The sequence below is a fragment of the Beta vulgaris genome, chromosome 5 (genome assembly GCF_026745355.1).
Source record: "Beta vulgaris subsp. vulgaris cultivar EL10 chromosome 5, EL10.2, whole genome shotgun sequence".
NCBI lineage: Eukaryota > Viridiplantae > Streptophyta > Magnoliopsida > Caryophyllales > Amaranthaceae > Beta > Beta vulgaris.
In genome coordinates this window covers 60,934,536-61,078,714 of record NC_079206.1, presented here as the reverse complement: position 1 = coordinate 61,078,714, position 144,179 = coordinate 60,934,536, and the positions used below count along the sequence as shown (strand labels likewise).

Sequence of the window (144,179 nt, the reverse complement as noted above, 5' to 3'; positions counted from 1 at the left end):
TCCCCAACTTATTTTCAGTTCAGTTCAATTCAATTCAATTCGATTCAATTCAATTCAGTTCAGTTCAATTCAATTCAATTCGATTCAATTCAATTCAATTCAATTCAATTCAATTCAATTCAATTCAAGTCAATTCAATTCAGTTGTTTTATGCCGAAGAGAACAGATCCTATGTTATTCTTATTCTGACTAGCTATGTGATGTTTATGAGGTATTATTGATTATCATGACTGGACATGCTAGGAATAATCCGTGGTTGATCATGCTACCCCCTGGTTTGATAAAAAAAAAAAAAAATCATTGATTGCAAATTAATTATCCTCCCTTTTTAGCTTTCAGTTATCCATTTATATGCTCTTTTGTTTACTAGGCAGCTTCAATTAAATGACATAGAAACTCAATGAATTGGGTCACAATTTAACCCCAAAATTGTAAGTTTTTTTCCCGAATTAGAAAGAAGAAAAATTATAAAAGATGACTTCCTAAAAAAAGGTTGTTTATAAAGCTGGGTTTCGGCAAATTTTCCAATAAAAATTAATAGACTCTTCCCAAACAGGTAGTAGTAAACTAGTAATTACGAGTAAAGACAAAAATTCGAATTAAGGCTCCGTTTGATAGGGCGTAAAACGTTTTCGTGAAAATTTTTTTTTTCTCTATTTTCAAATTTACATTGTTTGGTTTGCAAAAAAAGTGTAAAACCATATTCCCTAGGAGTAAAATTGTTCTTCATATGATTGAAAATCATTTTCCCTTCAAAATATGTGGAAAACTATTTTCCTTCATTTTTCTTCTCTCTCCTTTACACATTTACACTTTCTTTTTCATTTTCCTTTCTTTTAATTTCATCATTTTTCTTACCTGAAACCAAACAACGGAAAACTGATTTTGGAATTGTGTTTTCTATTGTAAATTGTTTTCAATGAAAAGCATTTTACACTGGAAATGTTTTACACGGAAAATGTTTTACACCCAACCAAACGGAGCCTAAACATCTAAGAGTAAACTAGTACTTAAAAACTCAATGTAATCTCCATAAAATTTGGAAGCACTACCTTGATTCTATTATACATCGCTGACATATATGCATCGAAGATGTAGAATTAGAAGTCTTGTTGTCGCTGACATATATGCACTAAATCAGCACTTCCAATGGATTTGAAGCTCTGAATAAACTGTCCTGGATAAGATTATGCATATAAAAAATGACACGAAAGTGGCGTGTTATTAGAAGCTGCAAATTTCCAAGCATGTTTCGCCCCAGTAGTAAGATGATAACGGTCAATCTTACCCATGTTCTTTGATATGCAATGTAAACTCAGTGGCTCACTGCTTTTATTAGTCACTTTAACTAATGCAACTTTCTTTCTGGATTTTCTCTTCCAACGCCGGATTTTCTTGGCGACGGTAAAAACAGCGACGAATGTAGCGAGTGTTATAACTACAAAAACAGCATCAGGAGTGGCATCTACTTCGGCGACAAGTAAAATCATGAATACGAGTAAAACGTCCCATCTCGAACAGTTTTTAGCACCCATCATTCCTGAACTTTAATGTTGGACAAACTGGCATGCCGATGTCTGATATATATAATATGACCAATCGACTGTCGGCCGCTTGAGAGAGAATAAATGTAAAAGGGCGTTTTCTATGCACATTTTTATGATACAATAAAGTTTATTAATGAACACTCACCTAGTTGAGGTTGCACCACGAACCACTTCTTGCGGTTGGTGTGCATCCGGCATTTCCACTTCCATATTGACAGTTTGACACACTTCAATATGCATCCGGCATTTCCAATGACATGTTCAATATTTTTAATTTTGTCACCTATTATAGATGTTAGCCTGAATGAAAGAAATACAAGCCACTATAGTCTGATACCCTGACATGCTAGTAGGGCCAGGAGATATGTAGTGGGTTTCGGGTGAATAAGAGAAGTTTATAGGCGAAGAAGAATGTAAGATGATAGGCAGTCAGGTAGGAAGTCTGACTCCAACTACTTTTTATGTACAATCCATTCTAGATCTGACTAACGCCCTGTTTCGGTATTGAACAAGAAGGTACCTGATATTACGAGGTCATCATGTAAAATAGTCTTGAACCTCGCCGGTAAGATGAACTCCAAACATGGGGTGGGGTCCCATGGCGGAGCCTCCGACGCTCAAGTCAGTACCCAAAGATGGATAAATATAAGGGAGAAAGTAGGGTAATTTGTAGAGAGTGTCGAGATATCTCCTTACCTTGACCGTTCGTCCCCTATTTATAATAGTGACTTATTAGGTTAAAATAGAGTAAATGAGCCTCTTAGGGCTTACGGGTCATATAACGAGTTATTCCTAATAAAGGAACGAGTATACTCGTATTGGGCCTATATGTTATTGTTAAGGTAATGGGGAATATAGACCGCTTTAGGTAACGTCATTATTATTCCCATACACAGCCTATCTTATTACCATCTCTACGTTCTTGACAGTCCATCTTCATTTTGTCTTGTCTTTGTAGAGTCTTTTAGTGGCGTGTTTCGTTCTTCTTCTCCATTACTTAGATAAAGTGAGCCACTGATTTAGGTATAAGATACTATCATTACCGCCTGGACAATTAGACATCCAACTCGTAATCGCAATAACCCTATCGCAAGAGCGGTGCTCTATCAACCAAGATATATCCCCATGTTAGGAAGGAAATAGGACTTTAATTATGAGTTCAATGTTTATCAGAAAACTTATGACAACTAACATAATGTGTAATATGATAAGGAGTACCAGAGGACTTTGATGAAGCAGATGGCTGAGCAGCTGGACTTTTCTTTTTCACTATAGTATGAGGGCACATAATCCTGCAATTTTTTAAAAGGAACTTTGGTGCGTCTTCCTCTATCCATACAAAATCCTAACATCATATTAATTCAGGAAAAAAAATGTAATCTTTTTTTTAAAATATCATCTCTTGTACCATCAAATCGAAGAAAGAAAAAAAAAAAGAAGAAAGTTGTAGAGTACCATCAGATCAAAGAAAGAAAAACAAGAAGAAGAAAGTTGTTAAGCCGGCGATGGAGAGGTAAACCACGAATCCAAGGCTCCGATGATGAACAAGAACCCCTTTCTGAAGAACCGCCACAACCAAATTTAATTTTGACGAACAATAGGTGGATTTCAACAAATGTACAACAACCGAATTTGGATGAGAGGTAGAAGACGAAACACAAGAGTAAAGACGTCAGCGAGAGTGGATGTGAAGTGGTGGTGGACTAGCGTAGGAAGGAGTTGGGTACAGTGAGGATGGTGAGAGAAGTTTGAGAGAGGCGAAGGAGGTACAACGAGCGAGGATGGTGAGAGAAGTTTGAGACAGGGGAAGGAGTTTGAGAGGAGGGGAAGGAGTTTGAGAGACTCGGGGAGAAGGATGCTTGAAAAGGAGAGAAAAATTGAAAGAGTGAAGTCTGAAAATGAAAACGACTAATGAAAACCCTAATTGTGGTGTCTTTTAAAGTGAATAGAGATATTGCTGTAATTTTTTATAACAACCGCAACAATAGGTGTATTTTATATTTTTTCCTTTTCTTTTGACGTGGTTTATTGCTGCGTATGGTACACCGTCGCAATCCAAGTGCATCAATAAGCAATTATTTCACTAATGCTACCTCTACCCCTACAACTTGGGCAACAACATCCACACGTCGAGCCCCCTCTAGAGCCTTGGTTGCACCCCCCGGTGCCTACTCCTCCACACACCAAACACCCTTCGTGCCTCTAGAACAATCGTCGCACCATCCGGTGCCTTGACCGCACCCCCAGGATCATCACAAGGATCCATAATAACATCCACAATCACATCACTCAAGGGTTTAGATGAAGCAAAAGGAAAAGCATGTTCAACAAATTTCACATCACTAGAGACAAAATACTATTTGGATCCTAAGTCAAACAATTTCAATCCTTTTTGGTTGGAAGAATAGCCAACAAAAACACATTTTCTGCTTCTCCTAGAAAATTTATCCCCATGATGATTCAAATTATACGCATAACACAAGCACCCAAAAATTCGTATCTATGAGTCGGAGGTTTCCCAAACAAACACTCCTACGGGGTTTTATAATCAAGTACTATAGATGGGGTCCGATTTATTAAATGACAAGCAGCTTGAGCACAATCTCCCCAAAATCTCAAAGAAAGATTAGCTTGAAATCTCGAAGCATGAGCCACATTTAAAATATGTTGGTGTTTCCATTCTACTTGGCCATTATGTTATAGGGTATTAACACAAGAGGTTTCAAAAATAATACCATGTTTCACAAAAATGGTCTTAGAAAATTAAATTCTGTTCCATTATCACTCCTAATACGTTTAATTATACGTCTGATTGAATTGTATGTCAACCAATGCTATGAAATATAAGAACATAAGTGTAACCTCCACTTTATTATATAATAAATAGATCCACACAGTAGGAGAAAATTCATCTACTTAAAAAATGAAGCGCCACAAGCAGATTTTGTTCGATATGGGTCCCATAAATCACAATGAACTAACTCAAAAATCTTACTAGCTCTACTATCACTGCTAGGATAACTAGTTCTAGGTTGATGGCACGAAAACAGACATCACACCCATCTTTATTGCAACTACTAATGTTAGATGGACTCACACAAGGCAAATGATGCAGATTTTTCTTGAAAGGATGACTCAAACGCTTGTGCCATAAATCAATCGATATCATGCCAGCAACAACCATGATTTTCACCTTAGGAACCCCTCGAAAAAAGAAAAGCTCATCTTCCCGTTCACTCGCTCAAATCAATGTCCTCATCCTGCGGTCCTGTAATACACAATAATGTTTTAGTGAAGGACAATACAGTTTGCAAAATCTAATAACTAAGGGACATAAATCAAGTTACAATCTAAAGTAGGAACAAATAACACATTCACAAGCTTTAGGATTTCAGGAAGTAACACATCTCCCTCATACGTAGCATCAACCATACTACCATCCCACAAACCTACTAGACAACTATTAATTTTCCAAACATTATGCAACAACAAAAACGATTTCGTAAAATGATGTGTTACTCCCGTATCTATAATCCAAGTAAATTTACCAGAAAAACTATCTTTAAGCTTAGGAAAATTGAAAAGATCCAACAAACTCCGAGACCCGTAAGCCTAACACTCACTGCATCAGCCTGGCAAGCTGTCGAAGAAGAGGCCAAACAAGCTGTGCTAGTCGTAGCTTTGTTGGCGCGAGCAGGCGTGTCACCACCTGTCCCTCGGCCACGACCTCCACGGCCACCACACGAGGTGTGCCCCCCGCAATTTCATCTCGGGATATCCCCCCATCACTCGGGGTAGCGAATCAACTGAAAACAACCACTAGCATCGTGGCCCTCCCTATTACAGTGAGTGCATGTTTAATTTTTGCAAAGGTACGATCTTTACCTCAAGCATCAATTTTGAATGCAAAAGCTTCACATGGGTTCGACAGGGACGACGCAAGTGGTCCCCGTAATCTCTCCTCCTAGGCTACATAGTGATACGCCCTTGTCACCGTAGGCAAGGGATCTAGAGCAAGCAGGTTAGAATGGATTGGTCCATAGGCATCATTGAGATCGATTAAGAAACGATGAAAATGATCATGATCCCGCAATTGTTCAAGGTATCGAGGGACAAGGTACGTGGAACCCCCCGTGGCACAGGTTGGGGCGACCTCTTGTGTTGCAACCTCGTCCCATAGCCGAGACAAGCATCCATAGTATGGTGCAAGAGATTCTCCCGATGCTTGATTACACTCTCATGGATTTGAGACTTCAATTTACCAATCCGCGTGCTGTTAGAGACACAAAATCTCTCTTTGAGATGCTTCTATAATTCATGTGCATCCTCAAAATAGGATACGATTGCGCGAAGAGTAGGGGAAATCGTATTGAGAAGCCATGAAACAATCATGGAGTGGATAGTATTCCAATCCGCCAGACGTACCGTAGTATTAGTAGGTTTTGGAATCGTTCCATCAATAAAAACCAAGCTTTCATTTGGCATTCAAGGACATGCAATCGCGCGTGATCATTCATCAAAGTTATCATCTTTCAATTGAATTTGGGTGACTAGATCTCCAGGAATATCATTTAATCCCAAGAAATAAACAGGGTTCGATTTTGGGGTATTAAGCGCGCCTTTCGTCATCACAACTCGTCGAGGGCCGTGCGAATACGTTCGAAGAGGGGAAGCGATTGTGTTCAATCCTCGTGATGAAGATCGAAGATGGCCGATCGAATAGGTTTAGGTCGGGGGTAGGAAGAGAAAAATTTCAATTAGCTCTTGATACCATGTTAAAATTCAATTAAGTTGTCTCTCCTTCTCATTCATCAGAAATTATATTTATACAACCTAAGAACAAAGTCCTACATCAAGTCTAATTATGATACAAATCCTAAATCACATTGAAATCATAAATAATAGTCATATTTCCTTCCTAACAATGACACAACATGGACTGATTCTATCGTGTTAACATTATGGAGGTATATAAAACCAACGATAATTATTAACCCAATACAGAACAGTCAAATGAGTAACAACGTCTTGGCAATCATACAAGCCATATGAAAAATGCACTTCCAAGTACTGTCCAGGGTAGGCTTTTCTTATAGAAGATATACGTATAGTACATATCTTAGTCAAATATTTCAGTTATTGTAATCTAGTATATTTACGATATCTTTATTTCCTCTATTCATTGTCATAGTTGTTCTATAACGTTATTGTGTATTTTTAGGATATTATTTCTTAATTTGTATAGCATATTCTCTAGAATATTATTAACATAATATCTTTATTTCCTCTATTCATTGTCATAGTTGTTCTATAAATAGGTTGTAAACTCTTTCAATACATTTAAGCTTTCTCATAAACTCTATCACTTCTATGTTTCATCATAGTGAGTTACCAATCTTAGACAAGCTCTTTGATTTCCAGTGCAAATGAACAGCTTCATTGCTTCTATTAGCCACCATAATCACCGGCTTCTTGCTTCTGTATTTTTTTCCACCAATGGATTTGATAGTAATAGGAATACGGAATACCCGATAAAGAGTCCGCCTAAAGCTAAGAGTACAAATAACGCATCCGGTATAAACGCCTCCGCAATTTCTACAGTTAGCACCATTGTCAATACAAATAGAAATCCCCATTTGAAGTAGTTTGATCTAGTAGCGGCACCCATATCACCACCCTAAAAATTTGGACATGCTATGTGACATTTTATAACCCATTTGCCCATTAATATTGGACAAGTGATAATAAATGAAACGAAATTTTTTTACGGAAAGACTTTGTCTACCCACCGGGTAGACTACCCACCAATAATAAAGACTTGTTAAGGGTTGTGGTAATGGAATCCAACTCAATATAATGTATATGATTTTAATACTCTATTAGTAATGGGTTGCCTACCCGGTGGGTAGATGTAGCAATGTCCTTTGCTTGTAAAACCAGACCACCTTCTTCCAAGCCTACATTCACACCTTGGCAAACAATATTCTTCACGTAATTTGGAGCTTTTAAAAAAACTTCTGTCCAGAAACTGCAAGTTGCACAAAAGTGGTATGTTCCGAGAAGCTTGAAATTTCCAAGCACATTTGACCCCCGCATTAAGTCGATGATTGCCAATCTTGTACACGTTTTTTGACTTGCAATGCAGATTAACTGCTTCACCACAATTGTTAGTCACATAAATTACCACCTTCTTGCGTCTGGATTTTCTCAACCTATGGATTCTATGGTATATGGCATACCCCCCTATTAATACGGACGCTGATATGGCTACAAAAATGGCATCCCCCGTAAACGCCTCTGCAGTTTCAGCCGTTGTTACTACCAAAGTCAGTGCAAACAAAGAACCCCATTTAGGGTAGTGTCTTGTAGCACCCATGACTTCTCAACCTCGAAGAAAGAAAGTTGGAAATGTGATGTGATATTTTATAATCAACTAGTTATTAACCCGAGCAATGCCCAAGATCATTCATCAATATAATGTAAGTTTGAAGTGTTAAAGACTTGAGAGAAGTGGAAAAAAAGTTATATAGACATTGATTGGATTATGCTCGTGAAAAAATCTTTCAATTTCTTTTAAATTTCTATATAAATAGTAATTTATAATATGGATTATTGATATGTATAACCCCGACTTCAAGAGAGACATCTATATAATGATCTTTTATGGAGAAAGACCAATTAAAATAAAACTTTTGTGGGGAAACACCACTTTAAAAAATTTGGAGGGAAGGATCAAATAGAACACTTATTGGCAACTAAACACCACATTACGATTTTGAGGCCAAATTATCAACTTTCCGGTGTTGACAATTGATTTCCCCCAAAACCTCGATTTTTTTTTGTTTTGACATTTCGCATTTTTTGTTTTCTCCTCTTTATTTCATGATATCATGTAAGTCCTATTGACTATCAATCTAGAAATAATAGCAAACAAATATAGAATATCAAATAAGAAAGCAAGGAAAGAACACCGGAAACTTTTTACGTGGAAACCCAAGAACTGGGAGAAAAACCACGAATCTACTAGGAATCGATGAATGTTTGATGGAGATTACAAAACACTCAAGAGATCTCTCTAAAGCTTTCTCTCTCTCAAACTATGTGTTTAAAGATGATGAATAATGATAACTAGGGTTTATATTTATACCCACATTAATTATTAATAAAAAACGAGTAAAACCGAGTAGATAAACCACACGGCTTTGACTCCCGAAATCCCGCGGCCGCGCTCGAAATCCCGCGGGCTGGCAGGACGCTTCAACTATTCAGCAGCTCTGTCGCTGCGGGCGCGGGCTTCGATCCTGCGGGCAACCAGTAGGACAGCAGCCTAGCTGCGTCACTCTCTCGCCAACCTGCGGTCGCAGGCCTCCAAGTGCGGGCACCTCGCCCATCCCTCGAGCATCTCTCGAGCCACTCCGAGCCACTTCGAGCCACCGACTTCCACGCAACCTTTCTCCACTATATACCCAACAATCTCCCACTTGGAGATAGGTGTAAGTGCAAAAAAAAAAACTCCATACCTTCATCATCTACTCATTCATCTCAACTCCTAGTTCACCATCTTCGTCAACAATCAACGAAGACCAACTAAGGTCCTGCACAACCTTAGCTTGTCACAACTCACACTCTTAGTGAGCATATCTGCTGGATTCTTAGCACCCAACACTTTCTCCAGACTCAACTCATTCTCCTCCACTAAACTCCTGATATAGTGAAAACGCCTACGAATGTGTTTAGTCCTACAATGATACATGGGATTCTTAGCCAAATGCACTGCACTTTGACTATCACTATAAAGTATCACCTTTTCCTGTTTAATGCCCATCTCCTCAAGAAAACCAATCAACCATACCATCTCCTTACCTGCCTCCGACATAGCCACATACTCAGACTCTGTAGTAGACAAAGAGATACACTTCTGTAACTTAGACATCCAACTCACTGCAGTACCCCTACAGTAGAGACATATCCTGAAGTGCTTTTGCTTGTATCGATATCTCCACTGAGATCAGCATCAACATAACCCTCTAGCTTTACTCCCTTCTGCCAGAAACAAAGCCCCATACTTGAAGTACCCTTCAAATACCTTAGTAACCACTTTACAGCCTCCCAATGTTTCTCACCTGGATTTGAAACAAACCTACTAACAACTCCCACTGCAAAAGCAATGTCAGGTCGTGTGCACACCATGGCATACATCAAGCTTCCAACAGCTGAAGCATAGGGAACAGTGGCCATCCGCTCCTTTTCTGCTTCTGTAGTTGGTGAATGCTCCCTTGTCAATTGAGATCACTTGGAAGTGGTGAATTTCTTGGTTTAGCATCACCTACATTAAACCTCTTCAGCACCTTAAGAATATAATCCTCCTGAGACAACTTCAACATACCAGTAGACTTGTCCCTGAAAATCTTCATGCCTAAGATTTGTGTAGATTCACCTAAGTCCTTCATCTCAAATACTTGTGACAGTTTTCCTTTCACTCCATTTATCACATCCATACTAGTACCAGCAATCAGCATATCATCAACATACAGAAGTAAATAAACATAGTCATTTTCATACCTCTGAAAGTAACAACAATGATCACTATCAGCTCTCTTGAACCCACTGCTACACATGAATGTGTCAAACTTTATGTACCACTGCCTAGGAGCCTGCTTCAGTCCATATAAGCTCCTCTTGAGCTTGCACACCAAGTTCTCCTTCCGAACTTGAAAACCATCTGGTTGCTTCATGTAAATCTCCTCCTCCAGATCACCATGTAGAAACGCAGTCTTTACATCCATCTGTTCTAAGAACAAATTTTCAGCAGCAACAATAGCCAACAAGATACGAATAGTAGTTAACTTCACAACAGGAGCAAATATTTCATTATAATCTATACCCTCCTTTTGTAGGAACCTTTTGTAGGAACCCCTTTACTACTAGTCTCGCCTTATACCTGACACTTCCATCAGGCTCTTTCTTCAGTCTGAAGATCCACTTGTTGCTAAGTGCTCTCATACCTTTAGGTAATGCAGACAACTCCCATGTCTGATTCTTTTCCAGGGATTTCATCTCATCTTTCATGGCTAACTCCCACTTAGATGAATCTGTCGAATTTATTGCTTCCTTGTATGATTCTGGTTCACCTGCATCAGTTAGTAACAAATAATACATAGAAGTGAATATCGAACAGGTGTTTTGGACACCCTTGCGGATTTTCTCAAGTCAACTTGAGAGACAATTCTTCCTGTACTAGAACTGGAGCCTCTTGGTTGTATGACAATTGTATCCTCTGTATTACCAGGCTGTGAGATATCTGACTCCTCAGAATCAGACCCTGCAGGAGTGTGAACTTCATCTCTATGTTGCTCACCCAATTCTGGAACAATGACATCCCTAACATCAACGTCACCTATCTCCACAATCTCCTTCTCCTGAACTCCCACTACTTCAGTAATCTCAGATTTGTCACCAAATACATCCTTGTACAACTTAGTCTCATCAAATGTAACATCACAGTGTCTCAAAATCTTCCTTCCTTTTGGTTCCCAACATCGATATCCATACTTCTCAGAACCATACCCAATAAAATAACATTTAACGGCTTTTGGGTCTAACTTGTCACGTTTCTCAGATTGAACATATGCAACACAACCAAATAGTTTTAGAAAAGTAAGATTGACCTCCTTTCCGCTCCAAACCTCCTCTGGCAATTTGAACTCCAAAGGAACGATGGTCCTCTGTTGATCAAATAAGCTGCTGTGCTAACTGAATCTGCCCAGAAAGTCTTAGGTAGCCCTGCATGCAACCTCATACATCTAGCCCTCTCAGTCAGTGTCCTGTTCATTCTCTCTGCAACTCCATTCTGTCGAGGTTTCCCTGGAACTGTCCTCTTCAGAATTATACCGTTCTCCTCACAGAGTTTTGTGTACTCTGTCAACTCATACTCACCTCCATTATCAGACTTAATGCACTTAATCTTCCTACCAGTCTGATTTTCGACCTCAGCTTTCCACTTCTTGAAAGTTTCATGAAGTTCAGATTTCTTCTTCATGAAGTAGACCCACACTTTCCTGCTGTAGTCATCAATGAAAGTAACAAAATACCGTGAGCCTCCAAGGGATCTGACTGGTGAGGGACCCCACAAGTCAGTGTGCACCAATTCTAGCTTCTCAGTTTTCAACTCCTTCTTGGCTTTTGTGAAAGTCACCTTTTTCTGCTTGCCATAGACACAGCTCTCACAAAATTCCATGTCAACTGATTTCAACCCTGACAACTTGCCACTCGAAGCTAAAATCTTCATCCCCTTCTCACCCATGTGACCAAGTCTAGTATGCCATAACTTAGTCTCATCTACCGTAGCCGCACCAATCATGTCTGTACACCCTGCAATAGTGTATAAGGTTCCCATCTTAGTACCTCTAGCCAAAATCATGGAACCTTTGGAAATCTTCCACTTTCCCTCACAGAACACGGTTTTGTAGCCACATGAGTCCAGTTGACTCACAGAAATCAGATTCTTTGCTAGGCCTGGAATGTACCTAACATCATGCAGTTTTAAAGTTCCTCCATTCGTAGTCCTGACAACCACATCTCCCTTCCCCATTATATCCAAGGTCTTATCATCAGCAAGATGGACCTTTCCTAACTTCTTTGCCTTGAAGTCCTTAAACAGCTCCCTCATGGGTGAAGAATGAAATGATGCCCCCGAATCTAGGATCCACGACTCTATAGAACTATCAACACTCAAAACCAGAGCATCCTCAATCTCATTCGATGCAGAAAATATCGATGAGTTATCACTATCCTCCTGTCTCTCATTATGATCAGATTTTCCACCCTTCTTCTTGGGATGTGGACAATCCCTCTTTGGATGACCCTTCTCACCACAATTCCAACAGGTAAAATTTGTTCTGCCTTTAGACTTACTTCGCCCCCTTGATTTTGATCTCCCTTGTGAACTCTTCCCTTTTCCCTTTTGTTTTCCCCTCCCTCTACCCTCTACTGTATGCTCCAGATGATTCTCCACTCTCTTTCCTTCGAATGCTCTCACTCAAAATAAGATCACGGACAACATCATACACCAATTTCTCTTTACCAGAGGAATTACTCACAGCAGTAACAACAGTTTCCCAAGCAGTAGGTAAAGAGGACAACAAAATTAAAGCTTTCACTTCATCCTCAAAAGCAATATTAACAGACGATAACTGACTTATTATAGAATTAAATTCATTAATATGTTCACAGCAGAACTACCATTATTCATCTCTAAATCAAATAAACGGCGCATCAAATATACCTTATTCATAGCCGAGGGCTTCTCATACATATCTGACAAAGCTTTGATCAATTCAGCCGTTGTTTTGATGTCCTTGACATTGAACGCCACAGTCCGAGCCAATGTCAATCTCACCACCGCTAGTGCCTGCCTATCCAGTACCTTCCATTTAGCCTCTTCCATGTCAGCAGGCTTTTCAGTCAAAGGTTGATACAGATTCTTCTGATATAAGATGTCCTCTATCTGCATCTTCCAATATCCAAAATATGTCCCATCAAACTTCTCAATTCTAATCTTTGAATCCTCCATTGTTAATTATTCTAGATCTAGACAATAATCAAACCTAGCTCTTGATACCACTTGTAAGTCCTATTGACTATCAATCTAGAAATAATAGCAAACAAATATAGAATATCAAATAAGAAAGCAAGGAAAGAACACCGGAAACTTTTTACGTGGAAACCCAAGAACTGGGAGAAAAACCACGAATCTGCACTAGGAATCGATGAATGTTTGATGGAGATTACAAAAACACTCAAGAGATCTCTCTAAAGCTTTCTCTCTCTCAAACTATGTGTTTAAAGATGATGAATAATGATAACTAGGGTTTATATTTATACCCACATTAATTATTAATGAAAAAAACGAGTAAAACCGAGTAGATAAACCACACGGCTTTGACTCCCGAAATCCCGCGGCCACGCTCGAAATCCCGCGGGCTGGCAGGACGCTTCAACTATTCAGCAGCTCTCGTCGCTGCGGGCGCGGGCTTCGATCCTGCGGGCAACCAGTAGGACAGCAGCCTAGCTGCGTCACTCTCTCGCCAACCTACGGTCGCAGGCCTCCAAGTGCGGGCACCTCGCCCATCCCTCGAGCATCTCTCGAGCATCTCTCGAGCCACTCCGAGCCACTTCGAGCCACCGACTTCCACGCAACCTTTCTCCACTATATACCCAACATATCATTCCCATCTTTTTTCTCTCTTTCTAAAATCTTCTTGTCATCTTCTTCTTCTCCTTCTTACCCACTTCTCCATCTTCTCACTAATTAACTCTTTCTCTCTCTCTGCTCTGCTCACTCACTCACATTGTTCCATATTTTCGTTTACCAACAACAAGATTTCCGATCTGGGTTCACCCATTTCTCCTCTACGAACTTGGACGAGTGCACTTCCTTCGAGTTCTCTAACTAGTACTACTACCCACTCCGAGGTTGAGGATGAGAGTTTTAGCTTCAATAAAATTGGGGGGAATTGGGAAAATTAGGGCTTTTAAATAGTAAGAAGGGGGGAATAAGACAAAACAAAAAAAAAGATTTTGGAGGAAAAGAAATTGTCAATGCCGGAAAGTTGACTATTTGGCCTGAAAAAATTAATGTGTTGTTAAGTTGTCAACGGAAGTATTTTAATTGGTCCTTCCCTCCGAAAAAAATTTAAGTGATAGGTGTTTATGCACGAAAACCCTATTTTAATTGATCCTTCGGCCTTCCCACAAAAAATCCTTATACAAATGTACTCCCTCGAAGTCGGGGTATAGATCAATAATTCATATTATAATTTACTATATAGAAATTTAAAAGGAACTTAAAAATTATCTTACGAGCATAATCCAAGATCTATATAACTTTTTTTTACTTCTCTCAAGTATTTGATTTAACAGTTCAAATTCATATCAGTAAATAATCTGAGGCATCGTCCTTAATAACTAGTTGATTATAAAATATCACATCACATTTCCAACTTTCTTCGAGGTTGAGAAGTCATGGCCTCATGGGTGCTACAAGACACTAATCTAAACGGGGTCTTTTATTTGCACCGACTTTGGTACTAACGGCTGAAACTGCAGAGGCGTTTATATCAGCGTCCATATTAATGGGGGGTGTTTAATGCCATATACCATAGAATCCATAGGTTGAGAAAAACCTATATTAATTACAAAGATTATAATACAACTTTATTTTAAAATTTAGGTTAATATGTAAAAATATAACCAGATGTAATTAAATAGTGTAATAGTGTTAAGTAGGGAAGTTATAAAAATTTTAAGAGTTTTTTTTTATAATATAATAGTATTGAAAAGTAGAACAGATTATTGTTAACATTATATTAATACATACATTTGTACTTAATTGTTTTAAAAAGAAAATATTATTTTGTCTGAAATAATTTGTTTCCTAAAAAGTCCATGTAGGCGGAAAATTCAAAAGAAATTTAAATTGTCCATATATGCGATTTTAAGAAAGAAAAAACACGTAAAATAATATGTCCTTGCCCTCTATGGAGGGAAGAGTAGCAGTTGTAGTGTTGTACTTGTTACTTCTATGAGAATGTTCGGCTTTATGAGTCACCCGAGTGTGTATTAGATAGTTGGTTTGGATCTTTAATGAGTATGGATCGGAGCAAGCAAATGAAGGAGGGCCTATTAGCAGTAGCAGTATTGCATGTTTGCTCGAGCAATAATGTTATTGGCGAGCCACATACATGAGCTACCAAGCATGTGGGACATAACTTTTGAGATAATTGAATGTAAATGATGGGTCTCCAGTCTCCTTAATTATTGTCGAAATATTGTGGGATGTAAGTAATTACTCCCTCCGTTTCCTAAAGATCTTCCCACTTACTGTTCCTACAGATACCAAGGGAAATCAAGTTGTGTGGGGCATGGTGTGAGTAAAGTAGGAGAGAGAAAGGGGTTAAGATAAATAAACAAATAAAAAGGGTTAAAGTAAGAGAGAGAAAGGGAGTAAAATTGAATTAATAATGTAATGGTGGACCATATGATAGTGACATGAGAGGGTAAATAGGGAAATTTGTTTTGCCAAATAAGGAATAAAGCAAAAGAGGGAAGATCTTTTGGAAACACCCTTAAACGGAAAGAGGGAAGATCTTTAGGAAACGGAGGGAGTATATCTTTAAATGATTTTCTTAAATATAAATTATGTGTTTGTATTGCATATGGGAGGTTGTGTGTTCGAGTCTTCATATAATAATAATAATAATAATAATAATAATAATAATAATAATAATAATAATAATAATAATAATAATAATAATAATAATAATAATAATAATAATAATAATATAATAATAATAATAATAATAATAATAATAATAATAATAATAATAATAATAATAATAATAATAATAATAATAATAAAATAATATAATAATAATAATAATAATAATAATAATAATAATAATAATAATAATAATAATAATAATAATAATAATAATAATAATAATAATAATAATAATAATAATAATAATAATAATAATAATAATAATAATAATAATAATAATAATAATAATAATAATAATCCGTCTTGCTTACGGACGGCCACACCTATAAATAAAGGTGCACGCTAGAACAATGTACCGCCTCATTTTTAAAAGTCATATTTCACTCGTTTCTCATCGGAATCAAGTTTTTAACCAGGCGTTGGAAAGCTATCGAGCTAATTTTTCATCTCCAGTTTAAATCTTTCCAAGATATTGGGTGTCTGTGAGATATCGCCTTTTGAAGTCGACCCTTGTGCACAAACCCTTGTGAAAAAATGGAGTTACTTTCATGAACAAATGGAGTTACTTATATGAATACGTGTTTACTCATAAGAATAAAAGAGTGTTTTTTTAAGGTAAGACGAAGTCCATGGCAAGGAGAGAGGGACATTGAGGATCCCTCCTTGCAAGGGGTGAGACTCAATCGCATAATCTCTGGGATCGGAGGTGATGCCAATACCACTAGGTTATCACTTGCTGCTCTAATAAACGAGTATTACTCTTATAATAAATGTGATTTTTTTATAACAAAAGGGAATACTAATCGGTTTACTCTTATCAACGAATGAGGTTACTCATATGACGAAAAATGGGGTTACTTTTGTGAACAATTAGGGTTACTAATATGATTAAATAGAATCTTCATATGATTAAATTAGTTTATTCTTGTAAACGAATGAAGTTACTCGAATGAATAAATGAGGTTACTTTTCTAAAGAATTAGGTTTACTTCTATGATTTAATAGGGTCGTCGCTTGATTAATTGAGGTTACTCTTATGAATGAATGAGGTTACTCGTATGAAATAATGGATTACTCATATAAATAAATGGGGACCACTCATATGCTTAAATACGTACGATTAAATGAGGTTACCCTTATGAACGAATGAAGTTACTTGTATGAATAAATGGGGGTTACTTTTGTGAACAATTGGGGTTACTCGTATAATTAAATAGGATCGTCTTATAAATGATGTTATTCTTAAGAACGAATTAGGTTACTCGAATAAATTGATTGTACTCTGATGAATGAATAGGATTACTCGTTTGAATAAATCGTACTAATCACTTTACTCTTATGAACGAATTGGGTTACTCGTTTGAACAAATACGGTTATTTTTGTGAACCTTTGGAGTTACTCATATGATTAAATGAGGTTACTCGCATAAATAAATAAATATACTAGTATGATCGGATAAATTGGGTTGGTCATAAGATTAAATGAGGTTACCCATAACATGCATTAAGGAAAATTTGTTTTTAATAAGTAAACTTTTGGTTGATCTTCTCAAAATAAGTCAATCTTTTGATTATCTTGGAATAAGTTAACTTTGTATCTAATTCTGTTGTAAACGAGTTAATGACGTTAAAATTATGATACATATTACATTTTAATAGGATGCATGGTATTGTGATTTTACTCATTTATAGCAAAAGTAAATACAAGGTTAACTTATTTAAAGTTAATCGAAAGATTGACTTATTTTAAGAAGAACGCGCAAAGATTAACTTATTAAAAAATACTTTTTTTCCTAACATTAAACGCAATTACTCATAGATTAAATGACATTACTTGTAAATTAGGGTTGTTCATAATTAAATATCACTATATCCAGTAGTATGATCAAAAAATGATTTTACACCACTTGTCAAAAAATTCACTGACGGTGTATTTGACCCTATGAGTTATGAATAGCAGACTAGATAGTAATATTTCATTGAACAAAATGTCCCTTTCATTTTTGCTTTTATCTACAGTATTGCCTTTTGATTTGCATTACTTGTACATTAAGGAGATTAATTGGCAATTTCCCAACCTTTTCATTTGTTTTTCTTGACATTTGCGTTTCTTTTCTTTTACACATCTCCTCTTTAGCGAGTTAACTATCCAATAAGGACCTAAACTATGAGAATTTTTTCTAATAAGGACCTCAACAATTTTTTTGATCTACTAAGGACCTCAAATTAACCATGGTTACATTTTCCATCCAATATGTTACATTTTCCATCCAATTTTATTAACTTTGTTTATGTTTTGTTTAAAAAATTAAAAAGACCCCACCAACTCAATTATTCTTTATCGCTCTCCATTTTCCTCCTAATTTGACGTTAACTCTTTTTTCATAAAACTATGAGTATTTTTGTCAAATTAGTACTTTAAGATACATTCAACTTTTGTCTTCATTCCGGAAGCTAAGGTTACAATTGTTCACGTCTATCGGGAAGCCAACCGGGTTGCGGATTACCTCTCAAAGATTGGGCACCATCTCCAAAATCCATCTCAATTAGTTGATGTTTAGTCCGATATGTTTTTCAATTATTTAGTTACTTTAGATAGTTTAGGGTATACTCTTGAAAGAAGAGTTCCCTAAACTTTACTTGTATCTTAAAAAAAAAAAGATAAAATTTTGAAAAATACTGTTATACCAGTATCACCATTTTTTAAAAATGCCCACATTGCGAGAGGATACATTTTAAAATTTGCACTATCAATGGAAAAAATTAGGCTATAAAGAGGAAAAGAATTTTGACTTTTAGGATAAATTTTGGATTTGTAAAGATGGTGGATGAGAGCTACGACCTACACAAACATGATATATTTTAAGAGAGAGACAAAGGGTTGGACGGTTGTATAAGATATAATTATCGATTCTTTAGAGTTATTCTGAGACAATTACTCTAAGAATATATAAGATGTAAATAGAGGTGAATATATAACATTAGCTAAAGGGCTTATATGGTCAATGAAGATTTATTAAATACTTATAAGTAGTCCAAATTTTAAGAAATACTCATATGATTAAAGAAAAACTTTGAAAATACACACATGTGATAATTTTTTAAAATATGTTCATGTGATTAAATAATGTATCTTAAAGTACCAATTTGATAAAAATACTCATAGTTTTATGGAAAAAAAGTTAAAGTCAAATTAAGAGGAATATGGAAAGAGATAAAGAATAATTGAGTTGGTGGGGCCATTTCAATTTTTTAAAACAAAAAGAAAACAAAGTTAATAATATTGGATGGAAAATGTAACCATAATAGATATGAGGTCCTTAGAGCACCTCCAATGGCAAAAAAACCCTCCCCATATGGACTCTCTCTCCTCAAATGGGGCTCCCCATGAGTGGGGTTGGTTCCCCATTTAATGAGGATGCTCAAGTTTTAGGGGAGGTGCCCAAATGAAGAAAAGGTGGTGGGGTATATAATAAATAGATAAAATATTGGTGGGGTATGGAAAAGTAGGAGAGAGAAAAGGTGGTGGAGTATAGGAAATAAGAGAGAGAAGATAAATGGGGAGGTAGATGAGTGGAGGTATGTGTTTCAAATTTGAGTAAGGTAAAATGGGGATGTAGTGGAAAATGAGGTGGACAAATAAGGTGAGGAGAGAGAAAAAATGGGGTGCCCCATGAATGGATGTGCTCTTTAGTAGATCAAAAAAATTGTTCAGGTCCTCTGACTTTCTCATTCAATCAACTCCAAAAATGCTATCTTATTTTTGCTAGCTCTCAAGGTTTTTTTTAAAAGTTTTTCCTTTCCAACTTTGACATGGTTCAGAGCTTGCTGCAAGATCCTACTAATTCTTTCTGTGTAATTCTGTCCGATTGAATTGCGAATGTAAAGAAGATAACTGGAAGCTTTTTATATAGTAGATTTCCTCTGAAGTATTTGGTTTTGTTGTCAACTTTGAAATGCAAATCCTGGTTTTTTTTTTTTTTTTTTTTTTTTTTTTTTTTTTTTGGCGACAAGAACAAACATACATAGAAAATCTTAGGAGAAGCTAAAGGACCCAGACATTTCGCTGACAACAGTTGTCAGTTCATGGGCACCCTTAACCTGACTATCAACATACATCATCTCACGAGCTACATTATTAGAAGCACTGCAAATTTGACAAAGAGAACCAATATTAGCATAGCTATTATCCGATCCAAAACCAGTAATACAGTGGCGCCTTTTGCTTGGAGGGTTGCAGAAACATGAGGAAGGGGGTATCCGATCTTTCCTTTTCCTACCAACGCTTAACCTGCATTCAGAGGAACAATTAGATATTGAATAAGAAATGTCCTTACCCTTTGTGCGTATCTTCCTTAAACCACTTCTCACTGTCTTCATTCTTTTTGTTGTAGGAGAAAACCTTCTCTTCCCACTTGAAGCTCGTGACAGACTGGAAAATGATCCAACCTCAGACATAAGTGTGTCCTTATGATACTTGTTATCTTTAACACTTTTTTTAGCTTCATTATCTTCCACTTCCTCTTTGTACTCATCTCCCTTTTGCGACTCGACGGGAATCTGAGTTACACTCCATGTCGTTTGATCTTCCAACTCCATAATGGTATCTCCTATTACACCAATGCGATTTGGTTGACCAGAATCGGAAGATGCAACCATAATCTCTTCTTGAGATACATCCTTTCTCTTTATACCTTCTTTTGTACCCATCACTACTCTTACAGTCATCAAATAACCCAGCTTCATGCACTGAATAGATTTTCCCGTAGATAGCAGATTATAATCTTTCTTCGAAATGGACATCAAGGAGCCCGACCTTCGTCGGTTAGCAAACCGATACTTGGGCTCCATCAGATTAGATTTTTAACTTCATTCTTTCCGTTCACCGTCTTCTTTATCTCGTTTAGAGTCTTTTCACCCTTTAAACTTGAACATCCTTTTGGTCCTGAGTCCACTATGCTAGCTAGGCCATCATGATTGCGCTTATCAGTCGCACCTGAAGAAGAAACCTTCCTTTGCATATCTTTGTGTTCAATTCCAGCCTCCTGCTTTAGACTCCCTTTTGTATTCTTTCGTGGAGGAGAAAGGCTTGATCCTAAACCTAATGGGACAACACTTTGTGAGCGTTTTATTGATTCTTCCTTGCGCAAAGAGCTTTTAACCTCTTCAAGCTTAGAGGCAACCTCTCGATTGTTAGGGTCAACCTCGACTGCCAATAACAAATCCCAATATGCCCAAATGCTCCTCCCTAACTCTAAAGCAGCCAATGCTCTTCTAAATAAAGCTTTTAGGTTACTTGGTTCAAATTCCAATATAATTGAACAAATCCGGTCTACATTCTCAAATTCATTCTTCTTACCAAAACACGCTGCAGAATTTAACAGAACACAAATAGCCAACTCAAAACACGCACCCATGTCTGATTTTTCCACAAATTCATATCGGGCAAGAACTAGTCCTGCATACCCATATTTTTCCAATGCATCCTCAAATTTCCTTTGCTTGTACAATACATTCCCCTCTTCTTTTAAAGCTCTTACAAGTTCCAAACATCTTTTGAATCATTAGAACACGAGATCAAATCAAGCAGAAATTCATCATCATCCATCAGATTTTCCCCTTCAGTGAGGAGGCGATGAATCTCCTCCCTAAGTCTCTTATAATCCTCCATAGAAACCATTGAAAAACCCACCAAAACTTAGACCACTAAACAGAAGAGATCCACAAACCAAATCAAGAATCCCAACTAGCAATAGCATAAAAGCATCTGACCAAACTAAAGACGAATTATACAGACAACTGAACCGAAAAATTAAAAGCTAACTTAAATTACCGACGGAAATTGAGACCACCTAAGTCGAGAAAACTCGCAAGAAGATCTGTAGATCGTCAATCCTGGCCTCCACCGCCGTAAAAGCGACCGGCTTGAATATAGATTAACTAGCTCCCAATCAGTGAAACAGAGTAGATGTAGTTCTCCTAGCTTGATCAAAATCCAGATATAGAAACTGGAAATAAGACCCAAAACTGTAGTAAAAGAAGAGAAAAAAAAAAAGAAAGAAGGAATGGAGTTAATCGGAAGCTCGCCGGCGACCGGATGGGCAGGGCCACCGGCGAGCACTGGCTTTTAGCCGATCAGATTGTTACTTCGAAGGCTGGGTATTTTACTCGAAGAGAGAGAATGTTGGGTATTTTACTCGAGGAGAGAGAACTTTAGAGTGTATTTGTTATTGGAAGGGAAATTGAAAACGCAAATCCTGGTTAAGTAGATGAAAATTTATCAGATAAACTATTTCATACCAAGCTAATAATACTAGAAATTTGACCAATTACCCTAATCTCACAAATTACGAGCCAGAGGACGGATATACTCTTTGACGGTAATGTATGCCCAAGTGAAAGTTTAGTCGTTTGGTTGCAACGGTACAAGTCTTATTGAAGGTGAACAATTTTTCTACCACCTGATTACCTCAAGTAACATTCAGAAAGAAGTTTTCAGATTGTATTTTGCTTTCATGGTATAATGATCACCCTTATTACTTCCTATATTGCTTGCTGATCTCCAATGATCCGCCTCCATCATAGATTCATAGGCACGCTTTCCGGACTACTGAAAATAATAGTAGTTCCAGTTTTACGTTTGCGACCCTTCAGTCTCCATGTAGCAAGAGCACTAAGGTATACAGCAGCACCAAGTACAACAACCACGGCATCCCGTGTTACGGCTTGAATAACTTCAGCCGACATCAGTATGAATGTATGATAAGAAGAAGAGACATGTCCCGTTTGAGGTTTTTGGATTCGCTCATTTGCTTCCTTCTGGTGTTTTTGCCTTGTAGAGAAAGGATAAATGAGATGTGATCTGAGTTAATTAAGTTATAAGTACAGTGTGATTTATGAGAGGAGGTCCATATGAGCTGTAACTGCCCTGCACCATTTGTGCAGAATTTTATAACTCAAAAAGGTAGAGGCAACGGGCGCACAGCCGCAAACCCTCAATCCTGCCGTTTTTTTTTTTACTTAATTACAGCTTCTGCGAGAGAGAAAAGATGTGAGCTTTTGTCAACTGATTTTGTCATATATTTACTGTATGTCACACCGTATTCATTTATACTCTCTTTAGCCAGAAAAAATAGCAAGTATGATACGGTAAAATAATTAATGAACACATACTGCTCTCTACAGGAAAAAATAAAATGACAGTTTCGAAATGTGAATTTGAAGTACTCTACACAATGAAACAGAGGACGAGAGATCAATTATCTATCTGAAAGTATTGAGTTGGAATCAATACTCACTTTGATTTTGAATGCAAGAAAACTTCACAGACGAACTTGGGTCCCTACTATAGTACTATGTCAGAGCAGATATATATAGAAAAACCAAGGATAATTAATTTTACAAATACAATCACCACTGTGGATTAATTTTACAAATACAATCACCACTGTGGTTTCACGATGTCGAAGTTGCGTTGAAAATGTAAGCAAGAAAAGCAAGTTTTACCTTGTAGACTAAAACAAGACTGAATAACGGTGCATCAAGTCCATAAACCACCATTTTTGTTGCTAGTTTGCGAGAAAATCCCTGCTTAGGGGCTAGGGCTTTAGTATATAGACAATGAGTGTAGAGTGTGAACATGAAAATATCCACTCTCCAAGTTGATAGTTGCTTCAGATAACAAGCCACTCCAGAGCAGAGTTTTTCCTCTGTAAGCTGTTAAATTTTTCATAAGACTACTAAAGTGAAAAGAATTGCACTTATAAGGGAAGCCGCACCTCTGCATCGTGATAATCTTTGGGGTTCATGGACACAATGCACAAAGAATGTGGGAGGAAGAAATATATGAATAAGAACACAAGAACACCAAGATCAGCCTCCTCACCAACAGCTGGTCGACGAGGTTGTATCAAATATATTTGGCTTGCACACCATAAGCAATACATAGCTGCTATGACCAGTATCAATTTTATAGATTGGTTATACTGAGCTTGAACGGATTTCGAAGGCCTAATTCTGCAAAAATTAAGGTAAAATTGAATGGGACCGCTATTATGGAGCAAAAAAGATGACATGTACATTTCACATCTATGTTCTTGAAATGATTACCGGTGGATGTATATAAAACCAACAATTAATCCAATGCACAAAAGGCCAACGACAACAACGGCGTCTGGGTTTATAGGGGCACGGCCAGTCCACCAACCAGTGCTCAATATCCAGGTGTATACAGAAGATTTACCATTTTCCTGCACAACTTCCGGACAATGAAGGTAAGTTACTAAATGATGACTAAATTTTCTGAAGCACAAGTTCTCTACATACAATGATTGAATGGTTCATACATATAATACACTAGAAAAGATCCAACAGTAGTCGATGCATCCCCTTTCAAAGAATTAAGGCCTAAGGGATCAAGACATATGAAGATAGCAAGCCCAACTAGGCAAAATCACAAACCTGCAAATAAGGTGTGCATATTTCTGCTGCGTTTTCATTTTGATATACCTCTTCGTTTAAATCAAAAAAGCATAGAGGCATCATGAAAAGAGCATGTAAACATAGACAAAAAGTTGTTGTGCTAAATAGCATGAAAGTGTATGCGAAGTACACATCATCTCATGCTCCTGGATGTCTAGCTTCTATATTATTAGTCACAACACAAGCCTAGAAACGAAAATTGGCCAAATACGTTCTTACTTGGACAGCATATATACCAACCTACATTTGTTTTTACAGTATTTGAAAAGCTGTTGTCCCTGAATCTGATGATGTGATAGAAGTAACAAGAAAACTTAATGCTCCAGCTTTCCAGCAAATTCACAACAAGAGAAATCTTCCAACAAGTATCTTAGATGTTGAAGCAATGTAACACGTCAACCGCCTTGTAACACTGCACAACATCCTCTTGTTTGCATACGAACCTTTCTCCACTGTACAAGCTACAATCTAAGACATAGTCACTTATGTATTATGTGCTATCTTAAGTCTTAATTGCATGTTCCTTCATTTGATACCTCAAATATGTCCTTTCCTAATAAAAACTAGCTCTATACCAGAAATATATACAACTTCCATGATTTCTCTTAATTATCCACATGAATCCCTGGGCAACCCCTCTTGTTATTAGCTTCTAAAATTATCAATTGAAATGGTGCTATAAGTCACATAATGTATTCTCTGCTCAAGTAAAAGATGAATAACAAGGTACACTTCATCTCAAAATAGTGACAAAAGAACATTACCTCAAACATTCCCTCAAAATCAAAAAACATTACCTCAAATAAGTGATCCAGAAAGAAATGTGATAAAGAACCGGCTGAAATCAGCAAAAAGCATTGCATCCTAGAGAGAGGCACCTTTCAAAAAAAAAAAAAAAAAAAAGAAGACCCAAGGTGAGGACTATACTAATTATAGCTACACACATGATAAAAGAACATATACCCTGTCATGAAATAGTTATCCAGAAACCAATCCTAGCCCCCAAGATTGTAGGATACTCATGTCTTATGCTCAAACCTCAAAGAACTCTTTTTAGGAGTTTTTTTTTTTTTTTTTTGGGGGGGGGGGGGGGGGGGGTCTTGATCATTATATTAACCGTATACAAGAACTAATCCTCGAACACGTGTGGTTTGCATGGACATCAAGTTTTATGTCCATATAGCCAAAAAAAAACATTAGATTATGCAGAAAGAAAATGTTCACTTTAATGGAACTATATATAACAATGTCAAAAACTGAAAAAGTATGCATATATGTACTCATCAAGTAAAGATTGGCCTGAACCACACCCATCATTAGGGGAGAGAGTCCACTTCATAGACTAAGGAGGTCCCATCTTAAAACCTATAATGATAAGCGGAGTAGTCCTTTTGCATTATAAAGTAATCTCATCTCTCTTTTATCAATGTGGGCATGTATTATACTCTATAGAGCATAGCTTCCACAAACAACAAAGTATTGTATTATTTAAGTTGAATTAAGATGCTTAAATGAATAGCCATGTTTGACAAGCTGGAATATTAACTTAACTAAATTGAAAATAGTAGCATTTGAATTTTAAGGACTCAAATATATTTTATTCATCTACTTCCAAATTCTAACTCAATTATATATGCAATGTGACAATGTCCCTCTCAGCTTGAACTTAGGCTCCATTTGGTAGGGTGCAAAACGTTTTCCAAGAAAAATATTTTACTTTATTTTCAGTTTTACATTGTTTGACAGGCAAAGGAGTGTAAAGTCATTTTTCCTTGGAGTAAAATTACTCTCCTAGTAATGGAAAACCACTTTCATTTCAAAATGAAGGGAAAACTATTTTCCTTTATCTTTCTTGTACACTCCTCTCACTACCTCCTTACTTTACTTTTCATTTTCCCTTCATTTCATCATTTTTCTTACATGAAACCAAACAACGAAAAACTAATTTTGAAATTGTGTTTTCCATTGTAAATCGTTTTCCATGCAAATCATTTTACACTGAAAATGTTTTACGTCCTACCAAATGGAGCCTTAGTATGCGTTGCTAGTGTTGCTAAACATAGCCTAGTTCACTCATAGAGCCATAAATGATATAGAGGGGTGAGGGTAAATTTAAGTATATTGTATCTAGGGAATAAAATATATCCCTTGATTACTGATTAGTACACCAAAAATATAAACTGACAAGGATACTTATACTCCATGATACTCTTACAACCTGGTCACCAACAAAAACAATTTCTTGGTTTATTCTATCTATTAACAATAAAAATATATGTTTTTTTCAGAGAAATAAAACAATATAGTATGTTCTTCTGCTTGGATTCACATGTTTAATTTTCTAATTGTAGAAAGATTAAACTGACAAGGATACCATTGTTAGACCCCAGAAAACACCTGAACTTTTAATTAATTAATTCTCAATTTAGAATTCCCAGAAAAAACATCTAAGAATACTAGAATCAACAAATTAACAGAAACTAACCACTAATAATTAGCAAACGCAATTAAACGAAGTGTCAGCAACTAACCCCAGAGATAGAATCCAAGAGACCCTTTTGAAGTAAAATTCTGGAAGCCCATGAGTAGAGGAGAGAGAGTGGGAAACCTAAGAAAACGACGTAGTAAAAAGGATGGTGGACGAGATCAGCTACAGCAGAACCCACATAGTCTCCGAAACCAACGGTGGAGGTTAGCCACTCCGAGAAGGACCCGATGTCTGGCCCGAAGAAGGCGTTTAGAGCAAAACAAACGCAGTGATGAGGGCTGAACCGCCCATTTGATGCAACCATCAAGCCCAGGCCCGACCCTAGGGCGTACATCATATGGGGGCCCGGCCCCGGCATCTTTTGTTGGGCTGAGGGTGTCGTTCGTTCAGTGACGGCTGAAGATGAGCTAACAATGAAGAATTCTGCTTTTTTTTGTGGCAATGGGAGATGAAGTGAAGTTGATTAGGATTTAGGGTGCTCACTAGTGTGGTGCTGTGTGAAGTGATGAACTGATGACTGGTGTGGTGTGGGGGTAATGAAGGTGTTGAAATGGTCAAGTTTGTGTGAGTAAAATCTAGTCTATCGGTTTCATTTTAATTGTTACACTTTGATATTTTAGGATATTCACAAATTTCACTTCGATCATCATTTGTGTTTTATACACGAATTGAAAATATAATCATATGGGATTTTGTTAGATTCATCATAACATGTATTTAATTAATATGTACTTTTTATAATTTTTACAAATACAAAACTAAAGATATATATCCTCAAAATTTTGCATTGACATGTGTAAAACATGTAAGTCGTAGATTAAAATAAAATAGAGGGAGTATACTAATACAATAATAAATAAAAAATTTGCTTTGGAGTATTCTCTTTACGTAAATATTTCTAAGGTAAAGAAAATGTACCTTTAATTTCATACGTATTTCTATTTAGCTACTCAAGTTAATTTTAGCCAATTTAGGTTTTCCTTTTGATATGTTTAGATTTCAAATACAACATGCAACCCTCACAAAAAAGATGTTAGCATTTTATGTGTGATACAATAACTCTTTTACGGATTTTGTAATCCTTTTTAAATTGATATTTTTACTATCTAAAGATAATTCATATATTTAAATTCTAAGATGACCCATATCTTTATTTAAAAAAACTAATATGAACCCGGTGCACACTAACTTAGTGTGCACCCGATCCATATCACGTAAGTTTATTATAGGCTTTTCAGTTTTTGGCGCATTAGGTTTTTATCTCTCCTAATATTTTCTCTCTCCTCAGATACTGTCTTGTTTCATAACCTCCTCTTCAGATACTTGGTGCACTCTAACTTCTGCATTTTTTCTCTCTTTGCCCTAAGTTCTTCATTTTCACTCTTTTCAAGTTTAGTTTTGTGTAATCTCTCTCTGCCATAATTTCTTCATTTTGAGTTCTGGTTAATCTTGAATTTAGCAATGGGAAAGAAAACTATTGGTAATCGAAATGTTCCAAAATGCAGAGGTTTGCGTTCATCGCTTGGTCTTGGTGATCGTGCAAAAGTTCCGGAGGTTACTGGAACTTCTCATACTGATGGTAATTATGTTGTTGATTTTAGTTTTTACTATAATTTCTTATAATTTTTGTAGTTTTGATGTTTTGTAGTTCAATGCGTCTTTTATTTTTAGTTTGAATTACTCATCGTTCATTTTTGTGCGATTTTATTGTTTGCATGATGAATTTCTGTTGATTTTTGTTCGATTTTTGGAGTTCTGCTTTTTTTAGGTTTATTTTTGAATTAATATTTTGTAATTGTGTGATTCCTGTGATGGTATGATATATGTGTTTTGACATTATAGTGTATTTTCAGATGATATAGTGTATGTTAAATATGATATAGTGTATTTTCTCATGATATAGTGTATTTTAAAATGATAGTGTTGTTGTGATAGTTCTTTGACAGTGTATATTGACATCAGATTATGTGTTTTTGATATGATATAGTGTATGTTAAAGTGATATAGTGTATGTTACAATGATATAGTGTATGTTACAATGATATGTATGTTAAAGTGATGTAGTGTATTTTACAATGATATAGTGTTATGTTAAAATGATATAGTGTATGTCAAAGTGATATAGTGTATGTTTAAGTGATATAGTGTATGTTATAATGATATAGTGTATGTTATAATGATATAGTGTATGTTACAGTGACATAGTGTATGTTATAATGATATAGTGTATGTTACAGTGACATAGTGTATGTTATAATGATATAGTGTATGTTTAATTGATATAGTGTGTATTGAAATGATATGGTGTATGCTACAGTGATATAGTGTATGTTAAAGTGATATAGTGTATGTTATAATGATATAGTGTGTATTATAATGATATAGTGTATGTTACAGTGACATAGTGTATGTTAAAGTGATATAGTGTATGTTTAAGTGATATAGTGTGTGTTAAAATGATATAGTGTATGTTTAAATGATATAGTGTATATTAAAATGATATAGTGTATGTTACAGTGATATAGTGCACATTTTGGATTGAATTGTGATGATTTTCGTCGTCGATTGCTTCAATGTTGTTCGTCGTCGTCGAGTGATATAGGTTGTCTATACTATATGGTTCAATACTCTGATTGAGATCTATTTGATCAATTAAACCTGAATTTTCCATGAATTTTTCGCAATTGTTCAATTCAATAGGAAATTGTTGAAGAATCAATTTAGTTTGTAAAAATAATTTCAATTGAGAGAAACAATAATTTGCAGAAATTTAATAGCGATATAATCTATGGTTTTTGGAAATATTGAAGAGAGAGAAAGTGGCGGATTTTGGAAGTATTGAAGAGAGAGAAAATCGCGCATTTTTGGTAATTAAAAGTTAGTAATGTTTAACGGGTCACGTGCGTGGGCCTGGTCCACACTATTTTTAGTGTGAACCGGGTCCACACAAGTTGGATTGATCTTTATTAAATTCTTCTTGCCCATCTTAATTTACACAATTTGAAGTATATACTATAATTACTGAAAGTTTATCAAATTTGTCTGAATCTATCTTATGTCATAGTGTCTTCGCAATTATATAATGTGCTTAGAAGTTAGACCTATTAGAAATCGGTCTGGCCCAAGTTGATGAGCTTTGGACAAAAAAAAATTTACCCCATAATAATTAATTTGACCCGCAGTTGAACAACATGATAATTTTTTATCAAACATGATCTATTTGACCTAATCCAACCAGACAATCATTTGTTGGATGTAAATAATACAGGCAAAACTTTTGTATAAGGCAGACCACACCTTGAACAATTGGTGTAGCCGGCTAATATAAGGCCCAAGTTAGGCCTTATAATGAAGCCCGCATCCCCTAAAAAAGCCCAAGCGCGAATTTGTTTTAAGAGGGGTTACTTTTCGTAACAGGGGTTACTTTTGAATTCGTTTTCATATAGGTTACTTTTTGTAACATGAGTTATTTTTATTAAATCTAGGTTTTTTTTCTTCTAATTTTTAGGCGTTACTTTTAGTGAAACTAGGAGTTACTTTTTTGAATATTAAGGAATTACTATACTGAAACTTAGGATTACTTTTTGTAATGCTAAGGGTTACTTTTAATGAAAGTATGGGTTACATTTTGTAATTATAAGGGGTTACTTTTACAGTAAATAGGGGTTACTTTTATTGAAACTAGGGATTTCTTTTTCAAATACTAATGGTTACTTTTTTGCAATATTGAGGGGTTACTTTTTACCAAACCATTTCTCAATCTCCCTCCCTTCTCTTTGATCAAACCATGGAACCACCACATCCTCCTCCCCATCATCACCACAACCACCAACTCAAACAACAACCACCATCACTGGCCTCTCAACTCCTCCATCAAACTGATTCAAATGTGCGGCCTGCACTTCCATAACCGCACCACCATCATTAGATCACGAATGAGGTTGATATGGCCTCATCAATTCGCGAATACCAAAATCGTCGGAAACTTCTCTTTAATCGTCGCCGAAGTTCTCCAACGCCTGTAGTCTCCAAGGAAATCACAATTTGCGAACTCAAAGAACTTCGTGAATCTTGTCGGAGATCTCCATCAACGACGACTACTCGTGGTGCTCCTCTTTGTGGTCCGCCATTATTGCAACTTTAATGGCGGATGAAGTCGAAGAAAGAGAAGATGGAAAATGGAGAGAGAGAGAGAGAGAAAGAGAAGGGAGTGGGATTTTTGTCGGGAGGAGGAGAAAGAAAATGACAAATGTGAGGAGAAGATGAATTGGGGCGGGGAAGGAGGAAGAGGAAAAGGAAGAGGTACAGTAAAGAAGTTGAAGATTTGAGGAAGGAGGAAGGAGGAGGGAGGAAGGAGGACGGGGTATGATTTAGCCGCACGGTTGTTGTATGTGTGGCCTGTTTTACCAAAAACGGACTGAATAATACAACATTATAAAAATCTTCCCCTCGCATATACTAATCGCGAGATTTAACAAATTGTTTACTAGTCTACAACATCATATGTATAATTTGGATTTGACTATGTTTGACTATATCTAGTATGACTTGATATTTGGGATACATATTGAAGCAAGATTGTATACTTACATTGAGACGTGCATATACAAAGGGAGTCCCAGAAGCCCTTAAACTGTTTGGTCAATCTAAAGGCTTGTTTCTTGATCAAGCACTTTCGGTTTAAGATGGGACTTAAAAGTGGCCCAATTTTAAAACAACTCAATCAAGTTCATAACTAGTTTGTTTAAAAAATAATCAGCTTACTTCACGGTCTAAGCTAATAGGGTCACTTAAAAAATAGCGTAAACATAATGTGATTCTTTTATGAGAAACAATGAGATAATCTCATAATGAGTTTGTCTTATTTAAAAAATGAGCATTCATAACTATCTAATTACAACTTTGTCGACCAGTTTGATTTGATAGGATGCAAAGGTTATAGTAACAAAAGTTTTGTTATTAATGACCAGGGGGAAAAAAATAACTGAAAGAAATAAAATCAATTAGTTATTCATCAAATTTCATTTATTTAATGTCAAGAATATAGAACTCGAAGACGTATAAATAAGTCATTTATTTGGGTCAAGCTTTTAAGGGGCTCATTCAAAACTTACTCGAACTATCAACAGAAAATAAGAGCTTTCGGCTCGTCAAGATATAAATAGGCAATATAGAAGTTTTCGTAGTTTGTGAATGCCTAAGAGTGTGATAACATATTGAATAACAATGACTTAATTGGAATTAGTGTTGGTCCAAAAGCGTGGAGACCATGTTTCTGTTTTCTAAATGTTATATAAAGCAAATTAACTATGCAAATCATTCATAGGGAGTAACACCGAATGCGCTTCATGGATGGACTTAAGAGTGATAATAAGCCTGACAAGTTCGCGAGCAGCTCGGGCTCGGCAAGGTCAAGGCTCGGCTCGAGACTTAAACGAACCGAGCCGAGCTAGGCAAAGCTCGGCTCGTAAAGCTCGTGAACAGGTCTATTATTATTTTATACTAAAAAAAAAATTATATTAAAAAAAGATTTTATATTAAAAAATATTTTATATTGAAAAAAAATTATATATTAGAAAATTATTTATATATATTAAAAATTATATTAAGTATTTCTTTTAAGATATTAACTAAGGTAAATAATAGAAGAAAGATAAAAAGAGAAGGTAAAAACAATTAAAAAGAAAAAGAAAACAAAAAAGATAGAAAAGAGTAACCCTCGAAGGCTCAAAATGCAAAACGCTTAAACGAGCTCACGAGCCGAGCCGAACCCGTGAAAAGCTAAACAAGCTCGAGCCGAGGCCAGTACTATTCGGGCTCGGCTCGCTCGATAAACACCCCTAAATGGACTAATATCAAGTGTTCTAAATTAATGTCATGTGTTGGTCCTATACGTATCCCAAACAGATAAGTTATATTTCTCGTATATTAAGATACCAGCCCACTGGAATCAATGTTCAACAGTTGTCTTCATGTACTTAGTACTGATATACTACTCTCTTCTTTTTGAAAAAAATATTTTTTACGTTTTGAAATAAATGAAATATTTCTCTCATGTAAAAAATAAAATACAAACTGCTTTTATTTTTTTCAAAACAGAAAAAGTATTGTTCTTTTGAGTCTTTTTATTTTGGCATTTCTTTCATGTCCATGAACGTAATAATATTTCCACTTGCCAAACAGACGCACAATGGTCAATTTTCTCCATCATGATCCTAAATCGTGTTATGATCAGGCTAATTGACTCGATGAAGAGCCAATACATCACTCATTTGCCCTTCTATTGTTACACGCTTTTCACCTTTTTTATTTGTTTCTAACTTTTACTATTTTTCATCATATAATCATGAAAATATATATAATAACAAGTCTAAGATATCTCATTACTCTTTCCTACACCTCACATTCCACTAATTATGGACAAACACTTGTCACAACCCTCTCTTTTTTCCTCCGATAGCATGTACATGGGGTAGTATTTAGTTGGTCTACACTCAGAAAGAGTAAGGACAACTATTGGGAAGAAGGGGTTGGTGCTTGAATTAAGACCAACCCCACCATTGATCTATGTGAACAAAATAAAATAAGATAGAGTCAGTTTTGAGAATATAAAATTATTGGACATAATGAAGTATATGACGGATTGAGGGGTATAATAAAAGTAGGAAAGAGAAATGGGTGAACCAAGTGTCCTTCATACTCAACTCCAAACTTCATACTGAACCACGTTAGCTTTCTACCAATTTTTAATTCTACGAACTAACTCCAAACTCATTCGAACTTTATACTTTATTCCTCAAACTATTTTCATACTCACTCTGAAAAAAGAAGAAGACACGTGACATTTTTTTACTGACTAAAAAAATATCCTTTGAATAGCAAGCTAGAATCTTGTAAATAGTCTTGAATATCAAAACCTAACTCAAGACTTTATTCAAAATTTTGCCCAAATATAATTGAGTTTATTGAGGCTATGTTCAGTTCACCTTGTTTTTGCTTATTTCAGATCTAATCAGATCAGAAAAAATAAGTTCAGATCAGATCAGTTCAGATCATGCTTATATTTAAAAATCATTATATCTTTCATTACATATTAGTAAAAATTATAATAATTGAATATTAATAAAGTACTCATTGAGACGAATCAAACCAGACCCCACATGACTATATTTTTTCTTATATACTGAGAAAAATCTAAAAGATAAGATCTTGTAATCAGAAAAAATAAGTTCAGTTCAGATCAGATCAGAAAAAATAAGTTCAGATCAGATCAGATAAGTTCAGATCAGAAAATTTCAGGTGAACTAAACATAGCCTGAGTCTTACCATAAGATTCTACGTAAGACTGCCCGTCTGCCCCCCTATACTCCTAATATTTTCACCCTTAGCAAATGACAATGCATCTATCGAGGAGACAGTGTGCAATCTCTCAAAGTCCACAACTTAGTCACAGGCCCATGTGAGAAGCATTGAAGGCCCATCTTGTATATTGGATCACTCAATGATTATAACAATCTCAAACTCATTTCTTCTCTCTCTTCACGTGGACACGGTGTATGTCACGGTGTTTGTCAGCAATAGTTAGGAGCAAATGGATAAGCATGAAAGTTGAAACTCAGGAACATTCTATTACCGTCACCTTCTGGGGTGTAGTTTCTTGGTCCCACACTATTTCAGCTCCACTCCTCTTTTGTTTTCTTCCTTTTCAAACAAAAAAAAAAAGAACTTCAATTCCTTTCGGGTTTTCACTTCCTAACTATTTTTTTTTTCCTTGACAATGCCTTGCGTCAGTTATAATAAACAAGTATGTTAGTATTTTTAAATTTTATAATTCATTTTGCTATTTTTCATACTTTTTTGTCCATTAAGAAATTGAAAAATTCACGTCACGACATGATAAGTAAATTTTTTTTGAAAGTTTTGAGTTTGAAAACAATACCTTAAAAGAAATTGTGGTAAGAGAATATGACATCAATATTCTCTTGTAAGTTAAATATAAGAGCGCTAGATATATATATACTTGTTTAAGTCTTTTTAATTATTTATAATTATTACAATACTTCATCATATTTTATTTGAAACATTGGACAACAAAGTAATAGTGTATTGATGGTTAAGCTCTTACTTTTCATTTCAAAGGTCACATGTTTGATATATACTTTGCACTTACACATTTTAAAAAACTGAGGAGTACACATAGACATAAAACATTTGCATTAGAAATTTGAGAAGGGTGACACATGGCACATAGGTTTTCTTTCGCATGCCTTTTAATATATTTGCATAGGTTTATTTTCTCAGGTTATTCAATAAGTTAGTCTATTTGTATAAAAGTTCTCCTTCCTTGTTGCAAGAGCTTTTGTCTACTCTCTTGTGAGAATTGTGTCATCCTCCTATATGGGAGTTTTAAGTATCTCAGTGATTTTTCAAATTCGTTAGTTCTCGTGGCTTGGAGTTTTGAAGATATGGAAGATTATACTCATTGGTTGAAGATTAAGAATATCATGATTAAGGTCATATTCCAATCTAATATTACATCGGGCATAAAAGACGGTGAAAAGACGATATTGAGTCAACAAAAATCGATTATGGTTTGAATATCACCATGCATATGTATCAAGAAAGCGGTCTCAAAGCGTCTATATTAATAACTTAGATGAAAAATTTCATATTGATATTTTAGATTATCTTTTATATATGTGATATAGTTGTTGTAAATAATGTATGATGATTTATTAATGATAATTTCGTTGTTCCCTTTTATTCAAACAATAAGTTAGATGTTAGCTTAATTGTTGAATTATATAAAATTAGTGAATCTAGTAATTTGTTAAATATGAAACTAGATTAAGTTTACAAGATTAATAAATAGGAAAAGACGAAAATGGTTGTAAATGGCAGTTGTAAAAATCGTATTTAGTTGAATATATTATTTCTTTTACATCATTATTTTTTATATATTATATATTTAAAATCTTATTTGGTTGAATATATTTTAATTGTGTATTTGTGACATTTTTGTTGAGGTGGCAAAAAGTCATAAGACCCACTAACTCATCCCGAATCCGACACGAAATTAGTGGGTTGTTTAATTTAGTATATTTTGGTAAAATATTAGTAAATAAGAAGCGGGTTAAAAAGATTCATGATATTGATTTGTTTGAGTTATGCATATGTCCAACCTTGATAAACGAGTTAATAAACGGGTCGGATAAATAAAACAACTAATAAATAAACCAAACAATTTTCGTGTCTTAATATGCCCCAGTTTAAGTCATATCTACATAAATCTCCCTTGCTAATGTCGGTCACCTAATAGATTCGGTTTTTTATATTCATGATTGTAATAGCTCAACTCTTTAGGATATCCTTGTAAACGATGAATTAGGTTGAACATTAGACACTGGAGAAAGGAGTGTATAAGTAAATTATACTCCCTTCATTTTATTTTTCAATAGATACATTATTATAACTTGTATAAATAATGCATAACTTTGACCATCATTATTATCAATTATCTGTTAATTAAATATTGTAAAAAGAATGAATATTTTGAAATATTAAGTCAAAACTCAACGACATCTTATATGCTACTTGCTAGTATTGGTATTTATACATAATACATGTATAATCTAATTCAAGATTTTTAATAATATATTGACTACCTCCATTTAAAATTTGAAAATGCATAATCAATTATTTACACAGGAATCAGGATAAGGTCTTAGAATTGTTACTTTTATATTTGTGTATTTAAATCCTACAAATATATTTTTCTACAACTTTAGTATTTAAGTGTCAAACATCGCTAAGAAGAATGTCAAAGTAAAGCTATAACCACCCCTTTTATTAATGTATGCAAAACATAAACAATTTCCCTTTCAAACGGAAAAAAACATAAACGTACAATAAGAAGTGAAAAGGAATGTCGTTATTTATGACTAATCAAGAAATCAAGGATATATTCCTGTCAAAAAAAAAAAACAAGGATATATATTCTGGAAACAAAATTTACATAGAGACGTGACATGTCATCACATAATGTAATGTTTAAGCCTATATTGTTATCATCTCTATTATATAAGTTAAGGAAGGACCAAGGATGTCTTGGCCTAGTAGTTAAGATTTAGGTGCTGTAAATAAAAGGTCACAAATTCAAATTCTCTCTCCCGTTATTTGTACTTTGTACAAAAGTCAAAAATTAAACATGAAATCAACATTAATAACTTCACAATATAGATAAACACAACCAATTCATGAAATTAATTAGAAGTTGAGCAATATAAAAAAAGTAGTGATATGTCCTAATAACATAATACTTTGTATTTACGAATCAAAAAATATGGTTTATTAACATTTATAATCGTTAAAGAACTATATTGAAGCCGCAGACAAATAATTATTTAATCATTGACCAAAATTTTCGGTGATGATATTAAACAGTTAAAAATCGGTCACCTCCAATTTAAAAAAAATAATATCTACAAAGAACCTCAATAGTTTATATATATAACTACCAAAATAATTTTAGATTAAAATATTATGTCAATTCGTGCACATAACTACATAAGGTCGTTGTTGACGCACGCATCGTGTGCATATACGACTAGTCTTTCATTATATGTACTCCGTCGTTTATCTGAATGTCCTTTACTTACATGTTTACACGATGTGTATAACACATCTTTAACTATTAATATTTTCAATTATATTACAAAAATACATAATAAAATATGATTAACAATTACAAGATTCCTCTTAATATGAACTTTATATATAAATTCAAAGATTGTTAAACTTTTATAAGTTTCATTATTTGACTTATAAACGGATAGAACTTTAAGAAGTTAAAAGTCAAAATTTTATACTCTCTATTTCAAAATATAAGATACGTATGATATTAGAAGTCGAACTTTTGTCATTAATTACTCTCTAATAAAAAATTATAAAAAAATAATATCATTATAGTAATTTTGAAGACAAATCAGATAGTATAATTTTTACTTCCTCTGATTTTTTTTTAGTTGACCAATTTTATTTGGGCATACTTGTCGAAACAATACTTTGAACCTTTATATCTTTAATCAATAAGGAAAAATTACAAAAAGTTAATATTTAGAAATTATACATTGTGACGAATCTGACAAGATGTCACATGACGATATTTATCTTTAAGTAAAAATCACAAGAGGTAGTCAAAGTTATTTATATGAATAATGTCAAAATCAACGGATCGTCTAAAAAAGGAGAGAGTATAATCTAATTATTCATATTATTGTAAGAGATATTATTTGTAAAGCATGCATGCGTTATATGTTGAGGTAGATAGAGTAATAGGTAGATAGAGTAATAGCTATACATTAAGATCCTAATCAATGCATGATTATTTTACAAGTTATATTATTTTCAAAATATATGTCCTTATTTGGTGAAGAGAGGTTTGAGATAAAATTAGAGGTTTGAACTTATATTAGAGGATTTGACTAGCCAATCCTTTAATTTGAGTGTTTGATAAAGAGATATCTTAATTACTCCCTCCGTCCCAAAATATAGTTCCCGTTTCATTTTGCACAGTCTCCAAGATGTACCTTTGACTTACGATATCTTCTATTTTTTATTAGTAAAAAATATAAAAAGTTATATTACGAATTTATACATTGAGAAAGATCTAATAAGACCCCTCATGAATATGTTTTTTCGTATACATTAGTAAGAATATTTGGTCAAAGTTTTTAAAAATTGACTCACAAAATAGAAATGGGAACTATATTTTGGGACGGAGGGAGTAGTCGATTGTGCTCAAAAAGCTCTTTTTGAAAAACCTAGGAAATGAGCTTTTTAACATTACATGTTTGGCAAAGAGTGGACCAATTACATTTATGTCATAATGTTGTTGAAAATTACATTAATAAAGAATAAAAGGTACAACAATAAATTATGCACATGTCATTTTTGATCATTTTACACAATCATGTAACAATCAGTTATCAGCTACTTACCAAACACTTTTATACAAACAACTTATACTATCAACTAATCAAATCAACTAATACAATCAACTACTCCCTCCGTCTCATAATATAGTGCTTGTTTCTTTTTTACACGGTCTCCAAGATGTAACTTTGACCTTTAATGTCTTCAATTCCGCATTAATAAAAAATATAAAAAGTTGATATTATGAAACTACACATTGAGACGAATCTAACAAGATCTCACATGAATATGTTTTTTATATATACAAATGAGAATATTCGGTCAAAGATTTTAAATTTTGACCCACCAAAAATGAAATAGGCACTATATTATGGGACGGAGGGAGTATAAGCTATCAGCTAATACAAGCAACTAACAGCTAATAACAACTATCCGTCAATTGACAAACAGAGCCTATATATATAAGACTTTAATTACTTATTGTTTAGCTTTGTATATTTCAAATTTGTTATAATTTTAATGATTTGTCCATTCGTGTTTGGAATGTGTTTAAAATGGATAAGGACGAACTAGATGGTTCATGGACTCATTTGTCATTGGGTCAATACCTGACAGTAGACCATTACCCCACGCGTCTACCCACGCCCCTCCACAAGTCCACACGCCAAGTCGCCAACCTTCATCTATTCACCAGCCATCCCATTCTTTCAATTTTTTGGTACGAAATCCATAAATAAAATTCTATAGAAGCTTCTTGCATTTTGGTTTCAAAATATTATAGGACTTTTTTCTTTTATTTTGCAGTACAATAAAGAAAATGAAGATAAATTTTGTTGATATTTTATTTCAGACTCCTGAAACAACCTAATATTATATTATTCGACACGTTTATATATATTTTTTTTACTTGCAACACTTTTCTACAAGGAAAATAATTAATTATTTACAACATTTTCGACTTTGCTTTTCCTTTCTCTCTATCTCTCTCCAATCACATGAGGCCCTCTTTTTTTTTCCTCTCTATCTCTCTCTTATTCAAATTTTATATTAAAATTGATGAAAAAAAAGTGATGCAAAGTAAAAAAAAACGGAGGAAGTATATTTTTTTAATATGGAGGAGCAAGCTCCGAAAAACCTACAGAATAACAAAACGAAAAATGTGTGATAAAATCTTTTTTAACACGAAGAATTTGATAACTTATGTAGGATTAACAAAAAAAATCTACTAACGGATCTACTGTATACTAATACCTATGCTCAATGCTATTTTGTTTGAAACTCTTTCAAAAATACAATGAGATTTTTTTATAATTTGGAGTAGCTTATGATAGGAATATAGGATTACGTACTCTCATTGAAGACATACGACAACTTAGATCTTCTATCAAAAAAAGGTTATATCAGTTCTGCTGCCACAGTTGACTTCGATCCCTCCACTGATCCTAATCTTCAAAAAAATGTTCTCCTTAATTTGTTAGGGTTCTCCCTTGAGAGAAGGGTGTCTTAACTTCACTCATGTCCCGAAAAAAAATATACTCATGTGTGAGTGGATATTTATGAAATTGAATTTACATAAATCAATAAAACCAAAGAAAAATGACCCCCAAGGAAAAATCTCCATCCTGCTTGGCCTTTGACAGAATATAAAGGGCCCACAATATATTGTCGGTCCAACATGAATATATTGAGTGTAGGACCATACACACTTAAAAAGGCTCCCTATAAGTTGGCAAGTCCCTACTTTATTTTTCTCTTCTTGTAAGTTGTGAATTGTGATTGCTGCTCTACAAAACATGGGCTGTTATGTTAAACCCAAATATGGTCATTTTCTCATGTTTTTCTTTATTACATATTTGAGTGACAAATGCCAAATGGATATGCCTCAGTCCTTAATGCATATCCCCCACTTCCCCACCATTTTGACTACTCTGTTGTACGTTCTTATCTTTATCTTTTAAGCAAATCTATATTCGATCTTCTTGGGGTACCACAATGATGTAGTTTGTGGTCTTTCACCTAATAAATCATAGTAGTTTTTTTATAAGAGGAAATCGATTATATTTCTAAACCAAACTATTGTTTTTAGTATACCAACCGGAACTTTTAATATTATAGGTATGGATATCCATTCAATGAGAAGATAACAAATCCTATATAGTTTAAATTTTACAAGTGGCACACAACAATGAGATGTTCTAGATTGCTACTAAAAGTAATTTGTTATAATTGGTTATCTTGCTTTTTAATTTACTCAATTGTTAATGTCTTGAAATCATAGGTTATGCTTCCTTGTGTAGAGGAAGTATTAGCCAATAACTTCTACTTGTAATCTTATTCGGTATCTTCTAATATGAATTTTGAATAGGTTGCGGTTAAGTGTTTTTTATATGAGAAGGTATTGGGTCAGACGCGTCCGACCATAATATTTGGTCGGACGACTTTCAATTAGTTTCAAATTTTTTTCAGTTGGTTTTAATTTTTTTTCAGTTGGTTTCAAAAAAAATTCAATTGGTTTCAAATGAAAGAAAAACAAAACAAGCTGGAAAAATTTACACACCAACTGAAAGAACAAAGAAGACCAAATGAAAGAAAAACAACACAAGCTGAAAGAATTTACACACCAACTGAAAGTCAATAGAAGACCAAATGAAAGAAAAACAACACAAACTGAAAGAATTTACACACCAACTGAAAGAACACAGAAGACCAAATGAAAGAAAAACAACACAAGCTGAAAGAATTTACAAACCAACTGAAAGTCAAGTAATCTCTCACCAAATTATTACTATCTTATCAACTTAGTAAACAATTCCTTAGTATTATCTCCAATGAAATTCATGAATAACGTTAACCTACAAGATGATTCTTCAATTATATCCTCAGTATATGGAAATTCATCAGTAGACCAGCTTGGATCCATAACTTGAAGTTAGCATCATTGAACAATGGATTATACATCTTTATCGAGGTAACGACGTTATTAGAAGATGGTGAAACAGAAACAAGAAATATGATGGTGTTCTTGATGAATGAGAAACAAGAAGAAGAACTAGTATGGAGATGGGAACTTCTGTCAAACATAGGTAATCAAATATTCTTCATTGGATTTGGAGATGATGTTTCATTTGCACTTGAATCTCCAACTGAAAATCTACCACAATGGAAACTGGTACAATTTTTTGGGTTCTTACCAGGGGTATAAGTGTATACTATGGAGTATGCAGCTGGGATGATTCAGATTCAGGTTATCCAATGTCCGTCGGGACGGAGCGTCTTAACCGTGTGGGTTATCCGTATTACCATGTGTATTTCTCGATGGTTGATGCTATTTGCGCTCGTCCGACGGAAAGTATTGGGTCGACGGTCTGACCCAATACTTTCACTTTTTATATTTATAGGGGGAAAAGGAGCAAATGTGACAACAAGTCGAACGACTATGTCGAATTTCGCACAATCATGTGTTGACACCAGGGAGTATTAGAAACTTGATTCAAGTAGGACGCATACATGCTCGTGTTTCTTTTCACATGTTCTTAAAAAAGACAAATATCTAATCCTACACAAAAAAAAACCGAGCTACATTATATTATATGAAAGTGTAATAATTTAATTATCAGACTATATATAGTCGTTCGCACAACCATGTGTTGACACCAGGGAGTATTAGAAACTTGATTCAAGTAGGACACATGCTCGTGTTTCTTTTCACATGTTCTTAAAAAAAACAAATATCTAATCCTACACACAAAAAAACCGAGCTTTATTATGTTATATAAAAATGTAATAATTTAATTATCAGACTATATGAATACTTGAGCCTTTATATACTCTAAAACCTTTTAAAGTTTATAAGGCTTTTTCATCTCAAATTTCTTAATGTGCTCTTCTACTATCTCTAATAATATATATATGTGACAATAATTTCTTTAGCTATATACAAGTATCAACGAAAATCATGTATATAAAAGTTAATATATTAAAATAAATCTAAAAAGAATTTCAATTAATGATACATTTTTTCTTATTATATACTCATAATAATTGATAGTCAAACTTTTCAGCTTTGACATATGATTATAGACAACAAGAATTCGATAGGACATACAGAGACTATTATAAAGTCGTTATAATTAGTTTATTTATTTTTTTGTTATATTAAAAGAGTATGACATGATTCTTATAAAAAAAAAAAAAAAAGAGTATGACATGATCATACCGCCTCTAAGTACTAATATTTTATCCCCTGGAAAAAAGTAGTAATACTTTAAAACTTATGCGACTAATAGGGAACAAAGTCGCTCAAATTATGGTGAGAATCATACCAAACTCATGATTAACACCTTCCGGTTCATCATATTCATCATGAAAATTACCCCACCATGCATATGTAATATATATAAACATTCTACATTGTAATTCAATTCGTCTTCCTTTAGTGCAAATAGTTCATAAAACTCATGTTTTTGGGCCACATCTTATCCAAATATGCAAATTTACGCAGCATATTCTATATATATTTATACACATTGCTTTCACCACAATAATCTTTCACTAATATATAGTATATAAACAATGTTAGTATGTAAAATATCGTTTATTTTGTTTTCCATACTCCTTCCATTTTTCGAAGTTGCCCCATGTTTATTTTTGGGTATACATTAAAAAAAAAAGGACTTGTAAACTCATTTCGATTAATAACTCAACCAATGATGTCTTAGTTTAGTGGTTAAGATTGAGGTGTTGTGAACGATGAGTCACAGATTCGAATCCCCCCACCCCTTATTTGTACTTTGTACTGCCTTTATGACTCATATGGATAAAAAAAATCGATCAACAACTCGAACTTCTCAATAAGCTTATAGCTTTTGGCTAAATGGTAAGGTTATATAGTTGAAACATTGTCTTAGGAATCTAATATTCCAATTGTAGTATTTCCTATGTGAGACTCATAACTCTAGTACCCCGTTTCTTTTTAATTTACACATTTTTTTTATATGTTTTTTTTAATCAATACATTGTTATTCCATCTATTTTCTCCCTTTTGTCTACTCATATCATCATCTTTTTAATTTTTTAATTTTTCTCTTAGATTTTTGGACTTTTTCTTTGTTTCTAATCCCCAAAAATAGAGTGATCAGTTAAACCGGCTTGATTAAAATTTAGTTGGAATTTTTTCATCTGTTTTAATGTTCTTTCAAAGTCAACCTTAATATTGCATGATAATATTACCCTTACACATCATCATGATAACAAAATTTGAATGTTCTTCATTTGTTGAAAGGAGAATAGTTTTGTAAACCATTCAGACGTGACTACGTGAGTCCAAGCTAAGAACCAATTTTTATTTTTCCAAAGGGTCCAAAAATCAAATTTAAAACAGGTAATTGTGGAGAAACATGATCCTCCCTGGCGCATATGACAACATATTATATTGGTTACCTACCGTACGATGATAAAATAGAGATTCGGGAAGAAAAAGGCCGAAAAAGCAAATTGATAGGGATATGTGGAAAATAGACCAAGACAACAGAGAGAGAAACAAAATCATGGAATATTGGAAATACATACAGGAAAGATTTTTATCCACTTCATAATACTTCAATTCCAAAACTGCCCTTCAGAACCTAAATTACGGAGTACGATATTATTATATTTCCTCCCTTGTTAGGGTGTGAATATCCCTAGTCTTAGAGGGAGTCTTGAGAGAGTCTTGAGACAAGATTTTCATGGATCTTAGGGATAAACTAATGCAAGACTAGGGAGAGTCTTGAGTTGAGTTTTGTTTTGCAAGACTCAACTTAAGACTCATTTTTGCCAAATGTCAAATATTGATTGGGTGAGTTTTTTTTAAATATCAAACCACTTATATATATATATATATATATATATATAATATATATATATATATATATATATATAGAAGTGAGTTCATATGAGAATGCATACTTATATGAGAAATGAGAATGAATTTTACACGCCATAACTCATATGAATAAGTGATGTAACTCTAATGAAAAAATGATGTAATTCCAAAAACAAAATATTTGAAAAAAAAATTCAAAAACAAAACAATTTTTTTTGAATTCAAAATTTTTTAGAGGGATGTAACTCTAATGAATAAGTGTTGTAACTCTAAACCAATCGTGTGGTTGAGATTCATTCTCATTTCTCATGTAAGGAGCATTCTCATGTGATCTTGCCCCTATATATATATATATATATATATATATATACATGAGAAATGAGAATAAATCTCAACCACACGGTTGGTTTAGAGTTACAACACTTATTCATTAGAGTTAGTGAGTCTTAATTAGAATATAGGGATAAAGTATAAAAATATAAAGAGTCTGAAGTGAGTCTGAGTTAGTGGAAAACTGATGTGGCAGAGTCTGAAGTGTAGTGTTGAGTCTGAGGGATAAACATACCCTTAGTTGTTAACTTGTTATCAACTAACTTTTTTTTTTCTTATCAAGAAAGAAAAGTTAGGAGGTGCCTTCAACAAAAACACCACCTAAAGCATTATGTAGGACGGTTACACAATACAATCTTTAAGTAAACAGAAAAGAAGAAAAAGAGCGTACAATAACATAAGTGGAAGCTCCGTCGCGACAACACACCTTCTTCCTAAGCTCAATCGAATACACCTTCTTGTAACCCGTCACGGGGAGAAGACAAACACCACTGAAACATAATAGGCTCCAAATCTTCCACAAAAGCAGGCCCGTTTAACGAACAAGATAAAAACTGAGGCCGATGAAGCATAGGCTTGGTGTGGAGTGGTCCACCGGCGAGAAATCAGGTGAATGAACAAAGAGCCAAGACACCAAGAAGAGCCTAAACTTGCAACCCATCAGAAAGCCCTAACCCTAGACAAACGAATCAAACCACCACAACGCCTTGACGTCGGAGACACAAATATTGTCAACCCGAACATGCCGCCGACAATGAAGATGGCCAACAGTAGACGTACGATAACGCCTAAGAGGAAGCAAATTCAAGCAAAATGTCAAAAAAAATTGAACTAGCTAGAAAAGATGAAATGGAGAGTCTAATAGAGATGGTCTGGCTGAGTACAAGATGAACTAACCAAAAAAAAATTAGCCATAAAGTGGCTAGATCTAAGGGGGAGGAGAAAGAGGAGGGCCTCGGCTAGGGTAAAATAATGTTGATTTTTGTGTCCTAGGGTTTATAGAGAGAAGGGAGAGCCCTATAGATGATCATGAGTCGGACCGTGTTTTGGCCCAAAAAGTGGCTCGTTTCGGGCCAAAGCCGTCGGTCGGGCCAAAAAAATCCGCAATAGAGCCCAGTATTTTAGGCTAGGCCGAAATTTGCCCTATTTTCAAATATAGGTTGCCCGTAGGTCGAATTTTTTGCCAGTCCGGCCGCGGGCCGAAAAAACGCCCAAAACCAGCCCGAAATCGGCCGAGCGGGGCTAATCTTGATAATCTCTAGAGAACCTCCCTCTCTAGAAACTTTTTTCCGATTGTTATCCACTTGATCATAGCTGTATTGAAGATTTGGAGGCCCCAGTTCTAACATGAAAAGTAGGCCCCAACTTTATAAATGAATAAAGACGGAAGGTTGGGTATTAAAGATTAAAGTTGAAAATTTAAAGATTGATCATTGAAATGGAGAGTCTAATAGAGATGGTCTGGCTGAGTACAAGATGAACTAACCAAAAAAAAATTAGCCATAAAGTGGCTAGATCTAAGGGGGAGGAGAAAGAGGAGGGCCTCGGCTAGGGTAAAATAATGTTGATTTTTGTGTCCTAGGGTTTATAGAGAGAAGGGAGAGCCCTATAGATGATCATGAGTCGGACCGTGTTTTGGCCCAAAAAGTGGCTCGTTTCGGGCCAAAGCCGTCGGTCGGGCCAAAAAAATCCGCAATAGAGCCCAGTATTTTAGGCTAGGCCGAAATTTGCCCTATTTTCAAATATAGGTTGCCCGTAGGTCGAATTTTTTGCCAGTCCGGCCGCGGGCCGAAAAAACGTGCCCAAAACCAGCCCGAAATCGGCCGAGCGGGGCTAATCTTGATAATCTCTAGAGAACCTCCCTCTCTAGAAACTTTTTTCCGATTGTTATCCACTTGATCATAGCTGTATTGAAGATTTGGAGGCCCCAGTTCTAACATGAAAAGTAGGCCCCAACTTTATAAATGAATAAAGACGGAAGGTTGGGTATTAAAGATTAAAGTTGAAAATTTAAAGATTGATCATTGAAAATTTTATTAAAGGTGGAAAATAAGGGTGATTTTGGAACCTGTGCTATTAGGCTCTTTGCAACACTCATCTATCCCCTGTCCACTCCAATAGTTGTTTCACTCCATGATCCATTTACCTTAATTAATTCCATTAGCTTAAAAATGAGAATACAATACTATATTAGTTTAAGGGTTAAATGTTGACCTTAGTTTCAATTGTTATCGGAGAAAGTAAGTTAAAGACTAATAAATTCAGATAAATTTAATTCGACAAAAATAAGGTCTAACATGCTCAACAAAAGAAGATTAGCCTTTATTGAACGATTATAACAAAGACATAGCTTCGTCCTACCTTAGAACCGAGTGCCCTTTGGTGTAAAGCCCAGTAGTCTTCCCAATGGGAATCGACTCAACAACTAATCATCAGATAACCCCTTGACCTCGACTACTTTCCTACAGGATTTCAAAATAGAACGCAGAACCAAGAGGTGCAAAGGAAGTAGGAGCGCTGGGGAAGAGGAAATCGAGCTGCGGGGGGTGGGGAGGGGGCTGCGAGGGGTGGAGGGGGGCTGCGAGGGTGGGGAGGGGGTATGGAAGGGGTGGTGGGATGGGGAGGTTTGTTGGGTTGGCGGATGGCAGGGGTGGTGGGAGGGTGGGGAAGGGGCTGCGGAGGTGGGGAGGGGGTGGCAGGGGTGGTGGGAGGGTGGGGGTTAGGTTTAGGGTAAGGGTTAGAGGTAGGGTTAATTAGGGTTTAAATAGAAAATTAGAGTTAATGACTAACGACGGTTAATATCGTTAGTCATTAAGGGTGTTTGAGGGTACCACGTAAATTATTACTCCCTCCGTCTTTTTTTATTTGCTACAAGCACTTTTTCACAAAGACCAAGGAGGGAGTGGGGACCATTGACACTAGCCTTTTGTGCACGCGATGCGTGCGATGATATTTTTAGGCCTAATACTAAGTAGTAAACAAACTGAAAATGCAAGTTAGTATGTAAGTTCACCTCTATTTTGTGAATAAGATTCTTCCATGTTCTTTTTCTGTTGTCATTCATTTTTTGATTTTGAATAGTTTTTTGTTTCTCAAGTCTTATATGCGCATGTTCTTTTATAATCAGTATGATGTTCTTTACTATATATCGTCATGTTCTTTTTTTTTTTGGTTTTATTCATTTTTGTAATTTATAATAGTTTTTTATATGGATTTTAGTAATTTCTCTATGATCCCAAAATTGTAACCGAAAAGTATAATACAATTTTAGTTTTTTTTCCTTGTCTGACTTCTAAATTCTGATTTCACAGGATATTTAAGAATTTTCATCATTTTAATTTTTTCTCCTTTTCTAAATGTTCACACTTTGAGTTTCAATTATATTTGAAAGGAAATTTAAGTTTTTCATACACAATCTGATTTTGCATGAAATGGTCGTTTTTAATTTTTCTCCTTTTCTAAATTTGAACACTTTGATTTTCAATTATAGGTGAAATGAAATTTCAAATTTTTCATACACAATCTGATTTCGCATGAAATGATTTTTGCAAAGCATTTTATAGAAATAAAATACCGTTATTTGTTCATTATTTATACTTATTTATTAAAGTGTTTTTAAATAATATTTGATTGTAGTTCAAAGAATCTTATTTCTACAAAATGGAGGTGAACTTAAATACTAACTTGCATTTTCTTTTTGTTTACTACTTAGAAATAATTAGGCCTAAAAATTTTCATCGCACGCATCGCGTGCATAAAAAGCTATGTATGTGTAGTCGTCAATGATAATAACATGAAACATATTTGTTGATCAGTGAAAGTAGAAGCTAATCAAGCAGGTATTTTATTTCTATAAAGTTATAATAAGAGGAAACTTTAATTTTCCTCATATAAGCTAATCAAGTATGTAACACCCCGATAATTCTCTCTTTCTAGAAAATACTTATAATATAAAACTTAGAGAATTACCCAGGCATTATCGCCCGTGTGATAACGTTTCGGCTTACTCAGAATTTTGCAGCGGAAAACTTACTAAAACAAAACCAACTTTATTAAACTTATGAAATAAGAGTCAAACAATGTTTGAACTGAAACACACCAACTTAAAGCTAAAGTCTGAAAATATAAATTCCTAGGAACAACTTAAATACTACTATCACAAAAGCCTCTCCATTCCAGATTCCCCAATGGTATGCATCTTCGAACCTGTAATGTCAATGCTTTCTTGACTCTGCTCCCCCGAAGGATCACCACAGGATCAATAGGCAAAGCCATGATCACAAACACAGACAAGCACGTAATCAGCAAAGCTGAGTACTACATATCAGATAATAATAATCTTAAACATGATACTACAACACAACTTATAGAATAAAATAATAATAACGTAACAACTGCAGATGACTCTTACTGAACTAGACTCTAACTTTTATTTCTTCTTTAAATGGAATAGTTATTGGGACGAGTTGACTTTTCTGAAATAGGAAATACGGTCATGACTCCGTAAACCAGAATGACCTACGATATCGAGGAACCTTTAGACTAAAGAGGAATGGTGATCAATCCAACCTCGAGAATACATATCACGGCGGACTATGTACTCCAACCCTTAGTGTCCAACTCTAGACGTGCACCAGTCTAAAGTCTATAACCTATTCTCGTTACACTTTACGTTGAATTCATTTTATACTTGTGTTGACACCAACCAAGCACATAATACTCACAACTACTAATCACATAACATCACAAAACTCCTTTTTAATCTTAGAATTAATAAGTGTTCACAACTTAGCATCCAAGACTCTTTTAACTTCTTTTATTCTTTACTAACTTGCCTGTTGAACCTAGCCAACAGTAAAATGTACCTTTATATAGGTATAACTCAAAATTACCAAATAAGATCCTCGGTTCTTATAAGATAAATAGATAAACTCAAAGAATCCATGATTCCAACTTACTCAAATTAATCCACCTACGAATTAATACCAAAACTGAAATTATTGTTTGCATCAAACTTCCATACAAACAAGTCATACTTAAACATATTCTTAGTTTACATGTAGCATACAAGCACTTAACATGTAAAGCCATCTCAGTAAATCATATATATGAACTACAAGGTCCTATACATGATATTACAAATTAAAAACATCCCTAGAGCATGTTTCTAACCATTTAGCACGTAGACTATGTACGTACCTTTATATACTAGCCTGTAGGCCACTTTTAAAACGTTAAAAGTCTCCCACGAAAGATTCTCCGCCTAAAAATTAATATAAACTAAAATCAATACTCTTAATTAAAAATACAGCAACTTTAAAATATTTAAAATCCCTTTAAATATATTCAAAAGCTTATTTTAATATCAAAACTTCAATAACTTTTAATTCCTAGCATCGTACTACCATACTAGTAATTAAAAATCTTAAAACTCCATTAATAAAACTCTTTCTAAAATTCCAGCAACTTTTAAAATCATAAAACCTTCTTTAAACGTATATAAACATGTTTAAAATCATAATCTAAATCAATCTCATAATATCTAATATGATACTATGGTTTTATAGTAACTTAAACTCTAAAAATCCATGCTTTAATGATTAAAACTTCAATCTAAAAATAATAACAAATCGAAAATATTAATATTCAATATATAATATATATGAAGTCAATATATAAGAAAACGAGGAAAAGAATCAAAAGAAAAAAGGAAGAAAAAGAGTAATATACCGAAATCGCGAGGGAAATATGGCAGCAGAATTGCGAAACTTGCAGAGGCCATAACTAATAGAATAAGAATCGGAATTGAGCGATTCTTGAGTCTAACTTCAATAACTTTTCGAGATCTACAACTTTCAAGAAGGAAGTTTTGGCTAAAAATAAACGGAACTATGAGAAATCTGGCCAATCAGATTCGGGTGAGAGAAAAAACGAGTGAAGGGAAGAAAAAAATCATGAGGAGAGAGAGAATAGAGAGTGACGTGTGAATGAGAGAAAATAATGTTAGGGTGAAATAATTTTGGGTTTTTAGGATATTTATATAAAGAGCTTCCCTTTTGGGCTTAGGAAAAAGGAATTCAATAATTAAAACAATAGGCTAATCCTATTGGGCTTAGGAAAAGGAATTCAATAATTAAAACTTTGATGACTAACAAGATGGGCTTGTTAGGACTTTAGTCATCAAATTATCCTTTCCCTTTTTATTTCTTTTGGGCTTTCGATTCCATTAAGTTTCTTTTCAAATATACTTTTAATAATTAAACTCTTATTTAAAACACGCTTAATTAAAATATTACAAACTTTATTAAGCTTAGAAAAATATTTTTAGTTGACTTTTAAAATAGTCAACCCTTTTTAAAAGTCAAATCATTTTCCAAACTCATTTGGATTTAATATAATTACATAAATAACTTAATATATTTATGAAAATCCTTTAAAAATGTGGGGGATTACAGTCTACCCCCCTTAAAAGAAGTTTCGTCCCGAAACTTAACACAAAACCCTCTTGTTTTCGAAAGTCTGAACTCATCATTTCGAAAATCTTTGAAAAAAAAGATAGTGCCTCTGGTGCACTTTCCCATTTTTAAACACTTGTGTCACTTATGAACACTTTTCTTATGCGGAGACTCTACTTCTTTTGCACTAACATGTGCAAATTGCCCAACATAGGCATACATATACATGAAAATGTCATAAAAATAGACAAAAACGCGAAATTTATCGCATTCTACCCCCCTTAAAGAAAACGAGTTACGCCCTCGTAACTCACCTCAAGGAATAGGTCTGGATACTTTTGCTTCATATCCTCTTCGGCTTCCCATGTGGCCTCTTCTGACTCGTGGTTAGACCAAAGAACTTTGACAATATGCACATCCTTGTTACGCGTACTACGCACTTTCCTGTCGAGAATCTTGACAGGTCTTTCCTCATAAGTGAGGCTACTATCTATCTGCACTCGTTCAGGCTCTAACACATGGCGCTCATCAGGGATATAGCGCTTCAATTGGGATATGTGAAACACATCGTGCATCTTTTCAAACTCCATTGGCAATGCCAATCTATAAGCTACTTTCCCAATGCGCTCCAAAATTTCATATGGGCCTACATATTTAGCACTCAGCTTGCCCTTTTTCCCAAATCGCATAACGCCTTTGGTGGGTGATACTTTCAGGAATACTTTATCACCTACAGCGAACTCATCTTCGCGCCGCTTTAAGTCTGCGTAACTCTTCTGCCTATCTTGCGCAGCTTGAATTCTAGCCTGAATCAATCTAACGTTCTTGACGGTCTCCTCAATGAATTCCGTCCCCAAAACTACATTCTCACTATAGTCATTCCAGCAAATGGGACTTCTACACTTTCGTCCATATAACGCCTCAAAAGGTGCCATTTTGATACTCGCATGGTAACTATTATTGTAAGAGAACTCAATCAAATCTAATTGGTCCTCCCAACTTCCTTGAAAATCTATAGCACAAGCTCGCAACATGTCTTCCATAGTTTGGTTAGTCCGCTCAGTCTGACCATCGGTCGCAGGGTGAAAGGCGGTACTCATCTTTAATGTTGTCCCAAGGTTTGCTTGAACCTTCTTCCAAAACTTAGATAGAAATCTAGAGTCACGGTCTGAAATAATGTCCTTTGGGACTCCGTGCAATCTCACTACATGCTTGATATAGGTTGTAGCGAGTTGCTTCTTCTTCCATGTCTCCTTAATAGGTATGAAAACAGCGGACTTGGTCAGTCTATCCACTATAACCCAAATGGTATCATTTCCACTCCTCGACTTGGGTAAGGCAGTCAAAAATCCATAGAAATCGAATCCCACTTCCATCCAGGAACCTCTAGTGGTTGGACTTTCCCCATGGGTCTCTTATGGTCTATCTTCACTTTCTGACAGGTTAGACACTTAGACACATACTCAGCTACCTCTCGCTTCATGTTCGGCCACCAATATATCACCTTAAGGTCTTTATACAGCTTGTCACCCCCAGGGTGCACAGAATATGAGTTTGTCCCTCTCCATAAGACGTTCTTTAGGTCTGTACACTTCTGTGGTACACACCACCTCCTTTAAACCTTAGACTCCCATCATCATGAATCTTGAAGTCTACTTCCTTACCTTGCTTCATTTTCTCTTATCTTACTAGTGCTCATCCCAACTTGACCCTCAATGATCTCATCGAAAACTGACACTCCCAAAGAAAGATTACTAGTCTAGCCTCACTTTCCCCAGGATTTAAAATTTCTAGGTTCAACCTTTGCATATCTCTACACAACTCCTCAGGGACTATCAAAGTCACAAGCTATGACTCGATTTCCTACTCAAGGCGTCAGCCACCACATTGGCTTTCCCTCATGATATGGATATCTAGATCATAATCCTTAATCAACTCTAGCCATCTTCTTTGCCTCATATTCAAGTCTTTTTGGGTAAATATGTACTTCAAGCTCTTATGGTTCGTAAATATCTTCAAGTTGCCCCATAAAGATAATGTCTCCAAATTTCAATGCAAACACTATGGCAGCTAACTCTAGATCATGGGTAGGGTAATTAGCCTCATAAGGTTTCAATTGACGCGACGCATAAGCTATTACCTTACCATTCTGTTGCAACACACAACCCAAACCATTTTTCGAAGCATCACTATAGACCTCAAATCCCTCATTCCATCAGGTAGGGTTGAAACAGGTGCAGTGGTTAAACGATCCTTCAAGATCTGAAAAGCTTCCTCACATTTCTCATTCCACTCAAACTTGGACTCCTTTTTCATTAAATTCGTCATAGGTCTCGCTATCTTCGAGAAATCCCTCACAAATCTCCTATAATAGCCAGCTAAACCCAAGAAACTCTAATGTCAGACACACTCTTTGGAGTTGGCCACTCACTCACAGCTTGAATCTTAGCAGGATCTACTGAGACTCCTTCCTTAGACACAAAATGACCCAAAAATGCTACTTTCTCCAAACGAAACTCACACTTAGAGAACTTGGCATATAGTTGGTTCTTTCTCAAGGTTTCCAAAATAATCCTCAAATGTTTATCATGCTTAGTTTCATTCCTCGAATATATAAAAGTCATCATGAAAACCACTACGAACTTATCTAAAAACTCATGAAAGATTCTATTCATCAAATCCATAAATATAGCAGGAGCATTGGTTAACCCAAATGGCATTACAGTGAACTCGTAGTGACCATAACGCGTTCTAAAAGCAGTCTTAGGTACATCCTTATCAGCTACCCTCAACTGGTGATATCCTGAACGTAAGTCAATCTTCGAGAACACACTAGCTCCGTTAGTTGATCGAATAGGTCATCTATTCTAGGCAAAGGGTACTTGTTCTTGATGGTAACATTATTCAACTCCCTATAGTCTATACATAACCTCATACTCCCATCCTTTTTCTTCACGAACAAAACAGGAGCTCCCCAAGGCGATGCACTAGGTCTGATATAACCCTTATCCAAAAGTTCTTGCAATTGCGTCTTTAACTCACTCATCTCAGGAGGTGCCATTCTATAAGGTGCCTTAGATATAGGTGCAGTTCCAGGAACTAAGTCTATGGTAAACTCAACAGCTCTTGCAGGCGGCATACCTGAAATTTCACTCGGAAATACGTCCATAAACTCATTTACTATCGGGACATCCTCAAGTTTTAACTCAGCTTCTTTACTCACATCTTGCACACTACAGAAAAACAGCTCACACCCCTTTCTCATCAACTTCTGCACTTGTAGAGCAGAGATCACTCCAAAGTTTTTAGGTTTCCCAAATCGTCTATATGAGGTAAATTTTCCCGAAGGGTTTCTCAACACTACTTTCTGGACTTCACAATCGATCCTGGCCTTGTAATGACTCAACCAGTTCATCCCAAGAATCACATCTAAATCCCCCAAATTAAATTCTATTAAGTCAGACGGAAAGACACAGCCTCCTATCTTCAAAGGCAGGTTTCTAAACAACTTGGCACACCTTATGATTTCTCCAATAGGTATGCTAATAGGCAAATCAATCACTTCAAAATCTACTAAACCCCCAATTGAATTTCCTCAATCAAAGCTTGCTCAAATCATTGAGCCTTTAACTCCTCAATGGCTATTACCTCAAGTGCAAATCTAGACAATGCTATAAACTTGCTATAAATTAGAGATGTCATGCTCTCATCTAAGGTTATATAAACTCTTGGACTTTTAGTTTCCTCATAAAAGCAGGCTAAATTTTTTTCTCTTGAAGCAGCAATAAAGGATTCCCAAATAAAGTCTTTCATAATACGAGTCTAGTCTCATTCTCTTTCTACTATAAGTCAATCTCATCTTTCAGATACAATACAACTTGACCTACTTTCACACTCTCAGGACAGTTCACAGCCCCAAAAATCTTTTCAAACGCCCTAATCCGACTCTCTAAGAGGATAGGGTCAGCTTACCCCTTAAAGTACGACAGTTAATCTTAGCTAGTCTCTCAAACATGTCTCAGCAGAATCGGACACTCAACTTTTTCGAGTCAAATTCTTTGCCAACAGGCGAATAGCAGAGCTAAGGCATCATTATTGTTTGACGCTCTACTTCGCGACTGAAATCTAACGTAACTTACTTTGGGTTCCAGCATAACTTACATGTCCATCTAATAAGGCAACACTTGATTTGATCATTAAAGATCGCATCAACATCAATTCCACTAAGTTTCAACAAGAAGTGTTCTTAATAATCAACGTAATCATCTGTAAAATATATTCACCTCAACGTGCAAGTAGAAACAAGCAAGCAAGAATATAATCACATGATGAAAAGAATGATAATAAAATAAGAAAAATATTCCCATCACGTGCCAGAATAAATTCTTACTCACTCATATAAAGAAATAATAACTTCTATTCCTCAATCGATAATAAGAATATTTTCCCAATCCAAAATAACCAACTTATTCCTCAATAATATAAAGAATACTTAATAAGAAAATTTAAACCATTATAGCTTGACTACTTTCCAACAACTAATCTTAAAGCATAAATAAATACTCTTATGGAATTACACCATCATTCTCATCCTTATTTCCTTTATACTTTTATGGAGTAAACATTTAATCTTCAAAGTCTCCAGAGTATTCACTATAATAATATATAATAGTAACAATAATAACTGAATTCCTAGATCTAGTATATCTTCAAATCTTTTGGGATGATGTCCATTTTCATCCATCTCTAAAACATTCACATCGCTCAGATAGAGTCTCCAAATAATATTGTAGATGTCCTTTCAGGTTTGCACTCTAGTATAATCAAACTCTTGAATTACTTCATATATCGCTAACAAGGATACCTACTTTTAACCCATAATGCATAATAATCTCTAAGCTAGTGTAACTATAACTTCCAAGCTCATGACATCGAACATTATCATCATCACTCAATATAATTGGGTTATGATAGCTTCCTACTCTATTAACTTGCCTGACAATTCTATTAACTTGCTGGCAGACATGTTAGAGATCTACAACAAATAAACCTATAATGTCTTAGAACTCTCTCTAACGTGTTCCCACAAAAATCATAAGGGTAAACAAAAACAAAGGCATAAAAACATAACACTTTGCAGGCAAGAAAATATAAACAGTTAGCAGGGAAGAAAAATATTCATGCATCGATAGTAAGGAAGTAAAATAATAATGCACTTATTTGCAGTGAAGAAAATTTATAATGATGCTGAACTAAATTTTCAATGCAGGCATATAATATTTTTATCCTATATGCCCTTCCTATACTACCCATTCTCACAATGTCATTTGTAAACCCTTAAAGGTATGAAAATAATGCAGGCACTTTTTATAATAACATTACTTTTGTGCCTAAATAAATTTTCTAAAAAAAAAAAATTTCGAACTCAAGACATTCGAAAAAAAAATTTTACTCGACTCAATTTTTTTTTTTTTTTTTTTTTTTCGGCTCCTAAAAAATTTCCGAAAAACGAAAACGACAAAAGAAATTTCGAACTCCTCGATTTCGAAAAAAATTTCGAACCAATTTCCGAAAAAAATTTCGGTTCTAAAAAAAAATTTTGATCCTCAAAATATTTGTGTTCATCTTTCGAAATGAAACGTAGGAGCAATACTAAGGTTTCCTTCAAATAATCAATAAGCTAGGTAACTTAAGAAGCTAAAGTCACTTAATAAGCTAGTTAGTTAGGCGCCTATAAGTCTTAAACTAACCTAAAGCTCTGATACCACTTTGTAACACCCCGATAATTCTCTCTTTCTAGAAAATACTTATAATATAAAACTTAGAGAATTACCCAGGCATTATCGCCCGTGTGATAACGTTTCGGCTTACTCAGAATTTTGCAGCGGAAAACTTACTAAAACAAAACCAACTTTATTAAACTTATGAAATAAGAGTCAAACAATGTTTGAACTGAAACACACCAACTTAAAGCTAAAGTCTGAAAATATAAATTCCTAGGAACAACTAAATTCTCTCCATTCCAGATTCCCAATGGTATGCATCTTGTTAATGTCAATGCTTTCTTGACTCTGCTCCCCGAAGGATCACCACAGGATCAATAGGCAAAGCCATGATCACAAACACAGACAAGCACGTAATCAGCAAAGCTGAGTACTACATATCAGATAATAATAATCTTAACAGATACTACAACACAACTTATAGAATAAAATAATAATAAGTAACAACTGCAGATGACTCTTACTGAACTAGACTCTAACTTTTATTTCTTCTTAAATATAGTTATTGGGACGAGTTGATTTCTGATGAAATACGGTCATACTGTAAACCAGAATGACTACGATATACCTTTACTAAAGAGAATGGTGATCAATCCAACCTCGAGAATACATATCACGGCGGACTATGTACTCCAACCCTTAGTGTCCAACTCTAGACGTGCACCAGTCTAAAGTCTATAACCTATTCTCGTTACACTTTACGTTGAATTCATTTTATACTTGTGTTGACACCAACCAAGCACATAATACTCACAACTACTAATCACATAACATCACAAAACTCCTTTTTAATCTTAGAATTAATAAGTGTTCACAACTTAGCATCCAAGACCACTACAAGAAAACACGATATCAACGACTGCTTAAAGCCGTCGTTAATATAGTAAAAACGGTCGCTGATGACTCACCGACGGCCAAACCGTCGTTAACCAACCGTCGCTGTACAGATGGTCGCGGATATTGGAATCAACGACCGCTTGGCCATCGGTGAAAATATTAACGACGGTTTCTGGAAAATCAACGACCGTTTCAAGAACCGACGTTAACTTCATGCCAACGACGATTTTAAGCTGTCGTTAATACAATGACGGTTTAAAGCAGTCGTTAAATCAGCGACGGTTTAAAACCGTCGTTGATTTAACAACTGCTTAAAGCAGTCTTGATTCTTTTAACGTCTGCTTAAAGGTCGTTGATTCAAGTCATATGATCTTATAATGCAGGCTGCAGCCTTACAATTTGCATAAAGGAAGAAACTTGGAAATAGAAAAGATTGAGGAATAACAATTGAATAACATCAATTAGAGAATTCAACTCACTAAAATTATTTCAACCAAGAAGAAATTAATATCACAAAGCAAAATTGTAGAAATAATTTTTTTTTGTCATTCCATAGTAATGGTCAGAGTACTTTGTAAACTAAATAACTAATTTACACAAAAACTCCCTAAAAGTCTAAAGACGCAAGATTATGACTAAGATATAAGTATGATGTGACAACAAAAGCTTCAAAGTCACATTTCTTCCGATATTCTAACTCTCGTAAATTACAAAAATGTTTTGCAGCAGGGACTAACTTCCCTTCCTTGATGGCTTGCTGCATCATCAAACAAATAATGGGCTTGTGTATGTACAACCTGCCAAAGTTAAAATCATCCGATGAGTTTATCGCATAAGTCAAACCATCAATAAATCGGTAACAAATCACATTCAAGCAGATAACCGAATTCGGGAATTATGACAACACAAGTTAAAATGAGCATAAAAAGTTAATGAGAAAAAACGTAAAATGAGCAATATACTTTGGTAGGAGCCTTAACCTTATCAGAAATAATTGATGCTTGGTTTAGTTTGGTTAGTGAACTACTAATGCAGCACAAATATATACTATCTTATAGACTATCGCAAAATTGACTTGAATGAAAAAAGAGTGGTAATATGAGCAAAGGTTCCTTACAAGCTATTCAGATGATTGATGATCCAAAAATACTTCTAAGTACATAACTTTCATCAAGAAACATAAAAATAAAAACCAAGCAACAAAATAAGATTGTTAAGCAAAGATAAATAAATATGATCCTTACATGAGAAGCATAGTTTAACAAATATTATGAGTACACGAAAAATATCCTCTCATAAATCAAATAGTTCTAGACTGAGATGAAACCTTCATGAATGAGTAATGCGAAGATGAGGACAAGGAAGCCAATAACAATGCAATTGCTTGAGGAGACCGCTGTTTGAGAGTATGCAGAGAAAGTGATTGTTACTCCTACTAATCCTATTGTTAAAGCTTTTATGTTTCTGCTCATCATTTTTCCTTGTTGATTTTGATTATCGGTAACAAATCACATTCAAGCACATAAAAGCACATGTCCCCTACCATGGTTCTTACTAGGTCTATGTGTCCATCATCATATGGACAGCTAGGTCTATGCGTCCATCAAAATATGGACGAAACTGGAGGTCGAAAACTCTACATCCTTCTACAAATGAAATTAGCTGTAGAATTCTAACATACATTACTTCCATGGTTAAAGATGCATCTCAGTCTCTTTACAAACTATTTTGGCAAGAGTCCAGATCAAGTCAAGTACCAAGAAAAGCATCTATGGTACACCAATTTCATGAGAGATTCGATTGTTTTTAGGATCACCATTGGACATGATGGAATCAGAAGAAAGGTTGCTTCTTAAATTTAGACCAGCAATTTATACTTTACCAAAGTAGCTGAAACATAAAGGGTGACATGGTAGTCAAAATGGAATATCTCAAACATTTTTCAAAAAAACTTTTGTTGAAGAACATGAATGTTAGCTAATTGTCAAAAATGTTCTCCTTGCTTCTACACTTCCTAGAAATAAAGCACAACGTAACTCATGCGTCTTATAAACTAATAAAGCCGAAACAGCCGAAGAGCGAACAAGCTAACATCCTAGGGAAACTCCCTTGATCTAAAACCATAATAATATGGTGCAAATAGAACTATCAAACCGAAAGGTTCACACAATTTTTGCAGTTTTAGCCCTAAAAGCAAAACACCAATTTCCATAATCAAAAGCTCAAAGCAGCTAACACTCAAACTTAAATAAAGAGTTACGATATTACATGTCGCCAGAATATGAGAAAACACTCGAGAATCATTCGTACCTGAAGCGAGAAAACAGAGAAATTTCGAATTCATTCCTAAACATATTGTGATGTATGAAGAAGAAAAACATAAACAAAATTCAAGCAATATATGGTACAATTTCATGAACAAAATTAACAGTTTCTAATTCAATTATACAAACGATTATAATAGTAGACTAACATCAACAATCACAAAATTAACATTAACAATCGCAAGAAGACAGGTATTATGAAAGAAAATCTTTTATAACATGAGATAGATGACTCACCTGATAATTGGAGGAAATTGACAAAAAAGATTGAGGCGAATTGAGAAGGAAAGAAAAACCCTAAGCTGCGATGCGAAGGATGATCAGAAATTTTGGGGAAATGAAGAAGGAAGAAGAAGATACTTGAAACGTCGAGACAGAAATCTAAACTAAACGTAATGAAACATGATAAAATAGCAACAAGAAAATCAAATTAGTGAAAAAACAAACTACAATTTCAACTCAAGAACAAGAGTATATCTCTTCGATTTTCCGCCGACAATGTGACAGATTTTCAGATTGGTATCCCCAAAAAAATCGAAAAAACCCTAGAATTCGATGAACAGAAAAAAGACGAAGAAAAAAAAAGATAAAAACTTGAAATCAAAATCGCTTACCTTCTTAGAGATGGAGAGTTGAAGAAACCCTTTTTTTGGATTCTTTTTTTCTTGTTTCACTTTCTCTCTCCTCAGTCTCTATCTCTTCAATAAGCGTCCGTTGCTCCGGTGGATTGAGAGGGAGGAGGAAGGAGGAAGAAGGAAGGAGCAGATCTGAAGAGGAGAGAGATGAGGGATTAGGGTTTACCGGTTAAGGAGAGTGAGGAATGAGGAGAGAGAACAGGCAACTTCACTTTGTCTTCGTTTTCTTTGTCATCAGCAACCGTTTAATACAGTCGTTTAAATTAAAAAAATCCAAAATCTAAAATAAGAAAATCAACGACTGTTTTAAACGGTCGCTGAAAAATAACGACTGTTTACCCGTCGTTGACCACTCTAAAAGCAGTCGGTGGGAACGACGGTTTTAAACAGTCGGTGATTTCAAGAATAACGACCGTTTTTGTAACAGTCGCAGAGAAGCCGTCGTTGTTTTGGCTTTTTCTTGTAGTGGACTCTTTTAACTTCTTTTATTCTTTACTAACTTGCCTGTTGAACCTAGCCAACAGTAACTGTACCTTTATATAGGTATAACTCAAAATTACCAAATAAGATCCTCGGTTCTTATAAGATAAATAGATAAACTCAAAGAATCCATGATTCCAACTTACTCAAATTAATCCACCTACGAATTAATACCAAAACTGAAATTATTGTTTGCATCAAACTTCCATACAAACAAGTCATACTTAAACATATTCTTAGTTTACATGTAGCATACAAGCACTTAACATGTAAAGCCATCTCAGTAAATCATATATATGAACTACAAGGTCCTATACATGATATTACAAATTAAAAACATCCTAGAGCATGTTTCTAACCATTTAGCACGTAGACTATGTACGTACCTTTATATACTAGCCTGTAGGCCACTTTTAAAACGTTAAAAGTCTCCACGAAAGATTCTCCGCCTAAAAATTAATATAAACTAAAATCAATACTCTTAATTAAAAATACAGCAACTTTAAAATATTTAAAATCCCTTTAAATATATTCAAAAGCTTATTTTAATATCAAAACTTCAATAACTTTTAATTCCTAGCATCGTACTACCATACTAGTAATTAAAAATCTTAAAACTCCATTAATAAAACTCTTTCTAAAATTCCAGCAACTTTTAAAATCATAAAACCTTCTTTAAACGTATATAAACATGTTTAAAATCATAATCTAAATCAATCTCATAATATCTAATATGATACTATGGTTTTATAGTAACTTAAACTCTAAAAATCCATGCTTTAATGATTAAAACTTCAATCTAAAAATAATAACAAATCGAAAATATTAATATTCAATATATAATATATATGAAGTCAATATATAAGAAAACGAGGAAAAGAATCAAAAGAAAAAGGAAGAAAAAGAGTAATATACCGAAATCGCGAGGGAAATATGGCAGCAGAATTGCGAAACTTGCAGAGGCCATAACTAATAGAATAAGAATCGGAATTGAGCGATTCTTGAGTCTAACTTCAATAACTTTTCGAGATCTACAACTTTCAAGAAGGAAGTTTTGGTTAAAAAAAACGGAACTATGAGAAATCTGGCCAATCAGATTCGGGTGAGAGAAAAAACGAGTGAAGGGAAGAAAAAAAATCATGAGGAGAGAGAGAATAGAGAGTGACGTGTGAATGAGAGAAAATAATGTGTAGGGTGAAATAATTTTGGGTTTTTAGGATATTTATATAAAGAGCTTCCCTTTTGGGCTTAGGAAAAAGGAATTCAATAATTAAAACAATAGGCTAATCCTATTGGGCTTAGGAAAAGGAATTCAATAATTAAAACTTTGATGACTAACAAGATGGGCTTGTTAGGACTTTAGTCATCAAATTATCCTTTCCCTTTTTATTTCTTTTGGGCTTTCGATTCCATTAAGTTTCTTTTAAATATCTTTTAATAATTAAACTCTTATTTAAAACACGCTTAATTAAAATATTACAAACTTTATTAAGCTTAGAAAAATATTTTTAGTTGCATTTTAAAATAGTCAACCCTTTTTAAAAGTCAAATCATTTTCCAAACTCATTTGGATTTAATATAATTACATAAATAACTTAATATATTTATGAAAATCCTTTAAAAATGTGGGGGATTACAAAGTAGAAGCTAATCAAGCAAGTATTTTGTAATTTAGAAAGGAAAGGGGGGCAAAATAGTCAGTTCAAAAAAGGACACCGTTGCTCCCCCCTTCCCTTATGTAATAGAGATAAATGGAATTAACAAAAAAACAAATAGGTAAATTGTGGGACCTATATATTATATATGGAAACATTTACAAAATCAAGAAGGGAGTGATGGGAAATTTGTAAATAAAGTGTGGGACCTATGTACTATATATGAAATATTTGCAAATGTAGCAAATAAATTGAAACACCCCTAAATGGCAAAATGTAGCAAATAAAAAAAGACGGAGGGAGTATGAAACTTAGGGATATCTCATGTACTTTAAAAGGTTGGAGCCTGAAGGGTACTATGTGAATTTTTTGAAAACTCGAAGGTATTTGATGAAAAAATCGTTTACGTTTAGATAGGTTTTAATGTTTTATGAAGGTAGATACTCCACTTACCTTCTTAGCAGTTACCAGCGCGTGTGAATGTGATGAGTAAGAAATGAAGATAAAAAAGTAAAACGAAACGTGTAGGGCAATAATTCTGAAAAAGGAAAAGACATAAATGCACCTTATCCGTTTCTTTGTTATCTGTTTCCTTCCGTTTCTTAATGTAGAGGTTTCCTATTTCCTAATTGCGTGGTCGAGCAGCCGCATGCTAAGTAGTGTCGGTTAAATTAGTAAGTATTAAATTATTTTCTACTTCTAAAAAGTTTGAGCAAGTTATTCTGGTCTCTCTCATGGCTACTGTCTCTCGAAAAGAGGGTTTGAAATAAGGCTAAGAAACAGCTGTCAGAAAGTAGACAACAGCTAAAACAGTGGGTTTTTTTGTTATAGTATCAACAATTGTGTCTGCTCAATAAATCTTCCCTTTTAAAATACTCTATTTTATGCTTTGACGAAATCTAATTTTATGTTTACTTTGAACATAATAATTATGCATAATGCATTTGCTTTTGTTTTAGCATTTGACGAATGTTTCAAGATTTCATTTCATATTCAAGCTATATAGCCCATTGTTTATGGTTTTCTTTATAAAATTACTAGTAGATTTCTTTATTATTCCGCTCTTTTGGTAGTTTCTTCGAGTAGTTCAAAATGTAGGTTAGAAAGTCAATTTCAAGATAAGACTTTTGTTTGTGTTTACAAGATACGAAGATATAGGTACTTTTGTTATACTTAAGCCTCATATGGTTCATCACAGAATTAATTTCTCATCGAAATTTATATTTTATGAAAAGTTCTTTTACTTGTTAACTTTATAGGAATTAAGCAAAATGGTTCGGTTTGACATTATAGGAAATTGCATTTACTAAGAAATCACTCATCAGGGGATGCTTGGTGAGTGATTTTCCATGCTTCATGAGAAATTATATTTTCTTTGGAATTTGTATTTCCTATACTTCTCTCGTTTCCCTCCAACCAAACACAATACCCATATTGTATTTCCTTGTAACTTGTATTTCCAAGGAAAATAGCTTGCAGCCAAACAACACCTAAGATTTTTTATTGTGTCCATGATTATACTCCATCTTTTTTTTAGTTTAGTCACTTCATTTTGGGGAAGCACTAAGGAGAAAGTTTAAAAGTATGAGAGAGAAACTAAAAAGTGAGTTAAAATATTAACAAGTGGATGACATGAGTGGAAAAAAAGAAAAAAAGAGTAGATGATAACATGTTACTAAAAATAGAAAAAACAATAGTGTATAGATTAAAAAGAAACGAACCAAAAAGAAAAATGGGTAGATCTTGTGTCATGTAGTTAGCTTCTCCTAGAAGCTTGTTAGAGTGAGCCCATTGGTTGATCTACAAGCTAGATCATGAGGAGAGAGGGAGAAAAATATTATAAAGAGTTGGGAGAGAAAAAAAAGAGGAGAGAGAGAAGGATGATCAGATCATTACAATGATCTGATCATTGTTGGATCATAGTTAAAGCTCGTGAAAGAGAATAATTGGTAGGCCCCGTATATGATGAGTTGGCAACAATCTAATGGCATTAAGAAAAGCAATCCAATGGTTAAAAAGCCTAAATTGTAGATCATCCATTGTGGGAAAAAAAAGCATAAAAACTAATGATAGATCATAAGTGAGGTGGAAGAGAGAGGAAATATTAAAATAATTGATGATCCAAAATTTTGGATCAACCATTGTGTATGCTCTTATACTACTTCCTAGTAAAGCTAGATCTAGGTTCTATTTATTTTTATTTTTTGTTTTTTGTACTTGTATTTTCTAGTGGTTTCTCCCTGAGACAGGGATTCCACTAGTTATTGTTCCTAGTGTTATTATTTTCCTGAGATAGGGATTTCTCTACGATCTTGATGTACTAGTATAGAAAAAATATACTTTATAATTATCACATGTATTGGCGGATCACTTGTCTATATGTCTTTACTTTTTTCATTGTATTAATTAATGTGTTTCCAAACCATATGTGGTGATTAATAAAGAGCGGAGGAAATATTGTTTACTTGTTTGATCCATTAGGCTAATTAACGGGACTCAATTTAAAATTTTGACACAAAAATTATTGATCTAAGGCGTTGTTCATGTCAACTTATTTCTCTTGGACTGTTTTTTTTTCCTAATTTTCTTAATATTTCTGAAAATAAGTAAAAATAATTTGAAGATAACAAAAGAGAACAATTCCTAACCTATAAAAAACGCTAATATATACTTCTATGTGCCTCAACATGTCCATGTAGCTATGTGATATTTGAGAGATTTCAATATGTAAGATTGTAGAATTAGATTGGTCTCATTCTTACAATAATCTCAATTACCTAAACATAATAAGAAATTAGCAGATTCAAAACTCCAATTTTATGTCGTTGGTCTAATTGTTCAAAATATTCTACATTCTAATGATCACAACTATACATGCTCCAAAAAAAAATCAACTAATTTTTTAAAGAAAACTTCTATAATGAGGCAAAGAAGACATTATAGCGCTTTTTTTCTTCCTATTTTGATTTTTTAGGTTATTGCATTTTGTTAAGTATAAATTTAAGATCACATTTTATATTTTTGATGTTGTCGATATTTCTTTAAAGTTCAAAAACACAATAACCATAAACAATAATAGGTTAAGTATATCAAATCGATGGAGAAGATAGCACCCAAGAAAAGAAATGATGGAGAAGATCATCAAGATTCTCTCCAAATACATGAGCAACAGTAATATCCTCATGATAATATTGAAATAAAGACCACCTAAGGCAAGTTGGAAATTAAAGCCACTCTAAAGTCGAAAGAAACTAGCATCTCCTATACACTAATGTAATTCCACTACCAATCTTTAATATTGTGAAATAGAATTATAGAAATAATAAGACGAAGAATAACGCAGATGGCCAATCTCCCAAAGACAGTAGCCAAATCTACCAAAACCAAGGACAACCATTATATGTGACACCCGTGGATGCTAATTGCTAAGCAGCAGATCCTAACATACGTACAATTGTTATAGGTCAACTAAAACAAGCTCCAGGACCAGGAGAATCAAACATGTATGCCCACATATTTACATTTGACCATAATAAAAACAGCGATGAAATCACAAAGTCCGCCATGCATCGTGAAAACCACCCGCCTCCCAGAAAAATATGGTAAAATAAACAGGTTAGGCAAATTACTCCCCTCTATTTTTATTAATTTACCCACTTTTTTGGATACGAAATTGTAGGAGAAATAAATATATGTAGATCATAAAAGGAAAAATAATGGATTATTAATGTATTATTAGTATATTATGTTGAATTTAATTTTGTCAGTCAAGCAAGGAAAGTTGACTGATGAGAATGTAAAGATAATAATAAATAATTGGTGAGTCATTCGAGAAAAAAGAAAAAAAAAGGGTAAACTAATAAGGAACACCAAAAAAAAAGGGTAAACTTATAAAAACATAGGGAGTATATGGTCTCTTGAATGATCATGAGCTCGAGGTCTATAGTAAAATAAATATATATTTGAAATTGATATTAATTGTTTTTATGAGAAATTAACGTGTTAGTATACAGAATTACGTACATTATTGTTTGGGGTTGTCATGGATTCAATTAAGAATGACATTTTCTCTTCTTTTGGACGAATTTATATTTAGGTGTTTATTATCATGTCTACTTATGAGGCTTAGTATTTAGATTCAGATTTTAAAGTGACTAAAGTTTTTAAGGCTATGTTCTTTTGGACTGAGAGAATCTGAAATAAACTATACTAAATTGAACGAAGCTGAAGTAAACTGAATTGAAACAATAATGTTAATAACAACAACAACGATAATAATAATTAATATCAATAATACATAATAATAATTAATAATTGATAATTAATAATAATAATAATTAATAGTAATAATATACTAATAATATAATAATAATTAATGATAATGACAATAATAATAATAATAATAATAATAATAATAATAATAATAATGACTGAACTGAACTAAAATAAGTTCAAAAAACATGGCTAAGTATTGATTACGTTCTTTTGGGTCTTATTGGACCACACTTGTCCATCCCTACTTTACTCTCATAATAATTTGAGCACTTATATATTAATCTACATAAAATTAAAAGATCGAGTAGTTTTGATTTAGTTGTCTCATGTTTTATTATTCACAATATAAAAATAGATGTAATAGAAGGTAAGCTTGGTGTTCATTTTCCTAGGCAATAAAATCAGCAAATGGTGCATGTACATGCATTTTAATTGGTATGACATATAGTTCGATTGAAGAGAATTTTCTGACTTTGATATATTTATCTCTCATTGTTGTGTTTAAAATATAAAAAGAAAATATTTAATTTACTTGTTGTATGTTGAAGAAAGTTGATAAGAAATTATTTAAAATTATTATCCCATTCTACTAATGTGCACCTAATTAAATTGATACAAAAATAATATTGGATTGTGGTCCACGCAAATGCATAACAAAGTCTAGCAAACGCCAAAAACATATGTCAATTCACTTATACATCTCTCTTGTTATAAAATTACTTTAATATTGAGCCTAAAAAGAAAAAGAAAGCTACATATACATAAGAAAGAACTAGAAATAAATGAACCTTTAACACAAATACCATTCTTTTTTTGTGTAAATTTATTGTCTGCATCTTTATCCATCTAACTATTTCAACTAGTGCATGATATATAAATATAATTATTTGAAGTCTTAATGCATAGAATTAATTTTCTATTTGCTAACGACAACTACCTTGTGCATTACAGCAAGGATGCCTTAACATGATATCCAATACATGCTTCAAACGACTTTACAATGGTGACAAGTAAGAGTACTTTTCTAGATTTTTGGTTCAAAACGACAATTCATTGTAATATAGAATGGCATCCGATCGATACCGCTGCATATATATTACTCTTTATCATAATGTATGGGGACATGAAATATACTATATTGCTTGGCAACGTAAAGGAGATATATATGAGTCAATATGACAATGAAATTTTATTGTACTTCGTCAAAAAGAAAACTAGAACTATTCCATTCTTTTGAATTAATATTTCCAGATTCATAATTTTATAACTATTTCAAAAGAATTATTTGATATATTTTTCCTAATCTAATTAAAAATAAAAAAATTGAAACCAAGAAGACTCATTTATATTTGATATAGAACTAATAATTGGATTTAGCATAAAATTAATGGATTTTTTTGGACAAGGGGTATTAGAATCCAAATCTAGCTACAAAAGCTAGATCTTAGGACTCCTTAACATAACATAGCAAAATTCAGACTGATTGAAATGTCGGAAGCTCTTTGCTAATTATAAAATTAACATTAGTATTAAAATTAAGTTTCATTATTACATGCTTCAGCAACAGAATTAGCAATGTCTTTAGATCTTGCTTTTTGCTGGATCCTGAAAGAGTAGTCTGGCCTGATGCAGAAATTCTGAGGGAGAGGGCAAGAAAGAATGGCGTCCAAGATGCGAAAAGTGAAAGGAGGTTAAAGTTTTGATCTAGGTTGTGATACCGTTGGATTGCGTAAATCTCCTTTCCTTGAGTGGAGAGTTATGCATATTGATCATTACATATAGTGGTTACAAGAGGTCTATCCTAAACCCTAAACCAAACATTAATATATTAGAGATATTTACATTATGAAATATCCTAAAATTATGAAAAGTAATATGTACCTTTATTCTCTATGCAATCAATGCAAACATCTCCCAATGTTCTTCTAAAAAAAGTCCTTCATTGTTCATTACTTTGTGAATTAATAAAAGTTTCCAAACTATTAAATTAAAAAAAACTTTAAAAAACCGGAGGAATATATTATTGATCACATATTTGGTTGTTTGACCATGATATTATTGACATAAGGATCATCCATCAACAAAACTTGGGAGTAAAGTATGTAGTATCAAAAGCTCATTAAAAGATTTAAATTCAAATAAAACAAAATCGCCCTAATTTTTTGGGATAAAATCAGTATTCCTAAGAATTTGGGAAGGTTGTGAGTGAGAAAAACTAACTAGTTTCTCCAATAATAAAATAAGCCTTGTCAAACTCTGTTGGAAGGTGCACTCCTTCAATATTGTTGCTGCCCAAGTGGTGTTCCAAAAATATTGTAAAGGAAGGGAACTCCCTAAACCCTTCCGTAAAGGTTCCCATATATGGCATGACATGGAAGGGATGGGAAATCTTCCAAAAACATTCAGGATGGTGCATAGTGAATGAGTTATCCGTGATGTTCTGGCATGATGTTTGGACCTCCTTTGACCCCCTAAAGAGAGTTGTGCATGGACCCTTGTCCCCTCAAAAGTCCTAAAGACTAGTTACTAGCTAGTGTTATAAACAATGGGAATTGGGATCTCCAGGGCCTGACCCTTCACCTCCCACCACACATTGCCCAATAAATATTTAGGTATAACCTACAAGAGGACTAACACCAACTCGAGGATAATCTCGTTTGTTGGACTGCTAAGGACCTTCTTTGATTACAAAACCATCTATAGGGAAGAGTGGAAACAGAAGTGCCACAATATCCACCCCCTTGAGGTGGAATGGAAGGATATATGGCACACTCCTGCCACACACCCAGAAAACTAGAACTATTCCATTCTTTTGCATTAATATTTCCGGACTCATAATTTTATAATCATTTCAAAAGAATTATTTGATATATTTGTCCTAACCTAATTAAAAATAAAAAAATTGAAACCAAGAAGACTCATTTATATTTGATATAGAACTAATAATTGGATTTAACATTTAATGGATTTTTTTGGACAAGGGGTATTAGAATCCAAATCTAGCTACAAAAGCTATATCTTATATTCTTAGGACTCCTTAACATAACATAGCAAAACTTAGACCAATTGAAATGTCGGAAGCTCCTTGCTAATTATAAAATTAACATTAGTATTAAAATTAAGTTTCGTTATTACATGATTCAGCAACAAAATTAGCAATGCCTTTATATCTTACTTTTTGCTGGATCCTGAAAGAGTAGTCTAGCCTGATGCGGAAATTCTGAGGGAGAGGGCAAGAAAGAATGGCGTCCAAGATGCGAAAAGTGAAGATAGGTTGAAGTTTTGATCTAGGTTGTGATACCGTTGGATTGCGTAAATCTCCTTTCCTTGAGTGGAGAGTTATGCATATTGATCACTACATATAGTGGTTACAAGAGGTCTATCCTAAACCCTAAACCAAACCTTAATATATTAGAGATATTTACATTATGAAATATCCTAAAATTATGAAAAGTAATATGTATCTTTATTCTCTATGCAATTAATGCAAACTTCTTCCAATGTTCTTCTAAAAAAAAGTCCTTCAATGTTCTTTACTCTGTGAATTAATAAAAGTTTCCAAACCGTTAAATAAAAAAATAAACTTAAAAAAGCGGAGGAATATATATCATTGATCACCTATTTGGTTGTTTGACCATGATATTCTTGACATGAGGATCATCCATCAACAAAACTTGGGAGTAAAGTAGTATCAAAAGCTCGTTAAAAGATTTAAATTCAAATAAAACAAAATCATCCTAATTTTCTGGGATAAAATCAGTGGCCCTAAGAATTTGGGAGGTTGGGAGTGAGAAAATCTAACTAATTTCTCCAATAAAATAAGCCTTGTCAAACTCTGTTGGAAGATGCACTCTTTCAATAACCTTGCTGCCCATGTGGTGTTCCACAAATACTGTAAAGGAAGGGAACTCCCTAAGCCCTTCCGTAAAGATTCCCATATATGGCAGGACATGGGAAGGGATGGGAAATCTTCTAAAAACACTCAAGATGGTGCATAGGGAATGAGTTATCCGTGACAATCTAGCACGACGTTTGGTCCCCTTTTGACCCCCTAAAGAGAGTTGTGCATAGACCTTTGTCCCCTCAAAAGTCCTAAAGACTAGTTACTAATGTTATAAACAATGGGAATTGGGATCTCCAGGGCCTGACCCTTCACCTCCCACCACAAATTGCCCAATGAATTTTTAGGTATAACCTACAAGAGGACTGACACCAACTCGAGGATAATCTTGTTTGTTGGACTGCTAAAGTGACCTTCTTTGACTACAAAACCATCTATAGGGAAGAGTGGAAACATAAGTGCCACTATATCCATCCCTTGAGATAAAATGGAAGGATATATAGCACACCCTTGCCACGCACCCAAAAATCCAACACTTCCTCTTGATATGTATGTGGAATAAGAATCTTACCAAAGAAATGCTCCACCATAGAGGAATGGGGGCCAACCCTACTTGCCCCTTTTGACAAACTATTAATGAAACCATAGACCATGCATGTTCTTAGGGACTGCCCTAGGGGTGCTGAGGTTTGGAGTAAATGTAGTCTACCCCTTGACTTCTTTTCTCTAGACTTTAATAGCTAGGAAACCACAAATATCCTCTCAACCAAGACCATGACTGACACTTTTAATCTCCTTGGGCTACAATGTTCTCTTTCCTGTGTTGAAGGAAATAGATAAGAAGGAATTAGTGGATCTTTAATAAACATGACCTGAAACTGGATCAGTTTTGACACCAGTCAATTCTAATGGTTGTAAAATACAATTGCTCAAGACCTGTGTCATCCCATCTTCTTCCAAAATTTACAAACCTTGAAACCTCCCAAAACCATAACTTCACCATTATTGTAGATGCATCCTTTTGTCAAAACACTTGTCATGCAGGGGTTGAAGCTGTTTGTAGAAATAATAATATAGGCCATTGGGTGGAAGACATCTGTGGAACCATGGTGAGTAATGACGTGAATATAGCAAAACTCCTAGCCATAAAGAAGGCTTTGTACTGGATCAGCAAACGTGGTTAGGATGACTGTATTCTTTCCTCAGACACACTGGTAGCACTAGCAAATATGAACGGGGAGGAAAAAAAATCAAAGATAGATACTCTAATATGACAAAAATATGTGGGAACTTGATGAGTCGATCCGCCTACACACGTCTTGCTTTTAGTGCGATATCGAGAGTTACTCCACGTATTATTGTTTGACGTATAACAGATAATGGATTTGTTTATGACTTTTGTTGAATCTTTGTCACGGCTCGATAGAGAATTTGATAAGCCAATGATTTTTTTCCGTGTTTCAGCATACGGTTAACCAACATGTTAACTAATTGATTATGATAGGGCGCTGCTACAGGAGACGTGGGTGAAGGTGCTTAAAGATGAGCCGGAGCAAACAAGGAAAGTAGATATACTAGCTAAGCTAGCTCGCCAGAGAATCAATGATGATGATGTTCTCCAATTTTGTAAATTCCCTTAAAAGGAACTACATATTAACGTAGAAGATTTAACTTTTGAACTTTCGCACTTTGCAACAATATTGTGTTGAGGGGACTGATGATCCTTTGACTACCTCTAATATTTTTTAATAACTCTTTATTATGCTACTAAATAGTTTAATACATTACTCCCTTTAACCGAAAAATAAAAATAAAAAGATGCGGGGAATGGGAAGAAAGAATACTGTGGGTAGCGTGGATATATACGTATCAAGCTTTCCTCATGCAACTTTTGTTGGAGGATCTTGAGTGCGTGCATGATTGGTGCATTACATTAACAATTTAACATACTACTATTTTGTATTGATACACAAAATTAAAGAATGATCAATGGTGGAAATCATAATAACGACCATAGGCTGCTTGGCGTGTTTAACGTCGCTAAGGTTTTCAAACAAGTTAGTAATATGGAGTATCAAGTTGGAACCCAAATAAATACCATTTTGAAAACAACTCTAGGACATTAATTAGATATAAAAATAAGTTGACGTGTGTATAATTACGTGATTTAAATTATTCAACTCAAACTTAAACATATTTTTCAAAGTTTATAATTTTATCTTGACATTAATAGTAAGTAGTAACAAATCCATAAAAATTACTCATGTAAACTAAAGTTAATTTATTATTGGTTATTTCAATGACCCCTTTTTAATTACGAATGACAATATATTCGAAGATGACCTAATCTAACAATATAAACTGATATTGAACCAAATAACCTACGATGACTCAAATTTCACCATATATATTTTTTTTGGGTGTAATTACCCCCACACTATCTATTTTTGTAATATTTTTGTATAAAATGACTTTTATACCCTTACTTTTCCTACTATCTTTCTTCCAATTCACATGATCACATGGGTAAAGTCCCATGGCCCACAAAAATGCTTCTCTAAAAAACTTGCGCAATTAAATCGGAGCGGAGGTTGTATATTAAAAGGCATTTCTAAGAAAGTATATGTTGCCACGTATAACCCTGATTTACTAGAAACATGCCATAGCATATGTATTACAAAATTTTGTATAGTAAAATTCAAACATGCGATTAATAAGTTGTAAAGTGAAAGTCTTACCATATCAACCAACTATTAGATATGCTCTTTACTCCCCATATATATATAGAACTTGGAACATAATAATATTTTTCAAAGTAAAAAGTTGGGGCATCGTCCAAGCTACACACTAGTTGTTATTAGGGGTGTGCATTTTCGGATACTAGATCCGATCTGTAATCCGAGCATCCGAGAATCAGATTTGAAAACGATCCAAATCCGGAAAATTTGGATATCTGAATATTTTAGATCGGTCGATCTGGTATCTGATCTAAAAACCATTTTTTAAAAAAAAAAATCTAAATCAAGTTGACACTTAATTAGTCTTTCTCCTATTTTATCTGATCCAAAAATTTGAATTCGACTCGATAATTTATTTAACTAAAGCTCATTTCGGTAGAATAATTAAAAAAATAAATAACGAACTTTCTAATTTTTTGAAATCTATAAAACCCGATCTGAATATATGAAATTTTAAATCTGATCTGAAACTTTAAAATCGTACTGGATATCCAAATTTTTGGATCGAAACGATGGATAAACTTATGGAATCGTTCATATCATATATTTTTTTTGCACACCTCTAGTTGTTATCACTACTTCATAGTCATCGATAGGGGTGAGAGTTCGGTGTACAGTTTGAACTTGGGCCTAATCCAATCTGATCCAAACAAAATCTGGATTTCAATTTTCCAATCTGAATCCAAACCAATTAGAGTTCGAATCCGATCCGATCCGACCCAATCAGAATATTCAAATCCTAGATTGCATCAGATCCGAAAATCCGTTTTTTAAAAGCTCTATTTTTTAATGAAATAGATTAGACGCGACAAGCCGACATTAACAACCCAATTGATTTATAATTTACAAATTGATAATTCATTACAAACCTCGTAGTCCATTAATATATTAATAACAACCCATAGGCCATATTTCATTACAACCTAACGTTGTTGAATACGTGAGGTTTAGTCCAAAAACACACAACAGGTTTAGTTCACCAACAAATAATACAACAGCAGCACTTAAGCACTGGTTTTTTTTTAAAAAAAATATGTTAAGCACCTAAACCCAATCCGAAATTTACATAATACAAGACATATTAGTATTCAGTTATTCTGAATTTTCGAATGCAAATACCCTCAATCCAATTCGATCCGAAAATTCAGTTTTTCAAAAAAAGAAAAACTCAATCCAAATCCAATCCGAATACAATTCAAATTCGTTCTATATATTCCTAATTCGAATTTGATTGGATTGAATTTTGATTTTTAGCCGAACAACTTTCACCCCTAGTCATAAACTCATAGCAGATTCTCAAAAATTAAGATAGGACATCTTGGTAATAACATAACAAAAAGGAGGAGAAATGAGGAAGATACTAACATTCTACACTGGAAAAAACGAGTAATGGTGGGCACTAGGGAGTACTAGCTCTACTATTAACTACACATAATAACGTAAGGGACACAATCTAACTGGAGTGGGGCCCATACCAGACCACATACGCTCTTCCTCTTCTATAGTTCTATCCAATCCTATAGTATTATTCTTTCCATACAACAAGATGATTCAACCCCAACTTTTTTTTTTTTTTTTTTGAGACATCTTTGATTTATCCTTTTTGACTTTCATCTCTCCCTCATCCATATCCCATTCTAGCCTTCATTTAATTTAATATTGGATTTCCGAACGCAACCTTCTTTCTCTCCATAACTATTCTCCTTTTATAATATTTTTACATTTTCTTTTGCTCAATTGTAAAATCTATTAATTCGGTGTGTTGTCGACTATCTGACCTATTCAGACCATTATACTTTGTATTTTGCTTAATTTTTATTTTTATACTACCTTTTGATTTATTTAGATTCTCTTATATAACTTTTTGTAGTCTAACTTATGATCTATTTTTTTTAAAAAAAAACTTTACCAATTTTAATTCCTTTGTTTTATTAATTAACTATATTTGGCTTGAATAGCGTATACAGGACAAAAAAAAACTTAGTCTATCCCCTGAATAATCTACATACATGATGAAATAAACTTTAATTTAGTGAATTACTATCTCATATGGGTGGTACCCATCCGTATAGGTGTATTGTCAATAAAAAAACGAATGACCTCCAATACCATGCAAACAAAATAGATACTCCTTTTATCCTCGATTTATTACTTCACTTACAATTCACGGTCTTTTGAAACACACTTTTGACCATTGATATAGTACTTGTATTATTGCACATTAATATACAAATTATAAAATTGATAATTTAAAAGTAGTCATATAATTAATCTAAATAGACTTTATTTGGTAATTATTTTCTGCATATTAACGAGCTTTTACGTCAAATTTGTGACTTTTGACCCAAATTAAGTAAATAAATAAATTATAAATAAAGACATACATGAGGGGATAAAGTATTTAAAAAATGAGTTTGTAGTGATTCATAGTAAATGTAATGCTTAAAAAGGAGTGGAGGAAGAATTATTTAACTAATAGTTTTCTAATCAAATATGCAGTTTGTATTACACACTCGAGTGTACCATATGTTCAATAGTATTAGCAAAAAGAATGAGGAATAAGCTAATACATAGTCATCATAATATATATGGGTTGAGGTGGTAGTTCAGTGTAGTACCACCCTAAGTTTCAGGGTATTGCATAGAATTCAAATCCCCATCTATTATTGTGGAATTCATTTGTAGCCCAAGTACATAAATACATCCGTATGAAGAGGACCATACGCACGATAAACATGAAGCACAAGATTGTGTTCACAAAGACTAATACTAATGAATATGTACCAAACAAAAAATTATTAGAAGAAACGGTCTAATTTTAATATGAAAATAGATCTAGTCACTAAATGAATTAAACTAGTCACTGAAGGAAATTAACCTAGTCATTATTAGGCTAATTTTCTTTTTAATATTTGGCTTACCATTGCCTAATTTAATTTAAAAGTAGACGGTCTCTTATAAGACAAACTCTATACAAAAACAGAAATGTACATGTGTTTATTTGGCTTGTTATCATGTATATGTGTTCATTTGACTTGTTATCTATGTATACTAGTTTTTGGACCCGTGCAAAATGCACGGAAAGTTTTTATTAAGTAAATATACTTATATTTTAATGGTAATGATTGCCTATTTTTTAAAAGTGGTTGCATTCAAATGTGATATATTAATATGATGTACAAATTCACAAACAATTAATAAAATAGTAAACAAATTTAATTGTAAACTAAACAATTAACTATATTAACTATGTTACATAATAAAATCATCACATTGGGTAAATAATTTAAAAGTACGTGTTACCCATCTAAGTAAAGTTTGCAACGAATTACTCCTTACAATTACGAATGTTAGCTCAACTATATGTGCACGAATACCCAAATATTTACACTCCCATGAAACTTATTTGAGGATTAAAAGATATTTTTATAATTATGTATTAGAAATTTTTAAGAACTTCAACCGTAATTTAATTAATAAATATATTTTTTCATTCTAAAATACACAAAACACTTGCTGTTTTAGGATGTTTCATAATAAATGACACGTTACTTTAATTGAAAATTACTCCCTCTGGTTTTATTAGTTTGCCCACTTTCCTTTTTGAGTTGTCCCTTATTAGCTTATACAGTTTTTTTCTGTTTTTTGGAATGGTCTCACTACTTGTTTATTATTATCTTTACTTTCGCACTCAACTTTTGTTGGCCCACAACACAATACGATATGCCAATAAATTAATAATTTATCTTTCCTTCATGACCCACATATCTATTTCTTTTAAAACTCTATGCCGAAAGTAGTGGGTAAACTAATAAAACCTGGAGGGAGCACTTCTCTCTATCTCAATCTTTATCTCTATCTTCATCACATGAGTTCCTCTTTTTATTTCTCTCTATCTCTATCCTCTCCTTAATCCTCGCCCCCGGCCCCATGTTTCATTTATTTTATAATAAATGACATATTCATTAATAATTTTAATCCTATGGTGCAGTTAACTTAACAAATAATTTTGCTAATCTTTTTTAACTTTTAGTAAAGTTTTTTCTTATAGATAATTTGTCTTACTCCTAGACGTATTTTCTCGTTAAACTGGTCCCACTTGTTATTTCCTAAATCATATACCATATCCAAACACATAAATAGGTAATATTGACCATATATCTTTCAATGCTATGTTTACGGCTATCACCATCCTCTATTCTACTGAATTTCCTTATCCATTAAAAAAAGCATCCAACAAAATTCTTGATCCCAATCCTTTTTCCTTAAATCTAAATAGGAAGACATCAATTTTGGACAGTTCAGGCAAAGCAAAAACGTTCTCTATCTTTTATTAGATTTTGTTAAACTTTGAAGTGCAATCCCCCAACTTTGCATGTCGTTTTAATTTTCTTTAATTTATTTTGATATTCGAGCTGATGAATTCTATGGAACTGAAGGTGATTTTAGAGAAGAGGGACATAAAGAATTGAGTTCAAGTTGAGACGATTTCTTGCCGTTATCAATTATTAATTTATGTTTTCAAGGATTTACGGTTTTATTCATGTTGCCCTCTATCTTGTGTCGTCGCCCAAGTTATCACTTATCTCTTCAATCATAAATTTCATTATATTGTTTTACTATATTGTTTTAGAATTTGTTCATTGCTTCTTCTATATTGTTTAATCAAATATGCTAATACATATTCATAAATTGATTTACCTGTAATATTCAAATTTTAATTAGCTTTGTATTTGAAATTATTTAGGATTTACGCATCCATAGTTATACATCGTTTAGTTCTTAATTAGTTTGCTCATTGCAAGCTTTTCCCTTTATCTGGAACTTATGCCTTTTTTTATGAAGAAAAAAAGCAATGAAAAAGGCAGTTATTTTTTCTTTTTGAAAAAAGTGAGGTTTTACGAAAATTTAACTTTTCAAGTTGATATTTTAATGGATAAAATAAAATATGTAAATTCGTGGCTATTCTCATTTTTTTCTTCCTGTAATGGGTGCAAATCATCTTTAAAATTATTAGAATGGGACTTTTGCATGTATTTGTATATATAGCTAACTGGTAAACTATCTGAATTGTAAGTTATATTATGAAAATTTTTGTTTCATAAATTTAACATGTGATAATACAATCTTGAATATCATGGTGTAAATACTTATAAATACTCCCTCCGTTTCCTAAAGATCTTCCCACTTACTGTTCCTACAGATACCAAGGAAAATCAAGTTGTATGGGGCATGGTGTGAGTAAAGTAGGAGAGAGAAAGGGGTTAAGATAAATAAACAAATAAAAAGGGTTAAAGTAGGAGAGAGAAAGGGAGTAAAATTGAATTAATAATGTAATGGTGGACCATATGATAGTGACATGAGAGGGTAAATAGGGAAATTTGTTTTGCCAAATAAGGAATAAAGCAAAAGAGGGAAGATCTTTTGGAAACACCCTTAAACGGAAAGAGGGAAGATCTTTAGGAAACGGATGGAGTATTAAATAAAATATTTAAGACATAAAAAAGAGCGACAAAATAATTTATCCTATGTACTAATATAATTTAATATATAAAATTAAAGTGAAAATACATTTTCCACCTTAGTTATGGACCAACCATCATAATAATGTAGTTTTTGGACCCCGTGGATAATGCAAGAAATATTTTTTGTTTAATAAGACTGTTTATATTTCATCGTTACCTAATACATACATATATTTCAGGATTGCATCAAAAATTGATAAAATATAAGATAATGAAATGTATATTTTATGATACTTTTCTTTAAATCATGTTATGTAGATTTATAAATGGTAAATAAAATATTAAAGACTTTAAAATATTGACATAAATCACTCGTATATTTTAAAATGTAATCTAGTAAAATCAAAGAGGAAATACGCTACTTACTTTGGATAAAATGTAATCTAGTAAAATCGAAGGAAATACGCGATGCTTGCTTGGTATTTTTTCGAGACAGAAAGTCATTTTTTTTTTGTATAGGAATCAAAATTTGATTTGTTAGTATGAATGCATTAATACTTGTAGACAATTGTAATCATTTATGGTGGCTTAGTTATTATATAATTGTTTTCAACATTTTTGTTAACTTTTCTAATGCTATATTTGAGTTTGATTTTTTTTCTTTTTTAGGCAAAGTAGTTAATTTATTCATGAGGGTAGTAAAATAATGTCCTTGGGGAACACCATAGCTCCCCCCTTCCTTTATATAATAGATATATAATTGTGTTCAATATTTTTTTAACTTTTTTATGGTATATTTGAGTTTGATTTCTTTCTTTTTGGCAAAGTAGTTAATTTATTATATTCATGAGAGGTAGTAGTAAAATAATTTCCTGGAGGGACACCATAGCCCCCCTTCCCTATTATAATAGAGAGATGATTATTTCGATACCAAACAAAAGCTTTCACATTGAATGTAATAATTTATTTTATAACGAATCAAAATACCTTCAAGATTTATATTTGAAAAGGTAAAATGCAAATATAGAGTAACATAAAATTCAATTAGATATTGTCATAAGTTGTAGTCATAAATCTAAAATATTTATCTAAGTAAAAAAAAATTCTATGTTTTACAAATATATTGCAATACTTTAAGAAAAAAAAAAATGAATTTTTCGCAAAGATGAAGATTTTGGCAGCTATTATACAAAATAAATGTTTTTGCTACTATATTATGATTATGTTGAAGAATCAGATGTGTTGAAGAAGAACGCGAGATTTGGAAAGAATCACCAAACATGTTGAAGAATCAATCATAATAATATAATTGTAGCAAATATGAGAATTTGGAAGGAATTGATTTGTTCCCATACACGCCCATTGCCTCAATCAAAGAGGATTTGCAAAATATTACTTCAATAAATGACATGTGGCACAAGTGAATGAGAGGGGTCGAAAAATCAAAGGAGCAATGAGAGGCGAGAAAGAATATGGGGCTGCCACGTAGGTTGAATTTTTCTTGCTTTAATATTATATATGATGATTTGGCTTGTCATCCATGTACATGTGTCGACCAATCGACCATGCTCTATGTACTAGCGTGTGCACCATCTAAACTATCCACTTCCACAATAAGCCTTTATGCCTGTTGTTTTATGAGCTATTTAGCCTTCTACCCCGCTTTTGAGTTGGTGACCCCTGCAGACTAGTAGACTAGCAGGGGTTGGTCGTCGAACCAATTATCTTTCTTAATTAAAAATAAAAAATAACCTTAAATATATAATATGGATCAAACAATCTTTCCCAAAAATTTGCAAAAAATATTATAAAAAATAAAAGCAAATAAAAAATAATCCCGTCAAGACACAACACCATTCTCAACCTAACACACTTTCATTATATATACACACACTTATCTCATTCTTTAATTTCTCTCTCTTCAATCTTTATCCTAAACTTTTTCTCTTTTTATTATATTCCTATATATATACTTGATTATTTTTTAAGTGAATATTTGTTCTTCTTATCAAAAAGTAACCAAACCCCAATTAAATTTTTTGATCTTTGGTCTTCTATGTTTATATAAATATAATTACTTGACAAAGATCTTCACTTTCTCTTTCTCTGTCTCTCTATCTTCTTCAATCTCTCTTTACAACACTTCTAATAATCACCCAGTTTCTTCTTTGGGAGACTTTCATTCTATTTTATCTTTCTATTTTTGCACCTTCATTTCCTTAATTTCTATATTCTTTAGAAATTGATGAAAGGTAATCGTTTGTTTTATTTGTATCAACTGTTTCAAGCTCCATTATCGGATCAGTTTCAGGTACCCCATTTTGATCTTTTTTTTTCTGTCTTTCTTTCTCATTTTTTCTGTTTTTCTTCATGTATTTTTTGTGTATGTAACTCATTTTTTCTTTTTTGAAAGAACCCAGTTATTCAAAGCTCTTGAATCCTGGAATTTTGTTTCTTTTTTTCTTCATTTTGTACATCAATCTTTTTTCCATGAATTTCATTTGTTAATTTGTCTGATGTTCTTAAAAAAAAAAAAAGTACGTTAACTCTTCACATCTACAATGACAAAAGGGTTGAAAGCTTGAAATGTTATTTTTTTTTTTTTGGTAAATGAGGTGTTTGTTGTCATTTTGTTTTCTTGTTTCTTTTTTTTGTTTGTTTTCTCATATCCATTTCTTGGTAGCTGTTGTTTTTTCCCTCTTTTATTTAGTTTGGGTGGGGTGGTAGCAAGAAAGGTAAAAAGGGACAGAATTAGGAATATAAACTAGTGTTGTTCTTCCTATTTTAGTTCATTGCAACTAGAAAAAGAAGATTAATATTCTTTTGTTTAAAGATTTTAACTTTTTGGATTTTTTAGGTAGGAAGAAGATAGAGCTTGACTAAGATCCAACTTCTGGATAATGTATACTAAATGCACATTATGATAGTAATGTCTACTTTATTCTCTTCTTATGTTTTTTTTCTTCCCTTTTTTCTTTATGGTAGAATGAATAGTAAACAATACCCCCATATACTTTCATGTTTGAATTTTCAATATACTACCTCCGTTCTTTATTATTCGCAACGATACGATTTGACATAAAGTAGATAGGGAAAATGTGATATCGTTGCAAATAATATAAAATGGAGGTAGTATTATTTTTTGTGTGTCATGATGTAGCTAAATCTAACTTACTTTATCCAGATAATTCATGTATTAAGAATTTGGGTTAGGTAGCCAAAATTTAGATCATAGAATCCAGTGTGAACAGGTAAACAATCTGAACAAGATGACTCTTATATGTGAAGCTGCCCTTTCAGTTATCAAGGACGGTTTCCTTTGTTGGATTTGTTAAACTAAATGCACGTATATATGTATATATATGGATGCCATAAAAGACAATAGGTTATAATTTTTAAGAAAATTACAAACAGTTTTTGTTTTTTGTATTTTTTGAATAAGTTTGTATAGGAGCAAATAAGTAGTTTGTCATGTTTTGTGTTATCTATAAAATATACTTGTATTTGTCTAGTTCTTTGGAGGAAATGCGGACTTGCGAACAAGTTCAGAGGTGATGCAAGACCAAATCAATGCTATAAGTTGTGCATAGCATACAGGTGTCTAGATTGAATATAAATTTCATGTGCACAACTAGTTTACTGATTATGCATTTGTATGATTCCTCCACGAAGTAGGATAAGGATGAAATCTAGAATGCCTTCATCATTGTAGTCGTATAAGGATAATGTTTTCAATAGCTATGCGTGAAACAGTCGACAATAAGTGAGGATAACAATGAAAGGAAGTTGATGTAATTGATCATTTGATGCGATATTGTGTTTCTGTGGAGATTGAGAGGTAAATGAGTCGGGGTCGTCTCATGTGAAAGATATTCTCTGGTTTCATTTTCAGGTTCTCATAAGGTCAATTGTCATTTTCTTTCTGATTGTTTGAGGTATTCGTTCCTGAATTAGGCTTGAGTTTGTTTTTCTCCAGTCTGAACTTTCTAAGTTTCAGATATTTCTGTTTAGATATGTCATATTCCACTTGTTTGTTTGCTGCTTTTTCCTGATTGTGATGCTTGAATGAAATAGACTTGTAAAGCTTATCCTTTTGTAATTTTTGGGTGAGTTTTCAAATATTGTTCTTCAAATTGATTTAATTCGAATAGAGAATTTTCTTGATTGTCAAATCATATCTCTTACAGTTGCCTTTTTAAAAGATAAATTCATCTATCATGCGTGAATATGGTTCTAGGACTGCGTAGATTGAGCTTGTGATGCTGAAGCTGACGCCATTGATTTTTTTTGTCTGTAAAAAAGGAAGACTGTGGCATGTTTTCACCGTATGAAATTCTTTTGAGCCCCCATGATCTATTGATGCAATCACTTGTTCATGATTTTTATTATTCTTATATCTCAAATCATAATTTTTTGGGTGCTGTATACTTTACTCCAGTTTTTTTTATTCATTTGTAATGTTAGTTCCAACATTTTGTTTCTCATTGATGCTAGGCAGTATATTGGTTTTGAGATTTCAGGTATCATTCTAAAAGTTTTGCAAATATGATTCGCAGAAATTATTGCCTTTTAGATGTCTTGTTTTGCATCCATAGACATCAATTAATGTGCTCCATTTTAGAGGCCTTATGATAGAACGTCTGTCAAGTGAGAACGTTGTCCTCGGCTTATTTTGTTGCTGATTGGTTGTTTGCTTTTAACTTACATTATCTTATTTATACTTTGTAGTCATGGCATCAAGATCATATACAAGCTTTCTGGACTTAGCAGCTTCATCTGGAGGGTTTCTGGATTTACCTCAGACTCCCAGAACCCTTCCTAAGGTGATGACTGTCCCGGGTGGTATACCTGGTACTGACTCCTGTGAAGGTCAAGATACAAGTACAGATTCTTCCTCATCAGGATATCGTGAAAGAAAAATTGTAGTGGCGAATTTTCTCCCAATAAACGCGGTAAAGGACCCTAAATCTGGTAAATGGAGCTTTAGTTTTGATGAAGATTCCCTTTACTTGCATCTGAAGGATGGATTCTCTCCTGAAACTGAAGTTTTCTATGTGGGCTCATTGAAAGTGGATGTTGATGCTAGGGAGCAAGAGGAAGTTGCCCAAACCTTGCTCGAGGATTTCTGTTGTGTGCCTACATTTCTCCCAACAGATTTGCAGAAGAAGTTCTATCATGGGTTCTGCAAGCAATATCTTTGGCCTCTCTTCCACTACATGCTGCCTATGTCCCCTGATCACGGGTCCCGCTTTGATCGCGGGCTATGGCAAGCCTATGTTTCAGCAAATAAGAAGTTTGCTGACAAGGTTGTGGAGATACTAAACCCCGAGGATGACTTTGTGTGGGTCCACGACTACCATCTCATACTGCTACCCACATTTTTAAGAAGGCGGTTCTACAGAGTTAAGCTAGGGTTCTTTCTACATAGCCCATTTCCTTCATCTGAAATTTATCGGACTTTGCCGGTTAGAGATGAAATCTTAAAAGCGTTTCTTAACTCAGATTTAGTCGGCTTTCACACATTCGATTATGCTCGGCATTTTCTCTCATGTTGTAGCAGACTGCTCGGTTTGGACTATGAATCCAAGCGGGGATATCTTGGGATTGATTATTTTGGCCGAACAGTATATGTTAAGATATTACCTGTTGGAGTGCAGCTCCGTCGCCTTGAAGTTGCAATGAACCATCCTTCTGCATCTGTTAAGGTCAAAGAGATCCAAAAGCAATTTGATCAGAAAAAGTTGATTTTAGGTGTTGATGACATGGATATATTTAAAGGAATCAGTCTCAAATTGCTGGCTGTTGAGCATCTTTTGCAGCAACATCCTGAGTTGCAGGGAAAAATTGTCCTGGTCCAAATAGTCAACCCTGCAAGAAGTACAGGCAAGGATGTTCAGGAAGCAAAGTCTGAAACATATATGATAACGAAGAGGATCAACAAGAAGTATGGCTTTCCAGGATATGAACCTGTCATCTTGATCGACCGTCCGATGTCTGTTTTCGAGAAAACTGCTTATTATGCAATGGCAGAATGCTGCATTGTGAATGCAGTGAGGGATGGATTAAACCTAACTCCATATAAATACATCATCTGTAGACAAGGATCTCCAAAAATTGATGAAGCAATGGGAGTTTCCTCGGGAGAAGCTCGTTCTAGTACGCTTGTTGTCTCGGAATTTGTTGGTTGCTCGCCATCTCTTAGTGGTGCTATCAGGGTTAATCCCTGGAACATTGAGGCTGTTGCTGATGCATTAAAGATGGCCATAAGTATGTCTGATCTAGAGAAGCGGTTGAGGCATGAGAAGCATTACCGGTATGTTAGCTCTCATGATGTGGCCTATTGGTCCCGCAGTTTTGTGCAGGATTTAGAGCGGGCGTGTAAGGACCACTACAACAAACGTTGTTGGGGAATTGGTTTTGGGCTGAGTTTCAGGGTTCTTGCTCTCTCTCCATCCTTCAGAAAGCTCTCTGTTGAATATATAGTTTCTTCATATAAGAAGACAAAGAGGAGGGCAATATTTCTGGATTATGATGGAACTGTTGTATCTGATATGTCCATTGTCAAAACTCCAAGCCCTGAGCTGATATCTATTCTGAACAACCTTTGTGATGACCCAAAAAATACTGTTTTCATTGTTAGTGGCAGGGGACGTGATCCTTTAGGCGAATGGTTATCCCCTTGTAAAAAGTTGGGAATAGCTGCTGAACATGGATACTTTTTGAGGTATAGTGACTGCCCTCTGTATTTCATCTCAGATGTAATTTGTTTGATTCTGTTTCTTGTGGAATTTTCGTACCCATTCTATGTACTTGTTAAGTATTCTAACTTCTAGTCGAGTATGGACTAGAACATTTTAGGGTTCATTCTCTTCATCTGAACATGTCTGAACTGAACGTACTAAAACTCATTGGAACTTGTTAGAACTTAATGGAACTTGTCTGAACATATATATCCTGAAATGTTTTTCTTTTTAAGGTGAAGAAAACATATCATTAATATAGGGCAGAATATGCAAAAAATAAGATATTGCTCTGGTCCATGTAACATAGGCTTGATCAGTTACATAATGTGCCATGCCTTTTTTCCCTTGTACATTATCCTTGTGCTAATGAGCTCCTCTTGTTTGGAAAGTTAGTCCTAAATCTAGAATTTTATTTCTGCAATGGTTTGTAGGTGGAACCAGAACCATGATTGGGAAATTAGCTCAGTAACTGTAGATAATGATTGGAAACGAATGGCAGAGCCTGTGATGCAGCTTTATACAGAGGCGACAGATGGTTCCTACATAGAAAAGAAGGAGAGTGCTATAGTATGGCACCATCAAGACGCTGACCCTGATTTTGGTTCTTGTCAGGCAAAAGAAATGTTGGATCATCTTGAAAATGTCCTTTCTAACGAGCCTGTCATTGTTACGCGGGGACACAATATTGTTGAAGTTAAGCCTCAGGTATGCATCATCCTACTCTAAGTCTCTAATACTTGGATGATATATATTTGTTCCTCAGTTGTCATGCCAAGATATTTCCCCTCCCCTCTTGGCTTCTCTTTCGTATCTCTCTTCCATCATTTTGTACATAAATAATATTCCTGTAAGTTTTACAAATATTTAATTCTTTTTACAAAGAATAGTTTCGGAAAAAACACAGAGATCGATGAAAAGTCTGCCTTTACCATGGATGCATAGTAAATGGATTTCTTCAGATAGTTTTGAATTTTAATCTATATTGCATTGAAACAGATTTGGAGATGTATACCACGTGAAATGTAACAAAAAAATAACACATGAGTGGGTGAATGAACTGTGAACGCCTGGAAAATGGTTAAAGAACTAACAAGTGTAAGATAGCAAAAAATTGGTAATTGTGTGGATACTATATACTTGCTCTCTGTATTCCTTAATCAGTGGCTTGTAACTTGTAAAGTTTATCACTGGCATTGTGACATGATGACGCATTACTTTACTGTGATTTGGTGTGGAAAGCGGGTGATAATATGGAATAAGAAAAGTTAGTTAAAGTAGATCGATAATAAACCAATTGAGAGAGAATTATGCACAATTTGGCTATATATTTACTACTGAGCTAAAGGAACTATGATATTCCCAGCTTTTCTATAAAAGAGAAAAGCTATATAGAGAAGATGCTCACTAGTGAACAAGAGAGGAAAGTGACTTTACCAAGTAGCTCCTCCGTCTCACATGTTCATCAGTGAACTGTTCTCCATTCAGCCTCAGTCGAAAATAGTCGATGGACTCTTAAACGTTTGGTATTGCATGAGAAAACTGTTGTTTGATGGCTTCTCCAAGGTTGCAAGTCACTGGAACTGACGCGGGAACTTTTATTTTTGTGTGGAGGGAATGCGGGAACTTATTTTTCTGTTTTCGTCAAAATTATTACTTATACCTGGAAAGCCAGCAACTAACAGAAAATAGTCGATGGACTCTTAAACGTTTGGTATTGCATGAGAAAACTGTTGTTTGATGGCTTCTCCAAGGTTGCAAGTCACTGGAACTGACGCGGGAACTTTTATTTTTGTGTGGAGGGAATGCGGGAACTTATTTTTCTGTTTTCGTCAAAATTATTACTTATACCTGGAAAGCCAGCAACTAACATCAGATTTTCCTTAAAACTTGCAGGGAGTTAGCAAAGGGTTGGTGGCAGAGAGAGTACTTTCGGAATTGACAACTGATGGTAAACCACCAGATTTCCTGTTGTGCATAGGTGATGATCTTTCCGATGAAGACATGTTTGAAAGTATAGTGAGCAAAGCTTCCTGTCCATCTTCTGGTATTGTGCCTGAGGTTTTCGCTTGCACCGTTGGTCAAAAACCGAGCAAGGCTAAGTACTATTTGAATGACACAAAACATGTGATGAGACTCCTTCAAGGCTTGGCTAATGCTTCAAGCGGGAAACCCGAGTGCAATCTGGAAACACAAGTCTCGTTCGAGAGCTCTGGTTAAGTTGTTGCTTGGTTCCAAACCGATATACAGGATTCTTTGAATGGTAGGAATGTGCAAGTTTTTTGGTTTTTGGGGTTGGTATGGTAAAAATCGGGGTGTAATTTTAGGTTTTTGGAGGTTTAGATGTTGATATGGGGGGTTAGATTGCCTGGATAACCCAAAAAAAGGAAAGAAAAAAAGGTTTGTATATGTTTTCTTTGATGGATCTTTCTCATACAGGAAAACTTTAATATTCTGATACAATAGATTACAAAAAGTTCATACCACCCTGCTAATCTTGTTCTGATGGAACCTTTGTAAATATTTCCCATATTTAAAGAATTTTTCTTAGTATCCATGATTTTCTCTTATCTATTTTCCATGTCGAGAAGTTGCCTTTGGCTGTTTATAATCTTTTGATTTTTTACTAATTGAACTTTTCTCCATATTTATAAACAAAAACATGCAGACGTTTATTATTGTTGGGGTCAAGTTAATATATGTGATGTGTCTCCATGTCCATGCTAAAACTTTACTTTTAGCCCAAGGAGGCAAGGACTATAAAATTGTCCCTTGAAAAAAAATAAATTTGGCTTTACGAATAAATTTCTCTTTTTTCCCTAGTTTTCAATCCCTTTTGTGCTATCCTACAATTTGTTATCTTGCTTGTGCACTTGACTCTGTGGCTATTGCCAACTGTATTATGCAAGTTTCATAACTGTAAGTGAGATTTTTTTATTATTTCGGTATAGATGAGGAATTAAGTGGTACTTTCAACTCTATGATGTATTTCAGGCCGAGCATACATCTTTATGCACTGGTGTACTCAGCGGCTCCCTATTTAGTGTTGTGCGTGGTTTCTTGGTAACTTATAGTTTGATCAGGGAAATCATAGAAAATGAATCTCCTAATGAAGATTGTTCTTGTAAGCCTTCTCTAGAAAATGCTCTTTCATTGCCGTGAACTCATCAAGTGCTAGTAGCCTAGTCTGCCTGCCTAGCTTATCTCTTCTATTTCTTATTTGTAAGGCCCTTGCCGTCCTTGGCCCAGTAACGTTGACGGGATTCGATTTCAAGTTTTGAGTACCACACCTACAACACTTTACCAACTAATTTAGATGACATCAACATTGTAATTGAGTGTAACATTAGATTTCACATGATTTAATGACATGAACTAAAATTAAACATGCAAGTCAGTAAAGATTATTATATCATATAACCACTTTAGTCAATAATAATACATATGAGAATTGAGAAATATATGGAAAGATCAACAGATTCAAACATTTTTAATCACCATAAATCATCATCGACTTATAGAAAATAGTATTAGTAGAGCAAGACCTATATTGACTAAACAAAATGTTATTTCTTTGGAATGGAAAACAATAAAAAATGGGTCTCAATAGTCAATATTTATTAAGTTATAATATACAAGTCATGTAATTTCATAAAATACTCCCATACGACTTATAGCTGATGTCAAGAATAAGGAATATCATGGACTTACCTATTCTCTCAATGATTGCATGAACTAGGCGTGTAACTATAAGCCAAACACCCCTCCATCCTACCCTTTTTGTTCTCCACATGTCCTCGTTCTCAATTGCAAACCAACCCCACTAGTATTAACTATTAAGTATGAACAAAAACTTCTTATTTAGACCATTCCTAACATTTTATAAACCCGCGGCGAAATTAGAATTTAGGGCTCTTAGTATTGACAGAGCTAGATTTTTCGCCACAAAAAAGTACTTTTTTTTTTTACATTTACATAACAAAATAATTACACTATGTTTTTTCTTAAGTATACATAAATATAGATAGTCAAAGTTATGCATATATCTGAATAGTATTAATGTTGAAATAGGCAATTAAAAGAACGGAGGAAATATAATTTTATGATATATAAAAAAATATATATTATTTTTGACACTTACAACTTAATAACTCTTAAATCAAGATTACCCTAAATGGATAAAAATAACTCTACAATAAAAAAGAAGTACCATAACATGGTATAACACTTAAACAAGAAATTCAAGACTCTTACTGCCATTACATGTTTTTTTTTTTTGGTGCAACACGAGAGGGGGAGACCTTCTCCTCAGGAAAACAAAGAAAAACAACTACAAAACAAACATAAATAAACTAATCTCACGTCACTCCTTACACTTATCAAGATACTAATATGTTAATATAAATCACGAAAATAATTTACTTCCTTAGTCTCACGTCACTTCTTACACTTATCAAAATACATAACTTTAGAGAATTAGTATCAATTGTTATTTATTAAAAAAGGTAGATGTGATATGAGGTAGCAAATTGTTTATTTTATTTGGAGGAAAGAGAGAGTGGTGGATGTTTGTTAAGGGAAAAAAAAAAGACTGAAATAGCAACAAATTATATATTTGTATCCAAAAATAAAATTGCAAATGCTAATGAAGGACAAATAGAAATAAAGTGTAAAACGTATCGTGTGATAAATAGTATAAAAGACAAATGTAAAAAGAAAACAAAAACAAACTTTTGACCTTGAACCCGTGACTTGTACATTAGTAAGTATAGCACAAACCAACAAGTCAAGCTTGCTTTGTTAAACATTGTTGTTGTTACCTACTTTTATTTAATGCTTCATGAAAACTTAACCCTTTATGTTTATGGACCCTGAGCAGTTGCCCCTCAAAACAACCCCAGGGCTGTGCCTGGTCTTATTATGATGCGCAATTCTTTATCTCAATACTCACTAATTCACTATCACCTCTTCTTTTTCCTTTATCATTTTTTGTTTATTTAATATGTTACCATAACTTGTAAGTGATTTGAAATTATTTACAAATCTAAACTTTGTTCAATTCCAAATTAATACAACTAGGACAAAGCGAAAATAAAAAGTAAATCTCATTTAATTTAGTTGATAGAGTTTTATAAAAATGTACTTTAAGACTTGATAAATCTCATTTCGAGGGTTTTCTATTGCGCATTGTTTCCGGGAGGCTAATCGGGCAGCAGATTTTATGGCTCATGAAGGTCACAGAGCGACCAACCTCATCTACAAGTTTCCTCCTTACTCTTTGGGTTTTTCTCTTGTCATCCGCAAGGATGTTTTAGGCTGGCCTCCAGATTAGGGGTTCTGTCCTAGTTTTCTTTTCCGTATCAAAAAAAAAAAAAAAAAAAAAATTATAAAATAATCAATAAAAAGAAGAAGAAAGTGAAAACAAGAGATGGAATGGAAAGTTAATGTTGTTGAGAAAGTTAAAGCTAATGCTTCATGGCAATGGAGAAAGTTAATGTTGTTGAGAAATTCGTTTAAGAAAGGGATTAGATCGGTGGTGGGGAGGGGTGATAAAATCTCGTTCTGGTATGATAATTGGGTGTTTCAGTATCCGATTAGTTCAGTTTGCCCAGTTATTTCGGGCACTGAGTCCCTGGTGGTGGCGCAGGTCATCAACCATGATTCGCAATGGGACTGTCCGCGGTTATATGAGCTTGTCTCAGTCGAGGTAGTTCAAGCGATTTCGAGTATTTTTATTCCTAAATATTGTCTAGAAGATAAACTGATTTGGGGTTTATCAGTAGATGGGTGTTATTCGGTAAAATCGGGGGTGGTTCTGCTTCAGGGTGTGGGGTCTCAGGAGGCCCCTTCCCCCCCTGAAGATCCCTTTCAGTGGATATGGAAGCTGTCTCTTCCTCCCAAGATCAAGTTCTTTATTTGGAAAATTTGCAATAATGGCCTTCCTACTAAAAAGCGGCTTGAAATGAGTCACGTGTTCGTTCCTCTGGAGTGTGGTTTTTGTAATCATCACTCAGAGGATCTTCTTCATCTTTTCAGCAACTGCCCTTTTTGTGTTGATGTCTTTGACTTATTAGGGTCTAGGTTTGGCTGACCCTCTCTCCCTTTAATAATAGCAGGTGCTCCCTTTGTTTCCTTTCTTAATGATTTGGTTAGATTCCGGTCGAAGGACGAAATAGCAAAGATTTTTATCGCTTGGTGGTTCATTTGATATGCTAGGAATGGCATTTCTTTCAGGAATGAGTCTTTTTCCCCTGGAAAACTGAGTGTTATGATTATTAAATACTATTCGAGACTTAAGGATGCTCCGCTTTTGTTGGATTCCGTTGGCTCATCTGGAGTAGGCACTTTTCAGCCTAAGCTTCCGCGGAAGAATATTAGTTGGATCCCCCCCTCCCCCCCCCCGCGTGGGTTTTTGTAAGCTTAATTTTGATGGGTCTAAATTAAAAGATGGGTCGGCTTCCTTCGGGTTTATTATTAGAGATGAGTCTGGGGTCATCAAGCTCTGTGGTGCTAATTCTATTGCCCCCTCTCATTCTATCCTGGTAGCTGAAGCTTGGGCCTTACGAGAAGGGATTAGGGGGGCCGCATGTTGGGTCTAGATAATATTATTATAGAAGGGGATAATCTTTGTGTTATTCAAGCTATTAAGCGTATTTGGAAAATTTCTTGGGCTATTCATTCCCTTATTTTGGATGCAGGGGAAGATCTCAAGCAGTTCTCACAGGTTCGTATCAATCATGGTGTTAGGGAAGGGAATGCTGCAGCGGACTGGCTGGCGTATCGTGGTCATTCGTGTTCGAATTTGACTTACTGGTTTGATTTGCCTGATTTCAATTTCTCTGTAATCATCCGAAAGGATGCTTTAGGGTGACCCATTTCTTGGGATCCCCCCTAGTGTATTATTTTCTGATTTTAAAAAAAAAAAAAAAAAAAAAAGAGATGGAATGGAACAATAGGTAAAGTTAGTAGCTTTAGGTTTTCACTGCACATAAAACTAAAAATTCTCTGAATTTGCACTCTCTCCTCTTGATCGGAAAATGGATCATCGTATTGCAGCATGTTTCGCAATTCTCAGTTTGTTAATGGCTACTTCCTCTGCTATCCAGGTAAACTTCTATATCTGAAACCCATTAAAAAAAACGAACACCCAGAAATCCTTGAAAGATCAATCAGTAACCTTTTTATTCAAATTTCACTACAGATTGGCGCGCGTGATGAAGTTTCGAAGGATGTAATCACAAAATATTCTCCCTTTTCTACTGCTCTTGAAACCCTCCAGAAGCAGATTAAGTACTCTTATCTCTCTCTTTTTTAACTGTATAGTTGGTGTAAGTTTTTAAAGTAACTGCTAAAAATCAACAAAGAACATATCTTTTTTTGATAAATGAAGCATAATTCTTAATAATAATGCATAGTTTCTATGTGGGGGGAGGTTTATTTGTTTGCTTGCTTCTTGTTATTTGTAGCAACTAGCAATGTATAGTATATGGTATGATTGATTAAGGTATGAAGTAGTTTGAGTCAAAAATAGTTTATTTCTTTGTTTCAATTTGCTATTATTGATTATAGGATGTGTGGATTAGTTTGGGGTTTGTTAGCTATTTTGATGAATGGTACCTTTTTTATTGAAAAGAAATGGTAAGGAGAAGAACACTATTGGACTGGAAGATTTTGTAGGTAGGCTTTGTCTGGCCTTACATTGTAAGTTAGGCTCTTGGGAGTAGGGGGAAGGATAAGGGGAATTCACACTGCCAAGATATAGGACTAATCTATGTTTCTTGGACTACTCGTTTTAAACCCAAATCGATGATCCTCCAATAATCGAAACTAGACTAGTTATAGATAGAAGTTAGAGTATCGAGTGGTCGAGCTTTACATGCGAATTGTTGATTCATGAACCCAATTTGAGCAGTTTACTCTTAGTATATTTTAGCATCATTTCTTTCCTTTCCTTTTGACCGTAATTTGTGTATCTAACTGTTAGATTTATAGTAATGCATGTCTGGCTATTTACTTAGATAACACTGTTCTTATAGCAGGAAGATTCAAGATATATATATCTGTGCTAATGAGAGCTTAGAATATGGTGGTTCTTTTGAAGTGTTGTCACCTCTTCAATGTAGTTGGGCCTTCAGATTGTGAAGTGTCAACATAGTTGGAAAGACAAGGAGTTGGATTACTCTAGTTGGTATCCCACCAGTCTAACTTTTTTTATCACTTTTGTTTTGCGGGTTCATTAGAGTCTTAATCTCTTAGACCAAGCTGAAATGTGGTCAAAATCACTAAGGATTTGATTTTCAAAGTCTATGCACTATGTTGGGTAAGCATTACTCCCAACTTGAGTGATCATAATCTGTAGCCTGTGGTAGTTCTCTATCCTTTCCTAGCCTCACTCCCAGCCTCTCTTCCGTCCACCTGATTTGCTTGTGCTGGTCCAGGAGTGATGAGCCTGTGTCTTGGAGCCGGGAATCACCCGCAGCTTGATGATTATTCTATACCCCTACTAATGCAAATCATGGATCATTCAATTTTCTCTTCCCTTGACCCTTCCTTAAGCTCACCAACAATCAACACCTCTTGTGAATGTTTACAGCTGAACTTGGCTCGATTTTTGGGTTCTAAGTATGAAGAGAATTAAAAGAAAATTTAAAATATATGGAAATTTAGCCACTTGTCCTTAAATTATCAACTTTCTATCTAATTTTCTTTTGGAAACTAGCTCTTATAATAATGTTTCTTGGTTAAGTAAGGTGAGGGATTTGTGATGAGAACTGATCATCTTTCAATTTTTCCTAGCAGCATTTTTTTTTGAAAGTGTGCCTTTTTGTTGTACCCTGTAGCTTGAATGTTCTCCATCTTTATAAAGAGCTCTAATTGAGCATGGAACAGTAAGAGTGATCAGATTTATATCTAAATTTCAGCTATACTTTTGATCGTATTGATCTTCTCCGACGTGCAATGACCCATGCTTCATTTTCCGAAGAGAACAACCGAGCCTTAAGCATTCTTGGCACGAGCATTATAGAAACATCTGTATCCTTCCGCTATCTTTTGGATGATATTGATACTTCCTCAAAATCTCTGAACCTTAAGATAGCAGAGGTATGTAATGTGGAGTCCTCTTGTTCTGTGGATGGGATGCGCCTCGGGTTGCACAAAGTCGTCAGAGTCTCTCACAACACTAACTCTACCACCCCTGCCATAGTCTGTGGCTCTTTCCGTGCAATATTTGGAGCTGTTGCCCTTGATTCAGGAAATTCTGATGATGCTGCAAAAGTGTTCTGGAATGTCCATACCCGCAGAGGTCAATTTGCTGCTGCCTCTTAGGTAAGTTCCAGGGCTTGAATGTTACTGCATCCTACGATGAAGTTATGCTATATGAATATTTTGTTAGCTTGATGGTGTTTATATGTAGTATTAAGTATTAACTATATGTGTACCCTAATACTAGAATAACCCAGGATTTTGCTGATCTCAATCACAGTACGGCTTTTCATGTGCGTGAAGCTTGCATTTCTATATAGTCTGTAGGAACATGGATAAATGCCAATATAAGAGGTCTTTGTGATATATGAAGGAAAAACTTATTATAATCATTCGGCATGTCACGTTGAAAATGATGCTTTTGATTCAAAGAATCACCAAGATAGGTGCTTGTTGTCAATTGTATGTGGGTATGTGTTGGGTTAATCTATGAGCCTGTCTCCAGGTTGGTGATGAACCAGGCAACAGACCATTCATTATAAGAAAAATACACCTTATTGGTAACAGCTTGCTGGACTGTTCCTTTGTATCAGTCTTAAGCTGAACAAGTCTGCAGGTGTGATTAAATCCTGTATTTGCCTTTTCCTGACCCAGTCAGTATTCACTACCTGTTCTCAAAACTTTGTTGATTCGCTAGCCTTTATTTTATGAACTATGAAGTTGCTTTTGCTATACTTCAATGATAGCGTCTTCAAATGAGCATTTACTTTTAGTTCGGTTGATCAGGATTTTTGATAGTAACCGGGCTTATTAGCTTAGAGAGTGTTTAATTGGGAGGAAAACATGGACTTGGAGTTCGATCATTTATCTTTCCTTTGTTTGGTATGTAAAGACTAAGAATTAGTTTCCCCGAGGATAAAAAATATTCTTCTTCCTATTTATCTCTCTTATTCCGTATTCATCCTCTTCCAACATTTCATTTTTCCTCTTCCTTATAAAATTGTCTTGTGAGCAACCAAACAATTGAAAATTATGTGTGCAATTGTGTTTTCTATAGGAAGATGTATTTTTCATGGAAAATCACATGCCATTGAAAATTTTTCCCGTCTTACCAAACAGAACCTTGAGCTGACAACTAACTTCCATGCCATCAACACACTTTTCAACTTAAATTAGTTATTATGCCCGGGCTATGCCCCGGATAAGAAAAAATTTCATTTATTAATATAATACTTCATGATAATAATATATGTACTTGAGGTCTCGGGATCAAACCCTATACTACACAATTTTTTTTTTATTGTACATGGATTACATGAAGTAAAATTCCCTAGAGGAGAACGCCACGTGACACAGTTTCTTGTTTATGCACGTCTTTTAATATATTTATATAGATTTTTTGGCGAATATTGAGTTATACATCAAGTTTTCATGTGTATGAATGAAATTCTCTCCTTGGTATATGAAAGAAAATAGAATAAGATTATCTTCTTTTAATAAGTTATATAAATGAATAACCTTAATTTCATATTCTATGATGAAGCTGACCTAGGATTCTAATCAAACTAGAAGGACTGGATCCCCTCATGTGAACCTTTTTTGTTGTCTTTTCAATTTTTCCAAAAAAAAATTACTAGTATATAGTATCAACAACATAAAGTTGAGCTAAGCAACATTAATTTTGTATTATTTTCCAGTCTAAGTGTACCCTGGATTTCAGGCGACTAAGTACTTTTTCTTTTGCTTCTTTTTTATGGGTTAAGTAATTAGAAAAATGAAAGAAAGATTATTAAGTAGTTAAATGGTGAGTAATATATTTGTCTTATTGGCAAAACCACTGGAAATTGAGGTTGAAGATTTGGTATGAACTGGAAGTATCTTTGCCTCCAAAGGAAGATAGACACCCTAAGCTCGGCTGTATAACGTAGTTGTCCCCCACTTTCTGCTGCCAACCTTCTTCTCTTTTATATTTTCTTTTTAGGAACAACTTGTCGTTGACTTGTAAAACAGTACTAAAATTCTTATGTGGTTCTAATCTAACGGTCTTATTAATGAAGGCCTAGTGAAATGCTGTGAAATTAGGAGAGTGATGGGTTCGCGAACAGTGAAATCGGTTATCTAGGGCCTGTTCGGTATTACTGTCAGTTTTCAGTTTTGCTTTTTTATGATTTAAGATCATATGATATAAGTAGTATTATAAACTTAAACTTGGTCATAATGATAGTAATTATGCTAATTTTGAAAATTGAAAACTAAAAACTGAAAACTACTTTTTCTAGTTTTCATATTATGGTTTTTTGTTTTTAAAAAAAAATTGAAAATAGAAAACGATAACGAACCGGCCTTAAATTTTAGATGTCTAGCCATTTTTATTGGCCAACCACTGTTTGTTTTGTTAGGAGAGGTAATCGACTCAAGGACTAAGGCTATTAGCCTACAGGACACTCCAGCTGAAAGGCTAGGAACAAGGTTTAATAGCACAGAAGACAACAGACCTAAAGACCTATTGCTACCACAAGAGTGATATTTCCCAACTTATTATTGGGATAAGGATTCGAACGATGGGCAAAGCGTTAGAATTTAGGTGGTAGTCCACCGATATGTTGAATATTTAGATAATTAAACTCTAAATAACTACCCCTAATATGTATTAGTAGGTAAAAGCTAGTAACATAACTATCAGTACGGCAGCTAACATATGCTATATTGACAACTTTGGCTAACATCATGGGCATTCGCTTCATATAGGATAAACTAGTGGTATTGTAAATGGATTATGAGATAATTCACTAGCAAAACTTTTAATGATTTTACTATTAAGTTTTGTATTATATCAGTTTTGTAGGTTACTTGTATGCCTTATTGCGTTTGGGGTGTGTTAAACTATTCCTTAATCCTTGCATGCTAAAGTTAATATATTGAATGAATTATTATTATTAGAAGATACGGTATGAATGGCCACATCATAGTCTTATCTTACAAGAGAATGGTGGGGCTTGATTTTGGGAGATAGCCATTACAACTAGAGGAGTAGAGGGTGTGCAACTGTGCAAAATGACTTATCCAAATCTTCCTCAAAATCATTTTGTGTGGAATATTACTATAATTCCTCTCGTATCGTTGTCATGATTGAACAAATAATAATTGTGTTTCATTTCAAATAAAAAAGTGGATTTTGATTGAAAAAAGCACTCTATATGTCTTAGAATAATACTTCCATATGATTGTGAGTAGTGATTCTTATTTTTGACATAAGGTTGTCAAAAAATGTAATTATGATAATTTTAAACAGTTGATCTCTTATCAGATTGTTCGACCTAGTTGAATCACCAATTATTATTATTTTTTGAATTTTTCTCAACTTTTAAATAATTTTGTATAATTCTTCAATTTCTAATATTTTTTCTAAAAGGTTTTTTTTACATACTTTTACAAGTACATCTTTAATACCTTTTATTTTTTGTTTATAGTGAACCATTTGTGTCAGATCAATTGATACAAGAAATCTACTGAAATACACAAGTGGTCATGATAAATGTGATCATGAAAACTTGATGGTTTAGAATGATTCTAAACTTGCATATATAATTCGAAATCATTCTAGACCACCAAATTTTCCTTGATTTGTATTTAATACTGTATTAGGGTGGAGTTTTAAAAGACTCCATGGTACTTTTCATTTTTTTTGACAACGGGAAAAATTTGTATTATGTAAAAAAAACGAAAGTACAGTCTAACGCTAATACAATCAAACAAAAACATTGAAACTAAACTAAAAGCGTTACACGCTCTTACATAACAATTACAATAACATAAAAAACTTAAACTTGGATAATACTGCTCGATCTAGAGGTTTGTGTTGTGAGAGAACTGTAGTGAGGCTCTTCTGCTGGTAGATGATGATCGCCATAAATTTGATGAACGGAGTGGAAGGAGTGGACCGATTTCACGATCGGGGGGAACAAAGTAACAGTGAGATTAGGAACTCGCAATAGGACCAATCTTAGAGACCTTCTATTTCATGGGATTCTTGGATCGGGTTTCTTGGAAGAGTCACATTCCTTTGTGACTCAATACCCTCTTGAATGGGTATTTCTGGCTTCTTTGAAGAGAAGCTCAAATGAGTTTACGCGCTATAAACCCAATTGACAAATTGGGGAGCCACATTCAGATATCATTTTACCAAGGCAGTGATTGATGAAATCATTACCAAGTGAGATTGAAATCTAACTATTGTCAGATCTCGAACAGCCATCTGATTGTCAAAATCGAAGACAGCAAATCCCAACCATGAAAAAACCTTAAGCACCCACATAAACCAGATTTGACGGCTTGAAGGCAAGGACTCAAAAAGTATCCATGTTCAACATCTATTCCATTGTACTTTTCATTGATAGGAAAGTAATGTAGCATCGATAAACTAGAAAAAAAGATAAGGATCCTATATGTTGGTTGCTTATAATAGCATTTTAACAAGTAAAGAATTATTTTTCTACATAATTCATATTAAAAGTTATTGTCAAGCAAAACTATCCTCTTCGTAACGCTCTCCTTCATGCAACAGGTTTTAGGGAAAGGCATCCTCTTATGATCATTACAACATTAGATATCACCACATTAAGTATTTTCGCCAATAACTTAACCAATATCCCAAAGTAACTTCATAGTTCTCCCATCAAAACAATACTAGAATTTTTTGCACGCGATGCGTGCTTGAATTTTTTTCAAAACAGAAACTCGATTTTCTTCAGCATAAGAGTCGAAATTTGAACATTAGACATACAAGTATAATTGTTTTTAGTTGCAAAATTTGATTGGTTTAGTTTTTGTCACTTAAGTCTCTCACCATTATTATTTTTTATTTTTTTTTATTTTTACTTTCGAAAGTTAAATTCTATGAACAAAATAAAAATTTTATTGAATTTATTTATGATTTCTAATATTGTAATTTTTTAGTTGATTTTTGAATTAAGTACAATAATTCTTAAATTGTAAAGAAAGTGGACACTTTGATTTCATGTCAATTTTTTCATAGGCTGTAGTTTGTGAGTGATTGTTATAATTATATTTTTGGTATTTTTGTTTGATGCCCCTTTGATTTGTAAGTAAATTTGTAATTTAGAATGGGAAGGGGTTAACATAGTCTATTCATTCGGGGACACCATAGCTCCCCCCCTTCCCTTATATAATAGAGATCGATATGTTGTACTTTAATTCTTAAATGATATTTTACATAAACCTTTTTACCTTAATAATTAATCGTTAGTATATAATAGAAAAAGATAGGTCCAAATATATGTAAACGTTTTATTATATATAGGAAACACTATAAAAAAAAAGTAAATAATTTTTTTCCTTGTTTAACTTCTAACTGATTTCACTACAAATACACCTCTATTTTTTCATCATGGCCCACCATTAATTGTGAATGATTCTTGAGAATAGGGATTTGTAAGTAAATTTTTGTAAATGTTTTTGTATGTATTGACGTTCTAGGTTAGTAATTTTAGTTTTTATGTTAATTTTAATTAGTTTTAATAAAGATTCCTGATTATTTGAGTGATTTAATTTGCATGATTTTTATAACGTGATTTCCTCAATTGTATAAGTGATTTGTAAAGTTTCTTCTTTTAAGTGATTTGTGAGTGAGTGTTGTAAATTAATTTTCGGTAGTTTTCTTTGAGTGCCGATTTTGATTTTGACATTCCTTTTGTAATTTAGAAAGGGAAGGGGGGGCAAAATAGGCGTTTCAAAAGAGGACACCATTGCTCCCCCTTCCCTTATATAATAGAGATAACTGACAATATAGAAAGGTAAGATGTGGAATTCGTTGATCCAATCATCAAACATTACAATTTCAATGAGTTAAATGGTAGTAAACTCGCTTAGTTAGAAAAAAACAAACTCCTATAGTGTCTAGATAAATCAGAAATTGCTCAATTTCTAAGTAATTCTGGAATGAGTTGACGATATACGACTAACATTCAGATTTCAGGCTATGACGTACTACTGGATTAGGAAAAAGATCACAAGAAACTTGACGCTTTGACTAATTTTTTAGATCTTACCAGAATTCAACCATTAAAATTTTGCCATTTACACTTGTCTAAACCAATACTAACGGCCATATGTTATGTTTCATGTGTTACTATTTATATAACCAATCATTAGGTGTACCTAATGAAGAGCAACAAAACCACAATTTTTGTGGGGGCCCACTAAAAAGTTGAATCATACGACATAAAATAGTATCATGGGAAGCATTCGGTAGTCTATTATTATTTTCAATCGCTAACAATTTGTCAATCTAATCACAGCAAATTCCTGAGTGATTCACCTAACAAGACTGTGCATTAGGAGTACCAATTTGGTTGTTTAGTATAATTTGTTATGTAATCAACTAGGGGTTCGAAAGTTATAGGCATTGACTTCATATACTATACTACAATATTATACACATATGTATCATAAAAGGTTATGTGCAAATAAGCCGAATGAAAGAGCTCCAAATGAGCAAAGAGTATACTATGCACAAATTAGATGGTAGATACGAGTCTATCATCTAAATGGTGCACACCATTCAACACAATGAACAAAACAACATTAGCAGTGAACAAACTAAGCAAAAGAACAACACACGAGATTCAATGAACATATAAATCAACAATGAACAACAAGAAAAAAAAAGATGAATATAATAGGAAATATCCGATGAACAATCACTCAACCTAATGAACAGACAAAAAAAACATAATGAACAAAGAAATATCTGCAATAAACAAACTAAGAAACATAAAGATAAATGTTAACATAGGAGAATGTCAAAATTGATGGTCATTGGAGAACAATTGATGTATATTAGTTTCACGTGTTTTATGTTTTTTGGGTTGTGTTTTGGCTCGTGTCTACCATTAGAATGGTAGATACGACTTACGAGTCCACCATCTATCAATTGTATACCATGTGTAACTTTGTATTATAAAATTCAAGCGTTAGTGATATATTAAGTGTCTTGATGGGATTGTATTAGAAGATCATAATAATTATATCCTTATATTCTTTAGAGCACAACCAATGGTTGCCCTATAGTTTGGGGTCATTGATTATTCTATTACTGAGAAATGTAATGAGAGAAAGTGAAAGAAAGAAAGAAAGAGAAAGAAATTATTCTCCTCAAATCTGTTGTATTTAGTGCCTCAAACATTATTACAGAAGAGTATTTATAGAAGAGTTAGTTACAACTAACTAACTGCATAAGGAAATATCTAATAACAGAAGAAAACTAAAAGTGACATCAACTAGTTATTACATATAAACTCATATTCCCCCTGCAAGCTGGAAATGGGAAGAATGAACCAAACCAAGCTTGGAAGAGAGATGCTGATGTTGAGGACCTGAGAGAGGCTTTGTGAGGAGGTCTGCAAGTTGAAGAGAGCTGGAAACATGAGAAGTCTGAAGGAAGCCTGAGACCACTTGTTCCCTGACATAGTGACAGTCTCTATTCAAGTGCTTTGTCCTCTCATGGAAGACTGGATTCTGCGCAATGTGTTCAGCAGCAGAGTTATCACAGAATAATTTAATAGGTAGTTGCACTTGATGATTTAAATCTTGCATTAAACCTTCTAACCACACCATTTCAGAAGCAGCACTAGACATACTCCTATACTCAGCTTCAGCAGAAGACTTACTCACAGTCTTTTGTTTCTTGGTTTTCCAAGAAACCAAATGAGAGCCCAAAAACATGCAATAAGCACTCAGAGATTTGCAACTAAAAACACACGAACTCCAATCAGCATCACTATAACCTTGTAGATGTAAATCACAAGCAGCAGGATAATAAAGGCCCAAATCAATGGTGTTATGAAGATATTTCACAACATGAAGAGCAGCTTGCATATGAGGTTCTCTTGGACAACTAAGAAACTGACTCAGGTGTTGAGTAGTATATGAGAGATCTGGCCTTGTGATATTAAGATATAACAGCCTACCTACAAGCTGTCTATATGTTTCAGGATTGGCAAGAACTGCTCCAACATCTGTAGATAAACCTAGACCCTTAGGCAGAGGAGTATTGATAGGTTCACTATGAGATAATGTAAAGTCTTGAAGAATATCTGAAATATATTTCCTTTGACTAAGGAAAGTACCATGTTGATTTCTGAGGACTTCAATGCCTATAAAATACTTCATGTGACCCAGATCCTTGATAGTAAAAGCCCCATCAAGAGAAGATTTTAGAACATCAATCTGAGGTTGACTTGTACCAGTTAAAACCATATCATCCACGTAAACAAGTACAAGTAAAAATTCACCATCTTGCTGCTTGTAAACAAAGAATAGTCTTGAATAGATTGAACAAACCCATGTGAGGAGAGAAACTTGCATAATTCTTTGTTCCATTGCCTAGAAGCTTGCTTGAGACCATATAAAGACCTCTTTAACTTGCATACATCACCTGGCTTTGCTTTTGTATAGCCTAAAGGGGGTTTCATAAACACTTCTTCATCTAAGAAACCATGCAAGAAGGCATTATTTATGTCTAATTGACATAAAGGCCACCCTTTGGCAGTAGCAAGAGAAATAACTACTCTGACAGTAGCTATTTTTGCAACTGGGGAAAAAGTGTGAGTATAATCTTTCCCAGCTACTTGTTGATAACCAACAGCCACCAAGCTAGCTTTATATCTCTCCACAGTGCCATTGGGATTAAGTTTAATCTTGAAAATCCATTTAGAAGCTATAGCCTTCTTTCCTACTGGTAATGAAGTCAAGGTCCATGTATCATTCTTTTCTAAAGCAAGGATCTCTTTATCCATGGCATCCTGCCACTCAGGAATTAAGCAAGCTTGAGCATAAGAATGTGGTTCAGAAATAGGAAGAGAAGAGGTAACAGAGAAAGAATTAGAAGGAGAGGATTGAGGAAGAGTAGAGCAAACAAAGTCTTGTAATTTGATAGGTGGTTTAGACAGTCTAGTAGAGTGTCTGAGAGTAGGAGCATCAGTAGATATAAGATGAGAATCAATGATAGGCTGATGATTGATGATAGGAACAGGATCAGTAGGTGATATATGAGATGAAACAGGAACATCAGGCTCAGGAATAGGATGTTCAGCATCAAGAATAGGAGATGAAGAAGTAGAATTGTTTGGAGGAGAGTGTGAAATAGAAGGAGGAGAAGAAATAGATGATGATAAGGAAGGAAGAGGATTAGATTCAGAATTAGGATTTGAAACTAAGACAGGAGTATGAATAGGATCTGATAGGTCTATGTGATTGTGAAGAGAAGTTACAGTAGGTGAGTTGGATAATGTGGAAGGGAATGAAGCAGTGGGTTGAAAAGGAAATATAGTCTCTTCAAAGATAACATCTCTAGAGACAAAACATTTCTTAGAGGTTAAATCATATACTTTGTAACCTTTTTGTCCAAAAGGATATCCTAAGAACATGCACTTGACAGCTCTAGGACTGAACTTATCCTTTTGTTTATCAGTATTGTGGGCATAACAGAGACAACAAAACACTCTAAGAAGGTCATAAGCTAGCTTGTGATTAGTTAAAGCTTCAAAAGGACTTTTCCAGTTAAGAAGTGGAGTAGGAATTTTGTTAATAAGAAATGTAGCAGTGAGGAGACACTCTCCCCAGAAATGAGAAGGCATGTTGGCTTGAAATTTCAAAGCCCTAGCAACCTCAAGAAGGTGTTTATGTTTCCTTTCAACTCTCCCATTTTGTTGGGGAACACCAGGTATACTTCTTTGATGATATATACCTTTAGTACAGAAGAGATCAAGGCATTGTTCTTGTATTATTTCAGTGCCATTATCAGATCTTATGCTTTTAACAGATTTAGTGTATTGTGTTTCAACATGAGCTAGGAAATTGGCTATGGTTTTATAAACTTGTTGTTTGTTCTGTAATAAGAAGGTCCATGTAGTTCTACTAAAATCATCCAGGATAGTTAGAAAATAGGATGCTCCATGAAGGGTTTTGATTCTATATGGGCCCCAAAGGTCTATGTGGATAAGAGCAAAGGACTCAGAGGCTCTAGAAACACTTCTAGGAAAGGGAGATTTGTGATGTTTTGCAAAAACACATATCTCACAGAAGAATTCAGGTGAATGAGAACAAAGTGAAGCATTCACATACTTCATTCTTGATATAGAAGAGTGTCCTAATCTTTCATGAAGGATTGGAAGAGATAATTTGGATGTAGAATTGGCTCTATGAGGTGGAACATATTTGGCAGTGGATGAAATACAAGCTTGTGACTCATGAGTAGATTGATGCACACTAAGATAATAGAGACCACCTACTTTAGTTCCTTGAATCAATCTTTTACCAGCAGCATTCACAAACATACACTCAGAACCAGTAAAATGAACTGCAATTTTGCTATGATCAGCCAATTTTCCCACAGACAATAAATTATGTTTAAAATTAGGAACAAGCAACACATCATACAGAGTGATATTGGCACATACCACTACAGTACCCATTTCAGAAACTAAAGTGTAGCTACCATCAGGCAATCCAACTTTAATAGCTTTGGCAAGTTTTCTTTTATCAGAGAATAATTTAGTATCATAAACCATGTGATCAGTAGCACCAGAATCAATTATCCATATTGCCTTAAGAAATGTACCTGCCAAGTGAGCAGAAGAGGTCAAGTTGTTAGAAGATTCTCCAACAACTTGCTTTGCTTACACAGTTTTAAGGAAGTCTTGGAACATGGAATGAAGCATAGCACTGTCAACATGGTGAACTGCAGCATCAGAAGGTCCAGCAGCAGTATATTCAAGAGGTGTATCTTCAAGATTGTTGTCAGAAGTAACATGAGCACTCAATTTTCCAGAGTTGGAATGAACAGAAATAGGCCCTGGTTTCTTGTGATACCAGTCAGGGAAGCCAATGAGCTTGAAACACTGATCTTTAGTATGTCCTTTACTCTTGCAATAATCACAATGCAAGTTCAGTTTGTCCAACTTATCTTTCTTCCAGTCTCTCTTTCCACCATAATTTCGTTGCACAGCAAGAGCACTTACTTCTGGAATTAAATTTTGAAATCCAGATATTTGTTTTTGCTTCTCAATCTGTTGAGCTAAAGCAAATGCTCTATTAATTGAAGGCAAAGGATCCATTGACAGAATGTTAGTTATAACATTGTCATAGCCATCATTGAGTCCAAGCAGGAATTCAACTAACTTTTCTTCTGCCTGAAATTCTGTAATCTTCTTCATAAAATTGCAACTGCATTTAGACAGTGCTCCACAACTGCAATCTGGAAAATTCCTTAAGTTCTGGAGTTCATCCATAAACGTTTCATCTTTCCAAAATAAACCACAACAGACATGTTTTCTTGTTTTAATTTCTCCAAATCTTTCTTCAATTGATAAATCTGAGGTCCATTGGACTGACCATACCTCTCACAAACTTCACTCCATAACTGAATTGAACTTTCTACGAAAGTAAAATTCTCACTAATTTCTGGTTCCATTGAGTTCATTAACCAACAGGTAATCAGATAGTCACATCTAATCCATCTATTGAAATCCTTATCCTCAGAATTAGGTTTCGTAATTGAACCATCAAGAAAACCAAGCTTATTCTTCGCAATCAAAGCACGTTTTACATTTCTTTTCCAGCTAACAAAATTAGTTGAATTCAAATTGATTGCAACTAATTTGTTCATAGTTTGATCTGAATTAGAAATGTAAAAAGGATCGTTATAGCTGATACTTACATTGTTATCAGTATTGACTGAATTGACAGAATCTCCAGAATTTTCCGCCATTAATTTTCACAATCTTCAATTTCAAGAAAGATCAATTAACAAATTGATTTTGAGATTATTCGCAGGTCAAGAAGAAACGAACCCGCTCTGATACCATGAGAAATGTAATGAGAGAAAGTGAAAGAAAGAAAGAGAAAGAAATTATTCTCCTCAAATCTGTTGTATTTAGTGCCTCAAATATTATTACAGAAGAGTATTTATAGAAGAGTTAGTTACAACTAACTAACTGCATAAGGAAATATCTAATAACAGAAGAAAACTAAAAGTGACATCAGCTAGTTATTACATATAAACTCATAATTACTTTCTCACTCTTCCACATACCCCACCATATTTTCTCTTTCCTTCAAATCCTTCTTTGCTCCTCTTTTTCTTGGTCCATCATGAAGAGCTGAACATTAATTTTTTGCCCAACTTTTTTCTCTCTCCTAATAAATTAATAATACTTTTACACTCTCTCTCCTCATAACCGACAAGGAGGACAACCATTCGGAGTACTCTTACATCCTCATTTCTTGACTTTTGAGTAGGAGCATCAGGAGTAATTAAATAATAAATTATTACTCGTAGTAATTTATAAATGGTAATAACTTTTTGTGTCAATTGCACATTAAATATGTTTTTGTTTTTCTAGTGCAGGTGAAAGTATTATTTTCAGATTATTTTTGAACATGAATAATATATAAAGAGGGAATGTAAGACCAAAATATTTCGTAAAAGAAAATGTGCATGTTTCTTATTAGTGAACGAATGGCAGCAACATATAAGATGTTGATTGGTAAAAGTTAGTCTTAGCCAAAACCAATATATAAGATATTTTCATCAATCTAAAATGTATAGAACCAAAAAAATCTATCCCAAATGCTTATTACGAAAATCTACTAGTTTATTATTTTTTTCCTTCAGAAAGAAGTGTTTCAAAAAGATTTATTTTCTGTAATTTTCAATTATAAGATATCAAGCAAATGGTTAGAAATTGACCTTTTTATTTAAAATAAGTTAGAAATTGACTTCAAAAGCTTTTATAAAAGAAAAAAAAAAAATAGAATGGAAAGAATACTAGCTTTTTGTTCCTCTAAACTTTATACATATGGAAAAAATCACAATCAGTTCATACTCTTTATATCTCTCAGTTACAAGAAAAATAAAGCCTACCTAATGAGTTAATTCATCATACACCCGGATATATCATGTGTACAGTACATCTAAAACTAATTTCGTTCGTTTACTCATTTAAAACTCTCCTTTTTTAGTATATGTTGCTCATTCGGATTATCTCAAATGAGTTATGAGAAGAAAAAAACCTTGAACGTACTATGTTCACAGTATACCTCGGTGTATAATAAATCTTTTGCAACATAACTATTGTTCTTTTTCTTGATTATGTTTTGTCGTATATATACTTTCTCATTTTTTCACTTGCATATTAAATAATAACATAAGAATTTATGAGATAAGGAAAAAAAAATGAAAAAAGGACCGCATGTGCTAGGAGCAAAGAAGAGAGAATATAAAAAATGTCAATATTCATATGCAACTTTTTAAAATGAGATTTCTTGCAAGTAAAGAAAATATTTCTTCATTTTCTTTCTAAATACAATGGAATATTTTATATATCTTACAAAAAAATACTTTTTTTGTTGTACTTAAAAAAAAGAGGAAGTAAAAAAAAAAGACCGACGCAAAAGAATTTATTTACTTCTCGATAGTGCCAAGATTCTAAGCGGATATTTCTTTATAAAACCAGATGTAGTATAATTTTGTTATAAAATAGATTTGGATCTTAGGAAATAGAGAAAATGAGTTGTGCACTCTCACTCCTCATTTTATCTTCCCTACCGCCCTCCCATGTCTGATAGTACTTCCAGCTCCCACCCCTACTGTCACCCTCCAACATCCTCCCCTTTCTCCTTTTTTATTCTTCTATAAATCAATCCATTATTCCCATTCCTCCCTCTCTTTCTCTTCATTCCCTTTACACCTCTCTCTCTCTCTCTCTTTCCCCCTCACAAACACAACAACACACTCTTTTCACTCTTCACTTTTCATCGCACACCAACATCATGATGGAAGGGAATGGGAATGGAAATGGTTATACCATAGAAAGAATGTCAAAGGAAACCAAAACCGATAAACCGGAATCACCGGAACTCCCAGTTTCCGGTAACCAACAGAATATCACAGACGAAGACGAAGCACTCATCATGGAAACCTTCTCATCTAAAGCCCGATGTTGTTCCTTCATCCCCTGTTTCGGGTCCCGACCCAGCCCGGCCCGATCCGGTGGATTTTCCGGGTCATCATCGTCGCCGTCGATGTGGGAGAGGCTGCAACAGACGGCTGAGATTGAGAATAAGTGGTGGGCTGGGCCTTTAAAGGGCCTTAAGAAAATAAGAGAGTGGTCCGAGATCATTGCTGGGCCTAAATGGAAGACTTTTATTCGCCGATTTAATCGTGGTACTGGCAAGAATGGTGCTGCTTCTGGGAAATTCCAATATGATCCTTTGAGTTATGCGCTTAACTTTGATGATGGACCGGGGCAGAATGGTAATTCCGAGGAAGATGGTTATTTTCCGGATTTCTCTTCTCGTTTTGCTTCTATTCCTCTTTCTTCTCGAACGTCGATGGATTTGGGCAAGAATGGAATTCCTGCTCTTTCTTGATTTTTTTTTTTTTAGTTGTATAAAATTTCTTTACTGAAGATTTTTTTCTTAATTTATCTTTGCTAGGTCTTTGTGACTCTATTACACACACCAAGAAAAAATTGTTCATATGTAACTTTTTTGACTGCGGGTGAATTTACTTAAGTTTTCACCAATTTATGAAATTCAATGGAGTACAAATAATACATATAGTCTTGTATTTTCGGTTTGTTGTTTGTGAGTGGTGTTATTGGTTGGATGCTAATTGCCAAAATATTACATATTATTTAGAGAGATAAGCGTACAATATTACTAAGAGTTGGATTAGTAAAAGAACAAAAACTGAATTATGTTCAAGCTCAAAAAAAACTACTTAAACGGTTATCCTGAGCACTTTAGATTCGCTCCTGTTTAGTGAATAAAGTTTAGCTGTTAGAGTTTAGAGTTTGCTGTTAGAGCTTTAACATTTTGTTTAACAGATTTGACGGTTGATTTGACAACTTTTTCTATATATGTGTTTGGTAATAATTAACTGATTACTAAAAGCTTTATCGTCATTTGTTTGAGTAAAATGACATTTATAGATATTTTAACTATGTTCGAAAACTGTCCAATCTTGACTTTGAAGTCTAAAGTTTCAAAAGATTAACTTTAGGCTCGAAATGGGCTCAAGACAAGCTTCACTTTGGAGCTGCAATTTGCTACTATTGTATTACCCTATTATCACCTATATATAGTCTTAATATCTAACCTTAGAATACAAGCATTTCGAAACTTTTGATACATTTAGCATTAAAAAATGTTACCAGGCAGTATTAATATTTTTTACATAAAGCGTCAGTGAAGTGTAAAATAATCCTAGTTTCATAAGAAAAGAAAAAGTAAATCCTAGCAATCATTGAAGATTCAACATAGTCTATGATCTAGTTATTTGACTACTAAGGACAGAGCAATTAGCGCCAATCATTATCAAGTATTGTCATCGAATTCCAGGAAGTGTAGCGTTGGCATATGCTTCGTTTATCCCCTGTTGAGTTGAGTATAGGGACACACATCGCACTATATAAAAATAATTAAGCATCAGTAATCTCAACCATTTGTGCTTTGATTTTCAGAAATAGAAAATGATAACCAAACGGACCCATCCACCATTGTGATCATGTTTCACTCTCGTTGATATGCCACCTAAGTGTAGGCCCTTGACATAAGTTGCTTTCATACTAGATAAATCATTATTTTCTCACAATTAGATTAATTTTTTGCCTGAATTTTTGGGTCACGATATTTTTCTTTTGGTAGTTGGATAAACAACACAATTTGTACTTATTATTGCACTTTTGACTTCTTTTATTTGGTACCAAATTGTTTTTTGGATTCTACATTTTACTATTATAGTTTGTACTTATTATCTATCATAACATTTTCTTAAATAAAACATTAGTTTTGATTTAATTAGGATTAGTAGTTTGCCTCGTGTACATGTCTGGTGCATCAAGAATTATTCAGCTAAGGTTTGTGAGTTATTTTGGCTCTTATGGTCAAAATTAAGTCGAAATTGGAGAAAAACAACTTGAACCTCGTTTTACATGTCAAAAAATGCCAACTTATTAGTATTTTTTTACCAAATTGGACCTTAAATTTGGTCGTTAAAGACAAAAATGACTCTCAAAACCTTTATTACATAAAATTAGATAAATTTCTAACCCTATTTAACCCCCAAACTAACGTATTATTTAACATAATATTACGATATAGAATTAGTCCAAACTAAAGTGGTACCATATATAATCCAAAAAAAATGGGCACCAAATGGAAAAGCCTAAAACTACAGTGGTAACAAGTGGAATTTTCCAATAAAAAATATATCAAAGCATGATGCGCAGTCCTTTTGATGACTGAGACGAGCTTCAGTTTATCAAACTTTGTATTAGTTTATGCCAAATGCTTATTAGTTTAATGTATTTTATTAGTTTATGGTCATTGACTTATCAGTTTATGCAAATATGCTTTAGCGATTTGGTAGGTGAGCACTTTTGGCTCCCTACTATCAAATATCGCTTCTACATCTTTTGATGACGCATTTGCAATGTACGTGGGATGAGTTACACACTATATGCTCTCTCATGTGGGCAGTATGCTTTTGTCGTAACAAACACATTTTCAAGCAAGATGATGTAGATGCTCTTAGGGTGGCTGCGAGTTTTGTGAAACTCGTGAATGATTATTGTTTGTATGCGGAGAGCGTGTTTAAGTCCAAAGGTGGACTGTCAGCTCCGACTTTCTCATGGTGCAAGCCCCCTGATATGATGCTAAAGGCCAACTTCGACGCACACATTAATCACAATGGGGAGGTGGGTTTGGGTGTGGTGTTTGGCAACTCAATCGGTGATGTGGTTGTGATGGGGGTGAGGTGTGTGGTTGCGAAGTGGTTCTCTACTACGGTTAAAGCTACGGCGGTGTTGTATGCGCCGTTGAACTTGTGCGACGATTTGGCTATGTAAAGATCATTTTTGAAGGGGACTCTTTACTTGTTATTAGTGCTGTGAAAAACAAGTATGATGCTCGCCTTTATTTCATGTTTTTGATGATATTAATAAATTGTATTTGAACTTTGAGTCCTTTTCTTTTCTCATGTGAAACGAGCAGGCAATGTTGTTGCCCACCTGTTAGCTCATTGGGAGTTTTTATGCAACTTTGAGGTTGTATGGTTTGATTCTTTTCCTCAAAGTATTACTACTCTGGTGGAACTTAATTTAATTTAAGGATAATTTGTCAAAAGGGACCTTAGAATTTTTTGTTTTTGCGAGAAGGGACCTTTAAAAAAAAAGTTGGCATTTAAAGGCCAAACAACAAAAAATATTGTGACGAAGGACCTTACCACCGGTTTCCGACTTTGACCAATCTTTTCAGACATTGACTTGCCTCAATTTCTAAATGCACTCCTATTCTAATTTTTCCCTCTTTTTTTGCCCTACTTTGACAAATTTTTCCCTCCTAATTTCCCTTACTTATATCTGCTTCTTTGTACCCCAAATACCATTTCTGCCTCATCTCCCATTTCTTATCTCAATTTTGGCTCTTTCAATCAAAGGTTAATTAGGATTTTGCAAGCTTTTGTTCAAACCCTTTTCATTTTTGGATTATTTGTAGTTGGGAATCTCCTTCTTGCTCTCCTACACTGCTTTGCTCTGCTTTTCCCCATTTTCGAAAAGTTTTGTGTTAGTGCAATGAAGAGATTAAAGATGAAAACTTTAATAAAGGATAGTACAGTGAACTTACCTTTTTGCAATTCATCAGTTGGATGTCTTTCAATATTCAGCAGCACACCATCATTAATGGTGGTTTTCAAATTTCGGAGAGAGAAAGAGAGAGGGAGAAATAAAGGAGTTCAAGTGACAGGGAGTTGGGTTTGTTTTTGGTATTTAGATGGAGTGCAGTTATAAAGTTAGGGAGTGTCATTTAGCAATTGAGGCAAGTCAATGCCTGAAAAGATTGGTCAACGTCGGAAACCGGTGGTAAGGTCCTTCGTCACAATATTTTTTGTTGTTTGGCCTTTAAATGCCAAGTTTTTTTTTTAAGGTCCCTTCTCGCAAAAACAAAAAATTCTAAGGTCCCTTTTGGCAAATTATCCTTAATTTAATGCCAAATTTCCCAAAAAAAAAAAAAACAAATTTGGACAAATCGTTATTAAGCAATATTTTCCTCTAAAGATCAAGGTGCACCCGTAGTGTGCACAACACTCCAAAACTTGTGAGCCCACAATTTCCACATACTTCCCAAATAAATAAATTAAATTATAAAAAAACTTCAATTTTTTTTTAAAAAAAATCTAACCGGTAACTCCCGGTAACCAAGTTCTTCCCGTTACAAAACAACCACCCTTATCCCTCTGACTCACTCTCTCTCTCCCAATATATCCCATTAAACCTCCCGCGCCCTTTCACTTTCTCTCCTCACTGCTTCTTCAACGCCGCAAAAACACACACACAAAATCCCCAAAAAATGTCAACGGAAGAGAGAGTCATCACACTCGAAGAAGAAGACGAATCTCCATCCAACACCACCACCACCACCACCACCACCTTCAACCACCGTCACCGTTGCTGTTTCAACTTCCCTTATTTCTGCCCCACTTCCACTCGCCACGTCACTCTTGGGGGTTCCACCACTTCTTCACTCTCCGATCAAACGCCGTCGTTTTGGACACGCTTCCGCACCGCCGACACTCATAACCGTTGGTGGGCCCGTCCTTTTAAGGCCTTTAAGAAGATTCGAGAATGGTCTGAAATCGTCGCTGGTCCTAAGTGGAAGACGTTTATTCGTCAGTTTAATCGCCGACGTCATAACCACCGTCATCATCATCACCACCATAATTCTAATGGGAAATTCCAGTATGATCCTTTGAGTTACGCGCTTAATTTCGATGAGGGTCCGGGGCAAAACGGTCATTTTGATGAGGATTATAATGGTCATTTCCCTGATTTCTCCTCTCGCTTCGCCGGTGTTCAGCAGAATCCTCTTTCTGGTACTCCCAACAAGTCGTCTGTGGATTTCGATAAAGATGCGCCGGAGTGTTAACGTGCGCCGCGGGCGAAGTGTGATTGCTAATGTGCGCTGGTTGGTGCTGGAAAGTGACGTGTCATCGAGGGTAATTTTGACTTTTTTTAATTTTATTGGTGGGTTAAAAACAGCTGGCCAATTAATATATATACTCTTTCTTTTATTATTATTTTAAATTCTTTAAATATTGTAATTTACATGGATTTAATTTTATAAAAGTAGTAGTAATAGTATAAGACAAATGATAGTTTTGTTGGGTGGAGGATATATAGGAATATAAAGACAAAAATAGTAAGAAGGGTGTGAATTGTATAGAAAGGGACGAGTGAAAAGAAAGGTTATTTTAGAAGGTAGAAAGGGACGAGTGAAAAGAAAGGTTATTTTAGAAGGTAGGGACTTGGGAGGTCTTTTTTTGTTTTTGTGTGGTGTAATTGTGTAAATGGAATGTAATATGTTGATTGGATTTTATTTTGTTTGGATTCGAGATTAATGAAAGTGATAGAGTATATTGTTAATATTAATGATAATATCAAAGATATCTTTAAATATCATTGTTTGGAGTTTTACTCATGATTAAATATTTCTCTTCATGTTTTGCAACTTGGGTCGATACAAGATAAAAGAGTCAATACAAGAAGAACTAACCAAATTTTTATACCTAAGATCTACGGCAAGCAATGAGCTAGTTCATGAGCAACCCGTGGTATCTCACATACTACTAGCTTGAACAATGTCTTACTTTTAGACCTTGTTTGGTTGACAAAATAAATTATGGGAAGTGCAAATTACTAGAAAGTAGAAGTATATGAAGTTGTTTGGTTGACAAAATCATGGGAATTTCCACTTCTTAGGAAGTTCTACTTCCTCCAATATGAAGGAAGTTACTTACCTAGGTCCCCCTAGATAAGTAGAGCTTCTCATAAGAAGTTTTATTTTCCATTATCAACCACACAAATTTACACTTCCTAGGAATTTCAATACATGGAAAAAATAACTTCCCAGCAAGTATGATTTTACAACCAAACAAGACCTTACTATAGCAGCAATAAAGGAGAAAACTTACGGGTTACAAGTTACAGCTTACAAGTAAGGGTAAGAGAGTTAGAATGATAGTTCACATGCTAGGTTTCTAGTTAATTGAATTTTAGCCATTTAACTACGTTCGGAAGAATTACATAATACCCACTTACTAGAAATTGGCAAAATGTGTCAAATTGATATGAAATTATTATTATGGTTTATGGCAATAAAAATTACATAATACTGAGGTTGTACTTTTATCGGAGGTGGGATTAAATCATTCTTTTTCTCGGTCTTTTTAGTTAGATGAGTATTCAAAAGCAATAATACACATATTTAAGTGGTCGTTTGGTATACATGTGAATTTAATTTCCATGAAAAGTTTCATTTTTTGGGAAGTTATCCCCTTTTGTAATTCTTACGAAACTGATTAATGTGTTTGGTTGACATTAAGAAATTTGTAATTCGTAAGAAATGATGTGAGAATTTTGAATGACCAAGGATGGGTTAAGTGAATAAACTCCCACGTTTTGTGAGAACTTCAATTTCCGAGGAATTTTTATTGCCGCAATTTCTCTATTTCAGTCAACCAAACAACTAACCAATTCAGAATATCATGAAAATTTCTATTGCCTGCATAATTTACTATATATCAAACAACTACTAAAATTGTTATTGTTGTTTTTAGAAGAAAGAAACTCCTTGATTTTAAGCAGTTTTAGAGCAATTATGATACAACTAAAAAAAAGGAAATAGTACCATGAAATTTGTTTTCTTCCCCATTTTCAATTCCCCATAACAAAGGGATGACGAGATGCAAGATGCGTTTGAAAGAGGAAACTAGGGGAGGGGCGGTGGCATTTCCATAAACAAAGATCTAAGATGGCAAGATGCCAAGATCCAGTCATCATATTCATATGTCAGTCTAACACCAATACTCAATTAAATTATCATATATTTGACATCTTTAACATCGTATGTGCATTATTATGGCCCCCTGATTACTGAATGCCCTGAACCACGTCGCGAATAGTCGGCAAATGTTGGTACTCATGCATATGCATATGCATATGCATATGCATGTCATTACCATCGAATTTTGTTCTTTTTTGAGGTTACCCAAATCATTGTGTCAATTTAATGTCCACCCAAAGTAAAAATAGTCGCAATATCTAGTCAAGATACCAAACAGTCGAAACTCAAAACATCTCCTCAAATAGCTATGATTTCTTTTTTCCATTCTGCAGAGGAACTTTTTTTCTTTATATTTTGAGAAGGAAGATAGCAAAATGCTAACTATAATTTTCAATTTCGTGCGTAGCTTTTGTCTAATGTTGTAGAAATTTTTATGCAATTAATTATGTTTATGAATGCCTTTTAAATCTAATAAGTCGACATTTTTTTTTTGATAGTTTTATATCATAATTCCCTGGGGAGTACAACAAAACAGCTAATATCCATCAAACTACATTTCAATCTTCAAGCTTCTTAATTCTTAGTTCATCCAAACTACTGTATCTGACTTGCGGGATAAGCCCAGAGAATTAATGACATCAGTGGCTGAAAAAGTTGGTAGGCTTCTAAGTTTTATCCGGCTTCTAAGGCCTCTTCTCCCAACACTTCGAATGAAATTTAGAATGAACTGAAAGTTCCACGGCCCATTCCCTGGGTTTGAGCACCACGATACTGCTTCCTTTGAGTGTGATTCTATCTCAATTTGATGACTTCTGAATCGAACATTGTTGAGGGAGATTTGAAGAGATCTGTGAATGGCTAAAATTTCTGCTGAGCAGTCATCCATATATGGTATTAGACATGAGAAAGCACACCATGGTTCCCCATTCTTGCTGAAAAGAGCACCCCCAATGACCCGATTGCGTTGCGCTGGTGATGGTGAAATATTCATAACCCATGTTAGTTTATCTGGTGTTGGAAGTCTTTGTATTTGCACTTTCTTCCTAGAAACCTGCCAAGACAGACACTGAGGAGTTCGCAATATTTCATTTGATGAGTATGGGAAGGGGTCATTCCAAGTTTTAATCCACCAGCTAAGGCGCAACAATACCATGGTCTGAACCTCCTGAGCTGAGCTATTCAAGTTGGTGAATATTCGTGAGTTGCGTTCTTTCCATATAGACCAAATAATGACCTGGAATGCTGCATTCCACACTTTCTGGAAGAACTGATTTTTACAAGGGAAAGACCATTGTGCATATGCAGCCTCGAGTGTAAGAGGCCAGACCCAGGACAAGTCCCATAACCCACACCACCAGACCCAGACCATTCTCGCAAAAGGGCAATGAAGGAAGAGGTGGGAGGTATCTTCAGGGGCAGATGAGCACAAAGGACAATTGGATTCTGAGGAAGGGATGATATTTCGAGCCGCAAGTTTAACCCTTGTGTTAATTCTTTCCAATAAGGCCAACCACACAAATATCTCGATTCGAAATGGGACAAGTCCACACCACATTTTCCTGGAAACCTCACTCAAAAGGGTTTGAGAATTTTGATACATTTCCAAATAGAAGGAGTTAACTGAGAAGGTACCCGATTTATGCAAAAGCCACTTAACTTGATCAGGTTCCCTAAGCGCTGTGAACTCCCTTTGGTCACGTGGTCTGAGAGGACAGGACCACGGGATTTCCCAGCCCTCCTCCAAGTTGGTCCCTGCTCGCATAGAAGCTACGGAGGCTAAGGGATGTAACGCTTTGCGGAATAGTCTTGGGAATGCTTGTTTTAGAGGTGCCTCTTGAATCCATTGGTCATGCCAAAATAGGGTCTCATGACCGTCTCCCAGCTGCTTCCTGATCCCTTTCTTCATGATCTTTACTGCTTCTTGATTTTTCGTCAATGCGTTGCACAATACTTGCCACGGTCCTCTCATTCTTTGCTGATGTGATACTCCCATACCGGTGATTGGTGAGCAATTATACTTTTTCTGGACAATTTGTTGCCACAGTGCGTTGGGCTCCCTTAGGAACCTCCACCACCACTTGGATAGAAGACCCAGGTTCCTGTACAATAAATTACTTACGTTCAGTCCCCCCATGGTTTTGGGAAGTTGGATTGCGTCCCATTTTATCAGTGCCATTGCTTTTTTATCTGTGCTGCCATTCCAGAGGAATCTCCTCTGGATGGAGATTATTTTATTCACCACTCCTATGGGGATGGGGTACAAGGACATATAGTAAATGGGGAGGTTGCTTAGGGATGCTTTGATCAAAGTGAGTCTTCCCCCTAAGGAGAGTGATTTACTCTTCCAAGTTGCGAGCTTTTTGTTCATTCTTGTAATCACCGGTTCCCAACATGCCAATCTTGTGGTTTTTCCACCTATGGGGAGACCCAGGTATGAGAAAGGAAAGCGGCCCACTTTACAGCATAAGATCCGGGCTAATTCGCTTAACCTTGAGTCCTCTACATGTATACCCATGATCTCACTCTTGTGAAAGTTGATCTTCAACCCTGAGGTTAGCTGGAAGAGAATGAGAACTTGCTTGATGTTGTGGATGGATCGATTGTCTGGAGAAGTAAACAGAATTGTGTCGTCCGCAAACTGTAAATGTGTGATGTTTGGGCCATTTTCGCACACATTGATTCCGCTCCATAGGTCTTTTGATACCGCCTTTTTTATCATCAGGTTCATCACTTCCGCTGCAATAACAAAAAGAAAAGGTGAGAGGGGGTCTCCTTGTCGGAGACCCCTTTGCAATTTAAAAGGTTTGGTCGGCGTTCCATTCATAAGAATAGATGCAGCCGCCGATGAGATACATTCAGAGATCCATGTGAGCCATCTTGGGGGGAACCCCATCTGAGCCAGGGTCCATGATAAGAAGGACCAAGAAACCGAGTCAAATGCCTTCTGGAAATCTAATTTTAGGAAGATCGCTTCCTTTCTCATTTTTTTGCACGAATCAAAGAGCTCCCCTGCTATAAGAACACTATCAAGAATCTGTCTTCCTTCTATGAGGAGAGATTGGTGGGGTCCAATTAAGGAATTCATCACGTTTTTCAATCTTCCGGCTAGGAGTTTGGCTATGATTTTATAGATACAGCCAACCATACTTATTGGTCTGTAATCTTTAAAACCATCTGGGTTTTGGATTTTTGGGATTAGTGCAATGAATGCGACATTACTTCCGGTGGGGAGGGAGCCAGAGTTCCAGAACTCCTGGATAGTTTCATAAACATCATTCTTTATCAGATCCCAGGAGGCCTTGATGAATTTGAAGTTGAATCCATCAGGGCCCGGGGACTTAGATGGGTTACAAGACGCCACTGCCTGGTCAATTTCCAAGTGAGAGAAGGGTTTTGTTAGTTCTGAGGCTTGGGCATCAGTTAGTTTCTTGAACTCTAGGTCCGGAAAGAGGGGTCTGTTGAAGGGTTTTTCTTTGAACAAATTTTCATAATATTTCACTGCTTCCTTTCTTATTTCATTCGGGTTTTCGATCACTCTGCCATCAATTCCCAAGGAGGAGATTGTATTTTTATTTCTTCTTACAGATGCAAAGGTGTGGAAGAATTTAGAGTTCTTGTCGCCTGCTTTTAACCATTGGACTCTCGAGTTTTGCGCCCAGTATATTTCTTGTTTCTTGAGCCAGTCCCAGAGGTCAAGTTGGGCCAAAGCTCGTTTTTTCACCTCGTCATCCAAAAGGGGTCTGGTGTTGGCAACATTATCCCATTCATGGATTTCAGTTTCTAACTGTGAGATCATTGAGCTGATGTTCCCAAACTCTTGAGTGTTCCAAGTCTTCAGGTTTATTTTGACCGATTTTAGTTTCTCCATTAATGGTCTACCTTCTGCTTTCATCCAAGCTTGCTTCACGGTTTCTAGGCATCCCTTGTGAGTCAACCATACATCTTGGAATCTGAACGGTCTTGGTCCCCATTCAATGTTACTGGTTTTGAGGATGATTGGGCAATGGTCTGAGATACTTCTTTTAAGGATGGAGGTATTGATCAGCGGGAATAATTTTGTTATCCATTCAGGTTGGACTAGGAATCTGTCTAATTTGCTCATTGAAGAGCCTCTAAACCAGGTAAACCAACCCTCCCTTGATGAGATTTCCATTAGGTGTAATGTGGAGATGAAATCGTGAAACTGGCCAGAGGTTATTGGGTCAATATCCTTGCTACCCCTTTCATTAGAAGCAAGAATTTCATTAAAGTCGCCTGCTATTAGGCAGGGAAGTTGGGAGATGGCACAATACTCTTCTATTTCTGACCATGTGATAGCTCGTGTGGAAGCGTCACATGAGTTATAGACATTGATCATGATGCACTGGAAGGAGTCAGATATCAGCGTACCTTCTATTGCGATCCAATGTCTTTCCACTCTTGAGGCTGAGAGGAGGAATAGTGAGTTCCTCCATAGGGTGATTAGTCCACCTGAATTTCCTTGGGAGGGACTTGAGCAGAATTCCATATCGTCCCAGTTCCACAGAGATTTTGCTTTTTTCTGGCTGAGGTTTTCTAATTTTGATTCTTGGATAAAGACTACCCATGGTTCGTGAGAATTGAGGAGTCTCCTCAAGGTTCTGCGTTTAATTCTTGCACCGACACCGCGTATATTCCAGGAGATTAATATCATTTCGGGTTTTTTGGTGAGAGGTGGGAGAGGTTATCACTGAATGGAATTCCATTCATGATGCTGGCGGGCCAGGATGTGGCGAATTTTGCTATGTAGTTCAGTTAGGGGCCCATTGAAGTTCATTCCCAAATTGAGCCCTAATTCTATGATTTCAGAGGCTATTGAATCATAAGATTCTTCTCGAATTGGTGATGAAGGGTGGTTTGGGCGTGGGGAAGGAGGTTTTGGGAGAGGCTTTTGAATTGCGGAGTTTCTATTTCTTCTTTCCTTTTTCTTTTGAAGCTTTTTTTGTCTTTTTGTTTCATGAAGTGACTTGAGAGGGGATGGGATGAAGTTCTCGAAACCAGGAGGGATTGAAGGATCAGATGAGGATGAAGAGAGGGAAATTGGTTTGTTTTTTCGGGCTAGAGGGCTAAAGGGGTTAGAATTTCTGGTAGATGGATTATGGCTGGACTGGCATGGAGAAGGGGTTTTTTGTTTTTTCATTGGGCTGAGTTTTAGATTGGGGCTCATGTTCAGGTCCATGTTAAGTTTGATGGGTTTTAGTGATTTTGGTGAAGGGGAGTAGATTTGAAGATGGTCAAGTGAGGGAAGAGGTGGGTCAGGATTAGGGTGAGGCTCAAACTCAAAGCTGACGTGTCTTGGAGATATGTGTGTGTCTTTTGGTTGGTGTGGTCCCCTTGGTGGTGATTTGGGGAAGGAGCTCAGAGATTTATTATGGTTTTTGGGAGATAGCTGTTTGGCTGATTTGTCGGGGGAGCCCAATGATTCATTAAAAGGGCAATTATTGTCGTCTCTTCCCAATTCAACTGGTGGCCACTCAATTGGTGACTTTTCGAACTCTTCCACGTATTGTGTGTCAGTTCTGATCATTGGGCTTCCAGACTTTTGGGATTCACCATCTGACGAAGGGGTTTCAATCTGCCCAGGAGGGTTGATGTCTGCAGGTTTTGCAGGAATGTCCACTCTACTGTTGGTTGCACAATTGTCTCCCACTGGACCCTCCTCTGTGACAAAGATCTTGAATTTTTCCTCCTCTAATTTTAGGACTATGGGATTGTTTATTAGGAAGAAGCAGTCCGTGATGATCGTCACCTTTGCGTAGTCCATTCTGGAGTATTCTACTGATAGTACCCTCCCATAGATATTGCCTATCTTGAAGAAATTATCGTAATTCCAAGCTGAAAGGGGAACACCATATATGATTAACTTCGTCTGTCTCCATATGGCTGCACTTGATCTGTTAACTTGTCTGACTTCCATGAACCAGTTAAGGAGCCATTGACTTTCCACCATTGCATCTTTATCTTCTATTGAGTCAAATGTTATCAGGTGGAGTAAACCCCCTAGAGGTTTAATTTTTAGACAATTGACTCCTTCATCTAGGATGTGTCTGTGAATCATCTCCGATGAGGAGGAGGCATGAGCCACTGCTATAACACTTCTTTGGAATAACTCATCGTGTTCACCACTTCTTGAGCCTTGAATGGATATGATCTCATCACCATCCATTTCATCAATTCCAAGTTGTTCCCTAACTGTTTCCGTCTCTTCACCTAGCACCCTTGAGTGCATAATTCGTAATCTACTCATTTCTCTCTCAAAGATTTTTGGAGGGGGTTCAAGAGCTTGGTTTGGTTGTATTTTTTGGTTTGGGTGGGGTTTGGGGGAATAATGGGGGTTTCTGGTAAAGGTTGGTTTTGGCTTGGATTTGTATCATGAGGGGAGGGGGATGTGGCTTCTTTGTAGGTTCTATGATCCCGGATTGCAGGCTGGTAGTTTCTGATGAAGGTGTTTGATCTGTGGTCTGTTTGGGGTTGAAAGGTGGGGGAGGTTTGATTGGGTGTGTCGTATTTGGCTGGGTTAACTTTCAGTTTAAGTTTCCCAATTTTCCGACCATTTTCCTGTTTGATGGCTCTTTGAAGGGATTGTGGTGATGAATATTTGATAAATGCGTATCTATGGTTGCAGTTCGTTCGTATTCTGGGTGGGATGATAAGGTCAGATATACTTCCATGAGAATGGAAGATGAATCGTAGAGTTTGAGGGTTGATTTCAAGGGGTAGGAAATCTATGAATATGGTTTTACTGGCTGAGGTGGGGTTTTTTGGGGGGGATTGTCTTCTTCTTCTCTTAACAGTGGACCACCCACCATTGATAGGTTCCTGCAGGGGAACTCTCTCTCTCTCTCTTTTCTCTCTCTCACTCTCTCTCATCTTTTATTAATTTTAACTTTGACACTATTTAAATATATTCTAATAAGTCGACATTGCATGTATCAATTAGTGTTCTATAAATTTTATAATATTATGTCAGTTTAAAATCTTAGATAATTAAATATTCTTTTCATTTAACTAATTATATATTGTTTATTACATTTTCATAATATAATGTTATTGAAAACAAAAAAAATAATTAAACAGGATACATAAAATAAAGTTAAAGTAATGTGAATTGAGTCTAGAGAAAATCCGAACATAAAGTATGAAATTGTAATGAATCTGTAGAACTAAAAAGGAGCGTAAAGCTAATCTGACATAGTTTGAAGTTGAGTTAAATCTGAGAGATAAACTCACTCTTAAATTGATTAAAATGAATTTCATTTTGAATTGAGATTATATATTTGTATTATCTTATTTTCGATGTTTCCAATTAAATGAAGTTTAGGACAACGAGACAATTAGAGAGTATGTACTTGACAAAAAATTGTTCGTTACCTCTAATTTCCCCATTTTTTTCTTTTCATTTCTAAAATTCCTTTGTTTGGTAAACAAAGAATGGAAAACAATTTCCCCATAATTTGGAAAAGTCCACATAAAACATTTTTATATCAAAATTACAGAATACTCCTTACCCCATGGCGTTTCTCATCTCCCCAATCCCACAAATCACCTCCTAGCAATTTCATATTTACTTTTCTATTAAAGAATAAAGATATAATAAACATCTAATTGATAGATACATCTCATGATCTTTCGTGTAATACATATTATTTGTCTATAAATATTATTTATGTTAATTTACCCTGATTTGTTACTCGAAACACAAACAACCTTTGTTACCCAAAAATTTTTGATTAGCCCCTTAGAGATTTACCAAATCTCAATAGGATGCATTTTTACTTTTATCTTAAAATTAAAATCTCCAAAAAGATAAGCTTAGTTATATTCCTATAAGTACAAATGAGGAGTTCAAATAGATTCATTAAAATTCAGGTGAAAAAAAACCAATCGAAGAAAAATCATTTTTCACAAGAATTGTTCTTTCCAACCAGATACAGATTAGATTCAGGACAGAGGGTAGTAGAGAGATCAGTGTTAAACCAAAGACCACTTACGCCTTCCAAATTTGTTAGTAATTGGAAAAAACCCATGCAAGAATACATTCTTCCACAAGCAATTTGCAGCCTCTTTCTCTCTGACGGTTAAAAAGAGAGAACAATCCTTAAATTACAGATCAGATCAATAATGGAAAAGAAGTATAATAAACTGGAATATGTAGTGCTAAAGGAAAAAAATTAAACGTTAATTTCATGACCAAATGCGGCTGACCAGAAAAAACTCATCCGGGTAAGGGCTAAAAGAGCTGTACACAAAATTGCAGATGGTCGTAATGCACCAAGCTTCAACATCCAATTTGCTCAAAAAACTACAGAGATATTAGCTACAGCTTATATTGGAGTTGTACAACTTGAGCGCCATATCGAGGAAGAAGCGAGCAATGAACATTAAGTTCACAACAACGAATGCGAAACTGTGCAACCAAGGATGCAACTTCATTTGTTCCAATTATCTTGGTCAGATGTTTGGTTCCTCTTCCTAAATTTCAAGAAATTAGCTAACCAATTAGTCAAATCAGTCATCAAACCTGTGTTCTAAACCCAAGAAACCAATATCTTAGTTAACAAGGCTATCATGAAGGGAAAAATCATTCATACCGACGCCATCTTATCCCAGTCCTTCAATTTAGAATTTGTCAACATAAAAGTATCACGTAGTGGAGCCCATGCAGGTTGGCTACTGTCTTCCTCGCCCTTAGAGATGGCCTGCATTGCATAAAAGTTGGGAGTCAGATCTAAAGCCAAGCTTGAAGGACAGCTGAACAAGGAAATCTTAACACATCTACCCTGACCAGAAGGCAGGAAAAAAAACTATTGTGCTTTCAAGTAATTCGAGATTAATTTTAAGAGGAAAAACTGAGATTTAAAGTTCAACAATATGAACGATGGATTTGGAAAATTCGCACAGGGATTTCACACTGTTATAATGGAAGTTCTATAAACATCAGCATAATTTTGCAATGCCACAAAATTGTTTCTTTTATTTCACAAAACCATCTATAATTTTATTAGGTCCACAATCTACCACTTACTACCTGCATAAAGGGTTATCAGTGACCCATTCATTATAAAACCGCATAAGGATCATTTCAAGTCTTGTAGCACTTGTAGCCTAATGGGTGAAGATTATTAGGGTGATTCCAACTTCCAAGTATAATGGGTTATCAGTAAGAACTTCTATTTGATCTATGGATGGTTAATAGAAGAAACTAAACAGATGGTTGAAGGGGGTAGGGAAAAGTTACAAATGATTTGAAAAAGCACCTATAACTAAAGGCTTGTATTAAGGAAGTACCGGTAACTTGCAGGAGGTTCCATGCAAAATGCTTTTATACAATTAAGCACATAGTTTAGTAACAAGAACAATCTACAAGTGCTGAATTTCATATCCACCCATTTAAAGTTCTTTATACGTTCAGATTTCCCATATTTTTAAAAGACCCCATGCCATATAATTCAGACAAAATGTAAACAGAAAAATTAAGCAACTCCATCATAGAATACAAGATTTTTCCTAAGAACAAAGGAAACTGCAGCTCTATATGAGTCATAGCACACACTGAAAATAAAACCAAACAACTGTTGGGGAAAGGGGGGGGGGGGGAGAGCAAGTATAGACATGAAGTACAGAATATAACAAGATTGAAGACAGTCATGGGCAAAATAAAAGCACGAGGTTAATGGGTTAACAACCGGCAATTCTGACTTTCAGAAATTGATTACAAAAATAATGGAAATATAACGCCCTACCTTGGTTGTACCCTCAGATGATTGTGCTGAAGACTTGTTCAATTCTGTAATGAATGCCTCCTTTCTCCGCTTAGTCAAAGCTAGCATATCAAGGTATACTTCATCATGATTGGAAAAAACAACAGATCATAGCAGTGGGACAGAAAATTCAATGACAACAGAAATCTGTCCATAGCTCTTCAATGTAATATGTTAAGTGTTAGATGGGAGGAATGGGGTATTTGAATCTCAAATTAGAGGGTCGCCTTGCACACACCATCAAGGTCATTAGATATGATCAAGATGACCAACCTATATCAAAACTCATGTTTAATATAAACATATGCACTTCAGGTCTCATTCTTCACAATATCGTTTCAAGATTCAAACTTTTCCTTCTAATGCTTACAACTTGAATGCGCTTGCCGCTTCAGGTCTCATTCTTCACAATATGGTTTCATGATTCAACCTTTTCCTTCTAAGGCTTATTGTGGGGGCCCATGAGTCCACCTACAGCTCTAGCATTAGAATGATATTGTCCGCTTTGGGCCCAGCATGGATTTGTTTTTTTTGGCTCCTTCCCAGAAGGCCTCATACTAATGTAATTCGTGAACTCTTATAAACTAGGTAACTCCTAAACCTCCAATGTAGGAACGTAAACTGGTAACAAAAGAAGAAGACTTATCTGATAGTCGTGACGTGAAATAATCACTGCCCTAAAGTTGAATTGCCCCGTAACAACACACGGACTCACAACAATCAATCTCCAGGGATACACGACTTCTACCTTTCCGGTGTTGACAGAAAAACAGATTGAGAACGCTCTTGAATACTGCCCAGAAAAGAGGAGAATTATAGAGAGGAGAGGTTGTCTTTTTTGTATTCTCCCCAAAGAATATCAGAACACTTGTATATATAGGAAAAAAATGGAGAATCAAATGTGCTCAGATCAATGCTAAAAACGTGGAGAAAATGGGGAAGTCAATGGCAGCAAATTGGGAGAGAAATTAGGAGTAACGGCACATTAAGGGAGAAATTAAAGGGAAAAACCATTATCTGAATACTGGCTTAAAACGGTCATAAAACTGACAGAATTTTGACCCAAAACTTTAGTTAAGTTAAGTTTATTCTCCAAAGCCCATGGCCCCATGGCCCTGGCCCGGACAGGGGGGGCGCGCGTGGTAACTACACATGCCCACTAAAAGACTCTTTGCTACACAACTCAATGGATATAGAAAGTGTAATGGTTATAAACCCCTTACACTCCCTATTATTCTTTCAATGTGGGACTTTTCACATTCTTTTGAAGCAACTCTTGAAATTCTTTAAAAAACCTTTATAAACTCCAAAACTCCAACAATCTATAATGAAAGAGAAGGCATATTCGCTTAAGAAATGCTATTCCGAGAAATATAATTAGAAAATGTCACTCGAGTATATATAAAGTTGGAGTGGAATATTGTTGATCCTCTCACTAAAGGCCTTTGGAGAATATTGGTGCTAGAGTTACCACAGGGAATGGGTTTAAAGCCTATTATGGAGTGAATTGTGATGGATACCCTTCTTAGGAATTCCTAAATTCAAAGGGTCAAACGAAATCACAAAAGAACTCAAGTTATTGTGTACTACTAGTCTACTACCATTCCTATTAATAAAAGTGATGTAGCATTTTGTTTTAATCTACTGTGATATGTGTGAGGTTAAACATAAAGCTCTTAATAAGTTCATAGCCTTATTTGAGGTGGTTTGTGACAGTACAAACTTGATGAACTTACCTATGTGAATGTGGGGGTTACGCCTAATCCCCTATGAGAGTCCAAGGCTTAGGCTCTCTAGAGCATTCATGAGAATCCAGGTTAATTGTGGGGCACCTATATTATATTTGCGAGAACGTCTCTTGATTTGAAAAAGGTTGAGTGCGCAACTATGCTTTGCTAACTTTGTGAAAGGTTCAAAGAGAAATCTACCTCTTACGATAGTAAGACATATTTGTATGTCTGTGAGTGTCAATTCAAGTCCATAAGACATTTATACTTCAAAACTCAGTATCTATAGCCCAGATCATATGTTTTCAGCCTTTTTCTTCTTGTTTTCTTCTTTTGAATCATGTGGGGGATTGTTAGAGTTTTGGAGTTTATAAAAGTTTTTTAAAGAATATCAAGAGTTGCTTCAAAAGAATGTGAAAAGTCCCACAGTGAAAGAATAATAGGGAGTGTAAGGGGTTTATAACCATTACACTTTCTATACCCATTGAGTTGTATAGCAAAAAGTCTTTTAGTGGGCATGTGGTGAGTGGAGTTACCACATGCGCGCCCGCCCGGTCCGGGCCATGGGCCTTGGGCTTTGGGCTTTGGGCTTTGGAGAATAAACTTAACTTAACTAAAGTTTTGGGTCAATATTCTGTCAGTTTTATGACCGTTTTAAGCCAGTATTCAGTTAACGGTTTTTCCCTTTAATTTCTCCCTTAATGTGCCGTTACTCCTAATTTCTCTCTCAATTTGCTGCCACTAACTTCCCCATTTTCTCCACGTTTTTAGCGTTGATCTGATCACATTTGATTATCCATTTTTTTTCCTATATATACAAGTGTTATGATATTCTTTGGGAAGAACACAAAAAAGACAACCTCTCCTCTCTTTAATTCTCCTCTTTTCTGGGCAATATTCAAGAGCGTTCTCAATCTGCTTTTCTGTCAACACCGGAAAGGTAGAAATCGTGTATCCCTGGAGGTTGATTGTTGTGAGTCTGTGTGTTGTTACGGGGAAATTCAACTTTAGGGCAGTGATTATTTCACGCCACAACTATCAGATAAGTCTTCTTCTTTTGTTACCAGTTTACGTTCCTACATCCAATGTGGGACTTGGGATGTATACCCAACACTTACAACTACGAAAAGTAGCAAAGATGAAATCTACACTAACAGCCACCTAATTCTGGTAATAATCACATTACAAGACTCACTAATATCAACAACAAAAATTAGAAGAGTGAACACTTCCGACCAGTTACTAGTTCCTCGTCGCAATTTATGAACGACAAAGACGGACACTAAAGAACATGGATTCATATCTCTTAACCCATGTGTCATTCTCGCCTGATCCATTAATTCATAAGTTTCACTCCCAATTAGTAATAAGAGATTCATGGCTCCAAATTTATAATAACCATCAAGGACTTGATCCAAAAGGTTCACTTTACTCAGTCTCCACTATAATCTTAACAATTCATCCTTGCTTCCCAATAAATTCTAAAATCACTTAAACAATCACTTTGAATATGGACTTAACCTCCCTCCCCCTCCATATAAGGCAACAACCAAAAGATTTAACAGAGTGAAGTCGAAGCAAAAGTCGATTAGACCAGAAAACCTAGGCCCTCTGCTAGTGAGCAAAATAGGACGAAAACATCTTAGCTACTTTGACCCCGGCTTGGTTTTGTTACACAGGGATATATATAGCTAGAACAATATAACCCTCAGCACAGAGAATACTGCTCCTAAATGATCTTTCCTTAAGCAAAACAGTCTCTGCAAGAAATTTTGAGAATAAGAGGAATACCCTTTGCATCACTAAACCTTGAAGGATTCAACCCTTTCTGAGCAATTTGGGCCTTGTTTACCTGGAGAAAAGACAAAAATGAGCTTAGAACACGACCAATTTCAAAATGCCAGGTTCTAAAGGGAAAATGATGTGCTACAAGAGGCAAAACTTGTGTAGCAGCACTTACCGCATTAAACAACTTGACAACTGGAATACGTTCAGCACGCGAGCATCAGGAACATATCAATTTTATGGGGAAAATTGTTGCTAAATCAGATATCATGTAAGCTTAAGCTAATTTTAAAAAAGCTGCAAACTTTTTCTGACATAAGATGAACAAGTTATATTACCTCCTTTTGTGGCCACACCTATCAGAAATTTCTCATGCGAATCTAAGAAATTGGCAGGCTTCACATGCCCCATTTCCTCAATCTAAAACACAAGGACAATACAATGTATCATATAAAAATGTGTGCCAAGACATACAGAAACAAGCAAAAAGATCATTTAGACACAAATTCAGTTGGAAGTTAATAGTGTGTTACCAAGCTCTTTTCCTTCTTTGCGTCCCCTTTAACCTTACGCTCAGTGACCTCTTCTGCAAGCTTGGCCACAACAAGCTTCTTGTGTGCTGATAATACAGGACCCTGCAAATACACAATCCTTAAACATAAGTAACATACTAACATCCAAGAGCTATCTTACAGAAAATGGCACCATAAACGTGTAGAAATTACCAGTGTTTCATCGTCTACATGAGTGTTGGTGATCTTGAGAAATGCCATCCTAAAAGCATTACAACCTTCTGCAAACTTTGTAATTCCAGTCTGGACTTCATGTTCTTCATCTGAACCTTCCCTTTTCTCACGCCCTGCTTCATCATCACTACTTTCCGAAAGTGCATCTACCTCAACCCCCCTATCTTCACCAACAGTTTGAGGGGCATGCTCAACCTCGTCTTCATCTTCACTATTATCCGAGTCATAATCCCTGGCCCTTTTGCGATATAGTTTCTGCATTTTCTGGCTAACTCTAACCTTCTTACCAGTTCCTGGACCTTTCATTTTCTTCGCATCACGACCTTTCTTCGGCATCTTTTTCCTTTTATTCAAATTCAATGAAGCAGGTTTATCCATTTCCCCAACCATATCGTCTTCGCCAACTATCAGAGCTCAATCCTACAAAATTCCCCCAAAAAGGTGTGAATTATTTGTACTTAAATTTGACATTATTCACCCTAGTAACCAATTAAATCAACCCCTTTAACAGAACTTCCTACTCGAAAAAACCCACCTCGATCTACATTAGAAAAGTTCAATAGAAGCTACTTCTTAACAATAACACAAGTTTTCTTCAACAAATTACAAGAAATACAAAACCAGAAGTCCTTACAATAGTTCATGAAACAACGAAAAAACTCATAATCATGCAATTAACTTTAATAATTCAATCGCATTTGTTTCAAGTTTTCACCTTTAAACAAGAAAAACTCAAAGAAGGTATAACCAAGTCCAAAAGGATAGAAAAAGAAAAGGAAGCATGAACAAAAGGAAAAACAGCGAAGTGAGAGTACCTCAATAGAGTCCAGAGAGTGCGTCGTACAAGAGAAGAGAGTATGGAATGAAATTGGAAGAGAAGAATTTTACGTTAGGGTTTAGGCTTCTCTGAAAATATTGGAGTTAGGGTTTAGGCAAAGGCAAAGACAAAGATGCGATTATTAGGAAAATTGTGACACCAATTTTCATTAATGTGTAACATATTATTTGCTCTCAGTAATACAAACAAAATATCATATGTGTCGTCTTTATGAATATTAATTTAAAAAAATATTATTTAGTTTTTCGATAGTATATACTATATCATATTATTAATTTATTATTTTAAAATTGAATTTTTTTGCGGGAATATAATAGTGCATTTTGTTGGGATTTATCTCACTCATTTTCTTTTGTGGCATATACCAACCTAAATCTAAGTTTTGTTAAAAGTTACCAAAAACACTATTTCTGGCGAGAAAGTCAAATTTTCGGCCTTTGACTTGCTTAATTACTCTTTATATCGTGCGTGATATCCAATTGCTTCTATTACATTCATATTCCTTCAACTTCCTCGTTGTCACTTTGTGGCTCACTCGCGAGTACCTACCAAGTCAAAGGCTGAAAATTTGACTTTCTCGCCGGAAATAATGTCTTTGGTAACTTTTAGCAAAACTTAAATTTAGGTTGGTATATCCCCATCAAAAAAATAATTAGTGAGGCAGATCCCCACAACATGCACTATTATCCTTGTATATCCCCGCAAAAGAACTCTTTAAATTTTGATATTTTGCCCCTCTTAACTTGTCACTACTTGTGTAAATTGCAAGCGATCGAAATGACATATTTCATCAGTTCCTCTATATGTTTTAAGTACATTATCTTGACTTTTGCACTATTTATGTACCCATTTTGACCTTATTTTGTTACTAATATAATAAAAGAAAGTTACTATGTAACATATAAAATGTTATTGGTTCATCTGTATGTACATTTTCATGCTTTACACTTTTAATAATTAGACATATCAATGGTCCAACTTTTGCATTGGCAACTGTGAAAGTCAAAGTGTTATATGTATTTGGAATTTGAGGAAGTATATGATGCAATGGTTTCTCAAATCTTTCATTGTTTTTCAAGGATTTTTTTTAGGGTGACGATCGTGCACCATTTCATTTTTAACTAGTTATTAGGCCCGGGCTATGTCCCAGGGAAGAAAAAATTTCATTTACTAATATAATACTTCATCATAATAACACTAAAATACAACTTAGCCTAGTGGTTAGAACTTTAGTATATGTATTTGAGGTCTCGGGATCAAACCCTATACTATGCAATTTCTTAATTTTTTTATTGTACGTGGATTACATGAACTAAAACTCCCTAGGGAGAGCGCCACGTGAAACAGTTTCTTGTTTTCGCACGCCTTTTAATATATTTGTATAGATTTATTTTATCCAAACCTATGAAAACTAATAAATTTCCTCACACTTCGTCCTTCCAAATTCTTTCTATCAAACAAGTGGTTAGATTTGATAGTAAATTATAGCGTTGCTTCAAAAGAATTTATTGGAATCTGTCTTTATGTTGAAAGTCATTTAGCTACTATAGGTTTGTAAATTGGTCAAATCTGTTAATAACTATCTACTTAGGCTATGTTTGATTCACCTGAAATTTTCTGATCTGAACTTATCTGATCTGATCTGATCTGATCTGAACTTATTTTTTCTGATCTGATCTGACTGAACTTTTTTCTGATCTGATGATCTGATCTGATCTGATCGATTGATCTGATTTAAAGATCTTATCTTATATAAAATATATTACTATTATATTATTACTTTGTAAATATTATTATGCAATACATTATAAGATCTTCTTTATAGTATTACTATTATTATCATTTTATTTCTATTACAACTTTTACACAACTTTTAATTAATAATAATTATTATTATTATCATTATTATAAGCACAGAATAATAATTATAATCATAATTATTATTATTACTAAAAATAATTATATAACTCAAGTCATTATTTTATAAGAGCACTTATACAATGTTATTTCACACTTTCCCTTAAAAAAAAGTTTCACACTTGAGAAGTCGGCAAACTCAACTCTTTTTTTTCCATATAAAATAGAATAAGATATACAAACAACTATGACTTGAGCAAAAAAATAAATATCGTGCAACTTCAAATAGCTAGAGAGATTTGGAATTCGGTAGGAAGAGGTATACCGAATCTAAATTTATAATTTGTATCTCACACTTAGCTTATTTTGAAATGTAATCCGAACTTAGTAGTTTCGTTGTCATGAATTTGAGATATCATATTTTATATATTTCTTATTTTTGCATCAATCTTATGTTCTTAACACGTGTTTTAATTTTCTATTATTTAATAACAACAAAATAACTTAATATAATATAACAATGACATTTATAATGGTAACAACAAGATTAATAATAATTACCAATATTAATAAGTAACAACAACAACAATAATAATTCTTTTGAACAAATGTACTAGTAATAATAATATCCCTTTGTATTTTTTTATCTTTCTCACTTAGAATCTTGACACTATTCACAATTAGAGATAATCTTTTGATTTTTCTCAATATATAAGAAAAAATATAGTCATGTGGGGTCTTGTTTGATTCGTCTCAATGAGTACTTTATTAATATTCAATTATTATAATTTTTATTAATATGTAGTGAAAGATATTTAATAATAATGAGTTTTTAAATATAAGCATGATATGATCTGAACTGATCTGATCTGATCTGACTGTATATCTGATCTGATCTGATCTGAACTTATTTTTTCTGATCTGATCTGATCTGAACTTATTTTTTCTGATCTGATCTGATCTGATCTGATCTGATCTGATTAGATCTGAAATAAGCAAAAATAAGTTGAACTGAACATAGCCTTAATCAAATCAAACTTGTTACATATCGCATGACTTGGGCATTAACTTGTACAGTTATAGGCGTACGCGCGTAAATAAGTCAAAAAACATTTAGGGGTCGGTTGGTTCAAGATATAGAATGGAAAGGGAATGAATACAAATAGAGCAGGAGAATGGTAACAAAGATGGTTACCTTTATTGAGTGTTTGGTTCAAGCCAAGGAATGGAAATGAAAGGTAACCATTAACTTCAAGTAATGGATTTTGTTACTTGAGGGGGAGGAAGATAACAAATTGGGGGAATCCATTACCATCATGTAATGGTAATGAATTGATGAGCGGTTGAACGAAACAAGAAAAAAAAAAAAGGAATCGGTAATTGATTCCGTTTCTTGAAACCCAAAAATAGTGAACCAAACGACCCCTTACATGGCATGGTGACAATTGAAGGCGAATTCCGATTATGGGCTATCCAAGTTTTCAAATATGTGAGGAACCGTTTGTAAATAATCTCTCCTATACATGAAATTTTTAAGATTTTTTTTTTTATAATTAAAGAAATTAACATAATAAAGATGGAGAGTGTGTTCATATGATAATTTGGGGGAAAGTGAGAGAAGGAGAAGGGGAGACTGTTACATGGCAGAAGAGAAGAGAAGAGAAGAGAAAGAAATCATTCATTTTTATTCACTTTTACTGAGCCAAATCATTTCAATATCAGAAACATTTGTAGGGGAATATGCAAGCTCAGCCTTCCCTCCTCTTTCATTCCTTCCTCTATCTTTCCCTTCATAATTGTTTACCAAACAAAGCGTAAAATTTTAGAAGTAATTTCCGATTATCGATCATCCATGGATATACATATTGATCTTTCACCAAGGTGATACTAAGCTAGATAAACTTATGATTCCTGACTTTCTGGCCCAACAACTAGAGGAAGTTAAAGGGTTAGCACCCTTATGGGCAATTAGGCTTTTAACAAGTTACCTGTCTTCATGACCATCTACAAAACCACCAGAATTTCCAAATACAGAGGGTAACCTACAGAAATTCTATGGCTTTATGATAAAAGGACGGGAAAAGGGATCAAGATTGTTTCCGGTTATCAGATTTTATGGTAAGCAGTACATCACTCACAGTCCAAGGAAAACCCAGGCAATTCTGGCTGTCATGGCAATGAGATGGGTGATAAGTAACACGGTACCATGCTGAAGCCATCTTTTGCCGATCTTGTACTTTGCAGCTATTCTCGAACCATCCTTTCGCTTCGTTCTGTAAACTTTTTACAGAAACCAATATCCTATCTGTTAGCTCTCTATACCTCCTGTTATCTCTCTGCAAATATGCTGACTTGCTCCTTAGGTTACCTGTCAGAATCTCATCCTCAGTATTCGCTCCATAGAACATCAGCAATACACTCATCTTATCTCTGTACAACTCCTTGCAGCTTTTTGCAGCATCAATGAAGGTCTCAAAGCCAGGCACTTCTAGGTCAGGGTCATAAGCAGCTCGAGCAGTTTCCTCCGACCAACTAAAATCTGATTTTGGAATCGTTGAAGCAACAGTGGCTCTGTAAAGTTTACCTAGAACCCCTTGGGATACGTAAGTAGGTTTATCCCACCTCTCCATAAAATCAGGATACTCCTTCGGTTTCAAAACCCTAGGCATTTCAGCTGGGGCACCGCTCTTTGCAAAGTCGACCGCCATTGAGTGCAGGTTAGCCAAGCGCAGACATTTAGGACTGAGAGCTTTTTCAGGCTCACGGTCTGCAAGGACCAAGTGTGCCGTCGAGATAGTTCCAAGTGTGTCATTGATCATATAATCAACAAAGAATTGTTGGATCTCCTGCATAGTTTGACAATTAGAATGGCTACAATCTCATAGAAAATATGTGATTCTCTTCTTCAGAGATTGGGGAGGGGTTAAAGATTTAGTGTGACAAAATAGAACAAGATGTTTGGTTTGATATGAACCTTCAGAGTTACGTCATGATCCATGATCCGAGGCCTGGACGCACTATAGTCCATGGGGGGAACAGTTTTTGGAGGTATCAGTCTTTCATCCCAGCTTATGAAATATAGATCGCCATCTAAGTCGCCACCGGAGCACTCATTTGGATGAGGCCTGCATGTAAAAATCAAGCACAGTAGAAAAGTTAGCTGATTCTACCACTTGTCTGGATTATGAACACTCTTTTTTTATAATAGTGGTTTCACTGCCTGTCCCACGAAAGAGATCACATATATACATTTGAAGTGTTGGTCTCCAAGGTAAGGAAAGAAATAAAAGATAGTTCAATTGAAAGGACGACCAAAAAAGAATTCTACAAAGTTCTAGCAGATACGCAACAGACTAAGATCCTATCTGATCCTTGAAACGGAAGGCATTAACAAACATAATATTTTGATAAAATTAAAAGCGAGGTAACACTTTAGGATAGCCTTTATTGGCTCTGAACTTATTATCCCTGAACTTATTGGCCTTGAACTTAACAAATCTGAACGTATTAGCCCTGAACTTATTTTATGTGAGCTTAGGCCGTGCACTTAACTTATCATAACTTGTTGGCCCCAAACTTAAGTTACTTGCTTACTTTCCTGAAATTAGAGAAAAGAAAGTTCGGAGAAGAAAGCCTTAGTGATACATTTAATGTAGCCCGTTCCAATTAAAAACTTAGAGAAAATCTGACTAGCAGTTTCTCTTTACAACCCCGTTGAAACTATCAACACATCGAATCTTTTTTCTTATAATGAGATGGGTTCCAAAAATGGGCTTCAAATAAACACTCATCTAGAAAGTCACTCTACATGAAACCAAAAGTTCTGATTAATACATAGTAGAACAAACATCAACCAAAAATGCCGAGCAGCACACTGATCACTGAAAATGATGCTGTATAAAACAAGATACAGACTACCAATGGTCATATATGATGAAGTAAATAACTTTTCTTACCTTTCTCCTTTCTGTGGGAAGACCAGGCAGTCAACTAATCCCTTCTCCTCTAAGGCCACTTCATAAACAGCCTCAAGCACTCTGACATCACCCGGGTGCAAGCAAGGGTTCTTGGTGACAACCACTTTCCCTGTAAGTATTGCAGTTTTCTCATCCACTTTGTGGAAAATACTCGGATCTACATTCTCAAGTTCAGTTTTCCTAAGGGTTATACGGGCAAACACCTGGCCGTAGTTCAAAATCCCTGTCTCATCCAAACATCCAAGTAAAACACGGCCCTTCGGAATATAGATGCGACATCTCCCTCTCAGATCAGACAATTGGCTCTCCAGGTAAGCTCGAAGCATCATTAAGAGGTAAGGCTCTGCATTTGGTTCATAACCATGACGCAACATTTTAGAAAGAGTTTTACTGTCACCCATATCTGTGCTCTCAAGCACAGCTAAAGCTGCATCTCTACTTGTGAGCATACTTCCCAGAAGGCGCATGTGGTCCTGCAATAATGCTTCCAAATCATCGTCCTTAACTTCCAAGGTGGTTAAAAGAGTGACAATCTCTCTGTTCAAGTAACATGCCTGGGACTTACAGCACTTGGTTACATTAAGCATTCTATTTTTGGATTCAAACTTAAGCATGCTACTACGCAAAGATAGCTTACGGAAGGAATTCCGGTCTACAGCTATTACACCTTTATAACCACCATAACGTATTTGAAATGCAGATGGAGTGTGGTCTACCCCATACTTTTGTGCAACTTGTCTAGCAAAAGAGAGAGATATCTTTCCAATACCATCTGAGAAGCAGTAGTCAATACCATCTGTATTTATATCAATATCAGGAATAACTTCCACATCCTGCACAGGAACAACTATTGTCTGCCGAGCCGCACTGAACAATTGTCCCATCCTAGCTGCACATTTTGAAACACTGCGGATCTTGTTAAAGCTGCCCATCCATTCGCGTATATCATCTGCCTTCACTTTATCATTAGAAGCAAACATCCACACAGAATTCGACCGGAGTTGGCTTGCTGAGAAAGCCAAAAATTCGAACCTTTTATTCCCGATCACAATCCCTTCTCGAAGAATAGACAATATCCGGTGATAAATATCTGTTCTAAATGGCTTCGAGAATATGCCTTGCTCAGTACTGGCCGACACAACGATTGGGTGTAACCTACCCCAGTCTTCATCAACAAAAGTAACTCTCATGAAATCTGAGGAATAGGCTGCAAAGTTCTTGACAACATAATTCGAAGACTCCAGTTCAGGACCCAAGAGGCATATTTTTGTTGGGGTCACTAGAGCCCTATGACATCTCATTATATTATCGTTCTTCAAGCGGCTTCTTGCTGATAGACTATTACTCCGTGCATTATCTAACGCCTGTACTTGAGTCTTGATAAAAGAAAGCGGCTCATAACATGTTGAACTAAACTTATGCAACTTTTGGAGAGCCATAAGAGCCGTGTCTAGGCTCAGAGTAGTGAGAAAATCGATCAACTCTGTAGTCACAGCAGCAAGACTAATTTTGAGGGTGTGGACTAGGGAGTTGATTTGAAAAAGGATTTCATAATCCAATTTCGATATGTTACCACACTTTACAAGAGGAACAAGACCGGAGACAGAAGAATAATCGTCATATTCTTCTAAAATGAAACTATTTAAAGTTTTCTTGTAAAAGGGAATGGTGGAGAAAAAGTCTAGACCCATCGACCCCTCTTCGATTTCCCAACAAATGGCAGAAGATAGTCCAATGGACTTTTTATTTGAAATATCTGTAGTACGAACCCAGAGAAACTCAAGATCTTCCTTGCAAATATGATAGCGGTCAGCGCTGAACCTTGTACGCAAATTGGGCCCAGAAATCTTCTGATATATTTTTGGTGCATACTTGAGCTGCAACAGCACATCAAAGATTGCCCCGGAAAATCATGGTCACAAAAGGGCAAGTAAATGGAAGAAGCAAACAGAAAAATACACAATCTGGGGTTTTGGGGATGTAAACGAGCAAAGTGATTCTAGCATATTATTAAACTAACTCACATGTTTCAGGTTCCACGTCTACGAAGGGTAGGTAAGTTAGACCAAGCAGTAAACAACTCAGTTAACAAGCCAAAAAGGTCGAGCAGTAAGTCGTCTAAATTTCAAAACAAGTATTCCTCCAAAAAATGCTAGCCTTGAAATGGATAAACAGGATGTTAGCCATCCAAGATCACTAATAGACTATAGAAAGGGAAACTCAGTATCAGACTTCCACAGAACAACACCACTGCCACCACTTACAAAAGATAAGAGCCACCATAACAATTTCATCCCAAGTCCCATCTAGGAAGTAATCAAGTTGATCCCCCCTTTACTGCTCTACAACTCAAACCCAATCAATCATAATCAGCCCTCCTAAACATTGGCTACATTGTTATTGCTTATGCCGATATATTTCGAAACTCACCCTTGCACTGCGTGAATACTACATAGACAAGTGATGCATCATGCATGCAAGCTATGTTACTTCAACACCTTCATTTACCTCAAAAACCGGGTGTCGTGTCGTGTCCGACACTTGACTTGGATACTTCATTTTAAACTAAAAAACTTGTCTTTTTTCTACAAAATAGCCGAGTCGGACACTTGGCACCATATCCGAGTAGACACCGGTATCCGAGTAGTTCCACTCAATTCGTGTCTAAGCAACATAGCATGCAAGACATACATTGTGGTCTGTGGAAGACACACTAGCTTTACATGTGCTCAGCCAGTTTCGCCCATACTTTTACACAATGCTTAGCTTTCTATTTACATACAATGTGAATTACGTTTCACCCAATTAACCAACAATCTTAGTCTTCAACAATAAGAATCAGATCATCACAATCCAATATCCATAAACAACCCACGCCACTACCAAAACCCATAAAGTTCATAAAACCAGCATAAACTCTAAGCACAAAACATCAATCATCAAAACCCTCAAACTATATTTCAACAATTCATCAATTTAACAATTCTAAGCACCAAAATACAATTTAAAACAAAAAAAAAAAAAATTACCTTAAAAAGAATAGCAGGAGACTGAGGATCAAAATAACACCCAAAAGCCTCAAAAATATCATCAAATTGAACCTCCAATTTATACAATTTCTCATCAAACTCAACATGAAATTCAACACAACCTCTATCAGGCATAACCCAGAAAGTAACATTCTCAAAAGTCTCAATCACACACATATTATCTTCATTTGACATCAAACCCACATACAAATCCCCAATTTTAGTCCTATGATTTGGGTCAATGGGTCTAACCACAACATCTTCATGAGAAGAGGAGAGAGAAAGTGGGAAACCTCTGAAATTAAGGTTGTTTTGAAGAGAAAGTTGGGTTGCTTTGGATTTAGCATCAAGGGTTTCAAATTGAACTCTTCCATGACCTTTTGATTTCCAGTTTTTTTTGTCAGTGAAGATTTCGAGAGCAAAGATTGTGGCTTTACCAATTGTTGATTCGAGGAAGTCGAAGAGGTCTTGTGCTGTGGCTGTTAATGGGATGTTTGAGATTTTTAAGGTTGTTCTTTCTACTGTAGGTCTGTCTATCGCCATTGTTGGAGAATTTGAGTTGGGTGGGTGAGTTTAGTGAGTGAGGAGAGAGAGTGGAAGTCACAGTTTTTTTGTAATTGGATTCTTTTGTCATGGGTTCTCGTCAAAAGTGTTGTTTTTTAATGGGGGGAATATATTAATGTTTTTGTTTGGGATTCTTCGGCCAAGACAAATATTATACTCGATTATCCAAAATTTATTTTGTTTCGAAAAACTTTTAATTGGTTTTAGAAATATTTGTGAGTTTCACGCTACACCATGGTGTATGATAAAAGTTATAAAAATAATTAAAAGAAACGGTGTAATTTCTATGGAAAGTTTTATGGGTCTCGTGACAAAAAAAAAAAAAAAAGGCATAGGAGAGGCTGAGAATAGTACAAATGGTCAAGTTTTTCTATCGAAGGTTGGTCTTCGGACTCCGATGAAGGTATGACTCAGAGAAGGTTAGAACTAAGGCAAAGAAGGGAAGGGGGAAATGAGTGGAAAAAAAAGGAAAAGTGTATGGGATATTAAATATGGTACGAAAATGCGTATTTAGCGTGACAATAAGAGAAATATTGTAAGACGAGGAATATTCATCAAGATTAATTTTTTTGTTGAATTCCAGCTAGCTAAATACAAAAGAATTGTGAAAGTTCTACATATACTCCTTCCATTTTCTTTTATTGTTCCTGCATTCCTCTTTGGAAAATTTTAATATGTTGTTTCTATATTGAATCTTTCCATACATAGAGTATTTTACGACTGAAATTCCCCATTGTTTTTAATTTGCAAGAAATGTCTTCACACCATTTTCATTAGTTACTTAACATATATTAACTCAAAGAGCTAAAATCTTTATTTACAATCAATTTACTTTTATTTAAGATAGTGGAATCTTATACATTTTTAAGCTGGATTGATTTCTTACTCAATTTCATATAGAAATACCAAAAGAATACGGATGAAATACTATATAGTTAAAATTACGTCTTCACTAGATTCATGATACTAAAATATAGCTGAGTTTTCTCACTCTTTAACATCTTATGATGAGCGGCCGGGGTGAAATAATTAACATTATATTTTCCTCTCTCTTAGTTCATATTAGATTTGGCACGTATTTAAATGTTTGTTTATTAACATTAAAAATACAGAGAGGTAAAGCTCATATATGCAAAAGAACCTTAGTTGTTAGGTTGTCAAAAATATAGATAATTTCAATTCTTATAAGTTTCTAAGATCAACACCTTCTTAATTATATGCATTTCTATTTGAAGTAGTCACCACTAGGCCTTGGCATTTATTGTTGATCTTCGTTGTTCAAACCTTTTCTGGAAGACTTCTCAATAAACGAGTCTTGATAAATGAATTGGGATATCGATTCATGCAAATAGGACGGTTGTGATTTGTTCTCACTTCTCACTCTATTATGCTTCTCATGTAAAATTATTTTTTATATTATAGCTGATATACATAGTATCAAAACACTTCTTCTCTTTCAACCATCAAAATTGAAAATTTTCAAACCCCATGCCTTGTAGATTCAAGCTATAGTTTAGAAATCAAATTAAACAAACATTAGTTAAAGGTTTTTAGTAAATAAGCTCATACCTTATACCTCATTTGGGTGAACAAAACATAATGGTCCAATTTTTCAAAAGTTCTCGTGAACTACATTTCTTTTCCCAACTTATTGTTTAGTGTAAATTACTTTCTCCATCTTTTTTCGCTTGCTAAATATACCATAAAAAGATGTTCTACTTTACTTGCTACATTATATTTTGTGGATCTGACATCCTCCTAATGAAACCTCTCAGTTGGTCTTCTCCAACACATGTTGGGAAATGCGAATAACCAACATAATAAGATTCTCTAGAAAATTGTTCTCATGGTAAATTGAACTCATGTTTAGTAGTATTTTCAAAGTGTTGCCCAACTTCCATAGATACGCCCCAAAATGTGCGTAAATTAAGGGCTTGTATATTAGGAATTCGTCTTTCGAGCCATCATCAAAGCTGACAGTTAAAAATAAAAATTTGAAAGCATATTTTTCGGGCTTCGACATACTATACATTAGAGACAAATGAAACTAATGGTCAGAGCACCAAGATTGGTTTTATATTTATCACGCCCTCTTAATTCAGATCATATTGGGCTTGAAGTGTTTATATAGCATAGGCCTCATTCCATTATGGAAAGGGGTGGATGAGATTTGAACCAAAGACTTTTTTTTTATCACGTTGACTGACTGTTATACTATGTCAAAGGAACAACTCAACTAAAAACTAAACTAATGGTTGGATGCCCAAGATTGATTTTATATTCTATCAACACTAAACCTATCTTATTATCTACGAAGTTAACTGATAGGAACCTATTGGAGCGCTTAATTAAATTCAAGTAACCTTTATGTGAATTATGTTGAGTGACATTAATTTTAGCTTATATTAATGTCTTAGAGCTCAATTATAAGCTATGAATATATCTTAATTGATGAACTTATATTTTGTCAAATAATTCCTGTAAATAAGGATACCGTACGCAACCCTACGTTTAGCACTGGGTGATTTGCAAACATAAAAGCCTTATAAAATTGGAGGGTGATGGGTAAATTTGGTTCAATTTTGGATTTTGCTTAATGCTCTGAGTTTCTGACGCATTGCAAATTTGCAAGTAGGTGCTGCTTATGTGCGTTTAGTAGTTACTAGTTACTACAGCATGATGCTGCAAAGATATATGGACAAATGACAATGTGTTGAATTTGTTGTCTCAGTTACTTACTATTACTTGACAATTAGTAGATTATACACCGAGGTGTAGGTAAGCTTGATCCCCCTAGTTAGTTCTACACTATATTTTGCGGGTCCTTGCGGACAGAATAAAAATATATTCGTGAAATCTTATGTCATAAACATAAATACATAACCAAAGGCTTCAGTCTTCCAACAAATAGCATTGAATTAGAGCTAATCAATTCGAGCTCGGCCAGGCTCGATTTTTTGAACAGATATTTTTTGACCCGTCTTGATTTTTTTCTTTGGACAAATCAAATATGACTTTTCAGTCTATTTTTAGGCCCGATTCGATTTTGATCCAAAAAGCTCGCTCATTTTGGCTCGAAATAGCGGGCTTTGGGGCAAAAAAAAAAAATTGGCCCGAAATTTGACCCGGCCGACAAATGGACAACTTTTTAGACACGACACGGCCCGGCCCATGATCACCTCAACACTAAATGAATACCTATCAATAATAAATCAACTAATTTATAATAAATAATAATAATTTCAGATAAATTTCAATAATTTTACAAAGTTTTTTATACATTCTGACTAGTCCATATCAATTTATATTCATGTAAGTTCTCTTAGGTTACATTAAATTGCACTCCATTTCTAACAATTATGGATTAATATGCAGGCAGGCACCTTTATGGCTTCATTAATCCATGTCTATACATTTGTCTCTCACATAATGGATTACGGTTGAGAAGTCTAACACTCTAATACCTAATCTCTTGCAGACAGCTATATCTGTCTGAATGCATGAATTATGTTAAACAAAGCCAAGAAAAGCTTGTATTTAACTGCAAAAACACTCCAAAACTAAATAGTATTAGAAGCTCCAATTACTGTTGACAA

The 144,179-nt window shown here is 34.8% G+C and overlaps 6 protein-coding genes and 2 long non-coding RNA genes across 10 annotated transcripts; 3 read left to right on the top strand and 5 right to left on the bottom strand.

The window, feature by feature from the left end:
* Positions 1-23,176: 23,176 nt before the first annotated feature.
* LOC104894248 (uncharacterized) lies at positions 23,177-27,323 on the bottom strand. Of its 2 annotated transcripts, none has more exons than XR_008969626.1 (4): positions 26,841-27,323; positions 25,107-25,187; positions 23,938-24,085; positions 23,177-23,844 (listed from the first exon to the last, which is right to left on the bottom strand). XR_008969626.1 is itself a non-coding variant. In XM_010680435.4 (4 exons), the coding sequence occupies exons 1-4, from the start codon at positions 27,153-27,155 to the stop codon at positions 23,589-23,591; spliced, it is 792 nt and encodes a 263-aa protein (XP_010678737.3). In that variant the 5' UTR covers positions 27,156-27,321; the 3' UTR covers positions 23,177-23,588. The 2 variants fall into 2 exon arrangements, 1 of the variants encoding a protein (XP_010678737.3); XM_010680435.4 differs by having other exon boundaries at positions 23,938-24,077; positions 26,841-27,321.
* Positions 27,324-48,953: 21,630 nt separating this feature from the next.
* Positions 48,954-50,870, bottom strand: LOC130591553 (uncharacterized). Its single transcript, XR_008969316.1, has 3 exons — positions 50,655-50,870; positions 50,124-50,187; positions 48,954-49,155 (listed from the first exon to the last, which is right to left on the bottom strand). It is a non-coding gene; the product is annotated as an uncharacterized LOC130591553 (long non-coding RNA).
* A 7,783-nt stretch (positions 50,871-58,653) lies between these two features.
* On the bottom strand, positions 58,654-61,199 carry LOC104898477 (uncharacterized). The gene is made up of 3 exons (XR_790791.4): positions 60,938-61,199; positions 60,561-60,625; positions 58,654-58,796 (listed from the first exon to the last, which is right to left on the bottom strand). It is a non-coding gene; the product is annotated as an uncharacterized LOC104898477 (long non-coding RNA).
* A 20,141-nt stretch (positions 61,200-81,340) lies between these two features.
* LOC104894247 (probable alpha,alpha-trehalose-phosphate synthase [UDP-forming] 9) lies at positions 81,341-88,707 on the top strand. The gene is made up of 4 exons (XM_010680434.3): positions 81,341-81,723; positions 84,141-86,136; positions 86,587-86,860; positions 88,049-88,707. Exons 2-4 carry the CDS (start codon positions 84,143-84,145, stop codon positions 88,370-88,372), a joined length of 2,592 nt encoding a protein of 863 aa, XP_010678736.2. The 5' UTR covers positions 81,341-81,723; positions 84,141-84,142; the 3' UTR covers positions 88,373-88,707.
* A 4,389-nt stretch (positions 88,708-93,096) lies between these two features.
* Positions 93,097-95,748, top strand: LOC104894246 (hypothetical protein). Its single transcript, XM_010680433.3, has 3 exons — positions 93,097-93,258; positions 93,354-93,442; positions 95,074-95,748. The coding sequence occupies exons 1-3, from the start codon at positions 93,190-93,192 to the stop codon at positions 95,477-95,479; spliced, it is 564 nt and encodes a 187-aa protein (XP_010678735.2). The 5' UTR covers positions 93,097-93,189; the 3' UTR covers positions 95,480-95,748.
* A 13,136-nt stretch (positions 95,749-108,884) lies between these two features.
* Positions 108,885-109,992, top strand: LOC104894244 (hypothetical protein). Its single transcript, XM_010680432.4, has one exon. The coding sequence runs from the start codon at positions 109,208-109,210 to the stop codon at positions 109,805-109,807; it is 600 nt and encodes a 199-aa protein (XP_010678734.2). The 5' UTR covers positions 108,885-109,207; the 3' UTR covers positions 109,808-109,992.
* Positions 109,993-124,325: 14,333 nt separating this feature from the next.
* On the bottom strand, positions 124,326-131,293 carry LOC104894241 (uncharacterized). Of its 2 annotated transcripts, XM_010680430.4 has the most exons (9): positions 131,134-131,293; positions 130,298-130,738; positions 130,106-130,207; positions 129,911-129,992; positions 129,748-129,767; positions 129,579-129,639; positions 126,043-126,122; positions 124,891-124,998; positions 124,326-124,771 (listed from the first exon to the last, which is right to left on the bottom strand). In XM_010680430.4, the coding sequence occupies exons 2-9, from the start codon at positions 130,706-130,708 to the stop codon at positions 124,751-124,753; spliced, it is 885 nt and encodes a 294-aa protein (XP_010678732.2). In that variant the 5' UTR covers positions 130,709-130,738; positions 131,134-131,293; the 3' UTR covers positions 124,326-124,750. The 2 variants fall into 2 exon arrangements, with proteins under 2 accessions (XP_010678732.2, XP_048500094.1); XM_048644137.2 differs by lacking the exons at positions 124,326-124,771; positions 124,891-124,998 and having other exon boundaries at positions 126,044-126,853.
* A 3,540-nt stretch (positions 131,294-134,833) lies between these two features.
* On the bottom strand, positions 134,834-140,661 carry LOC104894239 (RNA-dependent RNA polymerase 2). The gene is made up of 4 exons (XM_010680429.4): positions 140,020-140,661; positions 136,970-138,867; positions 135,988-136,138; positions 134,834-135,859 (listed from the first exon to the last, which is right to left on the bottom strand). The coding sequence occupies exons 1-4, from the start codon at positions 140,560-140,562 to the stop codon at positions 135,101-135,103; spliced, it is 3,351 nt and encodes a 1,116-aa protein (XP_010678731.2). The 5' UTR covers positions 140,563-140,661; the 3' UTR covers positions 134,834-135,100.
* Positions 140,662-144,179: the final 3,518 nt, after the last annotated feature.

Coding starts and splice junctions, on each gene's coding strand:
- LOC104894248 (XM_010680435.4), bottom strand. CDS start 27,155: ATGCCGGGGCCGGGCCCCCATATGATGTACGCCCTAGGGTCGGGCCTG. Junction 24,078..25,106: donor TTCTGGATCACTTATTTGAG/GTAATGTTTTTT, acceptor GAAGTTGTGCAG/GAAAATGGTAAATCTTCTGT. Junction 23,845..23,937: donor GGTTTTATATACATCCACCG/GTAATCATTTCA, acceptor TAATTTTTGCAG/AATTAGGCCTTCGAAATCCG.
- LOC104894247 (XM_010680434.3), top strand. CDS start 84,143: ATGGCATCAAGATCATATACAAGCTTTCTGGACTTAGCAGCTTCATCT. Junction 86,137..86,586: donor GAACATGGATACTTTTTGAG/GTATAGTGACTG, acceptor AATGGTTTGTAG/GTGGAACCAGAACCATGATT. Junction 86,861..88,048: donor TTGTTGAAGTTAAGCCTCAG/GTATGCATCATC, acceptor TAAAACTTGCAG/GGAGTTAGCAAAGGGTTGGT.
- LOC104894246 (XM_010680433.3), top strand. CDS start 93,190: ATGGATCATCGTATTGCAGCATGTTTCGCAATTCTCAGTTTGTTAATG. Junction 93,259..93,353: donor CTACTTCCTCTGCTATCCAG/GTAAACTTCTAT, acceptor ATTTCACTACAG/ATTGGCGCGCGTGATGAAGT. Junction 93,443..95,073: donor ACCCTCCAGAAGCAGATTAA/GTACTCTTATCT, acceptor TCTAAATTTCAG/CTATACTTTTGATCGTATTG.
- LOC104894244 (XM_010680432.4), top strand. CDS start 109,208: ATGATGGAAGGGAATGGGAATGGAAATGGTTATACCATAGAAAGAATG.
- LOC104894241 (XM_010680430.4), bottom strand. CDS start 130,708: ATGGTTGGGGAAATGGATAAACCTGCTTCATTGAATTTGAATAAAAGG. Junction 129,640..129,747: donor TTGTCAAGTTGTTTAATGCG/GTAAGTGCTGCT, acceptor TCTTTTCTCCAG/GTAAACAAGGCCCAAATTGC. Junction 124,999..126,042: donor CATCTGAGGGTACAACCAAG/GTAGGGCGTTAT, acceptor TATGCAATGCAG/GCCATCTCTAAGGGCGAGGA.
- LOC104894239 (XM_010680429.4), bottom strand. CDS start 140,562: ATGGCGATAGACAGACCTACAGTAGAAAGAACAACCTTAAAAATCTCA. Junction 138,868..140,019: donor CTCCTGCTATTCTTTTTAAG/GTAATTTTTTTT, acceptor GTGCTGTTGCAG/CTCAAGTATGCACCAAAAAT. Junction 136,139..136,969: donor TTCCCACAGAAAGGAGAAAG/GTAAGAAAAGTT, acceptor TTTTACATGCAG/GCCTCATCCAAATGAGTGCT.